Raw genomic sequence first — 144,179 nt, 5'->3', positions numbered from 1 at the left:
CATTGTTGTTTTATCATTTTAATGAAGCTTTAAAATTTGGTTATATGGTGTATTTTCTCTATCCTCCTGCAACGTCCTGCAGTGTCAGTTTGATCACCTGACATGAGGCATAAATTGGTAACAGAAATTTGTCACAGTTTGGTGAGCAATAGAGAATGGGGGAACCCTGTAGAATTTACACCATCTATTTGTTTTACCCTTGTTGTTTTATGTTTGTTTTATTTGGTTCTGTTGGTGTTATATGTTGAGGATTGCATAATTAAAGATGTGCCCATTCTCAGCTGCAGTAAGTCTGAGAACTGGAGACGGGTTTAGCATTCCTCTCTCCACCCTGGTTGACCAGGAAGGGTGGCAGGTGAAAGGATCTACCCCCAGTCGTAGCAGGACTGGGCAATAGAGTAGTTGGAGAAAAGGAAGCCCTGGCTAAGCAAGTACCAGTCCTTCAGGGACTTGTTAAAATGTAACCATTCGTGCTCAGCATATGCCGTAACAGCAGTGTGTTTGCTACAAGAGGCAATTAAATAGTTAACGCCAGTGGGCCATGCGTTTTGCCCAGGTGGCAAGCCTCACGAGGGAGGACTCGGGTCGTCTTGTGAATAAAATGTTTTGGGAAAAAACCAGAAGGGTGGGGGCAGAAGCCCATGAAAGAAACGGTTCAGTGCAAAAAAAAAAAAAAAAAAAAAAAAAAAAAAGGATCGGGCCCAGGCGGGCGGGCAACAGACAGAGAGCTTGGAGAACAGGTTGGAAACTTTTCAGGGTCTCGTGGAAGGAAGAAGTAAGTGAGTATAAGCATGGGGATTTCAAATACTCAGGAGGATATTTGGAATGGCGATTTGAATTGGTAAGTGGCTGTTGAAAGACAAAGCAAGTGATATAAGGAAAGAGCAAGTGATTTGAAGGAGAGTGAAGAGTTAACTCTGTAGTTGCTGGAAGGAGTAGTAGTTGAACTTTGTAAAAATGCTAAAGAGAAAAGTTCTTGGTGTTTTTTTTAAATGTTTGTAAATAAATTCAGGCAAAGAAATTATTAGATTGCAATCATTTGGCTATGAACAATTTTGTTGAATTAGCTAAAGAATGTATACAGTGCTGTGTAAATGAAAATTTATTAGGCTCTAAGGCACTATCAGTGGTGATGTTTTCTTTCAGTGTTTAAAAGCAGGAGTTAAAAGTAAAAAGCAAGCCAGAAAGCATCTGTATTAATGCAAATTATCTAACTGATAAGGTAAAAGCCACTGAAACCTGGGCTGCCTATAAAACATATACAAGAAAATATGGGGTAATTCCCCTGTTTTGCCTAAAATCAACAAGGGTATTTGTATATTTTAAGCAATAATTGACTGCCCAAAAGGGGTAGACCTCTGTTTTTGTCTTTCAGATAATCAAAGAAAACTAATGCCAGCTAAACAGCATACAACATACCATGATTTACTGGCAGAGTAAAAATTATGTTTTGTGTTCTATGTTCTGTCTTGTGGTGTCTGTCTCAAGTGGCCAGAATGTGTTTAATATTTTCATGGGATGGTCTGGTTTGAAATAAAGCAGAAGGCTTGAATTGAAATGCAGATATTTGTTTTGTTCAACTTAAAATACAAAGTGTTTGAATACATCAGAAAAATGTAATATACTAAAGTCTTATGTATTTTCTTAAGTAAAAGAAAAAAAAACTGCATTGGCCAAATTGCATACTAACAGTCTTTGGAAGCAAGGACATAAAAAGTTAACCCACTCCCCATATTGTACATGGGATCCTTCTGGCTACCTCAGATTTCTAGCCAGAGGGCTGGGGATGGTGGGAAGCTATTGAACTAGAGCTTGTATTAAATGAACTCATCAAAGTGGGTGTGCTTATCCTGGCTTGTTGTTCCAAAGCTCTGTAATAAGGTTATTTTAGTAGAAGGATACATGTGGCATACATTAAATAATAAGACTAATGTACTGTATAACAGCAATGTGTATGTGTTCATTGTTAACAAAAGGTGTATAAGTAAAAAGTAAAAGTTTCCTTTGTAGGTTAAAAAAGGAAGCCAAAAAGGGGAAAAGGAAAAAGAACGAGTTAAATGAGAAAAACTAACTAGCAAGCTCAGTCCAAAAAAAAAAAAAAATACACTGACTTCGTTCAAGGACACTTGGCTAACAACCAGAAAAGGGGGGCTGTACAATCTGCAAAGACACTAATGCAATGTGTTAGGTTTCCTTTTTACACAGGTAAAGACGCACTACCCGAAGACCCTAGCAGCCCTGCCACTCCATGGAACCTGGAGACCGGATCAATGTACAGGTCCACCAACAAAGACTGCTTTGGCTCCACGCTGGAAAGGCCCTTATTGAGTCCTGCTGATTACCAACACCGCTGTGAAGTGCCAAAGACTGACTGCTTGGACCCATGATTCTCACTGCAAAAAGACCCGTCCACATAAGGAGAACTCTCCTATATGATTAGCCTATTCCTTCTTCTAGCTCCACTGTGCCTTCTGGACAGCAGGGAAAAAGGACAAGGTGACGTGCTAGCTAACCTCTCCCTTGTCCGCTGACAGACCTACTGTGCCTTTGAACTTTTCTAGAAGAATCAAAAACCATTACAGGGTGATGTGCTGATAATCTCTCCCCTGTAGAATGCTAAACTACAATTGTTTTGGGAAAGGAGAAGGAACGCTCACTCCACTGACATTGCCAAAGTCCAGGAATTCCTGACTAAAAAGGACATTGAGAACTGACCCTGGTAAAGAAACAAAAATTCTACACTGGCAGGAAGAAACTTGTGGGATCCTGTTTGGAAATGTGGTATTAATTGAATTTTGGGGTTTATTCTACAGGCTGCGCCCTGTGTTTTGGATAAATCCTTTAGTATGTATTGCCCTCCCTAATTGGATTTTAAATGACATTGCCTTTATCCAGTTTTCAGATCACTTTTACATACCCAGATTGCTCACAAGGGGCTGCCATTAGATTAGCACAACAAAGAGCCTGGGTTATTTCCTCTGGAAAAAGAAGAAATTGGGCAGATCCCTGTGGGCTGGGGCTAACAGTGTAACAGCCATTTGGAATATTCTTAAAGGCCAAGAACATAATAAGAAATTGGGCCGACTAGAAAGGGCCACTAGCCTTATTTTTTTAAGCTCAGCTATCTTAAGTACAGGCTGGAGCAGTTGAGTTACATGTCATTTCCACCCTTAGTTCTATGACCCAGAAGTTACTGACAGAAATGGTGTTAAATATCACTAAGACTGGGAAGGCATTGCAGTGGGATCTAGTATGTTTAGAAATTCAGGATTTCCTGAATGACCAGCTGATGGCCATTTGAAGTGATCTTGAGCACCAGACTTGACCCACTGCCCTTACAGACATATCAGGAGTACCATCTGATCTGTGGTCATGAAGACATACTTGGACACTTTCTGGGTGGAAGTGTGTACATTCACAGTGCTCCTTCCAAGCATATGGACCGGTTAGGGTGGATGTGGGCTCCCACATACCGAATCCTGCCGGGTCCATGGGGAGGATGCATATGGGACTAAATTATTCACCGAGGCATCTGGGAAATTAAACCATTAGGTATACCTACCTGAGTTATAGTCAGTGCCCCAATCCCTTAGTTGTTCAATGAACAAGGTTCCACTCTTTTGTCCATGCATTCATTCCTGGGTTGGGGGTGACTAAGCTTAAAAGAGCAGTTGTAAATATTTCTGCAGAGCTTCATTGCTTTTTGGCCTCAAAGTGTGAGAAAACTCAGCCAAAAGGTTTGGTGAGTATTCTCAAAGGGGGGAGTTGTTGGAAAATCATAGTGCTAATGAAGCCTTTTTGTATTAGGCCTGAGTGAACCAAAGTTATGCTATGCTTGCCCAAACCATGTTGGAAAGCTTACAGAACTTATTAGACTGAAGGCCGTGTATCTACCTAAGTCAGCTATTTTGCTTATCAGTTTTATTTGGCTCCCCAGTAAATGCAGCTGTGTTCCCATGAATGTTTCCAAAGTATATAGCACAAAGGGTCGACGGGTGTATCTTGTTTCCCCTTCAGAAAGACAAATGTATCCTCAACAGCTGTATGTATCTTGTAGCCCCCACAAAATGATATATGTATCCTGCATATCCAATTATTCCCTAACAGATGCATGTACAGGTTCTACAGGTCAACCAAATGACGTAGACAAACGTAGGCTAAGTTGTTTGTTTCGGGGTATAAAGGTAGGCCCATCTGGCCATGTAAGGTGTGTCTCTTTCTCTGGCACTAGCCGAGAGGAACACCCGCTCAGCTGACCGATCAATAAAGGGTGTGGTACTCGTCTTCCTGTCTCCGTGCCTCCTTGGTGTAATTAGGTAAGCTCCAGGGGGAAACGAGCCCTTTTGGCTAACAATACCTTAAAACCCATTTTCCCAGCAAATGTCATCATCAGTCCCCCATATACTCCCTATCCCGAGTTGTTCTCCTGAGTCTTGCCTTACATCTGTTCTGTCTGCTTAGAATGCAAGCTCTTTGGAGCTATGTAGGTGGCATACGCTGAACCTGATTCTACAACCTTGACTCAAGTGATTATTCCTATTGATTTCAGTGACAAAACTCTACTGACTAAAGGAATTACTCATGTGAGTAAGAGTTGCAGGATCAGCCATTTATAAAATGTCCATGTAAGCATACATCTCTGTAGAAGTCACTATTATTAACAATAAGAACATGTATGCAACATATTTTATAACTACATACAATTTTTTACACTTACAGTAGAGATACTGAATGCATAAAATATTAAATTTTGGTTCTAGAGAAATTAGGAAGGATAGAATATTATCCATGTGGGAAGAATTAAACAGTGTCTTGACACCTGAAATCTGACGATATAAAAACAGCATCATATGCTGGAAGCAGAGTAGAGTGGATTATCTCTATTTGACAAGGTGGTTGACAGTAATAACTACACTAACATCCCAGAACATCCTTGATCTCATCACCTCACCTCTTTGATTTTCAGATGACTGTACCTGGGAAATTAAATATTGCTCTCGTCACTGATGCTGTCTAATATGACGGAAATGTGCTGTACTGACTTTGAGAGCTGAATCTAGTAATGCTTTTCTGCCTTAGCAGGCACTGGTAGCAAAGTTCTCAATGGAGAGAAAATCGGAATCAAACAACTAAAATATTCAGACACATTGCAACCAGTCATCTCAATCACATAAAGAGATATTCATGCATTATTCATGAAATAAAATCTGGGAGTTTTTCCAGAGAACATGCCATAGACTAGCAATAGGGCTTATCAACTGTTTTAAATCAGCATGTTTTATCTAATACAATAACAATTTATTTACTCGTGATATTTATACACTGTAGCTTTTCTCAGATTAATTGATTCTTTTCATCAAGGTCCTCTGTATTGGGAAAACTAACTCACAATGGAATTAAAAAAGCTCCTATTTTGAATATCTGCAGAATAATTTAGATTGTAGTAGGGCATGGTTAAGACTCTGTTAGCATTTACATTATCAGCTTAATTTTCTGGGGACTCCTACCGCATATTTTCAATCTTTTTTCACCTAAAATGTGGCAAAATGGTTTGTTTTAGAGTAGAAACAATTTATTTTGCCTTTCAAAAAATAATCCGTATTAATCACCCAAGCTACATTTTAGCTAGAGCAGCCAATTGTTTTAGGCCCCAATCCTGAAAAGATATATGCTTCACTTTATGCACTGTGAATAGGTCCATTCACATCAATGGAATGACTCACAATACTTAAAGTTATACATGTTCTTGAATCTTTGCAGGACAGGGGCCTTATTTCATAATTTTCAGTTCTTTTTATTACAAGTTCTAGGATTTTTACACCCATACCCACACACACACTTACATAAACCTCAACATAGAGTCCAACCCATAGTACTGGAAATTACAAAATAAAATTATGCACATGTAATACCAACAGACCCCGGTCGTTGGTGGGCGGGATTGAACTGGGGACCTCTGTAGCTTAGTGCATCAGTCTCTACCACATGACCTAAAAGCCAACTGACTCTTAGCTAAAACTCTAGAGCAGACCCCTTTTATCTCTCTCTTTAACTGGTCTCAGTGCCATTAGATGGGATAGAACACCACACACAGGAGATACACGTACATACACCTAAAAATTAAGATTTAATAATCACCCATACCCTAGGAAATAGGCATCTTCTCCATGCTCAAAGTTTTCATACAAAAATACTCAAGTTTCTAGCCTTTACAGTCGCAAAAAACTTTTCCAAACATAAACCAAGTGTAACAAGACATAGCACTGCCCTCCTAAGCCTGCAGTCAGGCAGCCCTACTGCCTGGTCAGAGTGAGGAAATGGATCAGCCTTAGCCATTGGGACAAATGGCACCAGTATTGCCAGCCTCAGCTGCTCAAAAAACAAGAGATTATTTAAAAAATGAGATTAACAAAAAATCTGGGTTGTTATGTGCACTTCTGGTTTTTGAGTCTTTAGAGTTCAAGTTTTCAAACTGTCCCTCCACAAGTATAAGAGCTAGAAACTTCTTCTTTAAAATGAACAGTAACATTCTCTTGTGATCACTTGACTGCAGGAGCTGAGGCTTTAAGAAAAAACACCAGATACTACAACACTCAAAATCAAGTGGTAAGAATTGGAAACACTGCGCTATTCAGAACCCTTTAGGGAACAACAAAATTGCTGCTGCTTGGAAAAGCTGGAATCAACACTTCCTGAAGTAGTCCAGTAGCTGGTAGAGGGAAAGAGCAGTAGAAACTCAAAGGAGACAGATCAGAGCAGTAGGAAGCATAAAGACTGTGAAAGTCAAGCCCTGCAACTAGTAGTATACTTCCCAAAGCGATTGGGTATAAGGTGAGGGGCATGCTGCCCCAGCACCGCCAGGTTCTGCACAAGATAGCAAAGCTCAGCAGCATGAGAGAGGTGAGGGAGAGTGTCATGGACTCCCTCGAAGATCGCAGAAAAATTCCATGAGGTCAGCCAGAACACCTCTAGATACATCCTCCTGTGCTGCTCATCCAAACAACCAACCCCAACATGGGCAGTGGCTTTGAAAACAGACTATAGCCCAAGATAGCCAGAGACTCTGGCAAACCCAGGAGAAAGGAGTGTATGCTGAGAGAAATAAAAGTTGCTTACCCAGCTCTTTGAGAAGATGCATCTGCTACCTCCATTTCCCCTAACCCCAGTGCCCCAGTTTTGCCTCACATTCAGACAGTAGGCAATTTGATGTGGTGCATTAGCAATTTGGAGTTTAGGCTTTTAGCCAGGCCATTAAGAGACTGTCCCTTCCAGGATAAATAAGAGTCCTAACTACATTAAAAGAAAAGCCCCACGACACAGCCTCTTCCTGGATCACAGCCTCCTCAGGGCCTATCAATCTTCGTCTCTCTCTGGGTCAGGGCCGGCTCCAGGCACCAGCTGAGCAAGCTGGTGCTTGGGGCGGCAGATTCTAGGGGGCAGCATTCCACCCAATCCTAGGGCAGCACTGACGCTTTTTTTTTTCCTGGCCGCCCTGTAAGGGGGCAGAGGAGGGGAGCGCCCTGCAGCAAATTTGGCAGGGCAGCCCGCATCCTTCCCTCCCCACCGACCGGAGCAGCTCGGAGCCCTCCCGGCAGGCGGCACGGAGCTCGGGGCCGTGGGGTGAGCGCCCCCCTGAAGCCCTGGCTGCCCCCCTTCTCTCTCCCCCCTCATTCCCTCCCCTTCCCCCCATTGGACCGGGCGCGCACTCTGCAGCACAGGGAGTCCCCTGGCTCTGGCCACCCTGTAGGGTTTTTTGTTTTGTTCTCCCCTGCTTTGCCGGCCGTGCCGTTCCCCCAACCCCACTTTGCCGCTCCAGCCGCGCCGCAGGTTGTTTTTTTTTCACCTTCTTTGCCGCTCCAGCCATGCAGGTTTTTTTGGTTTCCCCCCACCCTGCTTTACCACTCCGGCTGTGCTGCAGGTTGTTTTTTTTTCTTCCCTGCTTTGCCATTCCAGCTGCGCCGTTTTTTTGTTACCCCCACCCTGCTTTGCCGCTCTGGCTGCGCCGTGTTTTCTTTTTCTTTTTTTTTTCCTTCACCTGCTTTGCCGCTCCAGAGCCCTGTTCCCCCCCACCCCTTTACCGCTCCAGCCACATCGTGGTTTTATGTTGTTGTTTTGGGGTTTTTTCCCCTGCTTTGCTGCTCCGGCTGTGCTGCAGTTTCCCCCCTCCCCCTTTACCGTTCCAGCTGCGACGTTTTTTTGTCCCCCCCACCCCGCTTTGCCACTCTGGCCGCGCTGTGGTTTTGTTTTTGTTTTTTCCCCTGCTTTGCCGCTCCGGCGGCCCCTCGCCGCCCCCCCTTTTTTTTTGCTTAGGGCGGCAAAAAAGCCAGAGCCGGCCCTGCTCTGGGTATAACTCCTTTGCATTCCCCAGGGCTCAACTACTTGTCCAAATCCTTCCCCTCAATTTCAGATCAGAGTAGGGGGACCTGACTCCATTCTGGACTCCAGCTCTCAGACCTTATCCCCTGGACAACAGTCTGCCCTCAATCTGAAAACTGCCCTGCCTCACTGTTTCTTAGAGCCAGTTCCGATGATGCCTTGCTTGGAAACCTTCTAGGATACCTCTTCAGCTTCTTTCCCACACAGCCCATTTTCCCTGAGCTACTACTGGAAGACTCTGAGTCTCTCTCTCCATTCTGAGTAATAGGCTGCTCTTCAGTAGCCTGGCCCCAGCAAGTATTGCTTGCTTCCAGCCTGCAGCCACATGATCTTCTGAAGGCCACCAAGTCCCAGTTTTTAAAGGGACAGAACTTGAAAGCAAGTTCACAGACACTGTGAAAGCAAGTTGAAAGCACAACTGAAATGAGAGAGCAATTAGTCAAAGACTATAAAAAGAACAAGACATTCCCGAATCATATCAGAAGCATGTAGCAGGAGTCAGAATGCAAGAGACCAGTAGACACCTGAGACTACAAGAAACAAGTAAGGATATTGCAGAGAAACAAAATATTACTTTACATCTATCTTCACCACAGATGTTGGGGAAATACTGTACCAACCCCAGATCTTCAGTTTACAGGTAATAAAGGTGAGGCACTCAGAAACTTGACTTGCCCAAAGAAGGGGTATTGGAACAAGCTGCTACATAAAAGAGCAACAAGTCACTAGAGACAGAATGTATATTTTTAGGGGGTTAGCTACTTCTTTAAGTGCCTACAGAACTCAATAATGAAGTAGCCAAGCCACTATATATATATAGTCACCAAATCACCATTTGACTAAAGGATTGAAAATTTTGTGCCTATCTTTAAAAAAAAGTCTCCTGGGTTGATCAGTGACTCTTACATTAGTACTGGGTAAATTGGTTGAAATTATAAGATAGTATGTTCTTCTAGATGTTTTATATAATAGGGACAATCCAGCAACATTTTCAGCAATATGATTTTCCAATCCAATAGAAATCTTCAAAGCAGTTGAAAACCAGTTGATCTTATTTATTTGTCAAAAGATTTTTGAAAGGCTACAGTCCCTCACAAAAAACCTGTTAAGGAACTTAGGCACAGGTGAGAGGTAAAGTACTGTTAGGGATTAGAAACTGACTAAAACAGAGAGTAGGACTAAATAGTCAATGTTCAAAATCCACAAAATGGAGGGTTTTTTAGGAGTGAAAGTGAAGTGACAAAATGTGCAGGTGGCACAAACGGTGTTAGTCAAAACTGAAGATAATTGAGGAAATTCAGGAAAAACCTACCAAAAGACATTCAACTGGTCAGCATGACAGCAGGTGAAATTCACTGTTCATAAATGCAAAGTAATTCAGTAATTTGAATACATATTGCTGAGTTCTAAATTAACTGTAACTACTCAGAAAAAGGACCTGGGCATCATTGTTGCAATTCATTGGAAACATCTGCTCAGTCTTTAGTAGTGGCCCAAAAAAGCAAACAAAATCTTGGAATAAATAAGACATGGGATAGAAAATACTGAAAAAAAGAAAACCTCATATAAATTGCTGGCACACCCTGACTTCTCAGGTCTAGTCAGCCCCTCTCCAAAAGATAGCAGAACTAGAAGAGGTTCAAAGATGGGTAACCAGAGTAAGTATTCAGAGAATTCATATGAGAGATTGTACATCCTGGAACTATTTAGTTTAGAGCAGAGATAAATGATGGTTAGAAGTATTTAAAACAATGAATGACATGAGGAATGTCAATAGGATGCTCCTATTCTCCCTCTAATAATATAATAAAAAGGGAAGATCAAATTGAAAGACAATTAATTGAAAAATAAAAAAGGGATTTACATGGTGCACAAGTAATCTGTAGAACTAAGTGACAAAATATAACAACTAATAACTAAATTCAGAAAGATTAGACACTTACATGGATAATTTACATGAAATAGAATATAAACTTTCATGCTCTGGAGCATAAAAAAACCTCCAGCTACTTGGGTTTAGGAAGAAATTTTCCCTGTTGTCAGGTTATTCCAAAATTACCCCTTATGGCTGTTTCTTACACCTTCTCTGAAGCATCTGAAACTACTAATTAGGATATTAGACTATGTGGCCACAAATCTAATCCTGAATGGCATTCCTGCATTCCTATTTTTCTACATGTGGACAAATTTTGTTAACAGACATGTATTACTTTGCATATAGAGTAGAAACCAATCCACTTCAGCAAAAGTTATTATTCTAACAGGAACAGTAGCCACATCATTATGAATAATTTTAGTATTTTAGGTTTATGTAGTGACTTGTGTTTTATTTTCAAACTGTATTAGAACATTGACTACTGATTATCCTAGCACAATGAATGTGGGACAGAATCAATGCCTTGTAGACTGTCTCTGCTGTTGTGTGTGATAAACACTGTCTAACAAGTTTGAAAAAATCTATTTTGATGCTGCTTCCCCAATTAGAACCGTTAAATGTTCTTTGGCTTAGTTTTACACCCAGATATATTGCTGAGCTAACATTTTAAGTGAAGAAATCTACAGTACCATCAACATTAATTTCTAGTGTGTTTTTATCAAGTCTCTGACTCTAAGCAAATGAAACTAATTGTTTTGTTGAGATTGAGTGTAACTTGATTACTCTTTAACTACTCAGTAATTTTTGGAAATTCTGCTCATTCATTCTGAACAGCAGCAGCTGACTTGTATATGTACAAAAAAAATCATGTCATTAACATGCTATAAGAAAGCCTTTTAATGTGCATGCCCATTACAGAATTCACAGACATAAAATAAGATGATATAGTGGAGAAATAATTAATTCCTGTGCTATCCTCATTTTGTGCCTGTATTCAGGAAAAGACAATGCATGTCTTTCTGCACACTCATTTCAGAAGAGTGATCCAAGCCACTCAATTGCACTGTTTGATGGACCCAGATCAATCAGGCTTCTGCACAGTACACTGTAATTTACTGGGCCAAAACAAACTGCTCTACAAACCTGTCCACAGTCAATACTGCTGTAGACTTGATTAGTAAATTCTTATAGAGCTCTAAATGTAAATTATCCAGACTAAAACTATCTAAAATCTATTAAACTGTAGACAAAGATATACTTTATAGTCTTTAAAGACCATTTTTCCATACAAGTAATTACAATAAAAAATCAAATATAGTCTCTCTTGCTAGACTTTATTCCCTTGAATGCCGCACCTGAGATTTTATTCTGCAACTACTGCATGAGGAACCACCATTGATTTTTTTGTTTGCTCTCACCTCTGCCCCGCCTTTTCTTACCCCCCTAGCCTATCTTCACAGATTATATTTGACTACATTAGATCTCTAATGTGCCATTTTGGCCTAGCCCATAAGGTTGAGCAGTGCAGAGCCCACATTGCCCCAGAGGCAGCATCAAAAATGCCTTCCAGATCAGCCAGGCACAGAGTCTGCAGCCCCTATTAACACCCCTTTGTGGTGACCTGTGTATGAGGGAGACTCTGAAGTTACTGTCCCCACGTCTTTCTCCTTTTGCCAGCCACCAAATGGGTACTTGTGAGGAAGCAGTCTCTGTGCACTCTTGGACCCAAGGATTGCAATTCTGCCTGGCCCTTATGCTGGTCATGCAAAGGAAGAGGGAAGGCTTCTTATGTCCCCCACATGCTGTGCACCTGAGCAATAGCAGTTCCCTTACCTCACTGGCCACACCCCTCCTTTCCAGCCAGGGTCACCTACTTTAGTTCAGCATGTAGTGTGCCTCTGAGCAACACATACTTCAGCCTAATGAGATTGTATTTCTACATCATACCATGTTGGGTCAGCAACTTAAATGAATATTACAAAATGTAATCAAGCATTTAAAGATGTAGCTAATGGACCCTGTCTGAAATAACTGGAAATATCTGGAATTTCTAACATCTCCTAACTCTGTGGGTTGCTAGGAGATAATCTAAAGAAGAACAAACTTGATATATTCAGCTAAAAGTTTTATTAACAGAGACAATCCTCTATATGAAAAATTATTCAATCTGTGTAAGCAATCATTCACTTTTATTCAGTTTATTCCCTTAGTGTCTCCAAACTGGCCAATCCCCATACCAAGTTTTGGTATTTCACTCACACAAACAAACCACTGTTGTCACCTCAGCTTATACAGAACAAATATTGTGACTTTTGCACTACGTCTCATGTTGCCATACACTTCACAAGCTAACAGTTTGGAGCATTAACTGATACGTTAGTACCCAAGATAGACCACATTGGAAGTACTGACACACTCACTATAGTGAAATCATCAAACTCTGCTGACCAGTTGTGGAGTGGGAACATGCCACACCCAATCCAAGGATGGTGTAGCTGTCAAGCTATGAATCTTCAGGGGGAATTCGGGTGGAGTCAAAATTCCAGCTGCAGACTCAGGAATAGTTGTGGGGTATGGAGGGAGCATCCTTCAACTGTAGGATGCTAAAAATACAATCCAGCCCTGTTCTTCTTTGCAAGATGCAGATTTAATAGTTAACATGGACAGGATTAATTTCACAGCGAAGAATTGCTCAGATGTATCAACAAAATACAGAGGAAAGCAGAGAGGACCTGATTTTGATCTCACGTATATCAGTCAATAAGGAGTAACTGCAATGAAGTCAGTGGCATTACACTGATGTAAACGAGGTAAGAATTAGACCTCTAAATATTCTTAACCACTTATTAAAGACTAAGATGCAGGCATAGGTTCACGTAAGGAACTTTTTCAATAATTGTCCATAGCAATTGGTGGCTATTTTTGTTACTTGTATTGCATTAATATGCATGAACTGCTGGCCCTTATTACCTTTTCCTTTAATACTTGAATGTTTTTTATATTTCTTCAGAAGAATGACACTAATTAAAAGACTACAAGTAGAAATCCTCATTGAGGGCTTGATCTTGTAGCCTTTGAAGTCCATGGGATTTTTTCCACTTGACTCCAATGGATTGGACCCCCAGACAGTACTTTTATATTAACACATGATCATCCTGGATATAACAATGCTATCTTAAAACAATACAAGGATAAAGATTTTGGGACAATATGAAGAAAGGGTCAAGCCCATGAACCAAGAATAACTAGCATTAAAGATTTAAGGTGAGCCCTGGCAAGCATCCTGGGGTTATATAAAACATAGAAACGTGCATCAAAAAGCAATGCATTGCTGGTTGGTAGGCATAAAAGGAATTCTTAGGCTGGAGTCAAAACTGATCTTGCAAATTAAGCCATTCTTCCACATACTACCTGACATAATATGATCACTATAATTTCTTTCTTTGTATAGCAATTTAAAAAAAATGAATATTAGGACTATATATTATGAAGACAAAATTCTGAACTCCAATATGGGAAAGTTATTTCAAACTAAGATTTCCCAACAATTGGATATCTAAAGTCATTCTTAGACTATGAATACGCCCCTGATATCAATGAAACAAACTGGATTCTTGATTCTAGACCTCCGAATCCATTGGTTAAAATGTCTCTGCTTGTTTCAAAGTAGAAATGGTATCAAAATCTATTATCTACTTTGTACCCACATATCTTTTTTTAGGTGAATTTAGGAATCTGTATTGTCCAAATCCTTAAAGAATGTTACAGGGGGAAAAAGTCCCAAAACACTTATTTGGGAGCTGTTGTTTGGCTGCTCTTTTCTCACACAACACACAATACTAAGAAATTTCACCCCTGTAGGGATGATATTCTCCAGAAACTAGTCTGTCGCTCTCTGAGGAACAAATTAGATCAAATCAATGATGCAGACAGGGAAGTACCCTGAGTTGGATCTTTAATTAGTGGGTGGTTTATAGAACTAGCTTTGGTTTATTTCCAGTTCTTTGGTTTATGGAAATCTATGTTAAAGTGAAAATAAGATTATCAGCGTTTGAAGCATTTACATACCAGTGATACACTGATTGGCCATGACATGCATGTGATGATAACATTACCAGTCCTGGGAGATCTTAAATGTACCACAATGGTTTCCACTTTAGTGATCATCTATAGACAAAGCAAGATATTTAACATGCAGGACTATCTCCCCTTCTCCTGTTATGGTCATTTGAGTACTGAGTAGTCAATTCATATAGAAGGACTGTACAGTCTGGGTCTTGGCTATGTTCAAAATAGACAGTTAACTACAGTAATCAGCAGTCTCATCAGCCTTGCATAGTTGATGTCTTACATAACATTTAGATGAGTAATTATTAAGCCCTTTTGCATGATATAATTGCCCAGCAGTTTTTACTCAGCCCATCTGTTAATACTGGCCCTAGGTTTAATTAGATGCCCCTAATTTGCTAAGTTTTGCATTGTTTAAAATTAGTCTGCAAGTGCAATATTTAATTTTCAGCCTAAGACCTTGTTTCTGTTATTCAGATGAGCTCCAGTTGTACTGTTGATTAAACATACTGCTAATGTTTCAGTTGACATATTTTCCTAGGTTGTGGAGGTGTGGGGTTTTTTTTTTGTGGTGATGGTTTGTGAATATTTATGAACAGATTCAAGCGCATAACATTTAAAGATTTTTTAAAAAATAATGATGCAAGCTTGACAATGTTATGACAAATGTGAAAGGCAAAGGTAGATAGGACAAAAACATTTACCTTTGGGAATGACAAACTTTGATAAATATGAAAATCAGATGTGGTGATGGTGGTGGGGGGGAGGTGTCAGAAGAAACAGAGGAGATATAGAGGGTAACGCAAAGGAAACAAAAACATACCTAATAAACAAAGCTTGTTTTCCAATTAACAAAAAGTATGACGCACAAAAACAACCTGCTATATGTGAATTGATAAAGATTGATGAGGACACGCACAGAGTGATTAAGGCAAATATATCATCTTATTAGAATATAAAAACATTAGGAGAAAATGCATTATGAAAATGCATTAAATGAGTATATTAAGGCAAAACAAGTAATGATAGGGAATGCATATAATGATAAAGAAGGTCAAATTAATGATTAAAAATAAATAAATAAACAGAAAAGATCAGGATAAGCAATAATCAATAAGGGATTCTTAAAAACTGAGTAATCTAGCAAACATGCCACAAGGCTATTTAGGACACAAGGGTCACAAGTGACACATCAGGCTGATACAGCATACAGCCTAGATGCTTGCTTTCTTTCTTTCTTCCTTTTCACCTATTTATTTATGCCTGAACATTCACAAATGGAAGGTCATATTTCAGATTTTTCTGCAGAGAAACAGAAAATGTTAAAACAAAAGCAATTATAATCTTGCCAGAGAAGGTAGTTTGGCAACTACTGTATAATGATTAATGGTTGGGAAAGACTAGGTTTAGAAAAATGTATTCCAAAACCCTTGACAGGAGTCCCAGCAGAGGCTCCAAGGAGCGAATGGGCTATGGAGCTTGAACTACCCCCCTTCCTCTTAGAAGGTGGTTGACACACACAAGAAGCAGCAGAATGATGAAAGCTTGCATTGCATCTGTATCTGCCAGATGACATACGTCCTAAATCTCCAAGGCTGTTACACCAATATTAAATTCACATACAGGTATCCTTCTTCTTGAGGATACTTGCTGCCTAGGGACAGTTGTTGAAATTGGTAAGTTCTGATGCTGATGGCAGAGGTAGGTAAAGGGTCTTAATAAATAAAATAGGGAGGGTTGTAGGAGATAGGCCTTGAAATGTAATACCCAAAGTCAATGTCTGTTCCCTTAGCAGTTCACCCACTAGTATTCCATCAATATAAGGAGTAAAACTAGGGAGGGAAACTAATAAATGGCCAAACCAAGACTGTGTAGACTGCACAATCTAATAGCCTGCATCAAGGATAATGCATGACATTGATTAGGATCACATTTTGTATTAACTTTGCAATACCAAAGAGAGTCTTTGTAGTGGTTCAGTAATGGGGCAAACACTAAAACATATATGACACATATACACAAAATTGCCACAACAGGCTAAGGTCACCAAGGCAGAAAAAAACCTCAAGAATTCTAGATTTTAGTGCTCAGAGCCTCTCCTGCTAATAGCCTATGTTTTCTATGACAAAAGGATCAGGGTATGGTTAATGGTAGAAAAAGGTATTGGTGATCTTTGTAGGTCAGTTGCAACTTGACTTTGTAGAAAGCCACCATCAGATAGTACAGCTTCTGCTTTCATTACTGGAACCCTCCCTTTCTGCCCTAGTTAGTTTTAGAGCCTTGAAAAGTGTCTCCTTTACTGCTGGTGTTATAGTGAAGAGTCTGTCATGCTTTAGCTCTGAAAAAGTAACTGTTCTTGTGCTCCCCATTCATTCTGCTCCATGGGATTTCACAGCAGGATTCTGTAGCAGGTTTTTTTATTATGTATATTGAATTCTTTTACAGGTGCAATTCAAACGTTTCAGCAATTATAATTTGTCCATAAAAGCCAAATGGGGTCAGAACCTCCTTCACCAGTACTTTGTATTGTTGTGAGTGGTTTGGGCTTTATGGATGTTCCATGTGTTTGAACTTTTGAGTAGATCTTTCTAGTTATTTTAAACATTTTTTTTAACAGAGTGCCAGTTTCTTGGAACTGTGCTATGGGTTTCTACTGACACCAGCTGTCCTCTAAGCATGATCATCCACCTATCTAAGTTGGTAGTTTTAGCAGACACCTTACCTCTTTACTCCATTATCCACAAAAGGGTAATGAAGCCAGCAGCTGACCTGTTTGGGTACCAATGCCAACCAATTCAAAAGAGAATTCTCCTTGCTAAAATTCTATACAACAAAAATAGGGTTCAGAGTGGGGTCCGGAGCCTCTAGCAGCAGTGGAGCTCAGATAAGGAAACTTTCCAGATAGAAACATTTCTTTCTCTCCTGCGCCTCCCCCCAGCAAAGGTCAGAGAAGCCTTCGGAAGCAGCTGAGCTCAGGTAGGGATTCCTATATTAAAAACTCTACTCCAAGCAAACCTTCCAATAACAGGCAAAGAACAACCAAAGACTTCATGAAGTCCACAAGGGACCTCATTACTACCAATCCAATTAACCCAGCGGGTGTTCTTTTACCAGGGTGATCAAAGTCAGGACAAAAAAATAAAAACTCTGAACCCAAACATCCCTGAACACTGGAAAAAATCAGAATGGGATCCAAATATTGTGGCTTGGATACATTTCCATGATCAATTGTCTTATCATCGCTTGTGGGTTTACCACCAATTTGGGCATATTTCCCTTCAAGATATTCCATTTTTTATAGGAAGGGACAAACTAAATCCCAACTTCAACTAAAAAAAAGTATCCAAAACTCCATCTGAATCTGAACCTAAACCAAACCTTTAGAGTAAATAATATGTAACTTAGGTTTTTTTCTTTGCTTCTGGAAATTCTAACTGGGATTAAAAACAACACTAATGTAATTTGTAAATGTGCTTCCGGCCTTCAGAGTGGTACCAAAATATTGTTCTGATAAATTTCTAATCCAGTTCTGCAGACCCCAGGAATTATGGATAAGCATCACATACAACCACATACTTTTTTGTCTGTTTGTTTTTCCATCATGCCTAAAATTGTAGCATCTGAGTATTCAAGACAGATACCTGATTTGGTGGATATTAAAAAGGGAAGGCAAAGAAAGCACTGCTAAAAAAGTGGAAAGAATTAACTTCTGAGGCCAAATCTACTCTCAATTTAATCTGTGCAACCTAGATTAAATCAGTGTGGTGGTGTAAAAATTTAGTCCCTAACTACATATCTTTTAATGTTTAGCCATCACTAATCATACGTTCATTGCTCTTCTACACAACATGGAGCAGATAGAATATCAGTGAGAACTCAGGCCTGTAGTCTTCTTTCAGGCAAAATTAACACGAACATCAAAATGTCTCTGAGGTCAAGAAACAGAAACATTTAAAACCCCACTACTTAAAGGTAATGAAGAGAAATACTGTACATTGACTTCATTTTATCTGAGTAAAATTTTATCTGAGTGAGGACTACAGAATCTGATTGTGAGTGGGGAAATAATAGAAAACCTCAACATTGCCAGACATGCTAGCAAAACAGCAACATCATTTTCTTCTAACTCACCCGCGCATGCAGTTTTAATCAAAGTGAAAGAGAAAACAGCAAAACCTATTCCAGCTGTGGCTTGACTTCTAGCATTTTCTTTTACCTTTTTATTATGTTTATTGAATGACTTTTCCTTTTGTAAACCTGAGTGAGAACAACTTGATGGTGGTATTGTATTTTACACACATGAAAATGTCAAGCTAAGTAAGGAAGCAATAAAAAACCAGAAGAAATACTGAGAGAATTTATAATATTACTGGGCATCTTGTTTCTCTGGTGTTCAGTGTTGTCTCTAAAATATAGACCCAGATTAATGAAAGGTATGAGGGGACATTTTTCATTTCTAGAGTTTTAACCAATTAAAAACACTTGTACAGTACATGTCCTTTACTTACTTTCAAAATGCAACAAATATTTCTAGTGATAATTTCTGTATTAATAAAAAACTAATAAGTGTGGTTATTTAACCCTGATTGATATTTATGAGTTACTAAGTGCAGGAAAATGTTTGGTCTAAGGCATCCTTCTATGTGTAGTTTAACCTGGCATGATCTGGGTCTGTTTCAAACTACCTTTCTGTTCTGTTACAGTCACAGTACAGGGACTCATTAACATATCAGTTTTATTTACCAATATCCTCCAAAGTAGAGTGCTGAACTTGATTTATAAATCTGTTCACATTAACAAATGTTGTGCTTAATATTGGTCCCATTGGGGTCAATGTCAAAATTTATTCTTACTTCAATGGGACCAGGCTCTGGTCCACTGTCATGATTTGGGGAAAATGTAAAACCAGTATCTCAGTGTTCCTTTAAATAAAACACTTTGTTGTAAGGGCATGATCTACAATCCATTGTGGATGTGCACACACCTGACCACAGATTGCAAGTGTATAGGTCTGGAGGGGGCTCAGCCCCCTAAATCTCTTTCTGCAAGGTGGAGCCCCTTCCCTGCTGGCATGATGGAGGGGTTGATGGCCAAATCTGAGTGGTGTTGCAATCTGGCAAATGGGCTCCTGGGCTCCCACCCCATCTAGCAGAGGCCACCTGGGGACCAGAGCAGAGGCAGAGACTGGGAGACACAGGATCCCATGTGCTAGTGGTTCTCAACCAAGGGTGTGCATACCCCTGGGGGTATGTGAAGGTCTTCCAGGGTGTACATCAGCTTATCTAGATATTTGCCTTGTTTTACAACAGGCTACGTAAAAAGCACTAGCAAAGTCACTACAAACTAAAATTTCATACAGACAATAACTTGTTTATACTGCTCTATATGCTATACACTGAAATGTAAGTACAATATTTATATTCCAATTGGTTTATTTTATAATTCTATGGTAAAAATGAGTCAGCAATTTTTCAGTACTAGTGTGATGTGTGACACTTTTGTATTTTATGTCTAATTTTATAAACAAGTCTTTTTAAATTAGGGGAAACGTGGGGTATGCAAGACAAATCAGACTCCTAAAGGGGTAGAATAGTCTGGAATGGTTGAGAGCCATTGCGAGGGACTCTTCACATATCTATGTTATTTACTAGTACCCTATGCACTCCCTCCCCTGCACGTTAAGCATCTTACCTGGTTCTCAGATTGGGTGGGCCTGGGTGCTAAACGGGTGGGCTGTGGCCAGGCCCACCTGCAGCTATACCCCTGGTCAGCCTCCCACCCACAGAATATTTTCACCAGCCACATATGTTCTTGCATGGATCCTCACTGTCTTCAGTGGGGAGTATGCCTTTGCAGGGGCTCATTTTGAGATCAGGGCTCACCAACCAAAACAGGTACTGCTATCTTGAATTAGCATTCACAGTGAGGCAAAGATGAGAACCATGAACCAAGTGAAAATTAGTTCTAGCTATTAAAGAAATAGCTCTTTCTTTACTTTCTATTTCTCTCTATTCCATTCTCCAGATGAAGAAATTTTTGAACCAAAAATGAAACAATAGATATTGCCTTCAAAAATCTCCACCTATTGTTAATTCCTCAAGAGAAGGGTTTTTTTGTGAGGACTTTGTCCCATCTGTTCTTCCTGAATATTTGGATTTTGCTGTATGTTTACAAAATATAATTTAAAAATCATATTATAGTATAAACCATGAGTGAGAAACCTTGGGAAACAGGGAAATATAGGGTGACATGAGTTATCCTGACCCAAGTTAGTTTCTGCTTTGGAATCAATAGGGCAGAACTGTGAGAAATATTCACATCAAAGAAGTCCCCTTACACCGAGCCTTAGATTCAAAGCTTTGTGCTCACAAAGCTCATTGAATCCTTGCCAAACAGAGGACATGCTCCCCCTCCCCTGTTCCTAGGGCTTAGCTCCCCCAGCCTCTCCTTCTCTCTCCCTGAGGTGAAAAAAGTGGCCCTATCCATGGGCAGTACATATCATAGTCTGGGGGAGACTATGCCTCCCCAAACAGTCCAGCATGGCCCTGCCTGTGCTGTTCCTGGAAGGCCCCCTCCTGCTTTCCCTTTCTCCTTGGCCCAGGCTGACTGCTCCTCTTCAGGGAAGCATACTTGGGCTGGGGCTGGGGCTAGGGCAGCTGAGGCCAGCCTGCGGTTGGGATTTGGGGTGGCTCAGGCCGCCTAGTGTTGGGAGGCCCCAGAGTGTTGGAGCCACACCATCTGGGGATGGGGGCTGTCAGCACTGGGGCTGCCCACCCTGTGCTCAGGGGAGGATGGGGCACTCAGGGGTCAGCCCACCCACCCAGCACTGGGGGACTGGAAGGACCACCTGCCTGTCCAGTTCTCAGGGGTTGGGGGGCCATCTGTCCACCCAGTGCTTAGGGACTGGGGGGCCGGTGCACCACCCACCCGCCAGCTTGGGGGCAGGGGTGGCCATGCGCTGCCCACTTGGCACACTGGCACAGAGAGATGGTAGCCACAGTGAGTGGGGGGCTCTGGGCTCTGGCAGGGGAAGCGGGGTGGGAGGAGCAGGGGCTAACCTCCCCGAGGCGGTGGGTCACCTGCTGCCCATGGCCCTATCTGTTTCCTCTTTGCTCCTGGCATTCTATAGTGGTTCTGTTGGTAGGGTGTGGAATAAGGGCTAAGCCAAGCAATAACAATTAAGATGTTTGTACACCAATGCAAAGAGCCTGGGTAACAAAATGGAAGAACTAGAACTTCTGGTGTAGGAAGTGCAACCAGATATTATTGGGATAAAAGAAACAAGGTGGAATAGTAGTCATGACTGAAGTACAGATATTGAAGGGTATGTGCTGTTCAGGAAATACAGAAATAAAGGCAAAGGTGATGGAGTAGCATTGTATATTAATGATGAGGTAGATCGTAAAGAAATTAAAAGTGATGGAATGGATAAGACAGAGTCTGTTTGGGCCAAAAATCACTTTGGGGAAGAAAGCTACTAGTGGTTCCATTGGGCTAGTGCTTGGAGTGTATTACAGACCCCCAGGATCTAATTTGGATATGGATAGAGACCTCTTTAATGTTTTAAATTAAATAAATATTACTAGGAATTGTGTGATTATGGGAGACTAACTTCTGAGATATAGACTGGAGGACAAGTGCTATTAATAATAGCAGGGCCCAGATTTTCCTGGATGTGATGGCTGACAGATTTCTTCACCAAATAGTCGCTGAACCAACAAGAGGTGATTCTATTTTGATTTCGGTATTGGTGAGTACTGAGGACCTCATAGAAGAACTGGTTGTAATGGACAACCTTGGTTCAAGTGATCGTGAGCTAATTCAGTTTAAACTAATGGAACAGTTTGGAAGGATAAACAAAAATAGATCTGCAAATAGGGTCCTTGATTTCAAAAGGGCTAACTTAAAAATATTAAGGGTATTAGTTAGGGAAGTGGACTGGACCAAAAACTCAAGGATCTGAACGTGGAGGAGGCTTGGAATTACTTTAAGTCAAACTTGCAGAAACTATCTGAAGCCTGCCTCCCAAGCAAGGGGAAAGAATTCATAGGGAATGGTTGCACACCAAGCTGGATGAACAAGCATCTCAAACAGGTGATTAAGAGAAAGCAGAAAGCCTACAGGGAATGGAAGACAGGATGGATCATCAAGAAAAGCTATCTCTTGGAGGTCAGAAAGTGTAGGGATAAAGTGAGAACTGCCAAAAGCCAGGCAGAATTGGACCTTGCATAGGGAATTAAAAACAATAGTAAAAGGTTCTATAGCTGTATAAATAAAAAGAAAACAAGGAAAGAAGCAGTGGGACCACTAACCACCGAGGATGGGGCAGAGATTAAAGATAATCTAGGCATGGCCAAACACCTAAACAAATACTTTGCTTCAGTTTTTAATAAGACTAATGAAGAGTTTAGAGGTAGTAGCATGGTAGCTAATGGGAATGAGGATATGGAGGTAGAAATTACCACATCCGAGGTGGAAGTCAAACTCAAACAGTTTAATGTGACTAAATAACGGGGCTCAGATAATCTTCAGCCAAGAATATTAAAGGAACTGGCACATGAAATTGCAAACTCAATAGCAAGGATTTTTAATGAATCTGTGATATCAGCGGGTCGTACCCTATGACTGGAGAATTGCTGAGATAGTTCCTATTTTTAAGAAAGAGGGGGAAAAAACGTGTTCTGGGAAACTACAGGCCTGTTAGTTTGACCTCAGTTGTATGCAAGGTCTTGGAACAAATTTTGAAAGAGAAAGTAGTTAAGGACATAGAGGTGAACAGTAATTGGGATAAAATACAACATGGTTTTACAAAAGGTATATCATGCCAGGCCAACCTGATCTCCTTCTATGAGACGATAACTGATTTTGTAGACAGCCATGGTGCAGTAGTTAGTCTAGCAACACCTGCCCCTCAATAAGCAAAGGGATCAATCTGCTTCCTCGTAAGGCCTTTGCAAGTACAACTAAATTGAACCATTTTGTAGACCTGTACATTCATACTGCGATGCCAATTGCCTCATTTATCTCACCTAGTCTGAGGCATGTGCCATTCAGTGTTCATTTACGAGTTAGTAAGTGTTGGGACACTATCAGTGATTGAGTCTTTTCATAATAGGTAATATGCTTATGTACATGATTTTAGTTCAGTAGATACTGTCTGTGATGACTGATTTTAAGCAGCCTTCCTGGCTTGTATTTCAACAATGTACATTTATCTTTACCATTGCAGACTCAAGATGTTCCTATTTACCAACTTTTTCTTTCCTCCTGACATAGTAATATGCTATATAAGACAACGATGCAACAGCTTGGATTCATCATGTGCTCTGAAGTGACATGAGTTCACTAAGTAAGGTTGTTGTTGTATTCCTATCCAGCCACTGAGTGCTACCACAGTCTGTGCTTTTGGAAACATACATGATTCCTATTTCTCAAATATAGTATGTTCTTTACTTACTCTTGGCTTTTTCATTACCGTGACCTTTCAGAGCAGAGGCCACTGTTCTGTATGTTTGGAAAGCATCCACCACAGAGGGTGCTACTGTTAATAACCCTCTTGGGCATTCTTTTCAGGCTGATGCGCAGCAAAGTGTCAAGATACTCTTGCCTACCACAAAAGAGATGGGATAAAGGAGAACAAAAATAAATGGGTTTCCTTGAAAGCAAGGTGTTAATTTTGCACTTCAAGGTACAAAAATGACTACGGTACCTGCAAGTAACATATATCCCAAGAGAATCCAAAATGCAAAAATTGAGATTGAAGAGCTGTCTGGGAAGGAGAACACCTCGAGTTCTCGACCTGCTTTCCCTCATGAGTTCTGCCTGCTGAGGTCAAACTCCTATTTCCCCAAATAGCCTTCCTTTCAACTTCTCAGACAGGACAATTTCTCCATTTTTAAGGGAAGCTGAGAGTCTCACTTAATTATATGATTCCAGGACCTGGTGCTTCAAGACCACCACCAAAAACATGATAAAAATCATGAAAAGGGGACAGCACAACATTTGTCACTGAAAGTGACAGCCTTGCCTTCCTCATTCGAATAGCACTGTGGCTGTCTACCCCAAGTTTTTCACTTATTCCTCTTGTTGGTGCCACTAGGCCTGAGTAAACCAAAGTTGTGACTTTGGGCCTGAAGTGAACCAAAGTTCTTACATGCTGTGAACTTTAACCAGCCTAAGATGCTAACAGACTGTAAGCAAAATGTGTAGCTGTCAGCAATCTCCGCTTGCAAATGTAGGAGTTTAAAACAGCAGAAGCGGCGGGGAGGAGGGGGAGAGAGGGGAAGGAAAATCTGTATGCGTTTGTTCTGTGAAGGCCACAGATAAGCTTGTGGATGAGAACTTTTCTAACACGCTGAAATGTAATGCCTAATGTAGCTGCTGCTGGGAAGGGAGGGGTGAGGGGGAAAACCGAACAAAAGGCTTACACAAACAAGGGGGGTATAAATGCTGGGACCCCGCCTGCGCGCGGGTGTGCAGGATTTGAGAATGCTTTTCTCCCTGGCACCTATTTGGGCCCAAATAAACCTGGTTTTGCTTCTCCACCCTGGTGTGATAATTAGTGCGACGCACACCGGGCAACGAACCTGCTGTTGCTCCGCCTCGGGCTCTTTGAGCCGGCAACAGTTTTGGCGTCCCTGGGTGGGCTCGAGGCAAAATTGTGCCTTGCCCGGACTCCTCCAATGGCCAGTGGACGACGGTCACAGCCGATGCCCAGCGCGCACCGGTGCCTTTACCGGGGGCCTCGGCAGAGACGCGTCAGACTGACCTTGGAGGGCACAACGGTGCAACGCACTCAGATAGTGGAGAAGCAGCTGTGGGCGACGGTGAGGAACCGGCCCTGTGGATAAGGTAGGAACAGTCCAGTGGTGTGGACTTTTGCCTGAGGCTGGGGACGCCCAGCCGTTGTAATTCCCACTAGACGAGAGAGCCTCCTATAGTGGGTCAAGGGCAAGCCCATGGTATGGGGCAAGGACAGGGTAAGGTTAGTAGGGCAAGGTGTGCGCCCCTAGAATGCATTCTAGCAAACTGGAAGGTATTTGGTTTGAATCCAATGACTAAGAGTAAACTGAAGAGATTTTATACAGTAGACTGGCCTCAGTATCAGTTAGAGAGCCAGGAAAGGTGGCCACCAGAAGGATCACTTAATTACAACATGATCCTTCAATTACTTCTGTTTTGTCAGCGAATGGGTAGCTTCTGAAGCTGTTTGTATGTAGAGCTCTTGTAAAAATCCCTCATCATATGCCCCAGAGCTGCACTGGGAGGAGAACTGTCCGTGGGAATGTCTGTCTCTGCTGGGCTCATGCCATTTGAATTTATTGACTGTGCAGCAAGATAAAATGCATCGTGGTAATAGGAAACAATGGCCTTGGTGTGTGTGTGTGTGTGTGTGTGTGTGTATACCTGTGTGAGTGTTCGTTACTGGAAGACGCCCAGATTGCCCTGTGAAGCAATTGCTAATGATCAGGAGTAGTCTAACGCAAGCCCGGTAACTAGTGGCTCTGTAGGAGATCCGACCCATGGTGGGCTGACTCAGCCTGGCATCGTCCGGCGAGGAAGCTGCCTGGGTCTAGGAATGTGTGAACCCATCTTCCCTCCCCCCCCTTCCTTTCCGTGTGGGCTACTGACAGTCTGATCATCTCATTGGATGCAATTAGAGTATACGGCGCTGTGTCTCCCAGAGACTAGCCGACGCTCTTTGCTGAAAGGGGATGTAGGAGAGTCAGTCATCCTTGTTAGTCTCCCCTGTGTGAATGTTCTGTAGGGAGAGATCCTTAGTTTATGAGCCGCTAGCGCGGACAGGGTACCCTCTCTGTGTGTGTAAGTGGAAAATGGGTAAGAGACAGTCTAAAAATTCTACCTCACCCCCTAAGGGTACCCCAGCATAGTACATGTACGTACATTATGGTCCTAAAACCTGCAGGTATTTAGAGAATTGGAATCTTCACATGTGTGAAAATCCATCTAAACAGTGCCCATTAGAAGGTATCTTCAATCTAGATAAGATCATATATCTCAGAGGAGCTTTTAATCACAAAGAAAAGCCTCTGACACAGTGTGAGCAATTTGTCTAGGAACGGGTTAATTTGAAACTCGGCTAACCCCAGAGATAAAGAGAGAGCTGCTCTGCGTACAAGGTCAAGAGCCAGCACACAGACTATGCTAAGTAAAACTGCTTTCAGCCCCAGCTGGTTGTGGAAAATAAACAGAGGCAAACCAAGGGCAGTATAAATTACAGAACTGAGATTGCATTTGCAAAGCTTAACGGTTCAGTGAGATCCAACAGTGTGCTTCTGCAACCCTGTAGCTGGTATGGCTCGGTGACACTGGAAAAGCCACAGGCAGCTGACCTGAACTGGAATCTCTGAAAGAGACGCCGCAGGAGAGTCCAGGGTGTAAAAGAACAGCCATCCCAAGAGTGGAAGCATGTTGGAAATGCTGGACAAGCTGTATACAGGATAATCTCCCGTCCACCTATTTCCCTTCTCTGAACATTATACACAGACATGCCAGTCTGGATATGTGTAAGTATTAAAGTGGCTTAAGGCTTGGGGCATTCATATTTTTCCTGAGTGATGTGGGAGTGTTCCCAATACTCTCCATTGTTGTTTTATTATTTTTAATGAAGCTTTAAAATTTGGATATATGGTGTGATTTCTCTATCTACCCCCCCCAGTCCTGCAATGTCAGTTTGATCACCTGACATAAGGGATAATTGGTAACAGAAATTTGTCACAGTTTGGTGAGCAATAGAGAATTGGGGAGCCCTGTAGAATTTACACCATCTATCTGTTTTACCCTTGTTATTTTATGTTTGCTTTGTTTGGTATTGTTTGGTATTATATGATAAGGATTGTATGGTTAAAGGTGAGCCCTAATAGAATAAGGAGACACTATCTGGTTTTGGTGCACTATCTAGTTTTAGCTCTGTTCTGTTTAACTGGTTACTGTTGGTTTTTCTGCTCTGTTTATTTGGGCGTTAGGTGTGTGGGCGGAACTGAACTTCTCGTTCATAATTCCTCAGGGTGGAAGCCATGTGTGCGATGAAGCTCTGAGGTTGTATTGAGATAATTCTGTCCCGCCCCCCCCGTGACGGACAATGTACTAGAAGTGGAAAAATCTGGCTTAGACTGTAATTTTCTCTGCTCTCTGTGTAATTTTCTTTTCTGTTTAAGTGTCAGCAGACAAATGGGTGGGTCTCTGGGTAGACCCCCAAAGGAGTTTGGATTGTTTGTTAAGTAAATGGCCTTTACCCAATGGCCGTGTATTTTTGCCAGGTGGCAAGCCTTACTAGGGAGGACTCGAATAGTTTTGGGAGTAAAAATGTTTTAGGGAAAAGACCAGAAGGCTGGGGGCTAGTTGTGAAGCCCACCCTCCTAGCTAAACTGGTAATGGAATAAGTTTGTGTCCAGGATAGGGACGATTCAGCGAGAAAAGCAGGATCGGGCCCAGGCAGGCAGGCAACAGAGAGATGGGAAAACAGGTTGGAAACTTTTGAGGGTGTAGTGAAAAGGAGTAAGTGAGTATAAGCATGGAAATTTCAAATACTCAGGAGGATATTTGAAATGGTGATTTGAATTGGTAAGTGGCTGCTGAAGGAAAAAGCAAGTGATTTAAGGGGAGAGCAAGTGATTTTTAAGGGAAAGAAAAAAGTTAACTCTTTAGTTGCTGGAGGGAACAGCAGTTGAACTTTGTAAAAATGCTAAAGAGAAAAGTTTTTGGTGTCTTTGAAATGTTTGTAAATAAATTCAGGCAAAGAAAATATGGGGTAATTCTCCTGAATTAACAAGAGTATTTGTATATTTTAAGTAATAATTGACTGCCCAGAAGGGGTAGACTTCTGTTTTGTCTTTCAGATAATCAAAGAAAACTAATGCCAGCTGAACAGCATTCAACATTTACTGACAGAGTAACAATTATGTTTTGTGTTCTATGTTCTGTCTTGTGGTGTTTGTCTCAAGTGGCCAGAATTGTTGTGTTTAATATTTTTAGGGGATGGTCTAATTTAAAATCAAGTGGCAGTGTTAAATTGAAATGCAGATATTTGTTTTGTTCAATTTAGAATACAAAGTGTTTGGATATATCAGAAAAATGTGATATACTAAAGTCTAATACATTTTCTTAAGTAAAAGAAAGAAACTTTATTAGCCAAATCTTTTAATTGAGAATTGTTATTAAAATTTGCATACTAACAGTCTTTAAAAGCAAGGACATGGAAAGTTAACCCACTCCCCATATTGTACATGGGATCCTTCTGGCTACCTCAGACTTCTAGCCAGAGGGCTGGGATGGTGGAAAGCTGTTGGACTAGAGGTTGTATTGAGTGAACTCATCAAAGTGGGTGTGCTTGTCCTGGCTTGTTGTTCTAAAGCTCTGTAATAAGGTTATTTTAGTGAAAGGGTATATGTGGCATATGTTAAATAAGACTAATGTACTGTGTATGTGTTTATTGTTAACAAAAGGTGTATAAGTAAAAGTTTCCTTTATAGGTTAAAGAAAAAATGGGAAAAGGAAAAAGAATGAGTTAACTGAAAAAAAAAAGAATAGTTAACATGCTAAAAATGAACTGGCCAAGATTTGTGCTGAGACAAACTTAAAGTGGCCAGATGCCCTTCCTTTGGCACTAATAAGTATAAGAACCATTACTTGGCTAAAAACCAAAAAAAAAAGGGGGAACTTAAATTTGCCCATGCAGCTATAAAATTTGTAAAATCTGCAAAGACACTAATGCAATGTGTTAGGTTTTTTTCCTCACAGGTAAAGAAGAAACAACCCGAAGATCCTAGCAGTCCTACCACTCCTAGGAACCAGAAGACTGGGTCTACATAAAGATCCATCAACGAAAGACTGCCTTGGCTCCACGCTGGAAAGGCCCTTTCCAAGTCCTCCTGTCTACCAACACTGCTGTGAAGTGCCAAAGACTGACTGCTTGGACCCAGGATTCTCACTGCAAAAAGACCCCTCCACATCAGAAGAATTTTCCTATTGATGATTAGCCTATTCTTTCTTCTAGTTCTACTGTGCTTCTGGACAGCTTCTGGACAACCTCTCCCTTGTCCACTGACAGACCAACTGTGCCTTTAGACTTTTCTAGAAAAAGCAAAGCCATTACAGGGTGATATGTGCTGGAAACCTCTCCCCTGTAGGATGCTAAACCACAATTGTTTTGGGAAAGAAGAAGAAACACTCACTCCACTGACATTGCCAAAGTCCAGGAATTCCTGACTAAAAGAACATTGAGAACTAACCCTGGTGAAAAAACAAAGAATTGTACACTGGCAGGAAAAAATTTATGGGACCCATGATTGAGAATGTGGTATTAATTGACTTTCGGGGTTTAATCTACAGGCTGTGCCCTGTGTTTTGGATAAATCCTTCAGTATGTATTGCCCTCCTGATTGGATTTTAAATGACATTGCCCTTATCCAGTTTTCAAATCACTTCTACATACCCAGATTGCTCACAAGGGGCTGCCATTAGATTAGCACAACAGAGGGCCTGGGTTATTTCCTCTGGAAAGAAAAAGAATTGAGCAGATCCCTGTGGGCTAGGGCCAATATCTTAAAAGCAAAGAACATGATAAGAAATTGGGCCAACTAGAAAAGGCTACTAGCCTTATTCTTGAAACTCAGCTATCTTAAGTACAGGCTGGAGTTGGTGAGTTACATGTCATTTCAGCCCTTAGTTCTATGACCCAGAAGTTACTGACAGAGATGGTATTGCATATCACTGAGGCTGGGAAGGTATTGCAGTGGGATCTAGACCAGACTTGGCCCACTGCCCTTACAGATGCATCAGGAGTACCATCTGATCTGTGGTCATGAAGACATACTTGGACACTTTCTGGATGGAAGTGGGGACATTCACAGTGCTCCTTCCAAGCATATGGACCGGTTAGGGTGGGTGTGGTTCCCACATACCGAATCCTGCTGGGTCCATGGGGAGCATGCATATGGGACTCAATTATTCACCGAGACATCTGGGAAATTAAACCACTTGGTATACCTACCTGATTTATAGTCAGTGTCCCAATCCCTTAGTTGTTAAATGAACATTCCACTCTTTTGTCCATGCATTCATTCCTGGGTTGGGGGTGACTAAGCTCAAAAGAGCAGTTGTACATATATCTGTAAAGCTTCATTGTTTTTTGTTTTTAAAGTTTGAGAAAACTCGCCAAAAGTTTGTTGAGTATTCTCAAAGGGGGGAATTGTTGGTGCCACTAAGCCTGAGTAAACCAAAGTTGTGACTTTGGGCCTGAAGTGAACCAAAGTTCTTACATGCTGTGAACTTTAACCAGCCTAAGATGCTAACAGACTGTAAGCAAAATGTGTAGCTGTCAGCAATCTCCGCTTGCAAATGTAGGAGTTTGAAACAGCAGAAGCGGCGGGGAGGAGGGGGAGAGGGGGAAGGAAAATCTGTATGCGTTTGTTCTGTGAAGGCCACAGATAAGCTTGTGGATAAGACCTTTTCTAACACGCTGAAATGTAATGCCTAATGTAGCTGTTGCTGGGAAGGGAGGGGTGAGGGGGAAAACCGAACAAAAGGCTTACACAAACAAGGGGGGTATAAATGTTGGGACCCCGCCTGTGAGCGGGTGTGCAGGATTTGAGAATGCTTTTCTCCCTGGCACCTATTTGGGCCCAAATAAACCTGGTTTTGCTTCTCCACCCTGGTGTGATAATTAGTGCGACGCACACCGGGCAACGAACCCTGCTGTTGCTCCGCCTCGGGCTCTTTGAGCCGGCAACACTCTGTTCAGCAAAATTCAGTGCTCTGCAATATGTTCTAAGCCCACATGAACAATCTTACCCCAGCTACATCATTATTCTCATTTCCTCTTACACTCACTTCCCCATGCCTCTTTTATTCATAGATTCTAGGACTGAAAGGGACCTTGAGAGGTCATCGAGTCCAGTCTTAGCGGATTCCTTCCTTTCACTGCTCTGAACTCTATGACTTCTCCCATACTTGGAGCAGTCTTCCATGTCCTCTCTCTCTCTCTCTCACACACACACACTCCCCACCCGTCCCTGCATGACTCCCATGTTTCCATTAAATCTCTACATTTATCTCTTTAGCAGTGAGGGGTGTGATTGTCCCTTTATTTACACCAGTGCAATTCCATAGACATGGGCGGTGGGTGAACCCCGGGCTCGGGGAGGCTAGCCCCTGGCCTGACCTGCCCCTTCTGCCTGAGGCCCTGCCCCTCTCTCCAGAGTCCCCCCCGGGCCACCCAATCACCCCCAGCCCCAGAGTGCCAGGTGGGTAGGCGGGAGACACAGCCCCTCTCCCCCAACCCCGGAGTGCCCCCTCATCCCAAAGTGCCTGGTGTGTGCTCAGGCAGCGCAGTCCCCCTGCCCCAGCCCTGGAGCACCAGATGGGTGGGTGGACAGGAAGGGCCACCCCTCCCAGCCCTGGAGCACCAGGTGGGAGGGCCAGGAGGTGGTGCAGGCCCCACAGCCCTGGAGCTCTGGGTGGAAGGACAGGCAGCGCAGGGCCTCCCCTCCAATACCAGAGAGCTGGGCAATAATTGGAGATATACCAATCTCCTAAAACTGGAAGGGACCTTGAAAGGTCATCAAGTCCAGCTCCCTGCCTTCACTAGCTGGACCAATTTTTGCCCCAGATCCCTAAGTGGCCTCCTCAAGGATTGAACTCACAACCCTGGGTTTAGCAGGCCAATGCTCAAACCACTGAGCTATCCCTCCCCCACGGAAGAGCTGGGCAGGAAGGCAGGCAGCATGGCCCCCTGAGCCCTGGAGCGCAGGCTGGCCCCCATTAGCCCCAGCCTGGGGACCTGGTCATGGTGGGAAAAGCCCCCCCACAGCACAGTGTCAGGAAGCAGGTAGGGGTCTGGGGTGGAGCATGGGTGGGGCCCGCAAGGCTGTTTGGGGAGGCTCAGCCTTCCCTGGCCTTCAATAGCTGCCACCCATGTCCATAGACTCTAAAGGACTAACTTCTCACTTGCACTGGTGTAAGCAGAAGGAGAATTAAGTCCATTGTCTTTGTGCTTTATTATATCTGATCTGTTCACCCTCAGTTTGTCCCCTTTGTTCAACTGCAAGGCCTTCATGACAGGTTCTGGGCCCAATTCCAGGTTGCCTCACAGCTTGTACGATTATTCTCACTACTGCAAAGGGAGTGTACAGCACCAAGCCAAACACTTAAATTAGAATGGTAGCATTTTATGCCTATTTTGCATTGGCTCAAATGACTACTAATGGTACAAGACAATGAAAAATCAACCCCTTCCCAACTTTTTTCTGTGTTTTGCAAATAACTGTGCACATTTACAGCATTATATAAATAAGAATTCCATTTTAGAACAATATTTCTGTGTTTATGCTGCCAGCTGGAAGCAGGAAGTTTACAGGAATATGAAAATGATAAACCGGGAAAATGAATAATCCAAACTCTTTTGTATCTCAGAAATGGTCGGTTCTGGATTAGATCAAATCTTAGATGAGATGAAACTGTTCATGTTAAAGAAATAGCCCAACCCTTCATCAATCTCTAGGGTTGCCAGGTGTCCAATTTTCAACCAGAACACCCGGTCGAAAAAGAGACCCTGGTGGCTCTGGTCAGCACTGCCAATCAGGCCATTAAAAGTCTGGTTGGCAGTGCTGCTGGGCTAAGACAGGCTAGTCCCTACCTTTCCTAGCTCTGTGTTGCACCCTGGAAGTGGTCAGCGGGTCCAGCTGCTAGGTGGGGGACCAGCGGGATTCATGTGCTGCCTTCGTCCCAAGCCCCAGCTCCGCATTCCCATTGGCTGGGAATTGCAACAGTGGGAGCTGCGGGGGCAGTGCCTACAGCTGAGAGCAGCATGCAGAGCCTCCCGGATCCCCCGCTGCCTAGGAGCCAGACCTGCTGTCCTCTTCCGGGGCACAGCGCAGAGGCAGGACAGGCAGGGAGCCTGCTCTAGCCCTGCTGTGCCACTGACCCGGAGCCACCCGAAATAAGCCCAAGCCCCAACCATAGCCCTGAATGCCCCCAACCTGGAGCCCCCTCCTGCACCCCAAACCCCTCATCCCCGGCCCCACCCAGCACCTGCACCCCCAGCTGGAGCACTCACGCCCTCCTTCACCCCAACCCCTGCCCCAGCCCAGAGCCCCCTCCCACACCCTGAATGCTTCATCCCCATCCCCACCCCAGAGCCCCCACCCCCAGCTAGAGCCCTCACCCCCTCCTGCAACCCAACCCCCTGCATCAACCCACAGCTCCCTCCCACACTCCAAATCCCTCAGTACCACCCCCCAACCTGGAGCCGCCTCCTACACTCCAAATCCCACATCTCTAGCCCCATCCCAGAGCCCACACCCCCAGCCGGAGCCCTAGCCCCTCCCACACCCTCACCCTACAGCCTGCACCCCCAGCTGTGGCCCTCACCCCCTCCTGCACCCCAACCCCCTGCTTCAACCTGCAGCCCCCTCCCACACTCCGAATCCTTTGGCCGTACCCCCAGCCTGGAGCCCGGGCCTCGGGGAAGGGGTGGGCAGGGGGCATGGCCTTGGGGAAGGGGCGGGGCTAGGGTGTTTGGTTTTGTGTGATTAGAAAGTTGGCAACCCTATCAATCTCTAATGTTTTTATACATGTAAATGTTCATGCAATATACAATACAATCTAGCAGTATCACAGGATCTCTCTAAACAATGGCAACACAAAATAAAATAAGACAGTCCAGAACTGTAGTCTAGAAAGCTCCTTCAAAAGAAAGAAAAAATATAATGACCCATTTGGAATATAACCCTAATACACTTCATCGAGCACTGAGAGAAGATAATGGCATATGCACAGAATTGCAAATAGGAGACAGTGAGCACTGCTGCATAAACCAGCTACATTTCTTTCAAAAAATGTCTTCTGGTCTAAGCAGCAATCGAGTAAAATTTGAAATCTGTTTGTTTATGGTTGAAAGCCACAGCAGGGATGGGTTTAATGACAGACAAAATCTTCAAGATTGCACTGTTCGTCAACCAATCAAACTGTTTCAATGGTACAATTACATTTCATCTAGTGTGTGTGCGCGCACATGGGTGTGCACGTGGGTATTGCTGGCTTAATGCAATCTGTACTAAAACAAAATGACTTTGAACGTTGTATTTCCTTAACCCTCTTTTATGGGATGGGCCAAACGCTGCTCCGACTGAAAAGCACTTCCATTGGCTTCAGTGGGAACAAGATCAGATCCTTCAATAAGAACATGCACCTCAATGTGTTATCTTCGCTCTACTTTCATTTTTAGCAAAGTTTGCTAAAAGCCTGTGAAAAAGCACTCGGGGTGTCTTTTAAGTTCAAATACTTCTGGTAGACGTTAGTTAAAGCTGTTTGCGTAACAATGCAGAAATTGGTGTCTATTATATACTCTCTCAAAATTGTCATTTATTGTATGCTGGAGAGGCTAGACATGACCTATTAAAAAAAAAAGAACGAAATGTCTGAGCACAAATTGGATATGGAGTAAGAAGAAAGACCAAATACTCTTTTTATGTGTTCTCCATTTTGGGATATGTCTTTGATAAGAAAGGTGCTGAGCTTATCTACAAGTGTTGAAAACCAAGAGAGATTGTGGTAAATGATTTCATTAAAATGTAATGAAAGACAGTAATGGTAAACCAGACTCAGGGTTTCACTCTCCTTGATTGTGTGATTTCTCATTTAATAGTCTCCCCTTTTGAGTGGCCACATTATCAAAATTCAGACAATGGTTTGCTGCGGAAAGAATTTTTCTCATATGTCATATCTCTCAACTTTCCTAATTTTAGCAGGCTAACCTACCCACTCCATTCTCTTTCAAAATCTGCAGGCATACTTCTGAAAGGCCTGCCAAAAATCGTGGATATCATTCTGGTTTTCATTGTTACCTACATTTTGTGGCTGGCTTCTGGGTCATGGTCTAGAAAAAACTCAAAAGAGAAGTCACCAATAGTGCAACTCCACATGGTAGCAACAATGGAAGTTATAATGTGGTCAGAGTTCAGAGTTTATGTCACCGCATTGTTTAATCCTAGAGTGAGAAATAGACATACATATTATTTTGCTGAATTATACAGCTCCTGTTATATGCCTATTACATCAAGAGCTAGTCATCTAATAAAGCACACAAAATATTTTTTGCCAATGAGTTTAGCTTGCCATTATTCACAAGGTTATACTATTTGTTTTCTGCAAGTATTCAGATGACTTGTATTTGGTAAAATGTTTTCAACTTCTAAAAGTTTCACAAATGTTACAACAATTTATTCATCTGAAAAATGTTATCAGAAGCTTATTATTTGTTATTCTCTCAGCACAAAATCGCACAATGGACCAAGGAATAGTGAATATGAAGTATTAAAATATTCAGTTATTTAACAAATACTCTCCAATAATCAATATTGTCACAGAAATCATCATTAACTCCTAAACAATTTGCTAAGCTTAATTAGGTTTAAATTTGTAACAAATATTATAGAAAACACCCTGTAATTATGACATGACATTGATTTGAATTTTTCAATTTTCCACTTACCTTTGTAAAAAAATTAAACTTTCCATTAATTTTTTCTCTCTGATACAAATACTATACAGTGCATGTAGATTCTGCAGGTGCTGTTAATACTAACTCTATTTTGTCTTTGTTTCTTTAACATGATCAGTCATTGGGAGAAAAAGTATTGTTGCCTGCTGGTAATGACTAACCTGCAAATATTCCAAGCGGAAGCTGCCTAATAATAATAAACTATTTCTTCATGGTCTATGTTACTGTCAAAACCATTTCCAATGTACAAATCTCACTTTCAGAATATCTGAATGCATATGTGTTAAAAATGGATACGTGTTGCATAGTTCTCTGTTCCCTTGGGAACACTGTTCAGCACTCATTTGAGCTGTGACCTGCTTAAGCTGCCAAGGAGTATTAATATTTTTGTAGGATCTTTAAAATGGAGATCTAGAGCAAAGGACAAAGCCGAAGAATTAGACTTTTTCAGTTTCCAAATGAAAAGCAGACTGCGAGACTATTTCCTGGAGTAGAACAGTGCTTCACAACTTTGACTCTTTTTTAAGGATTTGCCCTGCTTGGCAAGCCTTATCTTCAAGTTTGTCTTTTCTGTGGAAAAAGGTTTCCTATGAACTGTGCACCCAGAATCCTAGCACTGCCTACAGGAGGACTTGCCGCCTCTATATACTTCTTGAGAGCTTCTGCAAGAGGATAATATTTTATTTTGTAGCAACTGCTTAAGCAAATATAACCAATTTAAATTAACTTCAGAATTCACTCTTGAGCAACAGAGGTGAGTTTAGAATGCAATGCATGTGACACCAAGAGTGATGGTAAGAAACTGCCCTTTCTTGCCTGATACCAGTCACATGACATGGGTCAAGGTTATAAAGGTTAATACCAATGCTACATGAAAGGGATCAATATCAACTAAATCATTTACTAAGACTATTGTACTCAAAGATGAATGCAAGTTAAGGACAAAAAGGCTTTCTCCTAAGCAGCTCTGGAAGTATGAAATCTGTTACTATTAGACTTCAAAACAGGTCGGAGCTTTTTTTTCTATTAGGACAAAAATGAATGAGTTCCTTATGACTAGGAATAACTGTGATTGTTTTCATGGATTTTATTGTGGCATTTCCCTAGTATATTGCTGAAATTGTGGCTTTTTGTTTGTTTGTTTTTCGTCCCAGGACATCATGCTTGAAACTCTGCCTTAAGATCAAACCATCAACCTGCTAATAAATAAATTGTGCTTTCAGTTCTTTGTTAAATGGAGTTGCATAAAACTATTATAATGTATCCATAAACCAGAAGCAGATGCAGCATTTTCATAATGGTGATTTTCTTTTTATTTTATAAACATTCACTAAGTTTGCATTACAGCATGCCATAAACACACTCCTGCTGTAAACTACCGATGAGCCAACTATCTAACTCCAAATAAATTTGGGAGTCAAGGAACCATGGGATGTGATGTACTGAAGGTAATACAATGCTTATGTGTGAAATGGTTTCAAGAACTTGTCCACAATGTGTATCCATGAGAGACTGCAAGGGCTTGCTTTATGTTATTGGTTGTCCAGTCTTCCTTTCCAATGGTGCTTTATTTAGTGAGGTTTTTTTATGCACACTAAATGAAGGGACTGCTGCTCAAAGAAACTGTACAATACATCAGATGCTGATACACAATGATGCTGCAAAGACAAACTGAAGAACATTTTAAAAAGGGGGTATATTTAATTACAGAGGAGAAAGGTTTGAATTGAGCAAATATAATAAATGAGACACTGGCCTTGCCCTTTTTGACACTAGTAGTATAAAGAAATTTACCAAGAGGTTTTAATCTTTTTGTCAGATGGGAACAGCTGTTACTCTATGGACTTCATTTCCATTTCAGCTCCAGAAGTCCAAGAGTTCTGTTCATTAGGTGCTGGGCTCTCTTGGAAGTCTGGCCATAAGTGATATAATGGGAGCTGCAGGGTGCTAGCAATTTTTGAAAATCTAACCCTTATCTAGGTACCTAGATGTGAGATTAGCTCTTCTGAAAAGTCTGTCCTCAGTTGTGGATACTAAGCACATGTAAAATCCGGCTCTGGATGTAGTTGTAACCCTATGGGCCTTTGTACTTGGAACTGATCTGCATGATGCTTTCAAATTCTTTTGTACTGGTGTTAGACAAACAGACCAAAACTAATGACAAAGTGTAGGAGTCATAATTTAAATTTGGAGCTCATGGGATAGTCCCCAAACCCTCAGTTGCCCACTGGCCACAAAGCAACCAAACAGAGAAATGTGCAAACCATAGGATGTGCCTATGTGGTCTACATAAAAATAGGAGCTGAAAACTTAGGAGCCTTCCAATTGTCAAAGTAGAATTTTTGCTAAATATTCTAGTGGCTGGTCTGGTGCATCACTCAGATGCACCCCAGAACTTGTCACCCTGGTTCTGTCCACTGCACATAGTTGCCTAAGTGGTATACAGTATTTTATTTTATACATACACTTTTGTTCTACATAATTTTACTGTCCTGAAATTTTCATTTTTATGAAATGTTCACAAAATGGCTTTCAATATCTGCATTTTCATGTATTGATGCAAAAATCAATCTGTACCCAAACTAAATTTCAAATCTTAACATTACTACATTTTGACTTGTTCACATCAAAATGGTCAGTAGGAATTTTTGCTAATATTTTCCTAGCTTAAGCAGCGGCTATCACTCAACTGTGTTCCCTTGGAGACAATCCAAGGAAGTGGCCACTTGATAAAGCATGTCCCCATTAAGTATAATATACGGTAGAGTGTTGATACTAAACATGTCAGAGGTCTGTACAAAATATCTTAGGGTATTTCAAAAGAGAATAAAGAAATTCATCTCTTGTATGTGTTGTGTTCTGCAAATATGGATATCTAAGGCCACAGACCATCTTTCATCACACCTTTGGAGATATACCAATCTCCTAGAACTGGAAGGGACCTTGAAAGGTCATCGAGTCCAACCCCCTGCCTTCACTAGCAGGACCAAATTTTGCCCCAGATCCCTAAGTGGCCTCCTCAAGGATTGAACTCATAACCCTGGGTTTAGCAGGCCAATGCTCAAACTACTGACCTTCAGGTTATTTTCTGGGCATTTTAGTGAAGTCCAGTACTTTTCTAGCAGCTAGGGCATATATTGGCTCTGCACCTGCCAATATTTTTTACTATAGAATTGGATTAACCAAGGTTCTATAGATATAGAATTTAACTCTGGATATACAAAATAGTTTCAGAAATCCCCTGGCCCATTTTGCATCAGAACAGGGTGTCAATTCTGGCGCATTTCCAGTTTGAGTAACTACATCTCCCTCATGCAGTTTAGAGTAGATACAGTATTCATCTAGTACTAAAAATGATGTTGAAGAATGTTGATATGCATTGTTACAAGGCTGAAGTTTTCCACCCTTGAGGTGACTGTATCTAAATGATGAGTAACTATTATGCTTATATAATTAGTAAAATGCTCTGGATTCCTTGGTCAGGAAGTACACTAAAAATACTGCACGACACTAGAAATTCATTCAAAACTGGAAACCTAGCAGGAATTTAAATTTCTCTTTTTTCTATCCAGTTGTATGCAGAAGTATTTTTCACCCTTTTGAAATGCTGAAGGGGTTTTTAAAAGAAAACGAGTACATTAGTCCCACACAGGAACAAGAGAACTGCATTTTAATCCCCAAACACTGTAACCCAAATCCTTGCAGACAAGCATCTCACATCAGTGTTACAAGCTATGTTAGCTGTCCATCAAGTTAAGTGTCACTATGTCATTATTCAAGCTGTCAGAACAAGACAAAGAGAGAATACCAAGGGAGGGGGAGAAACTGCCCTTTAAAAGATCTTCCCAACCAAAAAAAAAAAGCCATACTTCTTTCTAACAATACAATAGGATATGATTTATATAGTACTCTAACCGTGCCACAAAGCACTTTACAAATTTAAGAAACACAGTTATATGCCCTGCTGTACCTGCCAAAAGTAACTTGGGCTGTTAGTAAGCTCATTTTAATCAAGAAGTTAAGCAATGTGAATGGAGAATCTGGAAAGGTTCTCTATAAATAAAAGGTGAAGAAAGAAAATGATTATTTTATGCCACATGATGGTATCCTTCAGAGACTACAATGAAGGCTCTTGAAGGCTAAGAAAAGATATAAGGTTTCAAGTAATATGAGATAAACTTGGGCTGGCTCTGAAAAAGATCTGATTTATTTATTTATTTATTTATTGCAGGTTAATACATCATTCTGTCAGAAGCCCATCAAAATATTTCAGAACTATAAGTTCTACGATGATCAATACAAACCTGGGTGAGGACAAGCACAGAGATTTTATTTTGGATAAATGAATTAATTTTAAGTTGTCTGCATAATGATATGGAAAACTAGTTTACAAAGCATTTGACTAATACAAACATTAAGTGATGAACGTATGAAATGAATGTATGCAACAAGGTCAGAACTCAACAAAATGGAAAACTTTTGGAGAGAAGCCAAAGATAATTGAAGACTGGGTGTGTTTATATATGTATTCCAAAAGATTCTGTATTTGTATTTCAAATTATTTGCATATATGTTTTAGATGATTTTCAAAGACATGTTAAAGTTAAAAAGTGACAAACAGATGGGGAAACAATAACCAGATTAATTTGTTACTCGTTAGCATGGTATGAATGTGTTCAAAATTTACTTAGCACCTCTCATGTACAGTCTTGCCCAAATATGAAGAGCCTGATCCAGAGACCTTGAAGTTAATAGAAGGTTTTCTATTGACTTCAATGAGCTTTGAATCAGGCCTTAAGAGAATCAATTGTCCTCTAAATGGGCATTATTACTGCATGGCAAAAAGGAAGTATTGACTCCTTCAAATAGTGCAAGGTTATTGTAAAGCAACACAAAAACAATCAAAATTCTGTTTTAATATTTCATTACAATCACTCTAGCCAGACTTGGCACATCATTGACGTTTGTGAACTTGAGCCAATTCTGGGAACCTTGAAAAAAAATCATTGAAATTTCAGGGGGAATCAAGCAAGTCTTAGGCCTGGTGTACACAAGAAAATTAAGTTGGCTTAACTACATTGCTCAGAGGTGTAAAAAATTCACACCCCTGAGTGGCATAGTTAAGATGACCTAACCCCCAGTGTAGATAGTGCTAAGATGACATAAGAATGATATCACCTCTCGGGAGGTGGATTACTTATGCCAGTAGGAGAAATCCTCCCATTGGTGTAGGTAGTGTCTACACTGAAGTGCCATGGCAGCACAGCTGTGCTGCTGTAGCATTTCAAATGTAGACAAGCCCTTAGTGGCTACATATGGGCCTAGACTACAAAATTCATATCTGGACCTGGATTTCCATAATGTAAGTGTGTTTGGGTCCAGTCTTTTCTTTGGCCCATTACAGAATTTCACAGTGGTGAATTTCAGATTCAGGATTTGAATCAAACCTATCATCTCCACAATTAAGGGAACTGGTAGTTGACTGAATACTGGGTTTAGGCCTTTTTCCAGTTTTCCCCTAAACAGATTAACTTGCCGGGTTTGGCTGAGTCACCTTCAGTTTCAGAAGAACTCTGTACTACTGCTTCAGGCTGACCTAGATCTACCTAAAGAACAACCTCTTCCTTGCATACTTCTCATCCTGGCCAGAGCTAGGGTGTTCAGACGGAATGCAAAAATGAACAATAATGGAGAACACTTAACCAAATACACCTCCGGAACAATGCAACTCAAATTTGGGTTTACGATATGACTGGGGTTCTTTTTTATATCAAGACCATACACAAGTGAGATAATTAGGATAAAAAAAATTCTTCAGTTGCAGGATGAAGCACTAGAGAAAATATTTACTTGATTGGTTGATGTACACTCTACATATGTGAGAAGACAGCTGATTAAAACTGCACTATCAAGTTCCAAAATTCAGGTCAAGTAACCGTGGCAAACTGTCAAAAGTAGTAATGAAAGCAGAGATATCACTATAATCAAAAGCAACAGGAAATGAAGAAAACTGAGTCCTAAATGTATGTGATTAGTTTCTCTTTTCAAGGAAAACACGGTTGAACTGCCAATTTAGACGGAGCTGCATAGAGACTGTACTATTTTATATATAAAATATTTGACCAAATCCAGCCATGGTGTAAGCCAGTGATACAATAGCAGCTACTCTGAATTTGTCTACAATGCTGGATTATGCAGTAGGCTGGAGAATTTCCTATTTAATTAAATATGAAAAAATGCAGGCAAATTGCCAGTGATTTAGCAACATGATGGTTAGACAAGCTGGTTGGCCCTATGGGTAGATAAGTGCCTGCCAGTACAAGATGGCACTATATGCATCTTCCAAATTTACACAACAGTCTTTCTCAGCAGCAGCTGGTCTTATGCAAATCTTTTAATGGAAATATGAATTAAAATTTTACATGGACATGCCCGAGCCTGCCTCACTTTTCTCACCTACCTTTCTCCTTCCTTTTTTCTAGGAGTAGTTTCCTAAGTCTGTCGCTTCCCAAAATATCACCATTGTTATTGCAAGAGCCTTCTCTGTTTCATTTGGAAAGCATGAAGCTGTTCCCTCCAGGAAATATAGGCCCTCTGACTCCAGTTCCACTGATCATCATGCATGTTCCCTATTTTACAAACATTTTAATACAACAATTACAAACAAATCAGTAACACCCAGGATCTCGCCCAGTGTCCCTTGGGCCGGGGTTGCTACAAATCACTGAGTTGAAATCTCGTCTTTACCGTGGATTTAGCTAGTTACACTGTCTTTGAGATAGTTTGGTATCCTTAACAAGCAACCATACCGGGAGTGACCTTTCTCTGTGTCCCTCGCAATTGTCTCAGTCTAGCAAGCTATTTCTCAGGAGTCTCCTCCCTCCCTGTGCGGTTGGCCTCCAGAGAGTTCTCTGTTTCTTTGTTCTGTGGTGAAATCTGTAGGCTCTTTCTGGGTTTCATGTCTGCTGGCTCATAAGTGACTTCTGTTCCTCTGGATCACTTGTTCCTTTTGTGTAGCCAACTCATATGATTCCTCACAACTCCTTTACTCCACTCCTTCTGGTGTCTCTCTTATGGTTGTATCCTCATGACTGCCTGTCTCCAGCGCCTGTAGGTCATTGGCTGACCAATTGTACTCTATTGCCTGCTTTTTCTGATTATTGTCCATCTGCTCTCAGTGGTATACTCATCCTTCTTGTTGCAACAGATCTCACCTCACTCTTAGTAGGGTTTTGGTTCTTTGTCCCTTCAGTACCTGCCCCAGACTTTTTTGGGACCCTGTGATTGGGTATTTCTGTGCGTCAAAGAGATCTGAACCAGAAGAAACAGCCTTGTATAACAACCTCCTAGCAGTTTTCACAGATGATTCCACCTTACCACTACTCTGTGGGTATGCTGGGAAGGAGGTATGGTAGTCAAACTCCAATTTGTATGCAAAATCCTTGAATTCTACTGAGGCAAACTGGGGTCCGTTGTCGGTGAATACAGTATCTGGAATGCAATATTTCACAAAGTGGGCCTTTAATATGAGGATCACTGACTTGCTTCTTGTAACCAGCAGGAAATCAACCTCACAAAACTTAGAATAGTAATCCACTGTAATCAAGTACTGCTTTTCCTTGAGGTAAATAAGTCCACTCCCACCTTTTCCCATTGTTGGGTGGACAGGTCATATGGTAACAGTCTCTTTCTGCTGGTGGCTGTCACATGATTAGCAGAATATCAGAGGGGTAGCCATGCTAGCCTGTATCCACAAAAACAACGAGGAGTCCGGAGTTTAATCTGGTGTTTAGTCTCGTGTTTACTTTATTGGCCTTGTCAACACTGGTTCTCCACTTGTAAGGTAACTCCCTTCTCTTCATGTGCCAGTGTATATATTTATGCCTGTATCTGTAATTTTCACTCTACGCAGCAGAAGAAGTGGGTTCTTTACCCACGAAATATTATGCCCAAATAAATCTGTTAGTCTTTAAGGTGCCACCAGACTCCTCATTGTCTTTATGACTGGCACAGAAGACTGAGAGGAGACATAACAGTTTTCAAGTGTGTAAAAGGTTGTTAAAAGGAGGAGGAAGAAAAATTGTTTTTCTTAACCTCTGAGGATAGGACAAGAAGCAATGGGCTTAAATTGCAGTAAGGAAGGTTTAGGTTGGACATTAGGAAAAACTTCCTAACTTTCAGGGTGTTTAATCACTGGAATAAATTGCTTAGGGAGGTTGTGGAATCTCCATCATTGGAGATTTTTGAGGAGCAGGTTAGACAAACACCTGTCAGGAATGGTCTAGATAATTAGTCCTGCCATGAATGCAGGGGACTGGACTAGATGACCTCTTGAGGTCCCTTCGAGTTCTATGATTCTGTGTCACATGCTTTTATCAAGGGCTGGCCATGTATATTCATTTTTGGATAGTAGACACCCTCTTGAGCTGATCCAATACAGCTGTCAAGGCCTAGGTATGAAGCATGTATTTTTTGCATGACATCCTTTCATACTAAGGTGGGGACAACAGCTCTCTGTCCTTAAAATATGATTCTATCCTGCATACTCAGCTCATCTTGAATTTGAAAATATGGTTCTGCTCCTACTGGTACTTGGCTTTTGTTTTCTGGCCACCCTGCAAGTATCAATCTCTTGACTGTCTGTAGTTGGATGCAGTGTTGTTGTAAGTGTGTCGGTCCTAGGATATTACACAGAAAAGATGAGTGAGGTAATATCTTTTATTTGACCAACTTCTGTTAGTGAGAGAGACAAGTTTTTGAGCTACTCAAAACTCTTCCTCAGGTGAAGGAAAAGTAGTTAGCATGTCACAGCTAAATAGAAGAGCAAACGGATAGTTTAGCATAAGTAGTTAGCACATATTCTAATGGATCATTGAAGGTGAAGTGGCCAATTAACATCCCTGTAGTCATAGGACAAAAATAGTGGTTAGTGGGTTACAGATTGTTGTAATAAGCCATAAATCCAGTGTCTTTATTAAAATAATAATTTTTAGTGTCTAGCAAAGTTATGCATTTAAGTTCCTAGGCTTGTCTTTTGAAAGTGTTGTATATGTTTTCTTTGAGGATGAGGACTGAGAGGTCAGATATAGAGTGATCACTTTGTGAAAAGTGTTCACCCACAGGTGATGTGGTGTTTTTGTCTTTTATCTTTTTCCTGTGTGAGTTCATTCAAGAGCATAGTGATTGTCTGGTTTCACCCACATAGTTGTTATTGGTATATTTAGTTCACTAGACAAGGTACATCACACATTGTGATAAGCATGTGTAGGACCCATGAATCTTAAAAGGCGTCTTGTGGGGGATGTTGATCATTGTAGCGTGGAGGTATGTCTGCAGGTTTTGCATCCGTTGTTCTGGCAGGGTCTGGTGCTACTTTGAGTCGGTGTATGGGGATCTTGCTTCTGATGATGAGCTTGGAAAGGTTGGGGAGTTGTTTGAAGGCCAGAAGAGGAGGTTCAGGAAAGATTTCTTTCAGGAAGCAGTCCCCACTCAGCCTGGGTTGTAGTTGTTTGATAATACCCTGTATGGGTTCCAGTGTGCATTGATAGGTGACAAGTAGGGGTATGTAATTGGAAAGGGGTTTATTTTTGTATTGAAACAGGTTCTCTCGGGGTATTCAGGTGGCACATTCCATAATGTGATCTATTTCTCTGGTGAAGTGTCCTTGTTTGGTGAAGACGGTTTTGAGTGTGCTAAAATGTGTATTCCAGACTTTCTACTAGAAGCATATTCTATGGTAGCTGAGTGCCTGGCTATAGATAACAGATTTCTTGGTGCATGTGGGTTGGTTACTGGTTATATGAAGGAAGATGTGGTGATCTGAGGGTTTCTTGTATATAGTTGTTGGTAGGGTTCCATTGTTGAAGCTGATCATCGTATCCATGAAGTTGATGCTAGTGCGGGAGTGTTTCAGAAAGAGTTTAATGGACAAGTGGTGGTTGTTGAAGTTGTGGTGGAAATCTCTGAGGGAGTGTGATGAGGTATACCCCCCACTTTGGCCCTGAGAGAGCTGAATTAGGCCAGGTGGGCCTGATCAGCCAATTAAGTAGAACACAAGGGTGATTTAGGCTGTGTGGAGAGCTTTGATTAAAAGGAAGCTCACCTGTGAGGGAACAGGCAGAGGCTTCTATAACACCAGGAGGCTGGCAATACAGTATGGGGGGAAGTAGAGCTGGAAGCAAGTCTGTAGCCTCTCTCCTTGGAGTAAGGGAGAAGAAAGAGGGGATAGGAGCCTCAAGACCTAGTATTCTTGAGAGAGAGGGGTCTGACTAAGAGGACTGGAGAAACATGGTAGGAAGTAGTCCAGGGCTAGAGCAGTAAGGAGGGACAGACATTAACTACTTGTTACAGGGCCCTGGACTGGAATCCAGAGTAGAAGGCAGGCCTGGGTTCCCCTAACAAGCACTTCAGAGTGCTACTGCTTAGAGCAGTGAACTAGAAGACTCCCTGCGTCACTGCATGAGTGACAGGGTCAGGGTGACAGGTGTGAGGACTGCCTGATGTTGTTTGAGCAGAAAGACTTTGAAGGATTTCTCCCCTGGAAGGGTAATGACAATGTGACCTGGCCAGAAGGTTGAGTCACAAATAAGCCAGGCTGCAACTCTGTGCACAGGGGGAGAGCTGCAGACAGTGGAAGCGAAAGAAGTGGGTGCTAAACCAGACAAAGCTAATCCCCAGAATCGCCTGAAGGGGGCACCACCCAGCAGTGCGTAGAGCACTCTGTGACACAGAGTTTAAGTCATCTGTCCAGAGGATCCTGGACAATATCTGATCAGTATCTAGTAGTGCTGAAGGTGTATCATCATGCACTGCAATCTCTTTGGAACATTAAGAAAGAACTTTATCATGATTGTCTCTAGGGTTTTGTGATCTGATTGCACTACTAGCAGGTGATGATAGGTGTAGTGATGGAATTGCTCCTCTCCAAATAGCCAGAAGCTCTTTTTTCTTTTTTGGCCTATCCCTGTTCAGTCTATGACAGCGTATGTCCTGGTATAAGTGACCAGCTAATCCTGCAAAGGAGCTTTCCCAATGCTTTCTCTGATGCATCGCACTGGAGTGAATAGATGTATAGGTTTTCTACTGAAGCCAGGTGTAGACAGAACTTGGACAGAAAAATTATCGTTATAATGAAGTGCTGTAGTCCTTTCAAAAACCACTGGAGCTGGTAACTCTCTGACTGTCTTTATCTTCCTGGGATCTGCTATGAGTAGATGTCCAATGTATGTCACCTCACACAGTTTGAATCACATGTTTTTCTGGGATGAGTTTTATGTCCTTGTCCCTGCATCACTACAGAAAAGCTTGTAGTTTTTTTGTCCTTGTCTTGGTCTCATTTGGCGTCAGTGTCATTGCACTTTTCACCTTTAGTGAGGATATCGTTTTCACTCCAGGCAGTCCTTCCAAGTGCTTGAGTGAGTCTTAAATTCATTCCAAGGGCCCACAGTGATCATTTAGCCTGACTCTTGTATACCACAGGACATAGAGCTTCCCCACAATAATTCATAAAGCATAAATTTTAGAAAAAACATCCAGTTTTCTCTGGAATACCTCTGGTTCTGGGCGTATGCCTATCAGCATGCACAGTCATATGTAGCAACCAAATGGTGCTGCGTACTGGACTCTTGATTTAGGCTTATGTGCCATAAATTGTTCCTCACATCACAAACCATAAACATTCTGACTTTGGAAATTTCTGGCAAGATGTCATCAGTTCTAGGCTGTGGCTAATGGAATCTTTTCAATGCCTTGTTGAGTGAGTAAGGCAATAACAAATGAGTCTATCCCCGCTCCATTAGATTGGTTTCTGGTGAAAAATTTGTTATTCCACAGTTTTGTTCTGCTTTGGGGAGAAATAAGTCCCCAGGGCTCCTAGGACTGCTTTGAAGCTTGAGACAGTGATGAACTTCAGAATGATGCAGACCTCTCTGCCTTGTTCCCCAATAGGATAAAGCAATAGTTTTGCTGTTTTGCTTTCCTGCTTTTGTCATCCTCCTGCATGGCCAGGTCTGTGTACAGCTCAAACTCCTCCTTCCAATGGGTTATTCTCTGGGCTAAGTTTGTGTCTACAAAACCCAGGACTCTGAGGGGCTTCAGATCAAGCATTTCAGAGAACTCACCGCTCAGATGCTGCCACCAAATTTCATTTGCAGAGACTGAAGCAGAATGCAGGCTAAGTTGAACAAGTGGAACTTTGTGGACTCTGTGGGCTGCTCTGCTCTGTCAACGTGGCCGAGTTGTTCCCATCCTAACTCTTTCTGTTCCCTGTTCCTTGGTGTCCTCTCAATAACAATCCCTCCAGGGAAGATGGGCCCTCTGACTCCAGTTCCACAGATCATGATAAATTCTCCTCTAACTCTTGCTACTTGTCACAACCTTCCTGTGTCCCTCTGACTTTTGCTGAAAGGTGCTAAAGTGACAGACATGGAAACTAAAGTTTTCTGTTTAGTCATGGAACATGTACAGAAGTCCCACAAGTTTTCCCACAAACTACTCCATCTCAAAGTGCCACTTTTAAGAATGAAGGGGTGGTTTGAACTCCAGACTCCACTCAAAACATTTGAATCCTTGCTGAGACTTCCAACAAAGTTGCCGATTATAGCGGACATTAAGAGTTTGACCACTTTATTATAATTAACTTTAGCAACAATATTTGCTCTCTCTCTTAGAATGTACTTTGAATTGGCATGTTTAACTTTATAAAACACAATGTACCAATCTGAACACTAAAACTAGTTTAAAAATGTATTTAATTTTTTATGACAAATTTCAAAGTTACCAATACAGTCGAACCCATTTATCTCGACCTCGGTTAACTTGCCAACCCTATTAAGTCGACGTTTTAGTAGTGGAACCGCCAAACTCCCTCTTTGTCTTACCGGTTTCTCATCGGTTATGTCGATTCTTTAATCTCGCCGAACCCTAATATCTGGAGCACAGAAGAGCTTTTGCCACTAACCGAGGTCGAGATAAATGGGTTCGACTGTAACTCCGGCGGCAGCCCTGCCCGGCTCCTGCCGCATCCCTCCCCGGCCACGCGACTCCTGCCCTAGCCCCGGCTCCCCAGCCCCGCGGTTCCCCGCGTACCCGCCCGCCCGGTCCCGCTTCCCCGGTCCCCACTTCGCCGCCTGCCCATCCGCCCGGCCCCGCTTCGCCGGTCCCCGCTTCGCCGCCCGCCCGCCCGTCCCCGCATACCCGGTCCCCGCCCGCCCGTCCCCGCATACCCGGTCCCCGCCCGCCCGTCCCCGCATACCCGGTCCCCGCTTCGCCGCCCGCCCGTCCGCCCGGCCCCGCTTCGCCAGTCCCCGCTTCGCCACCTGCCCATCCGCTCGGCCCCGCTTCGCCGCCCGCCCGCCCGGCCCCGCATACCCGGTCCCCGCTTCGCCGCCCGCCCGTCCGCCCGGCCCCGCTTCGCCGGTCCCCGCTTCGCCACCCGCCCGGCCCCGCATACCCGGTCCCCGCCCGCATACCCGGTCCCCGTTTCGCCGCCCGCCCGTCCGTCCGGCCCCGCTTCGCCGGTCCCGCTTCGCCGCCCGCCCGTCCGCCCGGCCCCGCTTCACCGGTCCCCACTTCGCCTGCCGCCCGCCCGCCCGGCCCCGCTTACCCGGTCCCCGCCCGCCCGCCCGGCCCCGCATACCCGGTCCCCGCTTCGCCGCCCGCCCGTCCGCCCGCCGCATACCCGGTCCCGCTTCGCCGCCCGCCCGCCCGGCCCCGCTTCGCCGGTCCCCGCTTCGCCGCCCGCCCGCCCGGCCCCGCTTACCCGGTCCCCGCTTCGCCTGCCGCCCCCCCCCCCCGCCCCGCTTACCCGGTCCCCGCTTCGCCTGCCGCCCGGCCCGCTTACCGGGTCCCGCTTCTTTGGCTGCCTGGCTCCGGGTCCCCGTCCACGGCCGCCCGGCCCCGCTTCCCCGTCCCGCTTCGCCGGATCCAGCCACGTGCAGGCACCGCGGTAAGGGGGCAGGGAGGGGGTGTTGGAGAGAGGGCAGGGGAGTTCAGGGGTGGGGGGGTGGATAGGGGTTTATCTCGATCATCGGTTATCTGGACTATTTTTGGCAAACCCCTAGGCCAGCGACATAACAGGGTTCAACTGTATTTTTGTTGGCATCAATTCCCCATCCCCCACAAAGTTACATTTTCAGACATCTTTTTAATGCAAACCTAAAAAAAAAATCTTGTTAGTCAAAAAGCTATTTTTCATTTTAAAAAGTTGATGAAAAATTTTCCAAGCACCTTGACTGAGCACTCTAAGCACCTCTGGCAAATACTTAAAAATACAATAAATAAAAAATCAAGAGAAATAGCAACCCCATAACATATAATACTAAATACCCATGCAGTACCAAACAACAACAACAACAAAAACCCAATAAAATGAAATAACTGAAATAAATAAATGAAATAAAACTGCAGCAGCCAGTTGAAAAAGATGTGCCTTGCAGCATGTGTTGTGAACATGGAAATGTTCATTAGGCTGAACAGTAAATGTCAAAATTCTAATGGACTTGGCAATGAGAACCCTCCTGTCAGGGAATGGACTCAGATGCCCATCAGCTTTGGCCCATGCTGGAATGGAAACAACAACCTGGGAGGTGGAATAGTCTCCCAAAGGAAGCATTGGGAACATCATCACTTACAATTAGACTGGATAAAACATGATAGGGATCTTTTCTGCATTGCCAGGGAGATGGACAGAGTGAGCTAATCCATATTTTCCATTCCTAGATTCTGCAATAATAAGTAAGGCTCCATAGCCCATTACTAATCCCCTGAGCCATCCAGTATCCTGACAGGTTAGCTTTCTAATCTCACCACCTACAGCACATAAATCATGATCTTTTCCTTTCTTGATCTGCACCCCTCCAGGATGACCAATTTATTTTAAAAGCATTCAGCATGCAACAGAAGTTGAAGTTCACTTGTTGTAAGGGAATGCACTAGGCATCAATGCTACTGTTAAATAGTTTAAGAATCAATCTCCTACTCCTGAAATTCACATTTTTTAAATTTGGAAAACAAAAAAACTCAAACATATATATATTAAAAAAAACAACCAGATATGAACTCAGAAATACATGTAAATTAATCATGGTTGATATTTTTGGTAAACAAAGATTTTAATTATACAGGTCCCTGTTCATCCTGTTTATTTCATAATTACAGAAAAATGGCAAGTCTCCCAAATTAAGCTCTTTTCCTTCTGAAGAATTTAACAATACATTTGCATAGGCACATATATTTATTTGGAGACTACATAATGGATAAAATCCCATTTGCACTTAACAGAGTACAGTTTGCCAGTCTGCAGTATGTGAGCCAAAGCTCTACTCTCTGCTAATGGCTGTCCCTAAAGCCAAGCACTGGCTTATGCATTTTTCTTTTGGCAAGTGCCTGCCTGGAAATGCCCATGACACCTGTTGTTTATCATAAATTATTGTGTTGAAAATAGATATATCCCCATTGTCTGAGGGAGGGAGTGGAGGGGAAAAATCTATGAACAAAGGCAATAAAATACTGAAGTCAAGAAGTTTTCCCCAGCTCATTCAGCTAAAAGAACATAATCATAACAAATTTGATGAACACTAAAGCTATGTCTATGCTTGTGACTGTACATGGTAACATGTTAGCTGTTATGCCATAACCCCCCTATTGTCCACATATGAAGCCCTAAAGCATGTTCTTGAATGGCTCTCTAGTGCACAAAAGCTAGAATGCATGAGCGGTGTGGATATGTACATGCTTCTGCTGTGGCATGGTCCCATACCCATTTTACAATGCAGTGTGTACAGGGGCAAGGACCATGTACCAGATCACAGGTATCAATAGTCCTCCATGGCCATTCCCACAATGTATTGATCTCTTTGCTGCCTGACCCTTACCCAAAAGTATAAAGATCCCAGATCTCTCCCACCCCTTTGCCAGCATTAGTAGCGACCTGCTCTGAGCACTTCAGAACATTTTCTGCTGAAATCTATTGATCAGAACAGGTGATCATGGATCCTGGTCTGGGAGAAGCCACTTCGTCTCTGGAGCACACACAGGTGCTGACCAATGTGTGGTCAGACTACACCATCCTTTATGACTTCACTCAGTTCAGCAGGACCATTCCCCTGTACCAGGAGATTTCACGGAGGCTAGAGGAGGCTGGCCTCCATCCTGGTGCTGGGAGCGCATGAAATTACCACATCTGAGGTAGAAGTCAAACTCAAATAGCTTAATAGGACTAAATAGGGGGTTCCGGATAATATTCATCCAAGAATATAAAATGAACTGGCACATGAAATTGCAAGCCCAAATGCAAAGATTTTTAATGAATCTGTAAACTCGGGGATTGTATCCTAAGACTGGAGAATTGCTAATGTAGTACCTATTTTTAAGAAAGGAAAAAAAGTGATCTGGGAAACTACAGGCTTGTTATACATTGTGGTGATGCAATGAGAATCCCCCACAGCACAGGAGCAGAGTAGAGTCAATAAAGTGACCTTATACAGCTCTGCCTTGCAAGCACTAGTACAGGAGTGTGCTGTGATGTGGGGATGGGGAAGTGTAGTGAGGTGGCCTGGTACCCAGCCGCCCCGGAGGAGGAAGAGCCCAGCCGGAGGCCGGACTGGGCAAAGCCAAAGAGCTCTGAGCCCGCCCTGCAAAGGGTCAAGCGCCGACCTGGAAGTATAAAGGCGGGCCTTCCGAGCTCAGTGGGGGGGGCCAGCGACCGGAGCGAGCGGACGTCCCTCTGGGAGCTCGGTGCCGGGAGGCTCCTACCCTTCCCCGTGCTCGCTACCCAGAGGAGCTGCCGGGGCTTCCCCGGGCTCGCTACCCAGAGGAGCTGCCGGAGCTCCCCCGGGCTCGCTACCCAGAGGAGCTGCCGGAGCTCCCCCGCACCTACTACCCAGAAGACTCACCAGAGCCACCCTGGACCGCCGTTCCGGAGGAGTTGCCGGACCTGCCACCCAGCCCCGGCCGAGACGAACTCATGCACCTGGACCCGGTGGAGGACGCCCCAGGATCCAGGTAGGCCCCGAGGGGGAGTTTGGAAGTGGCCCGGGGGCAGCCGACCCTAGTCTGACTGCAGCAGACCCAGAGCCAATGTCAGTGTGTTGCGGCCAGGATCCCCACTGACACAGCAGCAGCCTGCCTGCCGCTGTTAGGGCCCCGGGCTGGGACGCAGAGGAGTGGGCGGGCCTGCGTCCCCCCTGCCACCCCACTCACGGGTGGCAGTCTCCCCCTCACCCCGACGCCCTGACCCTGGGCCTTATAGATTGAACTGCCTGCTCAGCCCCTACCTGAGGGCCTGAGCCCTGCACCAGTGTTTGTTGCCCCGCCCTGATCCAGAGCCTGGGCTTTAGAGACTGAACTGCTTGCTCGGCCCTTGTTGGAGGGCCCGAGTCCTGAGCCGGTGGCATCACCCCTGTGTGGTGAGGCGGCCTGGTACCCAGCCGCCCCAGAGGCCGAAGAGCCCATCCCCTAATGGCAGATCCTACAGGAAGGTTGGAAGTTCGAGGAGGTGGGTTTGGGCAATTTCAGCTCCTCTAGTAACCTAGAATCTGTATAGTACAAAGATGGCATAAAGCCTCCTTCGCCATTCTTTCTCCTGGACTATGACTGTTTGCAGGTGTAACCCTTCTGCTGGGCCAAAACGATAGCAGCAAGGGCCGGGTTCAATACATAGGGGTCCCTTCCCCACAACATAATGCAAAACCAGCTCGAGCCCCCACCCAGTGACCTGGGAAAATCTTACACTCACCCCTGGGTGCCTCGAAGAGGCAATACTTCCCCTCTCGCAAGCACAGAGTCTTGGTGTAGCAGAAAAGGTTTAATACATGATAAACAACAAGCATTAAACTGGGAAAATACCTCAGCTAGAGGTCATAGGTCAAACCATGAGCAAAGACCCACTCCAGCAAATTGGGCCATGTCCTTCTCTCGGGGCCCTTGAGTCCAGCAACCCCCAAATCACCCACAGTCCCAAAAGTCCCACAATCCAAAAGTCTCTGTCCCGGGTCAGTGCAGCCCCAGAGCTCAAGAGTCTCTCTGCAGAGGTCCCCCTCCCCAGCCTGGGTAGAAAGGGGCACCTTACGTGGTTTCGGGGCCAACTGCCCTGCCTCTTCGTGGGGTTCTGCTTCCACTAGTCGTCCCCGCAAACAGCTCAGCTCCGCTTGCTCTGTGGGCTGCTCCGCTCTGCCAGCTGCTCTGGTCCACTAGCTGTCCTGTGAGCCACTCCAGCCGTCCTCGCAAGCTGCTTGGCTCCACTCACCCAGTGGCTGCACAAACTGCTCCAATCTGCTCTGCCAGCTGCTCTGCTCCACAGTATGGCTTCAGGCTCCCCCACTCATTAGCACAGTACTCAGTGCTCTCAGCTCAGCAAGTCCAGCTCTTCAGTGATTTCAGCTCTTCAGTGATTTCAGCTCTTAGTAGGGGAGCCCCAGTACCAGTGAATTCAGCTCAGTAACCTGTATTTAGATTCTTAAGGGAATCAAAAATTAACTCTGACATTCCACAGTGGAGAGAGGCACAGGTGGAACTGGTGCTTCTGGCTCACACAAAGAGCCTACACCACCCAGTACAGATCTCTGTCCCCAGCCTCTCTCTTTTCAATGGGTTTTGGAACCCATGTGCCCCATCTAGCAAGCGCTATCCAGCTGACAATGAAACCCCCTATCACAAGACAATTTTGTAGTTCCCCATTCCTCCTGCCCCAATAACAACGAAATTGGGGCTCCCACAGCTGTGAAAATAACCATTCCATGCTGCTTTGTGGTATGCTAAGTGGGGTGGGACTGCCCATGCAAATAACCGAAATACCAATGCAACACTTTCCACACTCCCCATAATTTACCACCAGATGTCAGGGTGGGGCTCATCCTGACTCTGCTTACACAAGCACAAATCAGAATCTGCCCCTGGGTGTTATATAGGGGTTGTCTCTGTTTGTAGTTGCATTTACCTGTGATTGTGTCAGTCTATTTTTAAAGCATCCATTATATAAGACATTTATTTTTATTACTATTATTTGCATTCCAGTAGCTCCCACTGTGTGCTATGTGCTGTCCACATGGAGACATTGATTATCCGAGAGAGAAAATTAACACCCCTCAACTCTGCCAATTTTTATTCATTTCACTTTTCCATTTCACTCTTCCTTTTCTTTGTTGCCTAATCTCCCTTTGTTAAAAAGAAATCCCAGGTCTCTATGAAATGTCCTTGCTCCCACCGAGTCAGACACAGCATTGTGGAGTCACCTCTTGTATAAACTGTTCCCTGACTTTCTCTGGAGAGGCATCCTGTGGCCTATATCAGAAATCTATTGGATAGATCTCTCAGGGTGTTGATGAAGAAGTGCCAGCAAAAACCTTAACACACTTTCTTTTTGCTGATGAGCTACTGTGATCAGCTCCCTGGTCCTGATTTGGGTCAATCTTTTTGATGCAAAAGTCCTTAAGTGTCAGTTAATCATCTAATTCCACTAACTCGTTATGAAAGTGCTACTTCTTTCCATTGTTGCTGTTAAGCCTCTATTATTATTCAATGGGTACACAGAGAATCAAAGCCCATTTAGGATCCTCTGGCCATTTATAAATCTGTGGTCTACACCCTTGTTTTTTAATCACAGACTCTAGTATCCTTGGTTTGTTATGTCATAGGCCTTGTCTACACTACAAGACTATTTCGAATCTACTTAAGTCGAATTTGTGGATTCGACCTTATGAAGTCGAATTTGTGGATCCACAGTAAATACACTAATTCGAATTTCTGAGTCCACAGTAACGGGGCTGGCGTCGACTTTGGAAGCGGTGCACTGTGGGAAGCTATCCCACAGTTCCCGCAGTCCCCGCTGCCCATTGGAATGCTGGGTAGAGCCCCCAATGCCTGCTGGGGGGAAAAATGTGTCGAGGGTGGTTTTGGGTAACTGTCATCATAGAACCGTCAATCGCCCTCCCTCCCTGAAAGCTCCGGCGGGAAATCTGTTCGCGCCCTTCTCTGGTCGGTTACAGCTCGGACGCCACAGCACTGCGAGCATAGAGCCCGCTGCGATCATCGCTGCACTTATGGCCATTGTCAACTCCTCGCACCTTATCGTCCACCTCTTCCACAGTCAGCTGCTGAGAAATCGGGCGAGGAGGCTCCGGCAGCGCGGTGAGGACAGGAATTCACAGAGTGGCGCAGACCTCTCACAAAGCAGGGTACGCCGTGCCGTGGAGATCATGGTGGCAATGGGTCAAGTTCATGGTGTGGAACGGCGATTCTGGGCCCAGGAAACAAGCACGGACTGGTGGGACCGCATAGTGCTGCAGGTCTGGGATGAATCACAGTGGCTGCGAAACTTCAGGATGCGTAAGGGCACTTTCCTTGAACTCTGTGACTTGCTGTCCCCTGCCCTGAAGCGCCAGGACACCCGGATGCGAGCAGCCCTGAGTGTGCAGAAGCGAGTGGCCATAGCCCTCTGGAAACTTGCAACGCCAGACAGCTACCGGTCAGTAGCGAACCACTTTGGCGTGGGCAAATCTACCGTGGGGGTTGCTGTGATTGAAGTAGCCCACGCAATCGTTGAGCAACTGCTCTCAAAGGTAGTGACTCTCGGAAACATCCAGGACATCATAGATGGCTTCGCCGCGATGGAATTCCCAAACTGCGGTGGGGCTATAGATGGGACTCACATCCCTATCCTGGCACCGGCCCACCAGGCCAGCGAGTACATTAACCGAAAGGGCTACTTTTCTATGGTGCTGCAAGCACTGGTGGACCATAGGGGACGTTTTACCAACATCTTCGTTGGGTGGGCGGGCAAGGTTCAAGGAACTCTGGTCTGTTTAGACGCCTCCAGGCAGGAACTTTCTTCCCGGACCACAAAGTAACGGTTGGGGATGTGCAGATGCCTACAGTGATCCTCGGGGACCCAGCCTACCCGCTAATGCCCTGGCTCATGAAGCCCTATACAGGCGCCTTGGACAGAGAGAAGGAACTCTTCAACTACCGGCTGAGCAAGTGCAGAATGGTGGTGGAGTGTGCTTTCGGACGTCTCAAGGGGAGATGGCGGAGCTTACTGACTCGCTCGGACATCAGCGAAAAGAATATCCCCGTAGTTATTGCTGCTTGCTGTGTGCTCCACAATCTCTGTGAGAGCAATGGCGAGACCTTTTTGTCCGGATGGGAGGTTGAGGCAAATCGCCTGGCTGCAGTTTACGCTCAGCCAGACACCCGTGCCGAGAGAATATCCCAGCGGGAAGCGCTGTGTATCCGGGAGGCTTTGAAAGCTAGTTTCCTCAGAGAGCAGGGTAACCTTTGACTCTCCACTTGCTTTCAATAGAAACTGACCCTGGGCCTGTGTCTGTATGTGTCGATTTCGATCTGCGGTTACATACCCCGTTCTCCAAGTTTCCCCCACTTCCAAAGCACATTTTAAATACAATTAATTGTTACACTCATTATTAATAAATCTTTGTTTTACTTCGCATTTCTGTTCAGTTGTTGAAACATGGACGCATACTGTGCTGGGCACGGTGTGCACTGATGTACAGACTGCTTGTTCCATAGAGGAATGACATCCTCCTGCTCCTACATAGGTCTCTGGGGTGGGGAACGGTTGCAAGTGGTTGTGCATCAAGGGGAGGGATTGCAGGAAGGGGTGGGTTTGCAGGAAGGGGCGAGTGGTGCCTTCTTTGGATAGGGGTTTGGATGACGGCAGTGGGCTGCGGGTTTGGGCGTAGGAAGGGGTGAGGGGTGTGGGGGAAGGGTGAGTATCTGTCCGTGGATGAGGGCTCTTGCTGGGGCTCAGGGCAGCGGAGAGGCTCGTTGCTACGGTGGAAGTGCATGGTAAGGGCAGCGTGCCTTAACATTAAGGGGGTGGCAGGTGCTAGGACCCTGGACAAGCATACACATCACAGAATGACCTGGGGCAGCATACACCACACAGAGTGACCCTGGTGCCTACTGACTGCAGTGTGTGTGTGCCCTGCAGTTGATCATGCCCCCAAGTCTGTACCCTGGTAATGTAGGCTATATCGTGCAATTATAAATCCCCTCCCCCCCCATACACAAAGAAATCCTCTGACATGAAAGACGTGACCGAAACAGTGAATAACAGCAAACAGCTTTTAATAATCTAATACACAGTGGGGGGATGAAACTTGGATTTGGGACTGGGTGAGCCTGTAAGGGAAGCACTTCTACAAATGTATAGCGTGAGAGGTGTGTGGTACATTAGCACTATGCAGTGGTGCAGTGACAGTTCTCACGGCCCCTACCGCCCCTCCGTCTTGTACTTTTGGGTGAGGGGGGGGCAGGACTTCTTGGCGGGGGAGGGCGGTTGCAGATACACTGCAGGGGGGCTCTGTCCTCCTGCCTGCGGTCCTGCAGAACATCAACAAGGCGCCGGAGCGTGTCCATTTGCTCCCTCATTAGCCCAAGCAGCGTTTGAGTCGCCTGCTGGTCTTCCTGCCGCCACCTATCCTCCCGTTCGATGTGTGTGCGATGCTGTTGACATAGGGTCTCCCTCCACTGTGTCTGCTCTGCCGCCTCGGCTCTGGAGGAAGCCATCAGTTCCGCGAACATCTCGTCCCTAGTCTTTTTCTTTCGCCGCCTAATCTGCGCCAGCCTCTGTGAGGGGGATGCCGGGACAGTTCGGGAAAGAGCCGAAGCTGTGTGATAGGAAAAGTAACTGATTTCCTTGAACAGATACATGTTTGCGAACAGTGAACACAGTCTAGTCAGTTTCTCTGAACAAGACCATACAGGGCAACAAGTCTCACGAGATCTCGGGACAAGTTCGAGATTTCGGAATACGCTCTCATTGGCTGCAGCATTGCACAGGAGAGCGGACAAGTGGGGAGAGACAGCTGAATCCGTCTAGCAGACAGTCCTGGTAAGCCTTACAGTACATTCTGCTTATCAGTTAATGGATAGCTGTGCCCTCCCGCTAAAGGCAATCTGGAAATCATATACTCTGACCCTTTTCCAGCCACTCCCGCCAGTGCACGGGAAAGATCAATGTATGCTTTTCCTATGTGGCCTACAACATGTGGCTGTTAAGCGAGGGTCATTGTTATGCAAAGTAAAAGTCAACCATTCACAATAGTAACAATACACTAATTGCCCTAATTAGATGCAGCATTTCATGAACGAGATCACCCTGAGGCGGGTCCCTCGGAGTCACAAAGAGCGGATGCTAAGGGAAGCCCTGCAGAGACCAGGACGATATGCGGCCATGCTTGTAGAGGCGATGATTCCCATCTACATAAGGATGTCCTGGCGTGGAAGAGTGTGCTTCCACGGAGCACCCAACAAGGCACCTCTCCCCAGGAACCTCCTGCGGAGGCTTTTCGAGGACCTAAATGAGACCTTTCTTGAATTGTTCCTGGAGGATTATTGTTCAATCCCTATATGTGTGGACCTACTTTTCATATACTTTTTCATTGAAAATTTTATATATAGTATTTCTATTTTTTATACCTGTTTTATAAAAAATAAATGTTTACATGTTTCTAGCACTTACCGCCTGATCCTTCCCCTGATTCAGAGTCCGGGTTAACGGCCGGGGAGGGTTGGTAGGGGATCTCTGTGAGGGTGATGAAGAGATCCTGGCTGTCAGGGAAAGCGGTTTTGTGTTCGCTGTCGCCTGCGCCGTCCTCCACAGACCCTTCCTCATCTTCCACATCGGCGAACATCGAGGAGGAACTGTCCAGGTTCACTATGCCATCCACTGAGTCCACGGTCACTGGTGGGGCAGTGGTGGCAGACCCATCTAGAATGGCATGCAGTGCCTCGTAGAAGCGGCATGTCTGGGGCTGGGCTCCGGAGCGTCTGTTTGCCGCTCTGACTTTTTGGTAGCCTTGTCTCAGGTCCTTGATTTTCACGCGGCACTGCATTGCATCCCGGCTGTATCCTTTCTCTATCATTGCTTTGGAGACCTTCTCGAAGGTCTTTGCATTCCGCTTGCTGGAGCGCAGCTCCGACAGCACAGACTCCTCGCCCCACACACCGATCAGATCCAGGACTTCCCGGTCTGTCCATGCTGGGGACCTCTTTCTATTCTTGGATTGGCCGGACTCCTCTGCTGGAGAGCTCTGCATCGTTGCAGGTGCTGCGGAGCTCGCCCCGATGTCCAGCCAGGACGTCAGATTCAAAGTGCCCAGACAGGAAAATGAATTCAAATTTTCCCGGGTCATTTCCTGTGTGGCTGGTCAGAGAATCCAAGCTCGGACTGCTGTCCAGAGCGTCAACAGAGTGGTGCACTGTGGGATAGCTCCCGGAGCTACTAAGTTCGATTTGCATCCACACCTAGCCTAATTCGAGCTAGCCATGTCGAATTTAGCGTTACTCCACCTGCCGGGGTGGAGTACCAAATTCGAACTAAAGAGCCCTCTAGTTCGAATTAAATGGCTTCCTGGTGTGGACGGTTGAGCGGTTAGTTCGAATTAACGCTGCTAAATTCGAATTAAAGTCCTAGTGTAGACCAGGCCATAGTTCAGGGCAACTGCACCTGTGTTACCCCTCTGTAGTCCAGCAAGGGCCCCCTACTCTTAGGCTTATGGCTTCCCAGCTGTCAATTCTCTTTTGCAGAGCCATGTGTCTCTCTCACCCTTTTGACCAAGTTACTTCGAGGGTGCACAGTTTCCTGCCTACACTGTGAATTCCCCAGCAAGTCAGACTGACTGCTTTGCCTTCTCCTCAGAGGGTATGTATAAATAAATAAATAAATAAATAAATAGTGTAATTGCCTACAGCTAAGTAACCCCACAGCTCTTTCTAAGCAAGCATATTTGTTCTTCAGGTAGAAGATTTACCAGGAAAAAATTAAAACAATAAAAGAATCTACACTCATGCTAATAAGCTTACCAGACATCACCGCCCTCTCTAACAAGGGCTCTGCAGGTGAACGGTCCTTCAAGCCCCACACAGGAGCTTTTCTGTGGTCATCAGTTCATAACAGCTATTAGCTCAGACCAAGCATACCCACGAATCTGAAATTTTTTCATTTATACTATATGGGTCTTTGAATTTAAGACACCATGATTAGGTAATGAGTCAGAAAAGGGGCTTGTCCTCAAGGTGCAGCTTCAGAAGGTTGTATCTGGAGATAGGGAATTTGCATTCCCTCCTCCCCACCCCCAGGTATTTCCAAGGAAACTCACTTAACTGTATTTATCCCAAAAGTTCCTTTTTGTCTGGCCCATTGTTTAAGAAAGTCCTTTGAGGTTCATAACGCTTCCCAGAATTTACATTAGTCAGGTTTCCCCTCTACAGACATTGTATACAATCCCACAATAATACATAAATATTTGCATTTTTAATACAATTAACTCCTAAAATACTTACACTTAATCCAGTAAGGATACTGCTGGAAATTGGCATATCTGCCACAATTTATATAGCCCCATCACCATACTGAGCACCTCAAACAGTGTATTTATCCCCACAGCACCACTGTGAGATACAAAAGAATCATCATCCCCATTTTACAGATGGGGAACTGAGGCACAAAAAGACTAACTGGCCTGGCCCACAGGAAATATGTGACAGAGTGAGACAGTGAACACAGGCCTACAGAGCAGATGCAGAAATTGGGCTTGGTTTTGGCTTAATTGGCTTGTGAGTTGCTTTTTGGCTAGTTTTTGGCTTATACCTTGTTGCTTCTTTCTTTTGATTGGCTCCCGGCAAGCAGGGGCAAGAGAGGGCAAGCAGTGGCAAGGGGCAAGTAGAGGCAAGGGGGGAAGAGAGTCAGGGGTGCACAGCAGACCCACCACAGTCCCAGACTGCACACCAGAGGGATCTAGTCACATAGAGTGTTGGGGTTCTTAGGGACTGGCTTGCTTTGGCCTTGTTTTGAAATGGGATTAGCTTGATTTCTGGCTTATTGTGAAAGTCGGGGTGCTTATTTACCGCATGGAAGATGGCAACTGTGCTGCAGAGTCCCAGCTGAGTGCCTGAGCCACAAGTCTTTCCTCTCTCTTGGCTCAAAGGACCTTAATAAAGGGGACTTCTCTGCTTATGTCATCAAGGTCTTAATGTCATTCAGTCATTCTTATTCACTAATCTGTGGGGGTACCTGCTGTTTCAGCCCTTGCCTCGCCAATTTTCATTCAGCTAATAGCATCCTCATTTCAATCTGTCCTTCTGTACCCTCCTCCATGTTAAACTAGCTTTCTGAGCCTGCTATTAGCCACTCCTAACAACCCAGCCCAATAACACATTGAAGGATTTTCCCAAGGATTTCACTTTGGCATTTATAGTCTGCAGCAGCCTGTTTGTGTTATTTTCCCATTCAGATGCTGCATTTGCATGTTTCTTATCCTTTATAAACAGCTGCAGATCTGGTTTATAGGGTGTTTTGTATCTCCCAGCTCTGGACCTGACTTTGGTGCCCTTTGATTGAACGGCAGCACTGCATGAAGCAGTCAACCAAACCCAGTCAAGCTGAGCTGTGTCATAGTTTATGCAGGTAGGCTAGATCTGTTAGTTCCATTGTTGTGACAGCAGAGGAGCAGAGGGCAGAATTCCTGCTATTTGTGTTTTGGATTCACTACATAGTGATTCTGAGATTGAGTCAGATCCAGATGAATGCACTGTGAGCTTTGGGGAAAAAAGTGCCTTTCCTTAACCTAACAACAGGGCAAAGTGAGAGTCAATTTCCCTGGTGATTAGGAACTTGAGAGCAGAAAGTCTAGTTTTTCCTGATTTAGGTTCCAGCTTCAAACTAAGTAATTAGATTAAATCATACATGAAATACTGTACAAATGTGGCCCAACTATCACTTAAAGGAAAATTGTGAACACAGTATCTTCCAGTATCTGCATTACTGTTGCTATAGAGGTACCTTGGCATCTCTCACAACACTTCAATGGGGAGTTCCTCCAGATGTGGGTAACTAATGGTCAGATTCTAATACCCACATGGAAAACAGTGCTACTCATTGTTAGTACTGGTGAGATGCTGATTAAGTACCCTCTCTTAGGTAAGGGTTTACATAGATACCAAATGCCTGCTTATTTAACAGAATCTTCCCAGGGCTACCCATGTCTCCCTTATTTTAGCCACCAAAACAGTGTACAAACTTTAAATATTGTAGGTAAGAAAACAAGCTAGACAAAATATCTGCGAGCAGCAGCACGGGAGCCGGCGAACAGGGCTGCTAACAGGGGAGTTTGAGTGGGAGAGTTGCCATTGGAGGAGCAGGTATTTGTATTTGCATCTGTCTTTGTAGTGCTTGTATCTCTCTGTAGAGGCCCGTCGGGGCAGACTGCTGAGTGGGCAGCAGAGCCCTGAGTAGGGGGCGGAGCTAGGCTGAGGAGGGGCCTATAAAAGCGGCCGCCCAGCCAGGCAGCGGCACAGCTGCGAGCAGCGGCACGGGAGCCGTCGAACAGGGCTGCTAACAGGGGAGTTTGAGTGGGAGAGTTGCCATTGGAGAAGCAGGTATTTGTATTTGCATCTGTCTTTGTGTATTTGCATCTGTCTTTGTAGTGCTTGTATCTCTCTGTAGAGGCCCGTCGGGGCAGACTGCTGAGCGGGCAGCCGAGCCCTGAGTAGGGGGCGCAGCTAGGCTGAGGAGGGGCCTATAAAAGCGTCCGCCCAGCCAGGCAGCGGCACAGCTGCGAGCAGCGGCATGGGAGCCGTCGAACAGGGCTGCTAACAGGGGAGTTTGAGTGGGAGAGTTGCCATTGGAGGAGCAGGTATTTGTATTTGCATCTGTCTTTGTAGTGCTTGTATCTCTCTGTAGAAATTCAAACTGGAACGGGTACAAAGAAGGGCCACTAGAATGATCCGAGGAATGGAAAGCCTGTCGTATGAAAAGAGACTTGAGGAGTTCGGTTTGTTTTCCTTAACCAAAAGAAGGTTGAGAGGAGATATGATTGCTCTCTTTAAATATATCAGAGGGATAAATACCAGGGAGGGAGAGGAATTATTTCAGCTCAGTACTAATGTGGACACGAGAACAAATGGATATAAATTGGCAGTCGGGAAGTTTAGGCTTGAAATTAGACGAAGGTTTCTAACCATCAGGGGAGTGAAATTCTGGAACAGCCTACCAAGGGAAACAGTGGGGGCGAAGGACCTCTCTGGCTTTAAGTTTAAGCTTGATAAGTTTATGGAGGGAATGGTTTGATAAGATAACACTATTTAGTCAATAGGTCAATAACGTGCCGCCACTGGTAATTAGTACCGAGGGTCAATGTTGGGATATTGAAAGTCTTTTTCCCGAGTGTCTGGCTGGAGAGTCTTGCCCGCATGCTCGGGGTTCAGCTGATCGCCATATTTGGGGTCGGGAAGGAATTTTCCTCCAGGGTAGATTGGCAGTGGCCCTGGAGGTTTTTCGCCTTCCTCCGCAGCATGGGGCAGGGGTCGCTTGCTGGAGGATTACCTGCTACTTGAAGTCTTTAAACCAGGATTTGGGGACTGCAACAGCTGAGTCAAGGGAGAGAATTATTCCAGGAGTGGGTGGGTCAGCTTTTGTGGCCTGCATTTTGCGGGGGGTCAGACTAGATGATCATAATGGTCCCTTCTGATCTTAAGTTCTATGATTCTATCTACTGTTGCCAGCACTGACCACCATTGAGTATATCCAGTGCTTCTACAATGTTGTTCATTTGCTGTGGGAAAAAAGAGCCATTTTCAGGATTAAATAAATATGATGGCATTAATTTGGTATTGTTGGGTGATAAACAGAACGTACAATTTATTTATACTCACTTTGATCCATTAGTGTACAATTAAAGATTGCCCATGTGTCTCTTCAAACTGTACCTTCGGCCACCTCTGAACAGGGAGAAACCCACCTATCCATTGGACCAATGGATATTTACAAACTCACTCTGTCATTACATCTGGAGGAAGTCTGTGGGTGGTGATATTTACTACCCCTTAAGTGTCTGCAGGCATAAAAGACTTGCAAGATAGTCATCTTCAACATACTTCTGCAGAATCTAGGTTAACAGAAATAAGAAAAGCCTCACTAGTCACCAATTAGCCTTAAGCAGCACTAGTTAACCAGCTGGTCCAGTAGCTAGAGCTTTGTTTTATTCCTGGCTGTACTTTTGACCTGCTGTATCAACTTGGAAAAAATCACTTCACCTTGGTCTTTGTTTATTTAGACTGTATGATTTTCAGAGCAGGGATCGTCTCTTACTATATGTCCATACAGTTCCGAGCACAATGAGGCCTTGATCTTGGTTGGTCCCTCTAGGTATTAATGTAATAAATAGCTGTTTGATAACATCTAGTTAGAAAACACTTGCCTTAGCATATGTGAGGACTTAATACTTTGCCTTTACTGCACATAGCTTCTTCATTCTGAGCATTTCAATGTACTCATACAAGCACTGTTGTGACGTTGCACTCCATCATGTTTATGGAAATATGCTTAAGAGTATAAATATAATGCAACTGGAATATGCTTTATGCAAAAGGTCTCTTGTAAGGTATAATTACAAAGTTTATAATCTACTGAGTATGTTCATCCTATTTGTATGAATGTATCATTCTTGTATCTGAAGCTAGAAATATGAAGTATTACTCTGAATTCCTATTGTAACTATGCAAAGTGTGGGCCATTAATGGTGGTTTAAAATCTTGATGGCTCCCATTAACCAGGACAACTGGTTGTAAATGGCTCTGTTTACTTGTAAGCCTTCCTGTGTTCATGTGAGTCAGTCAGGAAAGAATGGAGGCTTGGGCTCACAAGACATGTGACCATGTCACCTGGTACTGGAATCCATCTTAAACCTGGTGCTTTTCCATTTAGAAGGAGGGGTGGGGACCCAGAGAGACAAAAGATTCCCACCTTGTGCCAAAGCTATAAAAGAGGGTGGAACAGAACAAAGGGGGCAGCCAATCATGAGAAATCCCCTAGTTACCACCTGAGCTGGAATTAACAAGAACTGTACCGGGGAAAGGATTGGGCCCAGACTAAGAAGGAGTCTAGTCTGTGAAAGAAGCTTATTGGAACATCTTTGAGGGTGAGATTTACCCGTATTCAGTTTCTTAAATGTATTAGGCTTAGACTTGCATGTTTTGTTTTATTTCACTTGGTAACTTACTTGATTCTGTCTGTTATTACTTAAAACCACTTAAATCCTACTTTTTATACTTAATAAAATCACTTTTGTTTATTAATTAACCCAGAGTAAGTGATTAATATCTGGGGGAACAAACAGCTGTGCATATCTCTCTATCAATGTTATAGAGGGCGAACAATTTATGGCTTCACCCTGTATAAGCTTTATACAGAGTAAAACGGATTTATACAGAGTATACAGCTTTATACAGAGTAAAACGGATTTATTTGGGGTTTGGATCCCATTGGAAGCTGGGTGTCTGGGTGCTGGAGATAGGTGACTTGCTGAGCAGTTTTTGGTTAAAGTCTGCAGCTTTGGGGGCTTGGACTAGACCTGGGTCTGTGTTGCAGCAGACTAGTGTGTCTGTCTCAACAAGGCAGAGTTCTGGAATCCGAAGCTGGCAGTGGAAAACAGGATCAGAGGAAATTCCAGCACGTCAGGTGACAGTCTCAAGGGGGTCTGTGTGACCGAACCCGTCACAATTGTCTCACAACTTTTTAGGCAATAGGTATTTTACAGTAAAGCCTGTCACTCAAGTAACTGACATAATTTGGTTGCCTAATTTAGGTGGCCTTCTCAAAAGCGGAGAGTAGAACTGTTCTTGATACATTTAGGAAAAGTCTCAATATAGGAAGTTCCCTTTACATGGTGCTTTTTTTTGAAAAAGGTTTTTCTCCTTGGCTTTGCAAATGGAGTAACTGAGTCACAGAAGAATCAGTGACAGAGTCAAGAACAGAACCTTGAATGACTGACTCCTACTTTCCTGTTTAGATAGATAGATAGATAAACTAAGCAAAAAACCCTCCCTTCAGCATCATCTGCCCTGTGCCTTACGAGAAAGGTCATGTTTAAGACAGTTCTCTTTCTATCATTTGGCTTCCAGCTTCTTACTGGACCAAACACACACACACACTGCCCCCCACCAGGCTGTGACTAAAACATGAAGAAAAGGGGGCATCTAAGTGCTCCCTTTCTTGAAGGTGCATCATCCTGTTTTCTTGTTGGATTGATACAATCTGACATGAGCATTACAATTCAATGCATCAGCCAGAAAATTTAAAAGGACAGCTTTTCTGAAAAACCAACCATACTTTTTAGAATGAAAAAGGATCATAAATAAACCTAATGTATGCATTGCCCTCATCTTGCAAGGAGTAGAAACTATAAACTACAAGTATAAACTTCGAAAATACACTGACTATGCTGGTCAATGGGACTGACCCATAGCTTTGTTCAAAATCTGCTTTCATTAGCAAACATCCATTGATTATTATATAAAAACTGTGAAAAGAAGTGCTTTATTATAAACAGTAAATGCATATTTATTACAGTGCTTATAGTAGCTAATACATCCTGTAAGGAGTTCCATTATAAACTCATTTGCACTTGTTTATAACTTTTTTGGAAAGAACTCCTTTAAGACTGAAACTTTTTGGAAAGTCCTCCTACAGGTTTGAGGGTGGCAGTGGGGTTGTTTATTTAAAACCCTAAAATCTCAACTCTGTTATTTTTGAATCATGGTAAATTGGATGAAAAACATCAATGTATTTCAGCTTTAAAAATACTAAAAATTCTTTCGCTCATTGTTATAAAAGAAGGGCTGCACAAAAATTTCCAAATCTGCCAAGTGGCTAAACTCTGTGAGGCAGTCTCCAAGCTACATTCAGGGAGAATATGACAGTTCAAAGCAATTGCAAAATCTCTTCTGGGCATGCTCAGTGGGTATTTGGTAAGGGCAAGATTTTCAAGAGTGAATACTGAAGTTAGGTCCTAAATCCACATTTAAGCATCAACATAAGTGGCATGATTTTCTAAAATGATTAAGTCAATGGGAGTTGCTGGGTGCTCAACACTCTTCAAAATCAGACCACTTATTTAGGAATCCAAGTCAGATTTTAGAATACTAATTAAGCCGGGAAGCTTGGCCTAAAGCAATATCATAGAATCATAGAAAATTAGGATTGGAAGAGACCTCAGGAAGTCATCCAGTCCAACCTTCTGCCTCAAAGCAGGACTGACCCCAACTAAATCATCCCAGCCAAGGCTTTGTCAAGCCGGGCCTTAAAAACTTCTAAGGATGGAGATTCCACTGTCTCCCTAGATAACACATTCCAGTGCTTCACCACCCTCCTAGTGAAATAGTTTTTCCTAATATCCAACCTAGACCTCCCCCCTTTAACTTGAGACCATTGCTCCTTGTTCTGTCATCTGCCACCACTGAGAACAGTCTAGCTCCATCCTCTTTGGAACCTCCCTCACTCTTCTCTTCTGCAGACTAAATAAGCCCAGTTCCTCTCCTCGTAAGTCATGTGCCCCAGCCCTCTAATCATTTTTGTTGCCCTCTGATGGATTCTCTCCAATTTGTCCACATCTTTTCTGTAGTGGGGGGCCCAAAACTGGACACAATACTCCAGATGTGGCCTCACCAGTGCCAAATAGAGGGGAATAATCACTGCCCTCGATCTGCTGGCAGTGCTCCTACTAATGCAGCCCAATATGCCATTAGCCTTCTTGGCAACAAGGGCACACTGTTGACTCTTATCCAGCTTCTCATCCACTGTAATCCCCAGGTCTTTTTCTGCAGAACTGCCGCTTAGCCAGTCAGTCCCCTGCCTGTAGCATTGCATGGGATTCTTCTGTCCTAAGTGCAGGACTCTGCACTTGTCCTTGCTGAACCTCATCAGATTTCTTTTGGCCCAATCCTCCAATTTGTCTACCTCACTCTGGACCCTATCCCTACCCTCCAGCGTATCTACCTTTCCCCCCAGCTTAGTGTCATCCATGAACTTGCAGAGGGTGCAATCCATCCCATCATCCAGATCATTAATGAAGATGTTGAACAAAACCAGCCCCAGGTCCAACCCCTGGGGAACTCCACTTGATACTGGTTGCCAACTAGATATCGAACCGATGATCACTATCTGTTGAGTCTGACGATATAGCCAGCTTTCTATCCACCTTATAGTCCATTCATCCAATCCATACTTTTTTAACTTTCTGGCAAGAATATTGTTGGAGACCGTATCAAAAGCTTTGCTAAAGTCAAGGTATATCACATCCACCACTTTCTCCATATCCACAGAGCCAGTTATCTCATCATAGAAGGCAATCGGGTTGGTCAGGCATGACTTGCCCTTGGTGAATCCATGTTGACTGTTCCGGATCACCTTCCTCTCCTCCAAGTGCTTCAAAATGGATTCCTTGAGGATCTGCTCCATGCTTTTTCTGGGGATTGAGGTGAGGCTGACGGGTCTGTAACTCCCTAAATTCGTCTTCTTCCCTTTTTTAAAGATGGACACTATATTTGCGTTTTTCCAATCGTCCAGGACCTCCCCCAGTTGCCACGAGTTTTCAAAGATAATAGCCAATGGCTCTGCAATCACATTAGCCAACTCCCTCAGCACTCTTGGATGCAGTGCATCCAGCCCCATGGACATCACTTGTGCATGTCCAGCTGTTCTAATTAGTCCTTAACCTGTTCTTTCACCACTGAGGGCTGCTCACTTCCTCTCCATACGTGCTGCCCAGTGCAGCAGTTTGGGAGTTGACCTTGTCTGTGAAGATCAAGGAAAAAAAAGTATTGAGTACTTCATCTTTTTCTACATCATCTGTCACTAGGTTGCCTCCCCCATTCAGTAAGGGTCACACACTTTCCCTGATCATCTTCTTTTTGTTAACATACCTGTAGCAACCCTTCTTGTTACCCTTCACATCCCTTGCTAACTGCAACTCCAGTTGTGTGTTAGCCTTCCTGATTACACCCTGCTTGCTCAAGCAGTATTTTTATACTCCTCCCTAGTTACCTGTTCAAGTTTCAACTTCTTGTAAACTTCCTTTTTGTGTTTAAGCTCACTGAACATTTCTCTGTTGAGCCAAGCTGGTCGCCTGCCATATTTGCTATTCTTTCTGCACATCGGGATGGTTTGTTCCTGCACCCTCAATAAGGCTCCTTTGCTTTTATGCTTTTTATAAAATGAAAAAGTATAACTAGGGAGATCAAATAAGAATTTGAAAAGCAACTAGAAAAAGACTCAAAAAACAGCAAAACAGCAAAAACATTTTTAAGCACACCAGAGGCAGGACACTTGCTGAGCAATCAGTGGGGCCCCTGGATTATCAAGGTGCTAAAGGCATACTCAAGAAAGACAAGGCCATTGTAGAAAAGTTAAATTAATTCTTTGCATCGGTCTTCACTTCAGAGGACATGAGAGGGCATTCCCACATCTGAGCCATTTTTTGTAGGTGATAAATCTGAGGAAGTGCCCACATTGAAGGATCAATAGAGGAGGTTTTGGAAAAAATTGATAAATTAAATAGTAATAAGTCACCAGGCCCAATAAGTTAAATCAGCTTCTGTACTAGATGACTGGGGGATAGCTAATGTGACACCAATTTTTAAAAAAGGCTCCAGAGGTGATCCTGGCAATTAAGGCCAGTAAGCCTAACTTGAGTACAAGGCAAATTGGTTAAAACAATAGTAAAGATCAGAATTATTAGACACATAGATGAACACAATTCATTGGGGAAGAGTCAATACTGCTTTTGTAAAGTGAAATCATGCCTTACCAAATCTATTACAATTTTTTGAGAAGGTCAACAAACATACAGACAAGGATGATCCAGTGGACAGAGGGTATTTAGACTTTCAAAAAGCCTTTGACAAGGTCCCTCACCAAAGGCTCTTTAAGCAAAGTAAGCAGTCATGGGAAAAGAGGAAGGTCATCTCATGGATCAGTAATAGGTTAAAAGACAGGAAACAAAGGGTAGGAATAAATGGTCAGTTTTTAGAATATAGAGAGGTAAATTGCAGTGACCCCCAGGGATCTGTACTGGGACCGGTCGTATTCAACATATTCATAAATGATCTGGAAAAGAGGGTAAACAGTGAGATGGCAAAATTTGCCGACAGTACAAAATTACTCAAGATAGTTAAGTCCAAAGCACACTGCGAAGAGTTACAAAAGGATGTCACACAACTGGGTGACTGGGCAACAAAATGGCAGATGAAATTCAATGTTGATAAATGCAAAGTAATGCACTTCGGAAAACATAATCCCAACTATACATACAAAATCATGTGGTCTAAGTTAGGTGTTACCACTCAAGAAAGCAATCTTGGAGTCATTTGGATAGTTCTCTGGAAACATCCGCTTCCTGTGCAGCGGCAGTCAAAAAAAGCTAACAGATGTTAGTAACCATTAGGAAAGGGATAGATACGCCAGTAAATATCATATTGCCACTAACATTAATCAATGGTACACCCACACCTTGAATACTGTGTGCAGTTCTGGTTGCCCCATCTCAAAAAAAAGATATATTGGAAATGGAAAAGGTACAGAGAAGGGCAACAAAAATGATTGGTGTATGGAACAGATTCCATCTGAGGAGAGATTTAAAAAACGGTGACTGTTCAGTTTTGAAAAGAGACAACTAAAACGGGTTATGATAAGGATCTATAAAATCATGAATAGTATGGAGAAAGTGAATAAGGAAGTGTTATTTATTCCTTCACATAACACAAGGACCAGGGATCACCCAATGAAATTGTTAGGCATCAGGTTTAAAACAAACAGAACAAAATAGTTCTTCACACAACACACAGTCAACCTGTGGAACTTGTATTGGAGGATGATGTTAAGGCCAAAAGTATAACTGGGTTCAGGAAAGGATTTGATAAGTTCAAGGAGACTAGGTCCATTTATGGCTAATACCCAAGATGGTTACAGATGCAACCCTATGCTCTGGGTGTCCTTAAGCCTCTGACTGCCAGAAGCTGGGACTGGACGACTAGAGATGAATCACTTGATAATTGCCCTGTTCTATTAATTCCCTTTGAAGCATACAGCATTGGCCACTGATGGAAGACAGGATATTAGGCTAGTTGGACCCGGTATGGCCATTCTTATGTTCTTACGAAATATGTTCAGTCACTTTTCAGGGTGATACCAAGAGCCACTCCTTCATTGTTTGTGTTACTCTGTGTCACACCAAGGACCTCATAAACGCACTTTAAATTATTACTGATACACACAGATCTTTGAGAATGTATATGTGATGCTGGGCAAGCCAGTACCCTATTTTACACAATAAACTGGTCTCTTCACAACAGATAAAAATGATCTTTTGTATTTCCTTAATTTATTTTGAAATAAATATGGAGGGAATAGGTCAGGAATCTACAAGTCAGCGGTCAACCTGTTATTTCTCAGCTAATGTGAAATGTCCCCAGCATTTCATTTTATTATGAATTATAATGATAAGGAAAGGGCAAGTGCCTACATCATTACTCAGCCTGATAAAAGAAATCAAACCTCGCTATGACTGAATGACAAAATACTCCAGTTCATTTGATCTTTGAAATCTATTAACCTCTCTTTCATATGAAACCTCTAACAGATTTTATTTTGATCTGGATACAGGGCTCTTTTATTATCAGTTACTACCTCACATGCTGCACTAAAAATGTACTCTGCACACACTGTGAAGTTAGATGGTTCAGAAATTAAATGCCCATCCTGTCTAGTAGTGATAAAATATCACTCCAGAAAATAAAGTGATAATCAATGACAGCAATATGAGATTCAAGAAGATACCTGTCTAGTGTAATAGATAAAGCCGTAAAACCTTATTCATGATAGTAAAGGCATCACATCTCAATGATAATTGAGGGTTAGGTTTTACCATCTTTACACACCTGTGCTTACTCCACAAGCAGTCCCACTGACATAAATAGAGTAAGGTACTAGTCAATGTGAATAAAGATGACAGAACCTGTCTCTGAGTGGGAATAACCAGGACTCCCATAATAAACATTTAAAAAGAGGAACACCCAATTACTTCGCCTCTCTCTTCATTCTTATTAAACCAATTCATCCATTTTAGCAGGAGAAAGTATAATCCCCACAAAAGAGCCTTGGGAATAACACACATCATAACATTTCTTTTCCTGGGTCATTTCTCACTAACACTGAATACCTTTATATTCCCCCCCCATCCCTTTCTCCACCCTCCTACACACACACACAGCTCCCAAGCCCCAAGTTACTCCTCTATAGGCAAAGGGGGAAGAGACCCCCAAATAATTTCATGGCTACGTTATTTATTAGCACAATTAGGGAAAAGTCATATGAAATAATCAAGTGTTTAGTTAGCAGCACTAATATGTCGAGCATGTATGCTTCTTGTAGCTACCGGTACTCAATTTATAATGCATTCTGCAAGCCCTATGGGATCTTTGAGTGGCTTTTTACAGTAAATTCAGTGGAAATGAGTGCAAATGCTTTTTGCAGCTTTGTAACACTAAAGAAAGTCACCCTATTTCCACAAACCCTGAGATGCTAAATCCTCTGTTTAGCCACAAAACAAGATCAACAGGGAGATTGGCAGTAGAAACTTCCCCTCACTGTCCCACTCACTCCCCCATTCCACTCCCCTTCCTCCTACACAGTTTCCAAATCAGAGCTGCAGAGCCCTGTTTGCCTAGCTGGTGAAATCAGACAAACAAGCCCTCAAGAGCTCAAAGCAAAGTACAGTGTTGTTTAACCTTCCCTGTTCCCTTGTCCTAGAAATAAAAGTAGAAGGTAACGATTAATCTTGCAATTTAGCCTTCTGGGTTTTGTTTGTGTGTTCTTGCTGGATTGCCGCAGAACTTCCCTTTTTATTGTAGTTACTTGGGTGGCTATGAGCACCAATGCTAATTACAGGAAAAAAATGGGACTAGCAGTTTTCAATTAAAACTGGGTGTGAAAGAATGCACTTTGATACTCTTCAGAAAGGCTGTTTTCATCACCAAGTGATGTGCTCTGCTAAATCAATGATTGCATAGATCACCTCTAAGCTGGGCTGCTTTTTATTTTATTTATCTAGTCATTTTACATATTTTCTGTGTATTATATTTCTAATGATTGGAATGTCATTTCAGAAAGATCCATTAAAATTAAATCAGTACCATGGATAGAAGAGGCAGTTCCATTTGCTCAGCTCCTCGTGCTCCTCCTCTCCTACCCCCAAACATCAACTTCTGATCCCTACCAAACTAAATAGTGGAGGGGCTACAATAAAAAGATTACTACGAATGATTAGTTCTGCTTACTTTAAAGGAGTAAATACACAAAAGAGTCTTCAGTATTGCACAGGTGAGATGCTTGCACTCAAAGTGTCTACTGAAGAAGATCCCTGGTGTATGGAAATTCTAGGAATATAAATGACAGTACTTTGCACTGGTACAAAATTGCCTATTTCAGACAGAGAAACAAGCTACAGTACAACCACCCACTGCTGAATATATGAAAAATCACTTTTAATAATGTGAAAGCAAAATGTATTGAACCTCAAGTTTATGAACAATAAATTGTCCCAAAGAAAACAAATTTAATTTATTAAATTTAATTTGGTGTATAACCAACTTTGAAACCTTGTCTAGATTAAAAAAAAATAAAGCTAGACAAATCAAGGCTTCATTTGATAATTTCCCCAAACTTCACTTGGTTTTGGGCATGCTGATACTTGGCCCACAACCTTTTTCAAAAGAAAGAGACATATGAAAAGAAAAAAGATACTGAATCTAAGTCATCCAAATAATGACAAAGTTCTCAGCTCTGCATCATAAAAAAGTAAAACTGCTACATAAATCATTTATATAAATCAATGTCTGGTCTGTCCTAATGACAAGAAATACTGTAATGCTCTACTTTTTACTGGAACTGGGCACACAAAAGGAAGAAAAAAATAGTCCCTTTAAATCATATTTCTAATGTGGGTGTCATTTGAGCCAGGCAAAACTGAATTATCCATTCATAAAATTCAAGGTGATCTGTTTTTAAGTACCAACGAATATTAAGCCATTATTTTTACTTACAGTATTTGCAGATGCCAGATTTTACATGCCAGTATCCAACAGCAGTTAATAAACGTTCTTTGCCTACTCCAATAAGCTGTTGCTAGAATTGAGCAAAGAACTGACATCTTTAACAACAGGCATGGAGGCTTATGTTGTAAGGAATGTGTCCCATATCCACATGTATGACATACAATTCTAACATTACTTGTGTTTACTTCAACTTGCTTTACTGACTAAGCTGACCACATAAAAAGATGTTTGCACCTTTATAGAACAGTCCTTTGCAAATACATCTCCAAACAAGAAGGTGTAAAGCCCCAGATCCAAATAATATAAACAGAAGCAACAGTACAGAATCCGTGTCAATTTGTGTGAGCTTTACCAGGTTAACAAAATGTATACTCGTTATGATTCTTTTTCAACCATGCTTCTATAATCCGTAACAAATTTAATTCTGATTCCCTGGAGGACCAGCATAGAGATAATAAGCAAGCTAATTTAGCTGTGAGATCCCTTGCATTACAGACTATATTGTCATTCTTAATCATGTGTGACAATAATAGCTCCATGTTCCCAAAAGCATCATTCTAAGATGCCTCTGTGATTCACAAACTGAGTCCTGATTCTCATCACATCTCATCTCATCTCATCTAGTGGATTCTCATCTCATCTAGTGGAGTCTTATACCAGACTCCACTAGAATTACTTCTGATTTGCATCAGTGTGATATCCAAATCAGAGAATGACTAGATTTCTTAGAATAAAGTCTTCTCTGAGAAAGAAGAGGAAAAGTCTGAAGAAGCCTACAAAGAAAAAGGGCAAGACTTACTTACAGCATTTTCCTAAATACCTAAGATTGAAGTTAACCTTTTTTTTTCTGAAACCTTGAGCGCTACACTGATTACTTAATAATAAACATAGTTATCCAGGAATCCTTATTGAAGCATCATCTTTTTCTGGTGTCAGATCCCCAGCTAGGTTAAGTCAGCATAGCTCAGTTGAATTCAGTGGGGTGACAGTGATCTATACTAGCTAAGGATGTAAGAGCACACCCAACTTCTATCATTAGTGGATAGTCCATGAGGAGCTAATCAGACCACAGCTTGACTTGGTGAATGGGGAAGACTCATTCCTCTGGCCTCTCCAATGCAATATCTTCTGAACTACTGAAAAAAGAGAGAATAGATGCAAGCTCCCTTTTAAAGGTCATGTAATTTTGTGGGCCACCCCAGGATGAATTACCAAAGAGGAGTGTCGCAATCTGTTGCACAGTTATGGCTATGTATGGCCACTTGTCGGTCCACGGCCATCTTGAACCTGTTCAAAGGACAAGACAGCCTCTATGTTGGACCAAGTTCTTGTTAAAGGGCAGAGATGCTATCCTGCCCAGCAACACTGGTTGTGTTTGCATTTTTTACTGGGTCATCTAAGGGTCGGGCTAGTGCCGTGTGCAGAGACCTGATCCTGCCCAGCAACTTGTGATGTCATGTGCAACATTTTGGTGCTGTGTGCATTTTTCCCGCTCTTTTTTGGCCCGGTTATCTAAGGGTCAAACTTGTTTACTCAACTACCCCAGTGTGCCGTGTGCAAATCCTGCTGGCGTGGGGTGGCAACAGCTCGTAACCTGGAGGGAGGGGGAACCAGGGAGCCAATCAGAGACCGACACAAGGGAATGAGACCTTTCAATAAAACTAGGTTTCCCCCCAGAAAATCTTGTCTTGACCATCGTCTTCTTTGGTGGAGTATCCGCGTGTTAGCTGAGGGTCTGATCAACCTTTCAGCCAGGGTCTCTTCCTGGTATAGAGCTAATCAGAGCCGACCGGGACACGGCTCTCGTGTCGTGTTGTTTAACTTTATTTTGTGGATTTATCTTTTGGATCTATTTTTTGGTTTTTGGATTTTTCGCTTTGGACTTGGTCCCGGTCGGCTCATCATGCTCCTGGTGTCTGTTCTGCTGGTCAGCTGCTCCTTGAGTGCGGTATTTGTCTTTTAATTTCTGGCAGTTAGTCTAGTTAGCCTCTCATTTTCCCTTTCCCAAATTGGTACCAGCCCCAAACAATTGCACATTTGCACACTTGTACATTTGCACATTTGCCTAGCTAGCTTGTTTACTCATTCTACTTGTTATTGAAATGTTAATTGCAAACTGTTTATGTGAATGAATCACTGCTCTGTCTGTGTCCTGTGTGTGTGTGTTTAAACTTGGGAGCTGCCTCTACTTAGAGGGTAGCTGACCAAGGGGGTCCAGTCCCCGCGGTCTGAGTGAGTGGAATCTGCCCAGCTGCAGCCGCACCACACTCTGGATTTATCCTCTGTGTGAACGCAAGGGTGGCTGAGGCAGTGGCCCGTGGGTCTCTTTTCTGTGTTGCACCGGGCATCGCCCTGACGAACCCGATTCCTACCTTGAGAGATTGGTGTGCCTGTCTATTTGGTGGTGTGGCGAGCAGTATACAGTACATTGTTATTGGTTTGAATTTGCTTGCATTGTTTATCTGAGTCCCAGTTGGAAATTGCCTCCCCCCCCGGCCCAAGGTGTAAAGAAATCCCTAAATAAACGCAGCCACTTGGCTTTTCAGTGTTACCCTGGTCCTGCCTGTCTTTTCCTCACTCAATACCAAGCTTGAACGAACCCCCAGCTAATTCAGACAAGGAGGAGAGATCTTCTTCCATTAGAGTCCAATCTGTATTCCACCAGGTAAAGAATAGCTGATTTCAGCTAATTTGCAAACAAATTTATATTCAAACTGTATGAAAAACAGTGTGAAAACTCATTCTATACATGTTTTGGATTGAGCCCAGCATCTGATACATGTTATGTGCAAAAGCATGAACACAAAATCAGCCCAAAATAATTTGCCCCTTTATTTTTTTGTTTCCAGTAGCACCCACAGTGAGGTAGCTATTTTTAAAGTATATACAGTATTGTCCCTACCTCAAAGGCTTACCATTTCTTGTGAAAGTAGAATTAGCTTCTTTAATACATTTCTAGAACCAAAGAAGTCTAAAAGAAAGGCCTATCATGCTGTTAATCATTCCACCAGAAGTTAATACAGGAATGATTCCTACAGTGCATTGCTCTGTTTAGTTTTAGCTATAAATCATCCCAGAGATGAGGCTTCCATCACTTCCGTTTGAGAGACAATTCCACAATTTACTAGAACTCAAATTCTAAGATTTTCCCCCCAGATATCCAGCTTAGAGTTTTCTTTTCTCCAATTTCATCCCACTCCTCCCAGGTTTGGTATCTTGTGCCATTCAAAACAATCCCTCTCCCTCCTTGGTGTTTGCACCCTTTAGTTATTTGCACATGGTTATTTTATCCTAGGCATTGCTTGGTCAATCTACACATATGAAGTTCTTTTAATTTTTTCTTATGAGTCAATCCCTCCAGATGCTTAATCATTTTTCTCCTTTTGGGTTTAAAATTGAAAAAATGCTAGGTTTATGACAGAAGGAAAGAGAAAAACAACATATCCTTGTTATAAATTAGCCTTATTGCTCCAATAATAATACTTGATAGGTGATGGATTCTTGGCTCAATATTCAGGATGGTATGTGAATAGATGTCAATTTTTACTTAGTAGCAGTAATAGCACTTTTAAAACAAGCAATAGTCACCACATACGGCAAAGCTTAAAGACTATAGCCTGTTAAATATCTTAGCATACATACAACTTACATTTGTTTTTTCAGTAAACAACCATGCCATATTTCCCTTCATAAAGCTCTGTAAGAACTATAGCTCAATATGTACAGATGACCTTCAAGAATTCTGATGACTGCAGTAACTTGGCTAAGTGAGGCAGTATCAACAGACATATTGTAGCATTTGCCTTCAAGAGACTCAGGAGAGGAAAACCTGTCTATTATGGCCCAGCATTTAGATAGCATTACCTATCGCTAGCCATATGTTCTGAACAGCAACTTCTAAAATCTGCCAAAGTCACTGTAAATAATTTAAGTACACAGAGGAGTATTGTATCCATTGTCTCATACATACCACAGTAAAGATATTTTAACATTCACAGCCTTGAGTTTCATTTGTAATATATAAGAAACAGCTTCCTCTTTTTTAATGAGGCTGTCTATCCAATGACCTTTGTCTGCACCCTCTGCAAAGATGATTTCAGTTCTGCCCTTGAAACATAGTTCCAGCAAAGTTGCCAATTCATATAATATTCTTTCCTGTCTTGTATTTCTCTTATTGTGGAAGTTCTGCAGCCAACACAAAAATTAAGTCTTTGTCAGTATTCCTGCAAGATCGTCTTTGCTTTCTAATTTTGTTTGAAATTATATTTCTTCAGCAATATAGTAGATAGGTGCTTCAATGGTGATTCGTAGCAGTGCTTCTGCCTTATGTGACTGTCACCAGTTGATGTACATACTAATGTTACAGGATAATGACTTTTGGATGACCTTCAGATGTCTGGAAGATTGACCTCTTATCCCAGAAAGAGGCAACATAAAAGAGAATGTTTGTAACAAATCTACTTAAGGACAAAATTCCCTTCTGTGAGGAAAGTTCTCCCAAAACTTTGAGGGCTTCAGTGGTGCATAAGCCTTAAGAGGTCTCTGTACAGAGGTGAATTTTAACCTAAAAGAACAAAAAGAAAAAAAGCTACAGTAGACACACATTGTTCATTTTATTTTCACTAGCTTCTTATGGCAAATGCTTAAATAGGCAGCAAGCTTGAAAATGTGCTCAAGTCCTGCAGTGCTATACAAATCATATTAAGCGTCCTAGATGATCTTTAGCATGCTATTTTCCTAGCAAAATAATATTTGTATTAACTTCTGCAGTCGTCTTTTCCCTCCATTCCACTCCAGCTGCATTGGCACTTCCCATCTCTATCTAGTTGATGAGTAGTGATATAAATTACTTAAGTTAACTCTATGCCTGCACCTATCCCAAAGCCAATGGTTAATATTTAAATCCATGTTTAAGTTTTACAGTGCTTTTTGCTGTTTTTCCTTGTACCCTCTCCTGATCATACTAATACAAAAGCAGTGGTTTCCCACAAAGAAAAAAAACGTTATTCAAAGTATCCTTATCATTTATATCTTTTTTTCTGGCGATGGTAATTTCTTTCAGCATGTATTGGAAAAAGATACCTGTTAATTACCTTAAATCAACAGAAACAGTTAGAATAAAATTAAAATTAAAATAAAATGTAATGCCATGCAGGGGAAGAAGCTCTACACTCTATAGGTATAGAAAAATGAGCAATATCTAGTACTATAGGTATACTGCACTGATAGTTTAGTGACTCTGTAGACAAACACTGCAACCATTACAATCTATTTTAGTGAGGGGGCATTGGGGTTATTCTATACTTTGAAAACTGTCTTTAGCTTCCGCTCGACAACCACTAGAAAAGAGCAGTGGGCTCCAGAGTTTAACATGTCATCTTAGAGTGGCACTTCTTAAAGCAATAAGTGCTCTTATATATAACTATATAACTCCTATAACTGCTCTTTGCCAAAGGTTATTAGCACAAATTCTGGTTTCGAGTTTAAAGGTGATCATTCAGTCCAGAGAAAAGAGAACAGAATAATATTGGCACATGCAGAAAGTCTACCTGTGCTTCAGAAACATAACTGATTGTACATTCTTTGGGATATGGACTATGTTTTTCTTTAAGCTTAGAAAGTATCTAGCATATTTTGTGCACTAATAGAATAGAAAAAAATATACTCAGCTTGTGACTCACTTAAAAATATGCTTTGTGTGATTTCCTGGTCCACATTAAGTAGCTACAGGCTGTCATGCCCATTTTCTAGTATCTGGGGAACATGGACAAGTGACTAATTAGCAAGAATAGCCAGATCTATATAAAGAAACATTTAAGTTCTAGAAACTCTCACACTAAAACATTTCCAACAACCTATGAGAAGGATTTCTCTTTTTACACAACGCTAATCTCAGTTCATATTTCCTATGTAGTAAAGACAAATTGGTAACACTGGACATGATTTAATTAAAATCTGAACCCACATTTGTGCCTCTGTCTCCTGCATGCAATTTCTAATGAAAATGTAAGAGATTGTTTCTAGAAATTGAGAGTATAAGATAAGATGAGAAAGAAACAGTTACTTACTGTAACTGTGGTTATTTGAGATGTGATGCAGACGTGTATTCCACTTACATGTGTGTGCACCCAGCATTCCAGAGCCAGAGATTTTGCCTACCAGTATCTGTAGAGGGGTGGCACTTATGCCTCCTGGCTGTGGCCCATCCCATGGCTATATGAGGTGGCCCCGCCCTGAACCTCCTCAGTTCCTTCGCACCAAATGCCCATGAGAGGAGACTCCAATGCAGAAGGGATGGAATACACATCTGCATCACATCTCGAAGAACCACAGCTACAGTAAGTAACCATTTCTTCTTCTTTGAGTAGATGCAGATGTGTATTCCACTTAAGTGACTCCCAAGCAGTACCCTTCCCAGGAGGCAGGGCTCAGAGTCTACCTAAATAAAGGATCACAAGTCCGCCATTCCAAAGTCTGCATCTGCTCTGGAAAATGCAGTAATTCCATAATGATCTGTAAAGTATGGATGGATGGCCAAGTGGCAGCCTTGCAAATATCCAATATGGAAATGTCCCTGAGGAACACTATTGACATTGCTTGTGCTCTTGTCAAATGATCTCCTATCTGCTGAGGAGGCATAGCCAAAGCTATTTCATTTGCAGTCTTGATACATGATGTTATCCATCTAGAGATGATCTGCATGTGACATGAACAGGTGAGGCTAAGCACAAAATGGTTCAGTCCTATGCAGATAGAGATCTAGACATTGCCTGACGTTGCTCCTCTGGAGATGAATGCAGCTTAGGAAAAAAAGACAGATAAATATACTGCCTGGTTCAAATGAAATGGAGAGACTACTTTATACAAAAATTGTGGGTGGGGTCGTAAAGTTCCCTTGTCTTTGGAGAATTGTGTATAAGGAGGCCATGCCATCAAAGCCTGCCACTCACACACCCTTCTAATGGGTGTAATTCTCTCCAGGAATGAGGTTTTCTGACACAAGAGGTGCAGTGGACAACACACTAGGTGCTCAAATGGAGGACCCATTAGAGCTGCCAGAACCATATTTAGGTCCAACAAGGGGATCGGTTCTCGGACTGGAGGATGTATATAGAGAAGTCTTTTCAGGAAACTTGTCACCATGGCACTGGAGACGATGGATAAGTGAATAAGTGAATGAAATGCTGATATTGCTGCCAGATGCATTCTCAGTGAACTAAGCACAAGCCCCAACTTCCAAAGGTGTAGCAGATACTCCAAGATGTCATGCATAGAAGTCCATGTCAGCTAGGTCCTGCAGGCCAGGGACTGCACTGAAAATCTCTTCCACTTTGCTAAGTAAGCCATTCTGGTAGAGGACATTCTATAGTTGAGTTGAACTTTTTGGACACCTGCCAAGAACTTCTCGTCCTCTTCATTCAACCATGCACTACTTCGTACCTTACTAGAGTCTGTGGTCATTGGGGGTTCTCTTGGGACCTGCTGTGTCAGCTATCTGCGCAGAGCTGGGGCAGCACACAGAGGGAACACACGCCCGCAGCTGATTGATATCAACATTGAACAGAGGAGAGCACCACACTGGTAGCATCTGACGACAGTCCCTATTGATCGTATGCAGCCTTTTTCTAGGTTTAGTTGATGGGGAACGAGTCCACCATTTCTTTGGAGCGGCACCTGCTCCAGAACAGTGCTCTTGGACCCCAAGGGTGATCTTTGACCCAAAGAGGGCATCCATACTGGATCAGTCCACATGGCTTGTTCAAGCAGGTGCTGCTTGATGCGAAGGTCCTGAGCCTCAAATTTCTTGTCTTGAACAATCTACAGATCATGTTACACTCCTTGAGGTGGATCTCACCAAAACAGAGCAAGCATTGGTTGTGGGGACTGCTGGGGATCACTGCTCCATCAAGGACAATGTTTAAACCCTGGTGAAGGCATCTCTGGGGAAACAGACTACTAACTAACATTAACTTCTAACTACTAGCTCACACTAACTGCTAACTACTGTATATACAATAAAAAACTAGACTAAGAGTATCTATGAGGTTGCACGACTATGACCACGGGGAGCTCTGACTCCAGCCAGGGGAGGTAAGAAGGAACTGAGGGGTGTCAGGGTGGTGCCACCTCATTGCAAGGGAAGGGGACACAACCACAAGGGGTGAGCACTGTCCCTCTACAGGTACTGCTAGACAAAATCTCTGGCTCCAGCACGTTGAGTGCGTACACATCTAAGTAGAATGCACACCTACATCTACTCGAAGAACTAAATGTTCCTGTGATCATGTTACTAAGACTTCTGAAAAATAATTTAGGGGCATAATCTCCCTGCCAGAAATATAAGCGGATGGGTGTGGAACCTGGTGGAATCCTCCCTCTCTTAACACAGGGGACATAGATTAGGGGAGTGCCAACTCCACAGCAAGCTGTTTACGGGGGAGCATTCTGCAAAAGCCCTTTCACCAAAGACTCAATGTTCCTCCATAACTCATGGAGGAACTGCACTACCATAAAGGGAAGGACTGCCAGCGGCAGCTGTATGGCTGTTTATTGTTTCCACATGCATCTTGAAATCTGCCCTGACTTAGATAACTAGCCTGCTCTTTCAGTGAGGGTGGTGGCATTTGCCATCCATTTACCTGTGAGTTATGAGTTAACATATTCAGTTTCCTGCTTCTTACATGGATTTTCCCAGTGCAGGAGAGAATCTGGCTGCAAAAAAGAACTGGGCTGGGATTTTCATTGTTGTTTTTTCGTATTGTTTTATGATTTAATAGTAAATTTCTTAGAGCACAAATGGATTTTTTTCCATGTGCTGATGTAAATAGGGAACAATAATAACAAGAGGCCTGACTCCCTGGCAGCACATTTTTAATTCTCTTCTCTGATATGGATATGCTCTTTGACTTTGCAAAATGTCATTTAAAAGCAGCACTCCTGGGAGTTCTGCAGAACACAAGACTGTGCACATTTACATAGAGGTGAGCATCTGTGTGCATATGAGAGAAAACTATCCCTCCCCACCACCATTACTCTGCCTAAGATTTATGTCCAGGTTCAAATACTTCCCCTACAGGGAAATAGGTAGACCAGTCATACTGAGGTATTTTCAATAAAGGATTTCAAGCTATAGGGGAAAAAAGGGGGAACAGGGGGAATGAGAAGAGAACTGAAATGATTTCCTGCAGAGTAGGTCTCTTGTCATAAATCACAAATAACAAGAAAAATGTAATATAAAGTCCCATTTTATTAAATGTCTCTCAGCATTCACAACTTCATCATTCTAGCAAACTACAGTTGCTGGGGGAGGAGGTTACAAAATGGCTGATAGCTAAGTGCATAAATATGCACACAAGGAATGCTGCAGTGTGTGACAGCAAACCTGTGGAAGGGGAAAAAAAAGAAGGCAAAGATGAAGTCACATATATAAAACCAGAAACTCTGTCACCTTGTTCACTCCAAGACTGGATACCGCAATTGAGATGAACTGTGATTTTCATTAAGAAGTTAGCTTGAAAGTATTGCTGTTTGGTTGTTCCCACTCCTGCCCCCCCCCCACACCCCTTCATATAAAGGAAAGGGCTGATTCAATGGCAGTACATAAAACTGAGCTAGTACACAGGTTCATCAGTCTGCATTCAAATACATTTAATACAAAGTTGAAACTCAGAAAAGGCACTGAAATGTCATTACACATGAAATCTAAAAAAGATGTACATTTCCCATACAAAAATAAAAACCTTAAGCAAAGGGGAGAGAGGGAGAGAGACTGTTTTAACTTTCAGACTAGGATAGAAAGTAAGTATCTGCTGTAATAGAAAATTCCCTGTGCCTACCAAGGTCCCAGCAGGATTTGCTAGGTAACCTGTCTGTAATCCTGGCTAGAAAAGCGTGGGCACAGGTGGCAGCTTGGATGAAGGGAGACAGTGAAAAAAATTATGCTTTTTTTAATCCTGATTTTCACAACAAGCTCCATCAGGAAGGGAGATCCCTTTAGATCAGCGGTTCTCAAACTGTGGGTCGGGTCCCCAAAGTGGGTCATTGCCCCATTTTAATGGGGTCGCCAAGGCTGGTGTTGGACTTGCAGGGGTCTGGGGTCGAAGCCATATCCCAAGGGCTTCAGTCCTGGGTGGCAGGGCTCAGCCTTCAGCGCCAGCTCTGAGCAGTGGGGCTCAGGTTACAGGCTCAGGGCTGAAACCCAGGACTGAAACCCTTAGGCTTCAGCTTTGCCCTCCACCCGCCACCCACTACCCAGGGTGGTGGGGCTCAGGCTTTGCCCTCCCTCTCCGCTGCCTGGGCAGTGGGGCTCAGGCAGGCTCAGGCTTTGGTCCTGGGGTTATGTAGTAATTTTTGTTGTTAGAAGGGGGGGGTCTGGTGCAAGTTTGAGGACCATTGCTTTACATTTTTCTGCCACTAAGTTACTGGACAGAGAAAAGAGTGTTAGTCTCCAGTAAAGATGGATACCAAAAACAAAAAACAAAACAAAACAAAAAAAACAAACCCAACAACAACAACCCAACCCTCAAATTTTGAAATTTGTAGACAAAAAACAGGTATCCCAGTTTCAGAATTAACTGCACTTTTGACCCTCTTAATGTTTCACATGTCTCTGTTTGTTACCTCTCCTGGGTGGAGGTCCACATCTCACTCCCTCCTTACCAGAGGTTTTAATGCTGCACGTTTCCCTGATCGACACTGTGATAGCTCCAGGAAACAAATCTGCCTAAAAGGCCCATGCTTTGCTTTCTGTCTGAGGGCTATGACTAGTGTATTGCCAGCACTTATAAGTTACCACACAGCTCTTTCTAAACAAGCATATTTATTCTTGAGGTAAAAGCACTACAGAGAAAACATAAAAAACAATAAATGTTCCTATATCCATGCTAAAAGCTCACCAGAAGCCATCAGTCTTATGGCGTCCTACTAGGCTAAAATCTTTCCAACCCTTCTGCAAGGGTTGGAGGCCTCTTGAACAGAAAGTCCTATCTGTCTGCTGAATCAGGAAGAAAAGCTCCAAGTAAATTTAAATTCAGGCTGTTAATCCAAAAGTCCTTTCTTTGTGTCTTGGTGTCTGGAGAATCAAGTTTGAAGTAGAATATGTGAGTCTGCCCTGGAGGTGGTACCTCTCTGGTGTTACAACAATGTGGGTCATTTACCTTAATCACCACCCATTGTTATTGGTTCCTGGAGGAGTTGTGGCAGCTCTCCCACATGAAATAGAAAACAATCATACATAAACCATTCATTTAATATAATGGACCCCAAAGATACTTAAACTTAATTCTCTAAGGTCTCCCAAGCATATGGCAGAAAGCTGTCATATCTATCAGAACAGGGACAAGTTTTGTGAGAAAATTTTAGAAAAAATCTTATTTTTCAATGAGCTCTAGTCTCCATTTTGAACACTGGCAATCCCAGATGCTGTTGCATGGATGTTTGATATCATCCCGGGGAAATGGATGCACCTTGGTTTTGATTCCATTCCTGCATATAGCACCTCCAAAGCAGTACTTCCAGGAATCAATAATGGGCAAGAAACAAATCTGATCTGTGAAGATTAAAGGTAGGATCCCCCAAATACAGGTTGGAAGTCTTTTTAAGATCAGAAGGGGAAACACCTTTATTCAAGCTCACCAAAAAAACTTTATCACTTGGCTCCATGAAAGAATTTGTAGTCTGACAGGACTCCCTACCTGCAGCTACGTCCCCTTATAGAATTATTCAAACTGACTTCTCTTACCAGAATCTGCCTGAAAGCAAGGTACATGCTTTTAGAAAGGCACATGCTTCTGAAAGCTGTGTTTGTAGGGAAACTGTTGGACACACCTGCCAATTTTATTCTTGGTACCTGTGTGTCCTGGTGGCAGGGCAGGCTCCAGGCACCAGGGAAGGAAGCAGGTGCCTGGGGCGGCCAATAGAAAGGGGTGGCACTCTGTCTGTTATTCGGCGGCACTTTGGCTGCAGCTCAAGCGCTCCGCTTTAGTCTTTGGCAACAATTTGGCGGCGCGCCCTTCATTCCATCTCTTTGGGGTTTTTCTTTTTTTTCCCCCTCTTTGCCACTTAGGGCGGCAAAAAAGCTGGAGCTGGCCCTGCCTGGCAGGGACTAAAACAGATACCTTTAACTTTTGAGCTACATTGACTTTCTAAAAATATAGCTCATCTCTCCAACATTGTTTTTTATAGTCTGGTCTCAGCTAATTTTTATGCCCTCATCCATAATTAACAAACTCCCAAACCACTATATTTATTATAGGTAATGATGAGGTAGTGGCACAAATTGGCAAGCCATCTGTGGAATATATGTAAACCTGAAGTGTATTTTTTATTAAATAAATAAACCAACTACCCACCAACAGGAATAAGAGAGATCCTGTCAATGTTAGTTAAATATCTCAGCCCACTTCATTGAGTCTTTTCAATAGAAGTTACCACCAGGGGTTTCCACACTTCATAGCTTCTCTGGGCTGAGCTTGTTGCACACACCAGGGACTTAATCCTTGTATTCCTCCATTCCCCCGACAAGTCCCCTGTGTGCCACTCTCCCATCCCCCTTCTATTGTAGGGATCCCTTGCATCTTCCCTCCCCATTCTCCCATACCAGGGATTCTGTGAGCCCCCTCTTTCCCAGAAACATTAATATTTCCTTTCTTTCTGTCCGGATCATTCTGTGTGTCACCAGACTCCTATCCCCCATGCCACCAAACCCGCAACCAGGTGTCTGATGGCAGCAGCTGCACCAGGGGAGGCTGAGTATTATACCAGCAGCCCATAGCCATTTCACCTTGAATGATCCCCTAGAATCTGTGCTATCTACCTATGCTAAACAATCTGTTCCACCTTGTATTTAACTGTGACACTCCGAGTACCTTTCCCAGATCTGAAGAAGAGCTCCCTGTAGCTCACCCACCTTGTCTCTCTAACATGTTAAACTGTATCCAGAGGAGGGACAGAGATAAGATGGGAAGTATTGTTATGCTGGAAGGTATTAATGGCTGCCATCAACCAGTTCTTTGATCTACAGAGTGGTGGAAGCTGCTAGGTTTGTTAACCAAATGCCAAGGGCTCCACCTTTTCAGTTTTTTGATTTTCATGAATGGTTCTGCCCACTGATGCCTAGAACACAGGGCCAGCTCCAGCTTTTTTGCCATCCCAAGCAGTGAAGAAAAAAGAAAAACCCAACTGAGCTGCCACCAAACAGGAAGAGGCAGAGTGAAGGACCCGCCGCCAAATTGCCACCGAAGACTAAAGTGGAGCGCTTCAGCTGCCGCCGAAGTGCTGCCGAAGACCCGGACGTGCCGCCCCAATAACGGACGGAGTGCCGCCGCTTTCTATTGGCTGCCCCAGGCACCTGCTTCCTTCGCTGGTGCCTGGAGCCGGCCCTGCTAGAACATTCCCTAAAATTCTGTAATTGATTGGCTGTAGCATTACAGACAAACACACACCATCAAGTTGAATGTAAGAGCCCACTTTGCTTGGCCATTTTGACTGTCATACAAAACAATTTAACTTTTGAAACTTTTACCCCCAATATTTTCAGTGATGTTCTTTGCAAGCACAAGAGACTGCCAACAAGGAGCTCATTGCAGACCTTAATTTGTAAGTTATTTCACTTTAAAGAGTTAGAGATTTTGTAACGAAAACAAATGTTTATATCTTTTTGGTTTTGTTTTAATCTGAAACAATACAAACAAATCCATATACCTTGTACACTAAAGAAAAAGCCAATTTTTATGGCAGAATGATCAACTCATGAAAAACTGGGTTCTTAATGGAAGTCCTGAGACTGTTTTCAACCGTAGCAGCATTTAGTGGAAGACAGGTACTGCCCTAATATTTTTTTTTAAAAATCCTTATTCATTTCCAACAAGCAGTATGACTTAAGATCCCTTGCAGAGTCATTAGTACTAAGGGGACTGATATTGTCTCCTGGAAATCAATGTGAGTATCAGAATGAATGGGTCAACAACCTATTTTTCATGGGAAGAAAAAAAAAGGAACAGAGAACACTGCAGTCATATTACAATAAATGAAAGCCCTTCACTGAGATCTTGATTCTAGGCATATAAAATCAAAAGATTCCATGTCATAACAGGTCTAAATCAGGGGGCCTCAGGGCTCTGGCCTGGGACGAGGGTGTGGGTGGAAGGGACAGAGCCGGGGGCTAGCCTCCCTTAACAGGGGCTTCACCCCTCCACCCATTGATGCACCAAAGTTTCAAGGGTCAATTTATTTCCCTAAGCACGTGCTCAAACTTAATAAAAATATTCAAAGAGTCAGCATCAACAGTGCAAACAACCCACAAAACTGAAGGTGGTTCCTCCCTTTCTCCATTCACAGGATGATGGGGCCTCCAGGTCTGGCTCAGAAACAATCCTCTCATGCCCCCTTGTTCACCAGAATCAGGTTCCTGCATTTACCAAAAAAACCAACCAAACAAAAAAAAAGACAAACAAACCTAGTGCATGTGTGTGTTTGAAACATTTTGTCAATGCAAGGCTAACCCAGCTCCCATTGATTTCAATTTGAGACTACTGATTTCAAAAGGTGCTGGAACAAATGCCAAATTTTACACAATAGAAAAAAAAAGTCCCTATCTCTCTTATCTTTATTGTCTGTTCTTTCTCTCTCTCTTGCTGCCCTTTTTTCTTTCAGTTTTAGTTTAATCACACTTGGATTTTCTTTCCATTTTTTTCTTCTCTGAGGCCAGGTCTAAATTATAAACTTACATCAGTATAACTCTGTCACTCGGTGGTGTGAAAAATCCACACCCCTAAGCAACACGGTTATACCGACCAGTGTACACAGCACTGTGTCAACAGGAGTGCTTCTCCCGTTGACATAGCTACACCTCTGGTGGAGGTGGATTAACTACGTTGATGAGAGATGTTCCCTGTTGGCATAGTAGCTATATCGCTGCAGCATTTTAACTGTAGACCTGCACTGAATCTCTCCCTCTTTAGCCTCCACCTCTGTCCCAGTCTCTTTTCCCCCACTTGGGTATTTCTCTCCCTTCATTCTCCTCTATGTATACTTGCCATACTCACTCTCTGCACCTCACTGTCTTTCCTTTCTTCCTTCAGATTCTCTCCTTCTACCACCCTTCCTACTAGAGACTCTTCCGTCCAGACTCTCTTTCCCTCCTCAAAGGGCCCTTGTCCCATACCCCAGTAACACTCCTTACCTACAGATCCTCCTCTGCCTTTCCTCCCTCATCTATGCAGTGTTGTTGTAGCCTTGTTGGTCCCAAGATATTAGAGACACGGTGGGTGAGGCAATATTTGTTATTGGACCAACTTCTGTAGATGAGAGAGACAAGCTTTCGAGCTTAGGCCTGGTCCACGCTATCACTTACTTTGGTATAACATGTCACTCATGGGTGTGAAAAAGCCACCCCCCGAGCGACATAAGTTACACTGACCTAAGCAGTGGTGTGGACAGCGCTATGTCAGCAGGAGAGCTTCTCCCACTGACATAGCTCCTGCCTCTCGCAAAGGAGGATTTATTATGCTGACAGGAGAACTCTTTCCCATTGGCATAGAGTGTCTTCACCAGCACTTCTAGTGTAGACTAGTCCTTACACAGAGCTCTTCCAGGTCTGGGAAATTAATTGAAAGGGCTGGTCTATACTACGTCGTTAGATCGACATTCCCCACATTAGGTCGAATTTATAATGTGCTTATCTATACTACAGGGCCCTTCCCGCCAACCTAAAGGGTTTTTAAAATCGTTGCCTGTACTCCACCTCAACAATAGGAGTAGTGCTAGATTCAAGCTTCCTGGGTCAAATTAGGGGTAGTGTAGACAACGCACAGTGTATTTTGACTTTTTGGCCTCAGGAGGTGTCCCAGAGTGCTCTAATGTGCCCGCTCTGAATAGCACTTTCAACTCCACTGCACTTCAGCCAGGTAAACAGGAAAAGCCCCGGGAACCTTTAAATTTAATTTCCTGTTGGATCAGCGTGGAGAGCTCACCACCACAGCTGACCATGCCTACCTGCAAACCAAAATCTGCTGCACTCTCATAGTACCTTGCCTTTTTTTTCTCTTACCCACTGGGAACCAGACTGAAGCTGTCTAATCAGTCAATAATAAATAAATCCCCTTCTTCAAGTAGAGCATGCATTCATCAGGAGCATAGTAAAGAAATCCATTCTCTATGTCTCAATAAATCTTCCACGTCACAGGAAACTAAATCCCAATTTGGCCATATTTTAGAGTGAGTTATAGAACAAAAATCTGACTATCAAAGAGTTAATCTATCTACTGTGATGTCCACAGTAGTTTATTCATTTAAGGTGGATTTGTAGAGGGATCTAGTAGGAAAAAATGTCAACAATACAGATGGGAAACATTTAATTCTTGGGGACATTGTGAGCTAAAGATGGAAAAACATGGGACATAACAGGAGTTAACTTAATCTCCACATGAAATGGATAGAGTTAGAACTATGCCTATCACTTTAGAGAGGGCCTGAGCTTTTAGTGCAGAATATATTGATGCTGTACTACACATGCCATTCTTTGTGGAGGCTTAGAAATAGACTAGGGTCTTGAATCTTTTTCACTTCTTGCTCTAAGAATTTGTATATTTGATTTTTTTGGTTTGTCTAATATATATAAATCTTTACCAGGGGCGGCTCTAGGTATTTTGCCGCCCAAGCACGGCAGGCAGGCTGCCTTCGGCGGCTTGCTTGCGGGAGGTCCCCAGTCCCGTGGATTCGGTGGCATGCCTGTGGGAGGTCTGCCAAAGCCGTGGGACCAGCAGACCCTCCACAGGTATGCCGCCGAACGCAACCTGCCTGCTGCCATCGCGGCGACAGGCAGAGCGTCCCCCGTGGCTTGCCGCCCCTGATTTTTACAAACCAGAAATGTTCCTCCTTTATATCAATTCTTCGTGCAACTCTAGAAAATACCAATTTTCTGCCATTGCAGAAAAGACTCAGTTGCCTGGGCTTTTTTGGCCATACTGTGAAAAAGGTTTCACAGGGGGAGATGGAAGTAGGATCTTTAAAGTTATAGGCTATATTATGCCTGTCCTAAAGCAGGTGCCCAAGAAATGGGAAGAAAGCATAAATAGCTCCTGGTTTACCTTCTGCATCCCTGCTGGAGGTAGCTAGTATGCCAGCATTTATACTCCTGGAGCACAAGGGACAGTGGCCTAGCACATCCAGAAGCACTCCACTGCAGAGTGGCTGCATTTGGGATCATGACCAGGGTCCAGACCTTCCTGCATATTGGCAGGTGGGTCACAGGACCATGCTGGTGGACAGCCTTATGATATCTGTAAAAAGGAAATGTAAGAGACACTTCTAAGCACTTTCTCCATAATGCTTTTGGAGACATTCTCCCTGCCATAACACTGCATGCATGATAGAGAGACCCAACACAGACATAACCATGCACAGAAGAGTGTAGTGAGGAGGTGGCAAGATTGGATATGGGATAACTTTCATTCTAGATGCAGAGAGAGGTGTCTAATGATTGGTTATATAATAGCATAAAAATATTGAAGCTCCCTTTCTCTAGATTTTAAACTTCTGAACAGAACTCCATATCAGCAATCAATCCCTCAGAAGGCATTCAAAGGTGGTTATTTGCAAATACCTAATAATTGCTCTGTTATTATTATCTTGCTAACATGGGGAGGCACCCTGTTAACAATGCAAATCAGCTTTTTTGATTATAGCAAATTAAGATTTACAGGATTTACTGGTAAGGTACCACTTAACATTTTTAATGAGTCATGGCATCATGTAGGCACCACTATCGAGATGCTTGAGATAACTCTTGGTTTTAAGCTCCTGTGTTCGCTGGCTTATTACTTTCAGGAAAAAAAATACCACTGGGGCTGAAATCTCTCATATTTTTTCACTAGGCCAGGTGTGAATTCTTTTTAGATGGTTTATGGAAAATCCATTCAGCTGTTAGAGAGTTATCTGAACATAAAAATCAAATGGTGTTTCAGCCATTAAAAATGTGTGGTGGGTGCTTGTTTTGCATTAACATTGCTCAAAAGCAGGGGTAGCTCCAGGCACCAGCTAAGCAAGCGCATGCCTGGAGCGGCAAGCCGCAGGGGACGGCGTACCAGTCGCCGTTAGGGATGACTGTGGGAGGTCCGCCATTCTCGTGGCTTTGGCAGCAATTTGGCAGTGGGTACAAAGGCGCGGGACTGGCAGATCACCCGGAGAAACACTGCTGAATCCGCGTGACCAGAGGACTGCCCGCAGGTGTGCCGCCGAAGGCCGCCTGACTGCTATGCGTGGGGCGGCAAAAAACATAGAGCCGCCCTTGCTCAAAAGGTTTCATTTTTGAAAGTTCAAGCTTGGCAAACCCATAGCTCTTAATGAAGAATGCACACTTGGCCCAGTTTGAAAAAACGTTGAAAAATAGATCTAGAATAGGTGAAGATAGCATAAGTACAGTGCATTATTTTCTTCTGGATTGCCTGCATAATTAAGTATGTCTTCAGACCTCAGTGTATCCCCAGCTCTGCAGCATCCACATGGAGGATTGAATGTGTCACCCACTTCCACCATTGAATTCCACCCTTTCCATATGTCCTGAGATAAACAGGGCTGACAGCAATGCTGTTGGCTGATTCCAGCTTAAGCCCATTTCAGCTGCTGCATGTCCAAGTTTATAGTCCATGCCTTACAAACCATTTCCTTCCTTACCATGTCAAAGGCCCCTGTTCCAGGTCTAAAACAAGAATATATGTTGTACATACGAAAGCATATATTGTTCCTTTCTGAAGACCTATAGACTTAAGACATACACAACTGTTTGCTTAGCATAGGAAATGTTCGTACCTGAGATACCTTGTGTGGCAACCTCATAAATGCTGGCTTTTTAACACTGATCATTAATTTACAAACAACCATCTTCACAAATACAGTATAAATACAATAGTCACTATTAAATAGTCAGCATGTGAGAGTTAGTAGTGATGTCTGGAAGATTAGCTTTCCTCCTTCACTCAGTTGTTGGAGATGTCATAGGCCTATTCTAAATGCTGGGAGACAATTACTTTTTAAATGACCACTGTGTGTCCTAGGAAAATCTGCTACATGCTTCCTGATGAAAATTGTATTTTGATATGTTGAGGATTTCAGGAGCTATTTTTCATCCTTATGGGTCTTGATTGCAGACTCCTTTCTCTGGCAATACTCCTGTTAAATTCCCTGGGACTTTTGATAGAGGAATGAGTGCAGGATCAGAACCTATGTGACATTCTGACATGCCAAACTCAGGTGAAAGTCTCTGAAAGATCTAGAATTCAAAATCTGGGATTGTCATTGAAAAGTTGCACATAGAATCCTAGAATCCTTCATTTGAGAAAATAAATTTTCATTAGTGATGTGTATTTAGAGAGACCCGAGCCACAAAATTCAGATCTGGATTTCAATCCCACACAAAGTTCAGTGAGTTTTGGTTGAGGTCATCTTTAGATTGTTATATCCTTCCTAGGACAGTGGTTCTCAAACTGGGGCCACCGCTTGTGTAGGGAAAGCCGGCCAGGCCGGTTTGTTTACCTGCCGGGTCCACAGATTCGGCCGATCGCGGCTCCCACTGGCCGCGGTTCACCACTCCAGGCCAATGGGGACTGTGGGAAGCGGCGTGGGCCAAGGGATGTGCTGGCCGCTGCTTCCCACAGCCCCTATTGGCCTGGAGAGGCAAACCGCAGCCAGTGGGAACCACGATCAGCCGAACCTGCGGACCCAGCAGGTAAAAAAAAAATGGCCCAGCCAGCCAGGGGCTTTCCCTACACGAGCGGCGGCCCCAGTTTGAGAACCACTGTCCTAGGGAATGCACTCCTGATGCTAATGATACACTTTTTTCAAATTGTACATAGTACTGATGCCTTTATAGCTTTCTGTATAATGTAATCAATTAATATTCACCAGTGTCTAGGTACATTCATTTTAATTTGAATATTTTAAAATATTTTCCTTTTTTTTTCTTTTCTACTGTGCTTAGAGTCTGGATCAGGAATTTTAATGAGGAGGACAGTTGTAAATTGACAAAGAATATACAGCCTAACTGTTCTAATATCAATGCACAGGAATGTATGTTTATACTGCTTAGCAAGATTAGTCATAATACGCACATTATACCAGATCTGCAGGAACTGCACTGACTTACTATTTACTTCTGCGTAAAATTCAAGGTATTGCCAATCATCTATAAAGCCCTTTGAGGTTTGGTTCTTGGAGACCAATTGTTTTCACATACACACCACTGTAGTAGTTAAGGGCACTTGAGGCATTTGCACTAACAGGGTAAAATTTCCCCTGATACAGAGATCCCTTAAGTGGTGTATAGCACTTGTGCTGGCCCTCTACATCAGTGTGAATTTCACTCATAGACCCTAGCAGCCAGTGTCTGGAGGCAAAGCCTACCAAGCGAAGAGCTAATGATTCTGGAATTTGCTTTATCCACTAGTGCAACAGAGCCAGCGTTAGTTGATCTTCAGGGCATGCAGCAAGACCCATCTATTTTCAGGCTGAAAGGGTGGAGGAGGGAATTAGTATGCATCTTGTTTCATGAGAGACTCCTAGGACACTGGTCAGTATGATTTGTGCTCACAGACTTTTGCATTGAATGCTATTTATAAATCAAATAAAGAGTTTCATAAGCAAAATCCCCCTGTACAGTACACACCTTGGTACTATATGTATGCGCTATCTGAATCATTACATATGCATTAGGATCCCTATACTGTTGTCTAAGAAGTCCCTCACACACACCCTGACACCTATTAGGCTAGTAAAATCAGGACCAGACACTGGTTCTGCAGTGATTGGCACTATATAAATAAAGTGATTGATGCACTACTAATGCAGTACTTACATTATTTTTTCTGTGTGTACTATTCTTTTGCTCCATTCACTTCCTTCTCCCCCACACAGAATGCTAAGCAGGTTAGAGGGGCTAAGATGCAATTTATACATGCTAATTTCTTTAAAAGTAAGTTCTTTTAAAAAGCTGTGATGGCTTTTTTCAACCTATCATTTAGCAGCAGCTGCAGATTTTGCCATTTACCCCCTCTCCCCCCGCCACACACACACATTGAACAAGGCCTGAGATGGTATTTTGGAAATTTGAATGAGAGATCTTGCATTGTTAAAAGGGGTGCCTGTAAAAGCAGAGCTGCATGAAGGATGACTGGCAGGAAAATGAGTCCCTTAGTATTAGTGAGAAAGAGTTTTGTCTTTTTTGTCATGTAATAATTTTCATTGAAAACATCTTTTAAAGCGGTGACATCCCTCCTCTTTAATTCTGCTCACAGAATCCAAAGCATTGTGGTGATGCATTGGAATCTGGATTTTTCAAAGGAGTTGCTAGTTTTAATTCCATTTAAATGGGGTTTGGAGCAAAGTTTTATAGGAGAGCTAATTATAGAGAGCTGAGCATACCTCCAGTTTAAAAAGTTACCCAATATTAAATTCTCATTCCATGGGTGCTGGCTTTTTTTTTTTTAAACCTTCTCTCTGATGTACAAACTGTTAAAAATGCAAATGGTCTAAACACAAAATTCTCACATCAAACTGAAATAAAATTATTTTGAAAGGCAGCCTTTGAATGCAATCTTGATTCTAAAAAAGCCTATTTAGATAAAATGGGATCCATAAATGTCAAGAACACCTGTAGTCTGTCTGAGAATGTGCCTGCTTTTTGACATCAGCGTTGATAAGCCACAGGCACATTAAAACAAACATCCCTTTCTTAATCTGGTTAGAGAAAAGTCAAAGGAGGTTGTGGTGGGTTTTATTATCTTTTTTTAAGATTCTATGTAGTTCGTTTTCATAGAGATGGGCAAAAATATATACGGGAAAAACAAATTTGGTTAAATAGAATACACTGGAAAATACTAAGCATTTTTTTCTTTAAGAAACCATGACATTTATGAGAAGCCTAATTGTTTTAAGTGAGGTCTCATTACACAGCAGTGTAACTACAAAGTGATAAGGCAAATTATTTTCTAATGGAGTTTTACCTATAAGAAAAAGTTATACAATATATTGTATCAGAAACAGACATTTAGACAACACAGAAATGAAAAACCGTTTTTTCTCCTGCTTATATAAAGGACATGATATAAACAACCTTTGGCTGGGGGAAGGGAACATATTTTTCAGCTGAAATTAGATGGGGCATATAAGAGTAATGCACTTAAACAATATTGTAACTGAAACCATTGTAGATAAGTGTTAATGCTCCTTCTGATTACAAAAAGGTTGGTGTAGTGATCAGAAAAGCTAAAATGATGGCAATGCAAGGATAGCAATTTGAGCATTTGGTCTGCCAGGCATTTCTGGTGGAGTTTTTAATAATAGATGTCATTTTTTCTATAGGGGTTTCTACCAATAAGTCATAATGAGACAAAATGTTGGTGTAAGCCCCAAAAGAAAAAAAATGCATCTATTATTAAATACTTTTTTTATTTTGTAATTTTGCCCATGAACCTTGTAAAAACTTTTATTATCATTTTGCAGTGGAAGGCAATCATAACAATGGAGAGGGTTCAAAATGTGAGGGTCCAATGGACCTCTGTCTATTATTTGTCAATTATTTTGATTGCCAGGTTATTTTGTCCACAGGAAGTACCTCAGTTTCTATATTTCAGTGGTCTCTGTTCAGTAACCCTTTACCTTACATGTTCCAGTATATTTTACTTGTACATTGCAGATGAATTGATTATAACAAGCATGTATAATATATGTATTAAGCAAAACACTATGTTAAGTGACTGTGCCTTAGTATTATTCTATGGCACAATGTACAGCAACTGCTTTAGGAATTCTGGCAAATCTGTGCAAACTTCTTGTTGCACATATAAAATGAAAACATTGCAATAGTCACTCCTTGTAAGAGCTTATTTCAGTGTACATGTACTGTAAGTCAAAACCATAACTTTATTTGTGACAGTCTGTACAGCTAAAAAAAAAATCACATATTTATTACAATTTCTGTGCTTGCAAAATGCATCACCTCCACAACACTAGAAACCAAAGTCCTTTAGCCTTAGTATTTGTATAGGTGTAAGCACCCCTTCATTCCCTCACTTAACATGCTTCACTTTTGACCTCAGAGAGCACTTGTAGAGAAAGAACAGTTCAATCTCCATACCGTTTATAGTCTTCACCTCATAGATGTCACATAGCCCCCTACATTTGACCTTAGTTAAAACATAAAATATATAGTGTAAAAATATGCTTTTGTTGTTTCTGATTGATTGTTTTTAAGAACAAAGACCATCTTTACTTCTAGAAAACCCTACAATCCTCCAGTATGTAAATCCTGATTTACTCTCAGCTTTACATTGGACACTTTACCCTTCATTTGCAAACTTGAACAAATCTGTTCATGATTCTAACTTGCTGCTGAACAGTTTCCTTCTAGTCCTCTTTTCAGTTCAGCCCTCACTGACTTCACTCACAAATTCCCAAGAAAAAATTCTCTACTTCTCTTATGCTTAAGTTACACGAACTTCTAATCAGTTACAAACTATTTTAAGTTAACAGAACTATACAGAAGTGTCACTCCATTTCATCGATAAAATAACTTAAGCCATTACAAAGATTCTAGTTTCTTCTTAAACCCAAGGAAAGAATTGCTTTTCAGCATTGTCTAATAAGGCCAAATAATGTACAATTAGAAGCAACCTTTTGGAGTTCTCGCAGAAACTGTTACAGTTATTATTCCATACTTAAATTTGTTGTTGGATACTAGGGTTCAACTCCAGTGTCAGCTGGCACTGATTCTTGGTTTTTCAAGGAATAGGTAATGAATAATAATATTTTAAATGTAATTCCTTTCAACCCAAATGATTGCAAAATACTTTTCAACTGAAAGAAAGGGTTAGTGATCTCAAAACCTTGACATGGTCCAGTGCTGTCCTATGAATGTAACTGTAGCCAATGTATAGTTGTCCGAATAACAATCTCTGTGTCTCACATGCTAATGGGAAGTACATGATGGATGCCCTTGAAGAAAGTGAAAGTAGAAAAAGGGAAAGCCTAGGGACTGATGGTGCTGATTTATTGCTTTGAAATATGAGGCTAAGTGTTTTCTCAATATTAAGAGTTATACCATGGGGGGATACAAGTTAAGATTATTGTGCTGGATTTGATATTTTGATATTTAATTTGAATCAGACCAATCACCCTTCTGAAGCAAGCTTATTGACAGAATATGAATTGAACCCAACTGATTTAACCTATTTTGGGAAGTGTAAACACAACAGAGCAACAGTGTTTGTGGCCCACGAGACAATGCCAGGTTGTTAACATTGATGTTTTCTACTCTTTTCCAGTTCTCTTGCAAATGAAATATAATTCAAAGTGACATATTTAAAAATCTTGTGGTTGATCCTAATGTAGCAAAATGATGAAATCAAGTCCAAAGGAGAAATATGTGTATATTCAATGAATGTTACTGCAGAATGTCATCTTTGCACTTACTAATAAAATTAAAGATATTTTTATTAATATTATATATTTTATGTATAGGTGTCTGAATGTTATTTCACTTATTGTATTTGTGGCACATTGAGCAATATTTTTGATACAAGTATGTATAGAGTAGCCATCACTGTGGTATCAGGCTATTTGTGTGTGTGTGTCCACAAAATATCTATCTTTATTACAGTATGAAAGCATAGTGTATACTTACCACCCCCCACCCTCCCTAAGAGTGCCTATGATGGGGGTAGCAACCAATGGACTAGTTCTAAGATTCCAAAGCCTGATAATAGTATAAAACATGAACAAAAATGCATCTTATACATTGGCCAAAGAGGGCCCAAAATTGAGTTTATCGTATCAAGTGCTAGCAATGAAGGCTTACACAAGCTTCAGATATTGTATAAATAGCTTCAGTGTTCCATTTGAGTGCAGCTGTCAAGGTGATGGGGAGGCCAGTGAACCATCTAATCCATTCTGCTGTCTTTGTATAACTATACTTAAAACTGTGCAACTGTGCCACTGTAGCACGTCAGTGTAGAGACTATCTATGCCGATGGGAGGCTTCTCCCATCGGCATAAGTAATTTATTTCCCCAAATCCTGGTGTACACTACACCATTAGTTCAAACTGATTGACTCAAACTGATTGACCTAGCTGTGGAAGGGCTTGTCTACACTTACCAGAGGATCAACGAGCGACAATCAGTGCGTCGGCAGTCGATTTAGCGGGTCTAGTGAAGAACCACTAAATCGACCACAAATCCCTCTGCTGTTGACTCCTGTACAGGGCCGGTGCAAGGAAGTTTTGCGCCCTAGGCGCAACTTCCACCTTGCACCCCACCCCAGCCCTGCGGCAGCTCCGCCCTGAGGCGCTCCCTCCCCCCCCGTGGCAGCTCTCCCCGGGAGCCGTGCGGGACCTCCCCACCCCAACTCACCTCTGCTCCAGAAGCCCTGCTGTTGCGCCCGTTGCCGGGCTCGCGCCACGGGTGCTAAGCAGAGCTGCGGAGCTCTGCCCAGCTGCCAGCGCCACCGCTGGCAATGAGAAGAATCGCATGGGATGGAGCGGCTGATGCGCTGGGAGGGAGAGGGAGTCTGAGCCGCCAGCAGGCAGCCCAGGGGTAATCCCTGGGCTGCCTGCTGGCGGCTCAGACTCCCTCTCCCTCCCAGTGCAGCGGCCGCTGAAACGCCTAGTCGGCCTAAATGGTAGCACCGGCCCTGCTCCTGTACTCCACCAGATCGAGAAGAGTAGGGGGAGTTGACAGGAGAGCATCTTCCATCAACATTGCATAGTGTGGACCCTACAGTAAGTAGATCTAAGCTATGTCGATTTGAGTTACGCTATTCACATAACTCAAATTGTGTAGCTTAGATCACATTTCCCCTGTAGTACAGACAAGGCCAAAGTGTCTTCACTTAAATTTGGCTCCTGCTAATGTAAGTGCCTCTCCACACCATTTAGTAACACCACCTCCCCGAGCAGCACGGAGTCGTGGTTGATGTTGTTATGTTGAAGCAGGGTCAATGTAGACACTGTATCTTATGTCAACTATTAATGGCTTTCAGGAGCCATCCCACAATGCCTCACACTGACAATACAATTGATACAAGCTCTCCCAGTGGCACTGCTGACAGAAGGAACCAAATGTGTACACACACAAGCAACTTAATAACTGTGGTGGCTGTATGCCAATGTCAGTTAAGGCCTGGTCTACACTGGGGCGGGGGGTCGAACTAAGGTACGCGACTTCAGCTACGTGAATAGCGTAGCTGAAGTCGAACTACCTTAGTTCGACTGACTTACCCGTCCTGACGCCGCGGGATCGAAGTCCGCGGCTCCCCCGTCGACTCCGCCACCGCCGTTCGCGGTGGTGGAGTTCCGGAGTCGACGGGAGCGCGTCCGGAGTTCAAACTATCGCGTCTAGATTAGACGCGATAGTTCGAACTCCGAGAAGTTGAACTCTCCGCGTCGACCTGGCGGGTAAGTATGGACCTACCCTTAGTTGACAATTCTGTAGCATAGACCTGGCCCAAGAGGTGGTAGCTAGGTCAACAGAAGAATTCTTCCATTGGTGTAGTGTTGGTCTACACTGGAGATAGGCTGGTATAGCTACATCTCTCAGGGATGTGGAATTTTCACACCCGAGAGATGTAGCTATACTGAAGTAAATTTCTAGTGTAGACCAGGCCTATCAGTGGTGAATACCAGGTGTTCTAGAGGAAGGGGCAAAGACCCTGTAAGGGACAATTATGGAGTGACCGTGACCATATATAAGAATCTGGTAAGTGCCTGACATTTTGAACCACTACGTGAATATTCAGGCAGATAACCTCAACTGAGAGAGCAGTTATCACCTCTGATAATTCATGAAAATTCATGATTATCAGGGAAAGGCATCACCTCTCTTATCTATACTCAGCCTGAACTAATCTTCATGAAGTTCCCAATCTCCACCAGAATTCTTTGCTGTTCTTAAAAATAAGAGTGAGAAAAGTGCTTTGTCCAATTCAATTTTAAATTAATCAAGCCAGGGGACTTCTCAGGGGAGATTATTTCACAGTCAATAAATCTCAGTGAAAGTTTTCTTTTCATTTGCTCAATTTCACTCCTGTATTTCTAGTTATATCTTTTTGACTCTACCAAAATATTCCCATTCTTCATTGGTGATACATCCCTGAAATATGTGTTGATGGTTGTATCTCTTCCACCATGTACCCAAATTGATAAAAATCTAAGGCCAGAACATCAGCTTGTGTACATCAGTGTGGTATACTGAAGCGAAAGAAGCTACACTGATTTACCCAAGATGAGTCTCTGACTCATCCTATATGTCTACACTGCAGCTGATAGCAAGTCTTCCAGTCCAGGTAGACAGACTCATGCAAGTAGGGCTCAAGCTAGTGTTCTAAAAATACCAGTGTGGACATTGTGGCTCCAGCAGAGACTTGAGGTACCTGATCTCAAACCCAGGGGTGTGAGATCTCGAGCTGCTGCACAAGCTGCCGTGTCCACACTCACACAAGTCTGTCTACCCAAGCTGGGAGGTTCACTCCTAGCTGCAGTGTAGACATACCTACAATGTTCTACAGTATCCAGATGGAGCTAGGCCAGGAAAGGTAGACTAACTGAATACATGTGCATTATTATCCATCTGTTCTTTTGACATCCAATTTCAATATGGACATTTAGTGCTGTTTCAGAGGTAGTATGCCCATTATCCTGCAAAGATCATTTTTGGTATCAGTTGTTTCCACACTGTAGAAAATTTAGTTGTAATTAAGACTCCAGATTTTTCCTTGCACTGCTCATATCCCCAAAGATAAAAAAGTGATGCAGAGTTTTTCATTTTGAAATTCCATTCCAAGCTCCATTTGATTTATGAATAAGGGAAACACTGGAGCTATAAATATTTCCTTTTCTCCAGATAACTTGACTTTTGGCTGCACAGGTTTATTGTCATTAAAGGTTAGATAGGGCTTTCTTAACCTGCTTTCACTGATCTCATTGAATCGATAAGCTTGTCAGAAGAGGGATACCAGGGAAGTTCAGTCTCCATGGCCCACTCATTCCTGGCTCTGAGACTACCAACAAAGGTACAGATTAATTCCAGTTATGACATGGATATTGTCCATTAACAAACAAACTGAGACCACTAGGCTTTTTCCATTTCTTTAACTCACAATTTGCATAGCTGAAAAAATAATAAACATCCATTTCTGTCTTTGGATGAAGGGGTGAGAGAATCTCCTCAACTAATTTCCTATTACTGTTTCCAAGGCTCTTGGACTGCCAGAACTGTGATTAACATGATATAAATACGTTCCTGTGTCCTTACCATTATATTGCTCTTGTATGGAATTTCTGACCCTGCAAGGTGCAATTCATCGAACAATGCAACTGCTATAAAAACACTCCCGAGCACTATAACAAGGCAGAAATTTAAGACTACAAAACTAATCTATCTAAACAGACAGGATATGCGTCAGGTGTTGTTTAATCCAGCCTTGGTTTAGCATGTGTGGGATGTAAGTATTATAGTATGCTGTCCAACCTAGGCCATCTATTTCTTTTCTCTTCAGGGTCATCACTAGTAGTTTTTTGTTCTGCTTTGCACTTCTTCAAGGTTTTGATGTTGCAAGTATTGAAATGTATTCATATTTTTATCAAGACGATGTCCCCAAGCTTATGAAAGTCTTAAACTGATGAAACAGTCAGTTATCCTACACTTTAATATTTTATTAAAGATTTAAAGGAAATTCTGTATTTTTCCCATTCTTCCCCCAACTGCAAAATATATTTCAAAGGTTTATTTCCCATAATAAGACTATTCATACATTTCTTTTCAAAGTGCCAGGACTGCATCCTGTAGATTGAAAATGTTCTGTAATCAAATGGAATGATTCACTTCTTACCCGTGTCTGCTCCACAGAAGGGTTCAGTAGCATACAGGATAACCCTTTTCATAGATCCTGTGAAGCAAAGATAACTGCTCTCTACTTTATAAAGGAACAATTCTGCTGTGGCAAGGAGATTGACAGGATAATCTCATAGATGGTGATAGGATAACCTTAGAAGTGAGTTTAGCTTCAATTTTATATGAGCAGATGCTTATCTGAAACTTTGGCTTGGAAACTAGGCTTGGAACCACTAGAGATTAGAATTTGTCATGAGAATTAAAATATTTCTTCCCTTCATCTGGGATGTACTTACTTTTCCAACCCTGTCAAAATCAGAGAGTGCAGAGACAGCCTTAAGTTGAAATGTCCACATCTGGATCTCATATATCTTAGAGTTGTCTGGAATTCAGATCTAAGGTTCTGGTTTGATAAAGATATGGGCCAGCTGTAACATTCAGATACTACTATTCTGGTGGTATAAACAAATCTTAATAGATCTGGGTTCAGATTTCAAATATCCTCATAGTTTGGGGAGTTTCAGAAACTGGGTTTTGGTCCAGGCTCATCTCCATTTAAGGAGAGTAAGTTAACTGAGCTGCTTTTAAGTTAATCATTTATACTGAACAGAGAACAAAGATGACTTTGTTGATGAGATGGACCACTGTTTGGGTTGGTTCTTATGATATCAGACCAATTCTGCCCATCCTGACTCAGAGGTATTTTTCTCTCTATATATTTTGAAAGTCAACTTAAAGTAGACTTTGTATTAGGAACTTCAGAAAAAATATCACTTTGCTCTCATCTAGTTGGTCCAAAAGATAATTTTATTTGCATATTTCTTTTTCTGGCACAACATAAAATGGGAATTGATTTGGAATGGAAAGAAACCACTGATATGATTTTTTTTCAACCTTCAAAGAAATCCTGCAGCAAACTCATTTACAAAGAAATCTTAAAATAAAATAGTTAGCAGAAATTTTATCTTCCTATATATCCAGTTTCTGACATTCAACAGTGTGACCTTCAAAATTAATTCCCTTTTGAGTCTGATTCTGTTGTCCCTGGTTCTTTAAAAGTTATTAAATATCCCCATGCATGCATTACACATCAGTGAAGAGATGGTGGCCATTACGATGAAAATATCACCTTTATTTGTTCTATTTGTACTAGCTATGCACAGTGGATCTGCTGCAAATGTTATTTTAAGAATAAAAATTAAATCTATATTTTCCCATTTAAAAATAGATGTATTTAACTAGTATCCTATTATCTCCATCTTTTTGACCTATCCTAGCCATTTCCCCCTACTACCTGTGATTTCTTAGAAGCTGATTGGATTCTGTTTTGACATGTCTAACCTTTTAAAATATAAAAATATGCCACAGAACATACTTTGCACCCAACATAAAAAACATCAAATGTGTATTTGAAATCTTGTGGATTGTGTCTGAAAACATTATTTATTTTATCTAATTTATTTGGGCACTTATTTTGCATACTGTATATATGAGATAAGCCAGGACTATGCTGAGGCTTCAGGAACTTATTATCATGAAATAAGGTAATTGACCACAGAGAACAGCAGCTCTCCAGGTGAGGGACTGATGAAGACCCCTGTCAGGCATAAATGTGTCAGCCATTCAGTACCTTTTTATACTACTGGGGCTTATTGGCTTCTCTAGTGAGATAGATGGGTTTCAACTGAATAGTTGTAGGAAGGAAGTAAGTGCACCAGTGCAGGACTGCTGGTTGGAGATGTTGTCTTTCAAAAAGAGCACAGAGTGTTGTTCCCCTAGCTACAGATGTTCAAGAGATGCACCATTAACCCTGTCCCAAGTTCATTCATCTTGCTGTTATGGTCCAGTCCTTACCCCAGCACAGGTGAAGGCACTATCAGTTTCCTCCTCTGCACTCTCTAGCAGCCCTGTCTGATGCCTATGCAGGTCCACTGGTTGGTAGAGTTCCCTCCCCTTTTTGTATCCATTCTGGAGCAGCCACAACTTGAGCCTCATCTTATGCATCTCTAAAATCCTTATTTATTATTTTAGATGTGCTGCATTCTCTGTTATGTCTGCTGTCTCTAATCTGCACTGAGTCCACACTGCCCTTTTTAGATGATGGCAAAACAAGAGATCTATAGGATATAAATATATCATACAATTATTCTTTCCTCACCATATGCTGTACATTAGGTCTGGCACCAAGTTTTGTGAAGCCCAATGTAACACTTGAAGGTCCCCATCACATTCCCACCTCACCTCCATGTAACAGGACACTCCACTACCGTAACTCTTCACTTAAAGCAGCAAAGAGTCCTGTGGCACCTTATAGACTAACAGACGTATTGGCGCATGAGCTTTCATGGGTGAATACCCACTTCATTGGATGCTCCGACGAAGTGGGTATTCACCCACGAAAGCTCATGCTCCAATACGTCTGTTAGTCTATAAGGTGCCACAGGACTCTTTGCTGCTTTTACAGATCCAGACTAACACGGCTACCCCTCTGATACTTCTTCACTTAAAGTCATTCCGGTTAACGTTTTGTTGTTACATTGCTGATCAATTAGGGAACATGCTCATTTAAAGTTGCTCAATGCTCCCTTATAATGTCTTTTGGCAACCACCTGCTTTGTCTACTACTTTCAGGAAGAGCAGCCCATTGCAGCTAGCTGGTGGGGGCTTGGAATCAGGGTGGACCAGCAGCCCCCCATCAGCTCCTGGTTCCCTTAAGTTCCCTGTGCGGTAGCCACCCAGCAGGCTATCAGTTGCCGGCAGTTCAGCTGTCCTGCCCCCCACTGACATGTGCTGCTCCTGCCCTCTGCCTTGGAGTTGCTCCCCAGAGCCTCCTGCTTGCTGTACAGGATGGGGGGGAATATGGGGGCTAATGTCAGCATGTCCTGCTCCCCCCTGCTTCTGCACCCCACTTACCCCATCTTCCATAGAGCAGGGGGGACACATGACAGGGCTCAGGATGGAGGGAGCTTCCTGACAGAAGCTGCCGTCTCAGCTTTCTGATCTACTTAATAAGGCAGTGTACTTACAGTGGGGTCAGTGTACTTAAAGGAACAATGCACATCTCTCTCTCACACACGATGTGTGTCTCTGACTCTGTCTGCCATGCTGTCTCCCCTTCCTCCATTCGTGCTGCCTTGTAGAGTGTGAGGCTACATTAACAACGAGTTAACCCTTGAGCGCTCAGCCAATTGCTAGTTCATAATTTAGCAGTAAGGCATTCCCTGGAAAATATCCCACCTTCTGACTTCACCACCTCGACCAAGCTTCACAACCATCATCACTGTGTACCAGTATTAAATTGTTTGTTTAAAACTTATACTGTGTATAGATAGATAGATAGATAGATATAATATAGTCTTTTTACTGGTGAAAAAATTTCCTTGGAATCTACCTCCTCCCCCACCCCCCCATTTACATTAATTTTTATGGGGAAATTGGATTTGCTTAACATCGTTTTCGCTTAAAGTCACATTTTTCAGGATTATAACTACAACATTAAGCGAGGAGTTACTGTACCTGCCTTGTGAACACCACATCCTCATCCCTTCCAGACTATGTCAGTCCTTTGCACACCCACTCACAAGGCTGAGCATTCTCATAATGCCCCTAGCAGGCCATGGTAGGCAGAAGATGGAATCAAAGGACACCTTTCCAAACAGGGAGCAGGAGGAATCAGGTTACTATTCACAGGGAATTTCAGATGGAGCGCTATATCATGGGGATCTAAGGTATGGGGGCTTTGGGAGAGCAGGGCGCTATGGGATCAACTATGGGCATAAGGCTGAAGCATCTACAAACCATCCAAATTGTCACAAAGAAGAAGCTATTATGATCCTGTGAAGTGGACACAAAAGCACCTGGCTGCCAGCATTAACACTTCAGCTGAATCCCCAAAAGAGAAAAGCAGACATCATAATATATTTGCTACCTGACCCAATCTCATCCAAAGCCTGACTCCTCCCTAGCTACAGATCTAGGTCTCAGCAAAGGAGCTTCTACAAGGTCACAGAGCAGAGGGAACAAATCTGCAGATATAGTACTCCAAATCATGAACTCGCCCTCACTTATTGAGGCAGCAGGGATGAGCTGAGCTGAGTCATGGTTATTCTAATGCAGCAGCAGGGAGTTAATGGTGCAATATAAATACAGTAGACTGGTAGCATATTTATTTACAGCATAGCAACCATGGTATTATTCAGTATCACCCAAGTGGGTGTAGAGTCCTCTCAGTAACCAGAACAGATTAGAGAGATTTATTTCCATCCTTCTTTATCCTACCAGCTGGCAGAGTGGAAGGAAAGAGAGGAGGAGCCTCAACAATGTATCTTTGAGAAAGGCTAATAAATGTAATCCCCGTTTTACAGATGGGTAAACTAAGGCACAGAGCCATTGCAGGCCAGATTCTTGTATTCTTACTCATGTTATTTTTATCATTTGCATTAAAGTAATGCCTAGAAGCACTAATCAGCAAGTATGCTCCCATTGTACTAGGCACTAAACAAAACATCAGTATATTTATTTCTGTCCGCAAATAGGTCTACATTAGATGGCAATTGCTTTGTGTACTAAGAGAATTATCCAGTAATCCTCAGGGACATGTAAATACTGTATAGTTGCATAGTAGTACCAGTAAATCCTACTAAGTGATGTTCTTTTTCTACATTAGCAACTTTCCTGTTAATCTGAAAATCTTTCTATTTATAGACCTGACAGTTCCTTGTAAAAAGGTTTTGGAATGATAGCCCACCCATAAGAAATAGTGCCTAAAAATTACATGCCTGAAAATGATAAAGCAGATCCAATCAAGGCTTTCAATATCTGTTTACCTACTTACAACTTTCATTCCTGATTTATTCACTTGCATAAATGAAAATGCTGATATGACCACAAGTTCCACCAAAATCTCCATTCACTTTCAAACCACTTCGATATTCACATCTGTTAAGAAAGGTATATTAGGAATCATGGTTAAAAGCTCCCCAAACATGGATAAGTTCTTCTGAAAATCAAGATTGTTTACACTTCTTACTGACTATTCTGATCCAGTGTCAGAAGTTTGGGGAGGTGCATATGTTCCCACATGTATGTGAAATGAATTTCATGTGGTTCAGCATGGTTCACATGCTCACCATTGAACTTGCTTCTTGATTATATATTCTACTTGGATCTGTGCAGTAACAATTTTTCCCCATCTCCTGAGTCCTCACTTGTTGCGTCAAGCCTGCACAATCAACTGCTCACACACAATCTACAAGCCAAAAATTATTTGTACAAATTATTCAGAAAATAATTTTGAACAACAAATAAGTCTGAGAAAATCCTGAGCTGTTTATGGACAATCAAAGATCAGAAAGAGGCAACAATAATGGAATACATTGTTTACTGTGAATTATTCCTCAAGCTCTAATAATCAGCATACCAATGGCACTGAAACTCAAACCACCTTGCAGTCTCCCACAAAGTCTCACTAGTACTTTTCAGAAAAGGATGCAACAGAACAGATACAGGAAATCATTTAAGAGAAGAAAAGCCAATTTCTTGCTTGGTACTTTAACACCATCATTTTTTCCAGTTCAGTTGCATTTATTGATAACATTGCACTGGGTTTGATATAAGGACTCAAAAGCACAACATGAGTAAGCTTCATCTCATCTGTTAAAGTAGTTCTAAGATAAACAGAAAAAACTGTACCTGAAGAGGCATACCTCATTCACGTCAGCTAAAATCCCACTTAGCTGGGGCATGGCAAATGTAGTAGTGCTGTCATTCAGCCTACTGGGCCAAATTCAGGCTTTGTGCAAGGTATTAAAGTGAATGGTTATGTGCTTTTGTAATTACCTCAGAAATGCATTTGGTCCCAAATTTTCACTCAACAACCATAGCAGCAACAAACACTCTTTCAGAGCACACACAAATAGGCAGACAGCCAAAGTACACTTATTTCCAACTTAGACCTTGACTTTTAGATTATTTTTTCCACCACAGCTTTACAGCTTCTTCTGCTGTGGTCAGTGCTGATCTTCCATTGCTGTAACTGACTGTTAGGGAGCAGATGTTCTGTGAAGTATCAGTGATAGCAATGTCACCAAGATGGTTTGGAGGCAATGGCCAAGAAGCTTGACAGATGAGGAGGAGGCTTAGGGCAGCTGACGAATTGCCTTGCTGAACAGAGTTTTTATATTTTTACGTCTCAACAGCTTCCAACAGCAAAGTTATTTTTAAACATACCATAAGTCAAAGCTTTATGGGCCAATACTACATCACCTGATCTTAATGTGCTCTTTCCTCATTCATCATCATCCAATTTAGCTAACACCGTATTATTTAGTACCATTGCTGCTGACTTGTCTCATCCTACGTTACCTTTATTAAAACTGTTTCTCAGCTATATTACTTTATAGTGCAGAAACCCAATTTGCAGTATCACCTGGCTGGCTCAATCTGTTACCACACATGTTGAAATTAATAACCTCAAATGGACTTAAAAAAAAAAGTATGAGAACTCCGTAAACAGCATGCAGTGCGACACCATCTGCCATGGCACTGTGTCTGGCAAATCACTCAATGTTGCCCTGTATTCCAGAACAATGCTACAGTATTGTAACAAAGGTTGGAAAGCTATGAAAAAGATTATATCTGAGATGTTCCATCTCTCGATGTGGAGGTTTAAAAGTTCCACAGTTCCATTTAGCCTTAAGGAATAAATCCAGGGTTAATTGAGAGTTCAGTTCTTATATGGGCTACACACAGATTTTGTATTGAGTACAGCTATTTCAGTTAGAGGTGTGATTTTTTAAAAACCAAAATAGTTATGCAGCTTCTAGTGTGGATGCAGTAAGAGGCCTTTTCCGATACAGGAATAAGTTATACCAATATAAACATTTGTATATTGGTATAATTGCACCCACACTACGGGGTTGTATTGCTTTAACTATAGTTAATAAGGTACAACTTTTTTGAATAGACAAGACCTTAGTGTACTTAGGAGATTACAAAGGGAGCCAAGAGCTTTGGATGGGTGCTTTTTTTCCCCTGAAGATTAGAAATCAGAAATAAGTGTTAACAGGTTCAGGGCATAATATCCATGCTTAACATTGCTGTCCTGAATAGTCCCACTAAAGTCAAATAGTATAGTTATCCTGAAACCTAATAGGCATTATTAGCCACCTCTGTCTTGTGTAGAGGAGGAAAGGACTGAATTCAAATTTTACTTTCTTTTGTTAAAAAAAGTCACTGGTATGGATAACATACCCATGCTAATCTCTGCAAAATTTAAACTCCAGTCATCATATTTTCACCAGAAGTGAAATGAATTGCATAACTAACCAACTAATTTTAAATTGTGAATTTGGCATTCGGATATTTAATTTGAAATGTGCATGGTCAGTTGGTTAGATAAACGAACCATTCAAGACATAACTAATTATTAACAATGAACAATTTTCAAATGTTAAATCTCTGCAGTGGACTGGTTCAAGGTTAATTCATAAAGTTCATCAATAATTTCAAATAAAAAATAAATTCAAGAATTTCAGAGAAAATTCATGAATACTGAGAAAATTACAGTTAATCAAAATTGTAATTCAATATGAATTTGCCAGCTCTGCTACATGTGGTTAGCATTCCAACCTTCTGGAGAGCAAGTAAACATTTTTTAAAAAATTACTGGATAATATTTATTCTAACTTGATTTCTTGTTTCTTTTTTTGGTTCTCTTTTATGAAACTTCACATATTCATCTGAGCCTCTGAACTTCTCAGTGCTTAACCAAACCCAACTTCCTGTCATTAGCTTACTTTTCTGAGATGGTGCTGAATGTAGTTTGTCTTCACTTATATTAGCAGTTAAGCTGTGTGCTGCTGAACCAATTACTGACACCTGTTTCAACAATAGATCTTTTCCTAGTGCCCAGTGTCTGTGCTTTCTGGTGTGTTATTTTTACAAGAAAGCTCTTATTCCCCCCCCCCTCCACCCACACCTCCCATATCCTCATCCCATTAGCAGGTCCCCATGCCTCTATTTATGATGTGAAATCAAATTGGTGTCATCTGCATTTATGTTAAAATGCCAGGTTTAGCATTCATACTGGAAGAGCAGGGCAATTTTCTCTTCCAGGTGTTAAGGTTTCCTCACCCCATGCTACTAAACAAGTAAATTGTACTCCAGATGCACATCTCTCTAGCCTCAGTCAGTCTCAAATGGCTGAGATATATCACCAGCTGTCAAGCTCAGAGACACCTAACAGCAGCAAGATGTTGCTTGCTGCTGCTGAGTGTATAACATAGACCTTCTGCTATAAATTTCTCACTTGTCTTGATTGCTTATTAGTACTTCAGTTGGTTAGAGAAAGCATGTGTGTGAGTCAGTCTGAATCTGAGATCTCTGGGTTCGCTGTAGACAGGCTTGGAAGAGATTGCTCCAATGCCTTGGGGCAGATTGCTCCTCAAGAGTGACAGGGAGAGGCATAGAGGGAAGGGAAATTCAGAAATATGAAAATGAATTTTGGAAGGCCTCCTCCCTCTGAGAACAGATATTTATTAGGCAATGTGATGGCCCTTGCTGTGATCTGGCGCCAGTATCCTATCACATTACTGAAGCAAAGAAGGTTTCTGTTTTGGTTTCTGTTTTTTTGCAGAGTGTTTATCTTCAAAACCTCTAAAGTTGCCCCTTGCTGATCATCAGAATTAGCCCTATAAAGTCATGATACAAGCTTAACTGTAGTGGAGCTGCTGTGTCTCTATAATATATGTCAAAAACAAAGCTGCCCAGCACCACCAATGGACTTCATCCATTTATTTGAAAAAAATTGATGATGTGGAATGAAGGTTACAGGAGCTGAATCACTGGAGGGCTTGTCAGCAGGGAGAAGCAATACTCCTCAGTCACTGGGGGTCTGGGGTACAAACATCAGCTGAGGTAGGTAAACTCTGCTTATACAGTACATTATGTTCACAAGGTTTTTAGCTTACAACTCTGATAGTCCTACCCATTTTAAAAAGTAAGGTAAATATTTAATGTAAAAGATATCAGGATTTTATTCCCTGATATATGAAAGAATCTTCCATAGACAGTGCCTTTCATCCAAAGGAACTTAAAAGGGTTGCATGCCAACTGGGATTAAATTAACCAAGTCTCCTCAAGCTATTCTTAGCACAGAACCTATTGGGGTATCACCAACAGCATGAAATCCATCTTGAGGGGGATGCAGAGATGGAAGAAAATGGAGGCAAATTTCCCAATGTTAGGAACCTGCGTGTGACCAACACTACCCACAAGTGGGCAACAGTGACTAAGAAGGGGGAATGGAAAGCCAAAAGAACCAGGGATACCCAGATGCAGAACATCCCTACAGCAGCCTCTTTGGGAATTTAAACTACTCCCAAATGGTGAAATTCTCTAGAAAAAGTATCAGTGGAACACCTCAATTATCCCTGGACCATATGGTGTTGGCCTTGTGTAGGGAGATGCAAATCTTACTTCCCTGTGAGTGTGGCAGAATGTAGCTTGCAACACAAACCTACACACAAATTATTTAACCCACCAGTGAAATGCAAACTCCATCACAAAACCTTTTTTTAACAGGAATTGAAATTACAGGTTGGCCTTTACTGTGGGTGGGTGTAATGTTATTACCTGACTTTGGTCACTGGGGTTGATATCCTAAAGGCAGAATGACTCAGTCCCTGTATTATCTCCCTCCTGCTATGGCTTCTGTGACATGGACACAAGACATTAGTATTGGATACCAACAGTACTAATGTCACAGAGATGTCCAAATATATGAATATGAGTCTGCTTCTCCTGTCTATGAACAGGAGGTGGTTATTTGCCAGTGCTGTTTCAGTAGCATGCCATTTGCCTGAAGCTTCAGAGCAATCCTGGATTTCTCTTTTAGGAGGTCAAAATATTAGAAAAAAATAATTAAACTGTTAGTGCCAAGTAATGATTTCTTCTCTCAATTGCTCTGTTCAAAATGGGTAGTAGCTTCCTCTCTAAAGAGCTCTTTATAGTGTGTTAGGTAGGGTCTCTCCTAGACAGTAAAGCATTGAACAACAAAGACAAGTGGCACAGGTGGCAGCCCTAACAGCTGTTAATGTTCCTGTCACTACCACTTGTGTGAATGGGTCAAATTCTTGGAATGAGGCAATTTCCCATCCTATTCTCAGTTTTGTTCTTGAGGCCAACCCATATCTGTGGGATGCCTGAATGCCACATTCCAGTGCTGGCATCATCAGTTTTGAAAACTAAGTTACAGGCTCCTGAAAACTGAGCTTTAAACTGGAGACCATGACGTAAAAAACCCGCGACAATTTCAGTGGATAGGTGAGCAGATCACAACTGAATTATGAGAGTCAGAGAACACTGAGGATGAAACTCAACTAGTTGCAGGTCTGTCAGATATTAGCTAGTCTTAAACAAAAAGAAATACACAAGCAGTCCTCAGACTTACAACATTCGACTTAAGTCGAACTGCACTTATGACACTTCTAGACTGACACCTTAATTTGACTTATGACTATGGGTTTTGAGTTTACAACACTTGTCCTGCAATGGAGTAGATTGCGGTTCCGAGTTACAACGTTCCGACTTATGACGCAGTTGTAAGGAACCAATTGTGTCATAATTCCGAGGACTACCTGTACCATCTATAAAGTCCCAGTTTGTCAACTCTCAACCTAGGAGGCAGAACACCCCTTTCTAATACACGATGCTAGAAAATCAGAGTCTGATTTGGGGTTCTTTCTATGCAGTTTATGTAAATGATCCACTCTTATACAGTACTGAAACATCCACAAAGACTCCCATGAGGGAAATAAATTGACCTTACCAGCTCAGATTAAAGTGTTCTATGCAGTTATATTCTATTACAGAGATTGCTGTTTTGATTGTCACCAATTAGAGCAACAACGACTCCTACAATCTGCTATATATTTAGGTTGCTCCATAATACAATTAATATTTACAGCAAACCCAAATATATTCTATTAAGCCACATTTAATCAGCTCTCAATTGCCACTGTTGTCTGCTGTGTCCCCCTAGGACTAGACTGAAATAATGGCACTAGTAGCCTTTTTCTGCTATTTCTTGATTGACTGACAAGTCACTGCACAGTATGTTGCTCTGCTCTACCATTTTCCCAGTGGGTGGTACAGCACAGTAGTGATATGGAACAGTAATGACATCGCATCAGCAGTCCCTATAATATAAATATGACATGAACTTCCTTCACTGCATGGAGCTGAATTTTCATATATTTTCCCTTCATCTTTGTACATAGTTGGTCACAGAGAATAACTTTAATAATATAAATTCTAAACAAGCTCAAATGTGCTTTTGAAACAGAAGACTAAGAGCTCTAAGGGTACACGTTGCAATAAACTTTCAAGGATTGCTTTCCATACATCATATCTAACTACTTAGTATTAGTTTGGATTTAAAGATGCAAAAAATATTTATGTGATTACTGATTCATAGCTCAGAAGAAGAGGTGCTAATCAAAAGCATTCTGAGCACTCAGGCCACCGGAGATGCTGTAATGGAAGGTGGTATTTGGTGAGATCACAGCATCCTGATTTCATTGTAAACAGGAATGTAGTCTTTGGGCTCCATGGAGAAAACTAACAGTGTTCTTTTTTCTGTACAGAAAGGAATTTTCATCTCCATCTCCCATATTGCAAATCTCTGCTTCAAACCTCACTACTCAGACATGGCTTACGGAAAGTAATTTAAGGTGTTCACCTATACTGGCAATCCCTGAGAGGACAGAAGATCTTGTGGTTAAGACACTGTATTTGAACTAAAGAGAGCTGACATCCATTCTTGGCTCTGATTCAGACTTCCTCTACAATCTTGAGCATGTCACTTGATCTCACTCAGTTCCCCATCTGTAAAATGGGGATAATAATACTGCTTTTCTCCTACCCATTATCTGTCTTGACTGTTTATAGGGATTGTCTTACTATATGTTGTGCTCAGTTGTGGTTTCTAGGCATTAGTGTAATACAAGAATAGAAATCTCAGGGAACAATGAAAAAATATGAGTTTTATTTCAAGGAAAGTAATCTGAGGATTCCCCAGTTTTAAACATGTATATGACATTTAGTATAACTAACTGGGAGGGTCCTTATGATTTATTAAGTAATAATCATATATTTGGATAATAACTGAAAAAGCTGAAGCATTTGGTAGTTTGCATATAGTTATGGCTGAGTTAACAATGAACATCTTCAAATTGTTGTACTGCGAAGTGTTCTGTCATCTCACTTCTGTTCTATGACTGGCTATTATTCCCTCTGTGCTGACTGGCATTCCTATCCCCACAAACTGCCCATTGTGGCTCTTCCAGATATGATCTTTCTGAAGCAAAGTGCAAGGCTTGTTGTGCTCATTTGTATGCAACTACTCAATTTATTCTTTCAATTTGCAGTTAGTGAGGAGCTAGAATATTTTGCAGATGTGGCACTAACACGTTAGTAATTCAACTGTTTTTTTATTAAAATCTTTTGCAAATTAACCTTGAACCGGTAATGTTTGGAGCAAAAATATTACTATGCATTTGCTTCTCTTCAGAAAACTATTTAGCTCAAGTAATATCAATTCAATAGCATTTCCAGTAGGGCTTGTGTCTCAGCTCTTACTGGGAAAACAGAAGAATTTGTCAGCTTGTGTGTCCACAAAGGTCCTCAAAATATACATTTCTAGAGAGCGTATGGATGTTATGTTACCTCAACACATTATGTCCACCAACAAGATAAAGAATTCCTTAAAAGTCAGTGTAAGAAAAACACAACCATCTGTCTACTTTGTCTACCCAAGGACAAGTCACAGAATCATACATTAACAGGAGCATGGGGGGGAGGAGATAACTTGCAATCCCTAGTCATGTGAGTAGTTTTTACTCACACAAAAGAGAATGGAATACTACCATGAACAAAGATTGTTCCATAAATGAAGATAACAGTATTAGGCCCTAGTCGTTAAAAATGGTGGGAATTTAAATATTCTTTCAATAGGCAAGGCTTCAAATCAATCTCTTCCAGTCTGTAAACGTGACAGAATTCAAACCTGATATAGTAAGGAAAAATACTTCTTGCAAAAAGAAAAAAATACCATTTCAACATTGTATGTTTACGGGGAAAATATGCGTAAAACAACGTGCAGTATATTATTTGGAATATATTAAACTTGTTCTTGTTCAAAGCTATAGAAAACAAAAACCATAAACCTATATGAGGTCACACCTCATTAAAGATGCAAATTAAGAGTTAAACATCAAAATAATAGAGCTCTTTTAGTCCTTTACAACAGACATAGCTTGTTAATCAGACCTAAATGTCAGCCTTGGCTGCTTTGTTCATGAGTGTCAAATGGAAAAGACTCTCTGGGAAAAAGTCAAGTTAGTCACTACTGTTGCTAGAAATGTATTAATCAACCCTATGTTAGATTATAATAGACCTAGATATCTTTTTCTTGTATTCTAGAGTCACTATGTAACCTTGGTCTACTTGTTAAAAGACCAGAGTTAAGATTCCTTAAGGGCACTAAACTTCCTGCTTCTTGAAAAGAAACTGTTTTCAAGTACCATAGAAATGCTCATATTTGTCTGATGTGTCAGAAACATACTACGAATTTTTACTTATGCATAGTTTTAGAATGTTTTCTACTTATTCTGGCAATGAGCAAAACTGCCAATTTCTGACAACAAACTACATCCCTGTTAAAATGTGTACTACTTTTATTCTTCACATTGGACAGCACAGACAAAGTCCGTCTCATTTTAAATTTGAGGAATTAGTTTAACAACTTTGAAATGACAATGTATTTTATGGCTTTATTATTATTATTATTTCAAAGATTTTATTACTTTTCCCTCCCATTTTAGACTGTTCTATACAAAAATAGACACATTTATCTGGAAATATATCTAGTAGGCAGTATATAATTTGACTAAGGCTGTTTCTTTGCAAATGTACTCAAGGGTAGGTAAAATGAATCTCAGAGTCTGGCAAATAGAGCAAAAATATCATACTAAATGACTACCCAGTATCCCCAAAAGAACATGAAGTTGTTCAGAAGAAATCAAGTACAGCTAAGGGCAGTAATACAGTCAAGAGCTTGGTGTTCAGAGACTTTGGCCAATCATTCTCAAAACACACACGTGACATACATCATCAAGTGCCATTGTTGTGAGAAGTTTTATAGAACTTATTCTATAGTTTAAAACTTAGCTTAAGGTTACATTCCATCAGTTTTTACAGAAAACCCCCATTGATTTGAACTCTGCAATGAATTATTATTACTATTAATTATTTGTAATACAGAAGCACCTATATGCCCCTATCAGGCTCTAATCAGCACAGGTGCTATCTAAAGAGAATAAGGTAGCTAAAGAATTTACTGTGCAGGTTAAGGGATAGTTTCACATCTCACCAACATCAACATGAATTTAGGAAAATAAACCTCACTACAGTGGCATTTATATGTATTTAGACAAGTGGGATTTCCCACCACCACCACCACCACCTAATCTTCAAATGTCTCACATATGGCATTAGCCATTGAAGGTGAGTTTACGTTTGCACACAGATAAGTGTGTTCATACAGAGAGAATGGAAAATCAGAATGATAATGAACATACTGAGTAAAGTCCCAATGCATTCTCCTACATAAATATTCTCTTTGAGAGAGATAGGTATTTATAAGGAGAGGTTAATAAGAGATGGGCAAAACTATCAATTTTCTCTTCAACAATTCTGAGTGCCTACAGGTAAGCAAGCATTCTGGAGGATAATTTCTAGGTTCCACCTCAGTAAAGGATCAATGTCACATTAATCAGTCATACTGGATTTAATGCAGAGTGTAGGGATGTTCATAAGACTCTGTAACTGCTGACCTTCTCTGAACATCCTTTCAAAATTTTCCCAATGGTAGGGGTTTCATAGACCGCCTACCATATCGGGTTCCCAATGTGAGTTCATACAAAACAGCGGGGAGAGGTAGGAAGAGGGACTTTTAGTCCAATGGTTAGGTTTCTCATCGGGGATGTGGAAGATCCCTGGGTTGATTTCCTCCTCCACCTAACAAGGAGAAGGAATTTGAATAGTGATCTGTCACCTCTCAGGTGCATGCCCTAACCATTGGGTTATGGGACATTCTGATAGGGGGCTCTCTCAATCTACTCCATTGAAGTTGGGGCACTGTGGATAAATAATTGAAGAGTCATGGGGGGAGAGGCTGAGAGAGAGCACACACACAAGCATGAAAATGACTCTATAGCCTGGTGGTTGGAGCAGTCACACAGGATGTGGGAGATCCACGGTACCATCCCTCTGCTCCAATGAGTAATTATTTATCCAAAATGGAACAACTTCAACAGTAAAAATTCAGAGAGATTTGGCTAGACTTTCTTTTGGGCCCTGGTAGCACAACTTTCTACACACAATGTGAATGAAAATGTAGAAGTTTTGGTGCCTGGCCTTACTCCATTGCTGTAGGTTCCCACCTTTTTTGAAATCTAATCTATTGAATGGCTTTTTAGTACTTGGAGAGTAAAAACAATAGGGGTACTATTACAGCCCACTATTAAGTGAGTGCAGGGCTGCCATCATTCCAAATAAGACCTTTTGTATGGGGAGGGAGGGAGGGAGGAAGGAAGGAAAGGGTATACTATAGGAGCCACACGTGGGGGATTCTGGAGGAGGAGGATTTTGGAGAGGGTTAATGGGGGAGAGAGAGCGTGCAAGAAGAAGTTGTAGTGTTCTTGTTTTTTTAGCTTTGTAAAACTTTAATGAAAAGGAAATTTTAAAAGCAGAGCCAACATATTCAAAATCAAACCAATCACTCATTGATCTGACCTAATGGAATAGAGAACAAAACATTCCTAATAGAGCCCTTTTAAATAAATCATCATCATTTAAAGGTGCAAAGCTCTAGTGTTTGCAGTAAGTTGTTCCCCATTTCCTTCAGATGGAATTACTCTGTGAGTGATTGGATTTTGAAGACATTTTGGAAATATTTGCTTTGTCTTTTTAAATTTCCCTGAGTACATCATCTAATTATGTGGAATATAATAATACTTTGCACTTCTATAGCACCTTTCATCTGAAGTCAGAAAAATACTTTGCAGACACTAACACACTAAGTCTCACAATCCCCTCTGAACGACCGGTAATACAGTAAATTCACATGGGCACAAGAAATTGTGAGACATTTCTTCTTCTACTCACCAAAACCAAATCTAAAATGTCATCCCCTCTTGTTGGTTCAGCAACTACTTGGTGAAGGAATCCATCAGCTATTGCATCCAGAAAAATTGAGTCCCATTATTATTACTAGCACTTGTCCTCCAGTCTATATCTGGGAAGTTAAAGTCTCCCATGATCACACAATTCCCATTACTATTTACTTCATTAAAAACATTAAAAAGGTCTCTGTCCATATCCAAATTAGATCCCGGTGGTCTGTAGCACACCCCAAGCACTATCTCAGGAGAGGCTCTAGTGGCTTTCTTCCCCAATGTGATTTTTGCCCAGACAGACTGTCTTATCCATTCCATCCCTTCTTATTTCTTTACAGTCTACCTCATCATTGATATACAATGCTACTCCACCACCTTTGCCTTTATGTCTGTCTTTCCTAAACAGCACATACGCTTCAAAACCTGTACTCCAGTCATGACTACTATTCCACCATGTTTATGTTATCCCTATAATATAGTCCTTATTGTTCCATCTTTCTTGTACTGTGCAGGCAAACTATACAGTTTCTGCTGCCATGGGACAATACGTGTATGCAGGTGAAGTGGAAAGTACTTGCTTCTCACTATGTAAAGCTTGGGGCAGGGAGTTAGGATATCTGGGGTCTATTTCGGTTTCTGCCACAGAAGCGCTATGTGACCTTGGGCAAGTCACTTTAACCTTTCTGTGCCTAATTGTACCAATGTGAATTTACTGTATTACCGGTCGTACAGAGGGGATTGTGAGACTTAGTGTGTTAGTGTCTGCAAAGTATTTTTCTGACTTCATAGAATCATAGAACTTAAGATCAGAAGGGACCATTATGATCATCTAGTCTGACCTCCCGCAAGATGCAGGCCACAAAAGCTGACCTACCCACTCCTGAAATAATGCTCTCCCTTGACTCAGCTGTTGAAGTCCCCAAATCCTGATTTAAAGACTTCAAGTAGCAGATAATCCTCCAGCAAGTGAGCCCTGCCCCATGCTGCGGAGGAAGGCGAAAAACCTCCAGGGCCACTGCCAATCTACCCTGGAGGAAAATTCCTTCCCGACCCCAAATATGGCGATCAGCTGAACCCTGAGCATGCGGGCAAGACTCTCCAGCCAGACACTCAGGAAAAAGACTTTCAATATCCCAACATTGACCCTCAGTACTAATTACCAGTGGTCGCACGTTATTGACCTATTGACTAAATCACGTTATCCTATCAAACCATTCCCTCCATAAACTTATCAAGCTTAATCTTAAAGCCAGAGAGGTCCTTCGCCCCCACTGTTTCCCTCGGTAGGCTGTTCCAGAATTTCACTCCCCTGATGGTTAGAAACCTTCGTCTAATTTCAAGCCTAAACTTCCCGACTGCCAATTTATATCCATTTGTTCTCGTGTCCACATTAGTACTGAGCTGAAATAATTCCTCTCCCTCCCTGGTATTTATCCCTCTGATATATTTAAAGAGAGCAATCATATCTCCTCTCAACCTTCTTTTGGTTAAGGAAAACAAACCGAGCTCCTCAAGTCTCCTTTTATACGACAGGCTTTCCATTCCTCAGACCATTCTAGTAGCCCTTCTTTGTACCCGTTCCAGTTTGAATTCATCCTTCTTAAACATGGGAGACCAAAACTGCACACAGTACTCCAAATGAGGTCTCACCAACGCCTTGTATAACGGGACTAGCACCTCCTTATCTCTACTAGAAATACCTCGCCTAATGCATCCCAAGACCGCATTAGCTTTTTTAACGGCCACAGCACATTGCCGACTCATAGTCATCCTGCGATCAACCAGGACTCCGAGGTCCTTCTCCTCTTCCGTTACTTCCAACTGGTGCGTTCCCAGCTTATAACTAAAATTCCTGTTAGTCATCCCTAAATGCATAACCTTACACTTCTCACTATTGAATTTCATCCTATTACTAATACTCCAGTTTACAAGGTCATCTAAATCTCCCTGGAGGATATCCCGATTCTTCTCCGAATTGGCAATACCTCCCAACTTCGTGTCATCCGCAAACTTTATCAGCCCACTCCTACTTTTGGTTCCAAGGTCAGTGATAAATAGATTGAATAAGATCGGACTCAAAACCGAACCTTGAGGAACTCCACTGGTAACCTCCCTCCAACCCGACAGATCACCTTTCAATACAACCCGCTGTAGTCTCCCCTTTAACCAGTTCCTTATCCACCTCTGGATTTTCATTTCGATCCCCATCTTTTCCAATTTAACCAGTAATTCTTCATGCGGTACCGTATCAAACGCCTTACTGAAATCAAGATATATTAGATCCACCGCATTTCCCTTGTCTAAAAAATCTGTTACTTTCTCAAAGAAGGAGATCAGGTTGGTTTGGCACGATCTACCTTTCGTAAAACCATGTTGTAATTTGTCCCAATTGCCATTGACCTCAAGGTCCGTAACTACTCTCTCCTTTAATATTTTTTCCATGACTTTACATACTACAGATGTTAAACTAACAGGCCTGTAGTTACCCGGGTCACTTTTTTTCCCCTTCTTGAAAATAGGAACTATATTAGCTAATCTCCTGTCAAACGGTACAACCCCCGAGTTTAGAGATTCGTTAAAAATTATTGCTAACGGGCTTGCAATTTCACTCGCCAATTCCTTTAATATTCTAGGATGAAGATTATCCGGGCCGCCTGATTTACTACCGTTAAGCTGTTCAAGTTTGGCTTCTACCTCGGATACTGTAATTTCCAACCCAGCACCTTCATTCCCATCAGTCACTCTGCCACTATTCCTAAGCCCTTCATTAGCCTCATTAAAGACCGAGGCAAAATATTCGTTTAGATATTGTGCCATGCCTAGCTTATCCTTAATCTCCACTCCGTTTACAGCTTCAGATGGAAGGTGCTATAGAAGACACATAAAAGACAAAGCAAATATGTCCAAAATGTCTTCAAAATCCAAAATGTCTCCTCATAGAAGAAATGGTTGTAGGGACAACCTTGGTTCAAGCGACCATGAGCTAATTCAGTTTAAACTAAATGGAAGGATAAACAAAAATAGATCTGGGACTAGGGTTTTTTATTTCAAAAGGGCTAACTTTAAAAAATTAAGGAAATTAGTTAGGGAAGTGGATTGGACTGAAGAACTTGGGGATCTAAAGATGGAGGAAGCCTGGAATTACTAGTGGAGTTCCTCAGAGACCAATCTTATTTCATCTTTTTATTACTGACCTTGGCACAAAAAGGGGGAATGTGCTAATAAAGTTTGTGGATGACATAAAGCTGGGAGGTATTGCTAACACAGAGAAGGACCAGGATATCATACAGGAAGATCTGGATGACCTTGTAAACTGGAGTAATAGTAACAGGATGAAATTTAATAGTGAAAAGTGCAAGGTCATGCATTTAGGGATGACTAACAGGAATTTTAGTTATAAGCTGGGGAGGCATCAGTTGGAAGTAACAGAAGAGGAGAAGGACCTCGAAGTATTGGTTGATCACAGGATGACTATGAGCCACCAATGTGATATGGCTGTGAAAAAAGCTAATGTGGTCTTGGGGTGCATCAGGCGAGGTATTTCTAGTAGAGATAAGGAGGTGTTAGTACCGTTATACAAGGCACTGGTGACACCTCATCTGGAATACTGTGTGCAGTTCTGGTCTCCCATGTTTAAGAAGGATGAATTCAAACAGGAACAGGTTCAGAGAAGGGCTACTAGGATGATCTGAGGAATGGAAAGCCTATGAAAGGAGACTCAAAGAGCTTGGCTTGTTTAGCCTAATCAAAAGAAGGCTGAGGGTAGATACGATTGCTTTCTATAAATATATCAGAGGAATAAATACCAGGGAGGGAGAGGAATTATTTAAGCTCAGTACCAATGTGGACAGAAGAACAAATGGATATAAACTGGCCATCAGGATGTTTAGACTTAAAATTAGATGAAGGTTTCTAACCATCAGAGGAGTGAAACTCTGAAACAGCCTTCCAAGTGGAGTAGTGGGGTCAAAAGACATATCTGGCTTTAAGACTAAGCTTGATAAGTTTTTGGAGGGGATGGTAAAATGGGATAGCCTAATTTTGGCAATTAATTTGTCTGACTACTAGCGGTAAATATGCCCAATGGCTTGTGATGGGGTGGGATCTGAGTTACTGTGGATAATTCTTTCCTGGGTGTCTGGCTGGTGAGTCTTGCCCACATGCTCAGGGTTTAGCTGATCACCATATTTGGGGTCGGGATGGAATTTTCCTCCAAGGCAGATTGGCAGAGGCCCTGGGGTTTTTTCATCTTCCTCTGCAGTGTGGGGCACGGGGCACTTGCTGGAAGGTTCTCTGCACCTTGACGTCTTTAAACCATGATTTGAGGACTTCAATGGCTCAGACACAGGTTTGATACAGGAGTGGGTGGGTGAGATTCTGTGGCCTGCATTGTGCAGGAGGTCAGACTAGATGATCATAACGGTCCCTTCTGATTTTAAAGTCTATGATTCTGTAACTACATCAGCCCCAACACTCAGGTTTTTTGAGGGCTGAACAGAACACAGGTAGTGGACCCCTAAATACATAGATCCACTGATCACACACACAGAAACCACAAATAGGACCTGAAACGACACCAACTTCAAAACCCTAACGCTGTATGGAACAGCTCCACAGATGCTGTGTGGTTTCAGGGGGTGGATTCCATCCCCCATGCAACATATTTTTGCACCAAAACTAGTTACTCAGTCTTGGGATAAGGCAGATAATTTAAGGCCACATTTTAAAATGATATTTAGGTGCCTACCGGATTTTCAAAAGCATTTAGGCATGGACCACTCATTGATTTCATCAGGAATTTGGGCACCAAGATGCTTTTGAAAATCCCACTAGGCGTCTAAATACCATTAAAAATCTGGCCCTCAGACCTAATAAGTACACATTTGCATGCTTACATACTTTAGATAGCAACATCTAACATGCTTACCATTTTATGTCTGTCCTCCTTATTTAGGCACTCCATAGTTAGGGATTTCTCACTTAGGCACATAGTCTCGATGCTCTGTTTACAGTGTTGTGTATGTGATCACAATGTGGTCACATTAAGCCAATTAAGCTACACAGGTTAAAGTGTGTGATATAAATGTACATCTTTTTGAAGTATGTGGTCCTCTATGGCTATTGGTGCGAGACATATTTCCCTATGCTACTTGTAAATGGAAAAGAGCTTTTGTAGGTGAGTGGCATCTGTCATGTTCCCTGAGTTGCTGTGAAGTAGTTAGCTCTTGGGCAGTAATTATCTGGAGGTGAACTACTGAATTTTACAAATGCCATTTCTGCCCTATAAATGTTTTGTTCCTTAGTTTACAAAAGCAGTTTACAGCTAAATTGAAAAGTTTTTCCTTCTCATTTTTACCAGCTCTTTCCAATGGAAAAGAGAAGCATTTTGAGAATTATGAAGTTGGGAAGGTTGAGAAATTTTCATACACAGAAAAAAAAAGGTCTTTCATCTATTAAACACAAGTCTGAAAATAAAGTTTATTATATATGGCATCATTTCAAAAAAATGTTGTATTTACCACACTTAGTATTTTTAAGAAATATTGTTCAGTTGATTGTTTTCTTTCATTTTCCCAATGAAAAGCTGCCAAAAATGCACCAAAATAGGGAAAATTATAAGTCCTTGAACTTTCACAAACTCTACACACCAAGCCAAAAGCAACACATTTCTATAGCTGTATGTTTTCAGACACACTCATTTAGGAAAGTGATCATATGACAACAATGTCCATAGAGCCATTATAACTGTCAATTAAAGAGCTATCAAACCAATAAAACAAGAAAATTCAGGGTCAAACCCTTTGTTGTCCCAAAATTTTTGAATGGGAAAAGTAAAAGGGAGCTGATGAAGTTATAAATTTGAACCCCAGTATACCTTCATCATTTCACAAAGGAATTTCTAGCACCAATTAGTAAGAAAAGGGATAAGGGTAGGAGTAAAAAAAGCACACCATAACTGACATTGTAAACTGTCACTGAAGGAAAGACCGAGATCTGGAGCGAACAAAAGTCTACGCTCTTTTAAGAAGTTGGATTCATTCTCCCTAATTGTTTAGGGCTTTGTGACAGAAGGCCTGGGGTCTGACTATTTATACTTCATAACAATAATAAAATTAATAATCCACACTACCTTTGAGATCCAGCATGAGGTAATGATTTAACTCTTATAGCCAAGAACAATGGACATGCAAATCAAAAGTCAATCACATTGACTACTGAGGACTCTCTATGCCATGGAGCCAGAGATCAAAGTAGCCTGTGAAATGCTGGACTGACAGGAGGATGAAAAAGTCCTTGTATTGGGGACAAAGACTGTGGCAGTTTCGCCAACTGGTTCTCCCGGTACAAATGGTACAGTTTTACTGTACTGCATAATTTCATTCAGACTACTCCACAAAAATGAGAATCCCTCACTCTTCACTAAGGTGATAAAGGATAAAGAGTTTCTGAAGCATAACCCCTTACTCATGGGGTGAGAAAGGACATGGACAGAAACATCCTCTTCTATTTCACAGAGAACTGCTACAGGCAAACATAGCAAAGAAACTTAGGCCTAGGAAGAGACATGAGTTAACAAGGCTACTTGTAACAGGCACTCTTTACCTCCCAAATGCTCAAGTTTTCTTTAATTAACCCCCCTCTCCCACCCTCCAAAAATTAACCCTGAGAAGTTTAGCTTTATTTTGGAAGAACACAATTATGAAGTTGTCTGGCACAAAGCAGGTCTGTTTCACCGACAAACTGAAAAAAGGTAAGCCTGGCTACTAAACATCCTTCTAGCAAGGCATGCTGGGAATGTGAAGAGTCTGAGGCCCTTTATAATATAGGCTTGTTCAGTTTTGATCAAAGCATCACCAAGGGGATGCTGTCCCAAATATCTTGGTAGTGCTGATTTGTTGATAACTGAGAGTTAGTAGCTTTGGTCTTTGAAGTTTGTTTGAAAGAAAAGATTTTTGGGGAGCTAATAGGTCTTTATTCACTAAACATCTTTGGTGGATTTGATTCTATGTAACTTGATTAAAAGTATTGTATAAGAGAGGTAGTATTTGTGTGTCTGTTGATGCAACAAAGTCCCATATTTAAAGAAGTAGTCAGCTTTCCTTCTTTATCTCACCAGTTCTGGAGTGGGTAGAGCACTATTATTTACCAGTGTCCCTGGTAATGGTTCAGCACCCCTAGAAAGTTGCAGGTTGCTGCCTGCTTAAAAAAATTCAATAAATTCCATATCATTTTCTGAAAGTCAATTAGTTATTTTCCTAGCTAATCATTTCCCAGTAAGTTGTAACTTAGAGAAAGGCATGTCAACCCCCTTCTTTATCTTGGACTACTCTCTCCTGGTGTTTCTGAATTCATTTTACTAATTTTTGGCATGAATAGGTAAATAAACTTAACCTAATACAATAGAGTTCTCAGTATTAATAATAATCAAGTATCTTAAATTTCTAAAGAATTGGTCGTTTTGCCATAGATACAGGAATTGTTTTGTCCACCATTAAAATGTAGCTAACACTGAGAGTGAACATGAAAGTAGTTAAAATAGCATGTAGATATAGACTCATAGAACTGGAAGGGACCTTGAGAGGTCATCTAGTCCAGTCCCCTGAACTCATGACAGGACTAATTGTAGAAACACTACACAATATTTTAAGTAAGAAATGAAGACTATACTATACTTGGATGAAATTGCAGAGTGGTTTAGGTAGGCAACAAATGCAATAATACACAATAAAGATGAGTTAGCCAAAACAAGACAGAGAAGTTGCTCTAAAGCCCTTTTTGAGAATAACGAATAAACTCCCAATGAAAATATTTTTCATTGTCCATAAAGATGAAAATAGCAGAGGTCTTTTTCTTATTAGGGAACCGAAGAATGTTAATAAAACATCAAATATTACTAAAGAAGTTCCTGTTATAATAAAATCCTCCTTCGTGTGTCTGAGTTAACTTTTCAGATAACTCTCTGATGGCAGTGAACAAAAATTTTATGTAAGATTTTGACATCAATGTTGATTAAAAAGAATAGCTTATAAAAAGTGCACATTTCTCAATCTAAACCATTTGCCCATGTGACATGCCATATCTCAAACTTACTTACTAAGTGTACCCTTCTGCCAGGTGGAGTTGGCAGTGACAAGGGCCAGGTTCAATATCTAGGGGTTCTTTTTAACAATGCAACACAGAACTGGCTTGAGTTCCCACCCAGTAATCTGGAAAAATGACACCCCCCATGGGCACCTCTAAGAGGCAATATTTCCCCTCTCACAAGCACTGAGTTTGTGTGTGGAAAAGAAAATATTTAATAAAAAGGGGAAAGGAACCCAGCATTAATTTGGGAAAACACTAATAGCATGATTAAGAGGCATATGACCATGAGTAAAGCACCCACACCAGTTGGCTAGTGCCTGAGGTTTTCACCTTGTTGTGAGAAAGTCCAACAAACAAAAGTTCCATTAGCATCCCTCTCCTTTCTCCCTCCATTATACCCCACTCACAGTTGTTGTCATTGCTCAGTGAAGACCCAGAGTTCAGAAGTGCATTTGCATGAGTTCACCTCCCACCCCGGGGTGGAAAAGCATTGAAAAATGCCTCAGCTGCTGCTGCTGCACCATTCACTTTGCGTTGCTGCCCACTGCCACCACTGCACCATTGCCCACTCCACCTCCAGCCACTCCATCATCGCCCTCTTTACTGCAATCTCTGGGATATCTTGAGGTCCCACCACTAAACACAGCTGTCAGTGAGTTCAGCAGGTAGTAGGGGAGCTTCATCTCCACTGGGCTTTGACACCCTTATCCCCTGCTTAACAAGTGCAGTTAAGCTGTGGGTGAACCCCTCAATCAGGGCATGCTAAGCACAGTTCTACTGCTCTTTATCACACAATAAAGACAACAATACTTTATTACCCTTTCACCCAATAATAAAGTGACTTGCAATCCAACACCAGCCAAAAATGATCATTTGGGCAAAGCAGATCCATCATGCTGTGCACGTAGGCAGAGTGTGTTTATGCAAACAAGGTCAGTTCCTGAAGTCTTCTCCCCCAGCTCATCACTAGATGTTAGGGGAGAGCTCATTCAGACCCTGCTTACATAAGAGATGTGTTACGACATTTTAAAAATCTTTCTAAAAATCACCAGAGCACAAGGACTTATTGAGGGGCAAATTAAAACTGCTCTATGAACTTCATTCTGAATTAGTCCAAAGTTAAAGGTTTGTAACATCTTAGAAAAAATCTAAGAAGATTAAAATCTAAGAAGATTGTACTTTTAGATCTCTGCTGCAGCATAGGGTTCCACTTCTCTAGGAATCCCATATAGAGTCATAGAATCATAGGACTGGAAGGGACCTTGGGACGTCATCTAGTCCAGTCCCCTGCACTCATGGCAAGACTAAGTATTATCTAGACCATTCCTGATAGGTGTTTGTTTAACCTGCTCTTAAAAATCTCCAATGATGGTGATTCCACAACCTCCCTAGGCAATTTATTCCAGTGCTTAATCACCCTGCCAGTTAGTATGTTTTTCCTAATGTCCAACCTAAACCTCCTTTGCTGCAATTTAAGCCCATTGCTTCTTGTCCTACCCTCAGAGATTAAGGGAAACAATTCTTCTCCCTCCTCCTAGTAACAACCTTTTACATACTTGAAAACTGTTATCATGTCGCCTCTCATTCTGCTCTTTTCCAGATTAAACAAACCCAATATTTTCAATGGTCTCCCAGTTTGAGATGCAGCCCTGATTTCCCATCCATGAAGCCATTCAATTCCAGTGTTATGGAACCACATCAGATGCCCAGTTCCCTAGCTGCTTAATTTTCACTGTGCCTGGAAAACTGGATTTCAGCTCTACATCCTAGTTTCTAGAGCCAAACAATCTGAGTCTAATCCCTGATCACTTTGGTTTAAGATGGATCTGATTCTAGTGGTTGTGATGTTAGTATAGTGACAATTCTAAAGTCTTAGCTCATCAGAGATTTTTTTTAGTGTCATTGTCTACCATCAGAATCTCATATTGCACCTAACAGATATGTTTGCCACAATTTCACAGACAATATAATAGTCACACGTGCTTTTGATTTAGATGAATATTTTTTCTCTGAATTAAAGGACATAGCTCACATATGCAATTATGCTTTCCTCATGGTTCTACAATTGGGTAAAAAACAGCTCCCAAGCCAATATTGCTAATGTTAACATCTGTACATTCTTTGAAAGGAAAACTGAAGTCAAGATGAGTAAGTATCAAAGGCTATAACATTACAGCACTCCCTTTAGGGCTTCAAGCTGTTCTCTACAATCAATGGTCCGATTCCATTAAATGTGTTTAGCTAAACCACTGTACAATCCGAAGATAATCTTGCAAAATCAAGAATAAAATGGTGAAAAGACCCCCAAAATCTTATAAATGTGATAGTTTTGGCTCTTGGAAACTTTTGAATTGTGACAAATGTTTTATGATCTGTGGATATACCCTGATAAGAAGCAAAGTGTCTAAAAAATTCTGATGTCTTCAAAACAGAGCATTTCCTCAAAATAGGTAATTAGGTTGGCAGGTGCCAACCTTTTATAAACAATTTGCAGTCTGAAATGTTCTAGGATAAGTACTTATTGTGCACAGAATGGAACTTGGCTTTCAAAGTACACTCACTGTCTGTAAGATGTTAGGAAGTTTTGGGAGCACATTCAATTCACCCACTGCTGATGTATCTGTATGTTCTGGCCCAGGCTGCCTTTGATTTATTAGCCAGGTCCATTCAGGACCTGATCCTGCAGTCCATGCATAGACAACCCCTTTTATGATTAATGGGACATTTGCCTGGGATAGGACTACCAGGTTTGACCTCCATTCTGAGAGTGCCAATACCTCCACCAGCACCCAGCACCCTTTTTGAAGTGCCCAAATAACAGGGCACTCAGAACTTGACAAGAGGCAAAGTGTGTCTTCAAAACAGAGTATCTCCTCAAAATAGACAATTGAAACATTGAAAATCTACTGGACAGCCATCTCCCACAGACAATCCTATATAGGGATTTAAATGGCTATTTGCTCTTTCCCCCCACTTTTCAATATTTGGGCTATAATATAACTGATGGCAAATAAGGGATGGAGAAAGTATGGAGAAGTCATTCATTGGTATCATTGTAATGCTTGTTTCTTTTGCCTTGGTGAAATTAAGGACACGTTTGCATACTCATTTCACATTTATCTCTAACTTCTAGATATAATCTCAAACTCTCTAATAATTGCTCTTCCTATTTTTAGGATGTTCTGTGAAAAGCTAGAACAATCATTGCTAACTCACCCCTAGCGAAAAATTTTATTCTACTGGTCTTATTAAAAAAATGAAAGGAACTGATTGAAGAAGACTTCAGTCATTCACTCTGTACTCTTAAATGCAGTCCCAACTCAAAGCTTCCAATATACTTTGAAAAGCTGCCCTGATATTTGCAGATTTTTTTTCAGGAATAATCCAGATGAGCACAAAGGTTACACTAATACTAGTAAAGATTTGCCAACATGAAAAATTTAGCTTGAAGCAATATATACTGGCAAAGCCCCCCAAATGTTTTATTTTGCATGTCCATTAGAAAATTTCAAACTCTTTGGGGTTCACCTAACTCTGTTCAACAGAATGGAACAAAATGTTCTTAGCAAACAATTAGATGGCTTTCAACTTTTTCTTCTTACATACTGATGCACATTTCAGTAAATGTTTCTTGGTCTGTAGCTTGTGAGCAATTTATTGCAAGTACTGGAAATTAGAGCTGAGTAAAATTTGGAATATGCATCCTGAAGGAAATTCCAGCATTCAAATGTGTTTTCATCCCAAAATAGGACAAAAAGTTGACATTTAAAAAATTTCATGGAACAGAAATTCTGTAAATTTTTGATTTGGTAATGTCAAAATGTTTCATTTAACAGTTTTGGTTTAAATTAAACATTTTAACATTCCTGAAATCAAACTGTTTTGTTTCATTTTTTAACTGACCCAAACCCTGCTTTCAAGTGAGGTGAACATTATAAACTACTTTACACATGCCATATGGAAGCTGCAGTTCAGGCCCTCATTGTTTCCTATAGGCTGTGCTGCCTGGAGTCCTACAGCTCCCACAATAAAATACCAAACCAGCAGACTCAGCTGCCTGGTGCAACAGGGAATCACATGAGTAGGTACATCGCAGGAAATGTATTCCAGCCAGGAAACCTGCCTGATTTTCCCAGCTCTTCTCATAGTCACATATGGATGCAAACTGGAACACTAGACCAGCACTTTGCTCTATACACTATGGGGAGGTTGAACTGAGCTCAAATCCAGGTCTGCACATTTGAAACTCAGACCCATTTTCATTGTTTTCACTGAAAATGTGACCCTGATTAGCTTGTGTATAGGCGGTGCTTACTTACCATCACAGAACCCAATTTTCCATCAACTGCCAGATTTGTTCCATTACTGACTGGTTCCAGCATGTTATATTTTGAATCATACTATGCTTGTAGAGCCTATTTGGTCTTTGAGGAACAGAAGCTCATCCAAAGGATTCCTTGCAATTTATGAGCAAGCCTCAGGTAATGTTTTCAACTATTTCACCTTCCATTACTTGATGACTCCATGGAAGGCGAGTGGCATAATAGTCATGTTCAAAATCTTAACTATGTTCATCGTGCTGCTGTTATCTAGATCCTGAAATGTCTTTTTTGAATCAGAGAACAGGAAATCTAATTTCTCTTAAGCAAGAACATGTGTTTATCCCATTCTCCTCAATTCTCCATTCAACATAATAAAACATAGACTTTTTATAGTGAATTGTTTAGTGTGTTAGGGCATAGTTCTTCAAACAGGACTACATTAATGTGAAGTAGGAACCTTTTAGTTTGTGCCCACAGCATCCACATGGAGGAGTTACAGTGCAGAACTTTGGTGTACACCAGGGGTGTCTGCAGGTCCGGCCGATTGCGGCTCCCACTGGCCGCAGTTCACTGCTCCAGGCCAATGGGGGCTGCGGGAAGCCACAGCCAACACATCCCTCAGCCCGTGCTGTTTTCTGCAGCCCTCATTGGCCTGGGACAGCAAACCACAGCCAGTGGGAGCCACGATCAGATGAACCTGCAAACGCGGCAGGTAAACAAACTGGCCCAGCCTGCCAGAGTGCTTACCCTGGTGAGCCGCGTGCCAGAGGTTGCCGACCCCTGGTGTACACTGTTGTTCACATCCCCGTAGTCCAAACTGTAAAGCAGCATAGACTCTCAGCGTCACCCTTCAGCGCTGTTGGACTCTAGTTCTGTGAAGGTAATCTAATCCAGCAAACACCTCTTCAACTGATTTTTGCTCTAGACTATTACCTCTAGACTGATTTTCTTCTTTCAAAGCTAGGGAGATTTTTTTCTATGGGAAATTATCCTGCAGTTCACTTCTAGCCTACGAATTACCGAATTCATCAATGTGTAACAGACTTCATGGATTTACATTTGTGTAAACCCTTGGATGGTGCATTGCACTCATCTATGGGTCTACCCTGCAGTTAAAACCTGCATAGAAGATGGGAAGTTTTGCTTGAACAAGGATTAAACACTTCAAGTTGAAGTTCTATATTCTTGGCAAAATGGGAATTAACATACCAGCAACTATTTGTACGTATCCACATTATCAAAATGAAATGATACATTTTTAGATTTTGAACACCACTTTAGTTGTACTAAGGTCAAATGTCCCACTAGATAGGACAACTTTTTCTCAACGTGACATTAATTAAGTGTGATTAAATAATTCACTGGAGCTGATCAGATATTCAAAATATATCTTGTGCTCCTTTCAAGAGAGCAGAAGGTATGTACTCCATGTACTTGAGTTCCCTTCAATGCTCTCATCATCTCTTTAAAAGTGAGAGGATTGCCCATTTTCATGTTTAAACTAATAGCCATCTACAAAGGTTTCATCGTGTGAGTAATAATTTTACCAATTAAATTTAGATGACTTATTTCTTTTGGAACTGAATCAAGAAGTACTCCAAACAAGAGGAACCTGAAGGTCAACTCATCTGAGGTCCTATTTTATGCAACAAAAATGATATAATTTCAATTAGATTTTACACTGCATGCCACATCAAATAATTAGGTAAGGAATTAGATGAGATCAAATTGAATCCCTTTCAATTTCTGATAAAGTCCTCTTGGATTTCTTTTTGTTGTTAGGGAGATTACAGTAAAATAGGCACTCATGCAAGCAGCAAACATGCACAAACTTTTCATGCATGTGGTTATTTCCAAATTTGCAGTCTCTTCACCATGCAAGATTTCTTGCTTTAAAACATGACTGCTCAATGAATTCATATTATGTTTCATAGCAAACAAGCCCTCAGACATATAGTACTAAACCTTTTGATAATTTATTTTGCAAAATCTGCAGCATCCTTCATTTTGCCTAACAGCAGGAGACCTTTGATTTCCCCACACCTCCATTTTATTTTATTTTTTTTAATGTGAGAGTTAAAGACTTCACATTACACTCTTCTTAATCTGTAAGAGTATAACACAGAAACACTACACTTTCAAAAAGCAGAAAGGACTTTCAAACCTTCCATACTGTAAGCACATCAGGGAATGTCCAGCTTTATTCTTGTAATAACTTTCCTTTTTATCAAAAGAAAAGCAGTAGATATATCTAGGGAGTCAGTTAATTAAGGATGGATCAGTCTCCTCTCCTTTGAATATTGGGTCTGCCAAAAGAACATTGAGTTTAGCGGCCTGACTCTCAGCTAATGTAAATCAGCATAGCTCCACAGAATTCAATGGACCTATGGTGTTCTATATTCTTCTTCGAGTGATTGCTCCTATCCATTCCAGTCAGGTGTGCGCGCCGCGCGTGCACGGCATCTCGGAACTTTTTTACCCTAGCAACTCCGGCGGGCCGGCTGGGCGCCCCCTGGAGTGGCGCCGCTATGGCGCTGAATATATACCCCAGCCAGCCCGTCCGCTCCTCAGTTCCTTCTTACCGCCCGTGACGGCCAGTTGGAACTGTGGAGTGCTCTTCGTTCTCCACGACCCTAGCTTTCGCTTCTGATTTGTATATAGTTAGTTTGGTAGTTAGTTTGACAGTTACGTAGTTAGATAGTTAGTGTAAATAGATAAGGTAAAAGGGGGGGGGTTCCCCTTTTACCTCACCCGGTGCGGGCTCATGCCCAAGGCACCGGGCTTTAAGCCCTGCGCGGCGTGCCAGAGGCCTATGCCCATCGGAGACCCGCACGACGCCTGTCTCCGTTGCCTGGGCGAAGGGCACAGAACAGACAAGTGTTCGATCTGTTCGACTTTTAAGCCGCGGACCCGAAAAGAGCGGGATATCCGCCTGAAGCAGATTTTGATGGAGGCGTCGCTTCAGCCACCGGCACCGTCCGCACCGGCACCGCGAACTGCCTCGGTGCAGAGCGCACCTGCGGCACCGAGCAGCTCCACCTCCGCGGCACCGCCGACGCAGAAAGCGGTTAAGAAGTCTCGGCACCGCTCGCTTTCGCCCGCGAAGAAGCAGAGGCTGGCGAAGGCACTGGCTCAGGCTCGCGTCGAGGACTCGGCGAAAGTGGCTGCGCTCCTGGCACCCCCCGCGGTGCCCGTGCACAAGCCGTGCACCGGACCCTTGACTCCGGGGCCGCAAGGCCCATCGAGTCCGGCGCCGCCACGCTCCCCGGTGCCGTCCGAGGTTGAGCCCTGGCTGCCGTCAACGCCGGAGACATTCGCCTCCGCGCGAGAGCTGATCAAGCTCACAGAGGCACCAGGCCTCCGGCCCCCGGCATCGCCGGTGCGGGCTGTCGTGTCGGCGGGAAAGCCGGCCAGAATGACCCGGCCGCCCTCTCTGGACAGGCGACATGGACGGCGCACCCGGTCCCGGTCACGTTCCCGGTCCCATGGCAGATCTCCGTCCCGTCGCTCGCGATCTCGGCACCGCTCGCCTTCGCGGCACCGATCGCCGTCGGAACGTCGGTCACAGTCCCGGTACCGCTCGTCATCGCGGTACCGGTCGTACTCCCGACGCCGCACGAGGTCCAGGTCGCCATCGCGTCGGCACCGTCGGAGATCGCCGTCCCGGCACCGCGACTCGCGCGGGCGTTCACGGCACCGAACTCAGTCCCGCTCGAGCTCCCGGCACCGGTCAAGCTCCCGGCACCGTGACGGACGTCACTCCCGGTCGCCTTCCCGGTACCGCATGGAGCAACATCGCTCTTCCTTGCCATCCGGGGACGGACTGCCCCATTCTGCAGCGCACTCTCTGAGCGCCTCGGCACCTCCATGGCCATCTCGGCCCGCGTCGGTCGCTTCCGGCACGGAAGGTTACAGACTCCTGCCACCTACCCCACAAGGCAATCCTCAAGGGGCGCAACCGTGGGGCTTCTGGGTTCCATGGGCCCAGTATGAGGCTCAGGGGGCGCCTTTTCCACCAAGGCCTCCCGCGACCGAGCGCAGGGTTCCAGAGGCGACAATAACCCGACCGGCCCCTTCGCCACCGGCGGCGGATGCTATACCGTCAGAGTCCCAGGGCCACGCGCAGCCCGCCCCCCCCGAAGAGCAAGCAGCGGACCCCTCTTCGGAGGCAGTCGTCCAGGGGTTGTCCTCCTCGTCTTCGCCTGATGAGGCTGTGGCCGGCGCGGCGACTAAGGAGCCTCCACCCATCGATGTAAAGGCTCACCAAGACCTCCTTTGCCGCGTGGCGACAGCTATGGCCTTGCCGGTAGAGGAGGTACAGGAAGACGAAGACCCCATTACGAACGTTGTTGGGGTGGACATACCGGTGCGAGTGGCGCTGCCTTTTGTACGGACAGTGCAAAGGAATGCCACCACTATCTGGCAGACGCCTGCGTCCATGCCTCCTACGGCCCGTGGTGTTGAACGAAAGTACTCTGTCCCTCCCACGGGCTATGAATATTTGTACACACATCCGACCCCGGACTCCCTGGTAGTCCAGTCATCAATGACAGGGAACGCCACGGCCAACCCGCCCCTGCGCCCAAATCAAAGGACGCGAGGCGTATGGACCTGCTAGGCCGAAAGGTCTATTCTGCTGGAGGCCTCCAAATGAGGATTGCCAATCAGATGGTCCTCCTCGCCAGGTACGTCTTTGATATCTTGACGTCCCTGGCGAAATTTACTGAGCTCCTGCCGACAGCCTCACGCCAGGAGTTCGCGGCCATGTTGGAGGAGGGGAGGAGGTCGTCTCGATCCTCCATCACAGCCGCCCTCGACGCTGCGGACTCAGGTGCGAGGACCTTGGCCTCCGGTGTAACGATGCGGCGTATCGCCTGGCTGCAGTCTTCCACCCTGCCGCCGGAGGTCCAATATACACTACAGGACCTGCCATTCGATACAAAGGGGCTTTTCTCGGAAAAGACGGATTCTCGAATCCAGACTTTGAAAGATGGCCGTATCGCGATACGTACTCTAGGCATGCATACGCCAGCGACGCAGCGCAGGCCATTCCGTCCACAGCCCTCCCGACCGGCCTATCAGTCTCGGTATCGACCTTACAATAGCCGACGACCGGCCCAAAATCGCCATCGCCCGTCTGGCAACCGCCGCAACCAGGGCCAGGCCGCTTCCAAGGCCCCTCAGGGGGCCAAGCAGGCCTTTTGATGGGACGCTCGAGGACGGCCCATCACTCTCCCTACCGGATCCTTCCCCGTTATTTTACGACCGCCTCTCCCATTTCTTTTCGGCGTGGTCCCAATTAACAACAGACAACTGGGTGCTTCAAACAGTCCAGTGGGGATACCGCCTGCAATTTGTTTCGCCCCCTCCTTCCCACCCACCTTCCCTGTCCCTCTTCAGGGACCCCTCTCACGAGCAAGTCCTCTTACAAGAGGTCCAGACTCTGTTGAGCGTGGGTGCCATAGAATCAGTGCCTCAAGACAGGCGGGGCAGGGGATTCTACTCCCGTTATTTTCTCATCCCCAAGGCGAAAGGTGGGCTACGTCCTATCCTGGACCTTCGCGAGCTGAACAAGCACCTGCTCAAGCCCAAGTTTCGCATGGTCACCCTGGGGACCATCATTCCCTCTCTGGATCCAGGAGACTGGTTTGCCGCCCTCGACATGAAGGACGCCTACTTTCATGTCGCAATCTACCCTCCCCATTGTCGTTACCTTCGGTTTGTGGTCAACGACACCCACTACCAGTTCGCAGTGTTGCCGTTCGGACTTTCCACCGCCCCGAGGGTGTTTACCAAATGCATGGCGGTAGTCGCCGCAGCCCTCCGACGTCGTCAGATACACGTTTACCCGTATCTCGACGACTGGCTGGTTCGAGGTCAGTCCCGGCAACTTGTGATGGACCAGATGGCAGAAATCCTTTCTCTCTTTCAGCGGCTCGGTCTTCTCATCAACACCGAGAAGTCCACTTTGATTCCGACGCAGCGGGTGGAGTTCATCGGAGCAGTCCTCGACTCCACGGTGGCCAGAGCCTGTCTCCCTCGCGCTCGACACCAGACGATGGTCTCCATCATCCGGGACCTCGTCACCTTCCCAACCACGATGGTGCGCTCCTGCCTCCACCTCCTGGGCCACATGGCTTCGTGCACATATGTCACAGCGTACGCGCGGCTCCACCTCCGCCCGTTCCAGTCTTGGCTCGCGTCGGTGTACCGGCCTCATCGAGACCCCATCGACATGGTGGTCACGGTCACCAGGACGACCCTCGAGTCCCTCCGCTGGTGGCTCGACCCGGAGGTCGTGTGTGCTGGAGTCCCGTTCCACCCTCCTCGCCCATCCGCTACTCTGACTACGGATGCCTCAGCGCTCGGTTGGGGAGCTCACCTGGGCGATCTTCACACCCAAGGTCTGTGGTCGCCGCAGGAGCTCGCCCTGCACATCAATGTCCGCGAGCTGCGAGCGATCCGTCTGGCCTGCCGCACCTTCTGCGCTCGCCTGCAAGGCCGCTGTGTAACAGTGTTCACGGACAATACAACAGCAATGTTCTACGTGAACAAACAGGGCGGAGCCCGTTCCTCCCTCCTTTGCAAGGAGGCGATGCTCCTGTGGGACTTCTGCGTGACCCACTCCATTCACCTGGAAGCGTCCTTTCTTCCGGGAGTGCAGAACACGCTGGCCGACCATCTCAGCAGGTCGTTCCTATCCCACGAATGGTCCCTCTGTCCAGATGTCGTCCACACAATCTTCCGGAGGTGGGGATTTCCCCAAGTAGACCTATTCACCTCCAGGGAGAACAGGAAGTGCCACCTGTTTTGCTCATACCAGGGTCGCTCGCCAGGCTCCCTGTCGGACGCCTTCCTGTACCCCTGGACGGATCGCCTCCTCTACGCCTTCCCTCCGTTCCCGCTCGTGCACCGAGTGCTCCTGAAGCTTCGGAGGGACAGAGCCCATGTCATACTCGTAGCGCCGGCCTGGCCGAGGCAGCACTGGTACACCCTGCTGCTCGAGCTCTCCGTTCGGGAACCCATCCCCCTTCCGTTGTGGCCGGACCTCATCACTCAGGACTTCGGCAGACTCCGCCATCCGAACCTGCAGTCCCTCCATCTCACAGCTTGGTACCTGAGTGGTTGACCCACGTGGAGAGGGGCTGTTCTGCAGCAGTCCAGCAGGTCCTACTTGAGAGCCGGAAGCCTTCCACTCGCTCCACGTACCTAGCGAAATGGAAGAGATTCGCACTCTGGTGTGATCAACGAGGTCTCAATCCGTTTGTAGTCCCGGTCCCTACCATCCTGGACTACCTCTGGTACCTTAAGGAGCAAGGTCTTGCGGTCTCCTCCTTGAGGGTTCACCTGGCGGCAGTGTCCGCTTTTCGTCCATCCGTAGAAGGTCGGTCCATCTTCTCGAACCAGATGGTTTCCCGCTTTCTCAAAGGCCTGGACCGCTTGTACCCGCCGGTGCGGCGTCCTACCCCGACCTGGGATTTGAACCTTGTGCTGGCCAAGCTGATGGGTCCCCCCTTCGAGCCCTTGGCCACGTGCTCCTTGCTCTACCTCTCCTGGAAGACGGCCTTCCTTGTCGCCATTACGTCAGCAAGACGAGTTTCTGAGCTCCGCGCCCTGACGGTTAGCCCGCCATACACCGTCTTCCATGGGGACAAGGTGCAGCTTCGCCCTCATCCGGCATTCCTCCCGAAGGTAGTGTCAGCGTTCCATCTCAACCAGGAGATCTTCCTCCCGGTGTTCTTCCCGAAGCCGCACGCCTCGCCTCGGGAGCAGCAGCTGCATACCCTCGACGTCCGCAGGGCGCTCGCTTTCTACATCGAGCGGACTAAGCCCTTCCGGCGTTCGCCCCAGCTGTTCGTAGCGGTGGCTGACCGCATGAAAGGCGAGCCGATATCCTCCCAGCGGATTTCCTCATGGGTTACAGCATGCATTCGGACCTGCTACGAGCTTGCTCGCGTCCCCCCGTGCCGACTCACCGCCCACTCGACAAGGGCGCATGCCTCGTCGGCTGCCTTCCTGGCCCACGTTCCGATCCAGGACATCTGTCGAGCGGCCACCTGGTCTTCGGTCCACACCTTCGCCTCCCACTACGCGTTGGTGCAGCAGTCTCGAGACGACGCAGCCTTCGGCTCTGCGGTATTACACTCCGCCACGTCTCACTCCGACCCCACCGCCTAGGTAAGGCTTGGGAATCACCTGACTGGAATGGATAGGAGCAATCACTCGAAGAAGAAAAGACGGTTACTCACCTGTAGTAAGTGTTGTTCTTCGAGATGTGTTGCTCCTATCCATTCCAGACCCGCCCTCCTTCCCCACTGTCGGAGTAGCCGGCAAGAAGGAACTGAGGAGCGGATGGGCCGGCTGGGGTATATATCCAGCGCCATAGCGGCGCCACTCCAGGGGGCGCCCAGCCAGCCCGCTGGAGTTGCTAGGGTAAAAAAGTTCCGAGATGCCGTGCACGCGCGGCGCGCACACCTGACTGGAATGGATAGGAGCAACACATCTCGAAGAACAACAGTTACTACAGGTGAGTAACCGTCTTTTACTGAGGATTTGGGCCATAGACATAACCTACAAATATTGCAGATATATTATATAATCATAACTAAATTATTAACTAACATAAAAAAATAAATCCCACAAAGCATATAAGTAAATCCTCAATTGTTAACTTTTATCGGTTTTTAGTGTTCTATGCCAAAACAAGAAAACAAGTGACAGTCTAGGTTCTTATATGGAAAACAGAACTAAAGGTGAGATTTTCAAAATTACTCAGTGTTGGCCTAACTTTACTCCCAATGAAGTTAACTATAGTACTGACTTCATTGAGAACATAGTTAGGCTAATGCGGAGTGCTACGAAAATCCCACTCTAAGTTTTCAAACTCTTCTCTCTGGGTCACCACTTAGAAAACTTTTATCTAGACTTGTTTCAAAGATGATGGGTGTGTTGATCTCATTCTCACTGTACCACTTCTCCAGACTGGCAAATATTTGTTCTCATTAGCTGGATCTTCAAAGATAACTGAGGATTAGACAAAGGGGCAGGGAGGATCCTTGCAGAGAAACTACCAACACCTCGGGAGTGTTCTTGGTTGCCTCACTCTACGCTCCACCCTATTCCAAAAGAACAAGTGTTGCTTGATGCTACTTCTTCAGTGTCACCTCCACTGAGATGGCAGCCCTTAAAATGAGACCAGTACAACCACTGGCCAGGATTATGTGATCCACCCCCTTATTCAAGACTCTGCACCACTACATTACATCCTGTCACTCAGTACCATCAGGGAAGATAATATCTTTTTTTCATAGATGCATAGATTCCAAGACCAGAAGAGACTATTGTGATCATCTAGTCTGATCTTCTGTATAACACAGGCCATAGACGTTCCTCAAAATAATTCTTAGACCATATCTTTTAGAAAAACATACAATATTGATTTAAAAATTGTTCCAGTCTGAATTAATCTAGCTTCAACTTCCAGCCACTGGATTAGGTTATACCTTTCTGTGCTAAACTGAAGAGCCAGTTATTAAATTTTTGTTCCCCATGTTGGTGCCTCTAGATCAGGGGTTGGCAACCTCTGGCATGCGGCTCGCCAGGGTAAGCACTCTGGCAAGCCCGGCCAGTTTGTTTACCTGCCGCGTCCGCAGGTTTGGCTGATCGCAGCTCCCATTGGCTGCGGTTTGCTGTCCCAGGCCAATGGGGGTTGCGGAAAGTGTCACAGGCTGAGGGATGTGCTGGCTGTGGCTTCCCACAGCACCTATTGGTCGGGAGCAGTGAACCGCGGCCAGTGGGAGCCGCAATCGGCAGATGCGGCAAGTAAACAAACTGGCCCAGTCTGCCAGAGTGCTTACCCTGGCGAGCTGCGTGCCAGAGGTTGCCAACCCCTGCTCTAGATGATAATCAACTCAGCTCTTAGCCTTCTCTTTGTTAAGTTAAATAGATTGATCTCCTTGAGTCTCTCATTATAGGACACTTTTTCCTTTAATCGTTCTTGTGACTTTTCTTTTAACCGTTCCAATATTTCAATATCCTTTTTGAATTATGGACATCAGAACTGTATACACTACTCCAGATACAGTCACACCAATGCAAAATACAGAGATAAAATAACCTCTGCTCTATTCCTACTTGAGATTCTCCTGTTTTTGCATCCAATGATAATATTAGCTCTTTTTGCCACAGCATCACACTGGGAGTTGATGTTCACCTGACCGTCCATCATAATTCCCAAACCTTTTTCCAGAGTCATTGCTTCCCAGGATAGAGTCCCCCATCCTATATGTATGGCCTACATGTTTAGCTCCTAGAGTTATAAATTTGTATTTAACAATATTGAAATACAAGTGGTTGGTCTGTGCCAGTTAACCCCAGATTTCTCTGTAGCCATGACCTGTTCTCTTCATTACTTACCACTCCCCCAATTTCTTTGTGTTATCTGCAAATTTTATCAGTGATGACTTTATGCTTTCTTCCACATTATTGACAAAAATGTTAAAAAGCGGGACCCTGCTAAATCAAACACCTCCTCAATGATTACTCTCTTTTTACAGTTATATTTTGAGACATATCAGCTAGCAAGCTTTTTTAAGCCATTTAATGTGCAGCATGTTAATTTTATATCCTTCTAGTTTTTTAATCAAAATATTGTGCGGTACCAAGTCAAATGCCTTCCAGAAGTCAATATAAGAACATAAGAATGGCCATACTGGGTCAGACCAACAGTCCATCTAGCCAAATATCCTGTCTTCTGACATTGGCCAATGCCAGATGCTTCAAAGGGAATGAACAGAATAGGGCAATCCACCCTGACAGGATGATCCATCCCTGTCATCCAGTCCCAGCATCTGGCAGTCAGAGACCCTGTGACACCCAGAGCATGGGGTTGCATTCCAGACCATCTCAACTATTAGCCATTGATGGGCCTATCTTCTATGAATTTTTCTAATTCTTTTTTTAACACAGTTATAGTTTTGACCTTCACAATATCCTCTGGCAATGAGTTCCACAGATTGACTGTATGTTTTGTGAAGTATTTTCTTTTGTGTGTTTTAAACCTGGTGCCTATTAATTTCATTGGGTGATGCCTCATGCACGTGTTATGTAACACTTCCTTATTTACTTTCTCCACCCCATTCATGATTTTATAGGCCTTTATCTTATTCCCCTCTTAGTTGTCTCTTTTCTAAGCAGAACAGCCCCAGTTTTTTAAAGCTCTTCCATACCCTTAATCATTTTTGTTGCCTTTCTCTGTACCCATTTCATTTCTAATACATCTTTTTTGGACTGGAGCAACCAGAACTGCATACAATATTCAAGGTGTGGGCGTACCATGGATTTATATAGTAGCTTTATGATATTTTCTGTCTTATTATCTATCCCTTTTCTAATGGTTCCTAACCTTCTGTTAGCTTTTTTGACTGCTACTGCACATTAAGTGGATGTTTCCAGAAAGCTATCACAATGTATCCAAGATCTCTTTCTTGAGTGGTAATAGCTAATTTAGATCCCATCATTTTGTATGTATAGTTGGGATGTTTTCCAGTGTCTATTACTTTGCATTTATCAACAATTAATTTCATCTACCATTTTGTTGCCCAGTCACCCAGTTTTGTGAGATTCCTTTGTAATTCTTCACAGTCTGCTTTAGACTTAACTATCTTGAATAATTTTGTATCATCTGTAAACTTTGCCACCTCACTGTTTACCCATATTTTCCAGATCATTAATGACTATGTTGAATGGCACTGGTCCCAATACAGATCCCTGGCGTGACACCACTATTTACTTCTTTCCCTTCTGAATACTGGCCATTTATTCCTACCCTTTCTTTCCTGTTATTTAACCAGGTACTGATTCAAGAGAGGACCGTCACTCTTATCCCATTACTGATTATTTTGCTTAAGAGCCC

At 42.8% G+C, this 144,179-nt stretch overlaps 1 long non-coding RNA gene across 3 annotated transcripts; it reads left to right on the top strand.

The window, feature by feature from the left end:
* Positions 1-51,936: 51,936 nt before the first annotated feature.
* Positions 51,937-115,936, top strand: LOC123376825. Of its 3 annotated transcripts, XR_006581970.1 has the most exons (4): positions 51,956-52,025; positions 60,387-60,501; positions 112,256-112,536; positions 115,266-115,936. It is a non-coding gene; the product is annotated as an uncharacterized LOC123376825 (long non-coding RNA). The 3 variants fall into 3 exon arrangements; XR_006581972.1 differs by lacking the exon at positions 60,387-60,501 and having other exon boundaries at positions 51,937-52,025; XR_006581971.1 differs by lacking the exons at positions 51,956-52,025; positions 60,387-60,501 and adding an exon at positions 52,539-52,841.
* The last annotated feature ends 28,243 nt before the right edge of the window (positions 115,937-144,179 follow it).

The sequence above is a fragment of the Mauremys mutica genome, chromosome 9, assembly GCF_020497125.1.
Source record: "Mauremys mutica isolate MM-2020 ecotype Southern chromosome 9, ASM2049712v1, whole genome shotgun sequence".
NCBI lineage: Eukaryota > Metazoa > Chordata > Testudines > Geoemydidae > Mauremys > Mauremys mutica.
This window is presented reverse-complemented; position numbering and strand designations above follow the sequence as displayed.